We start from the raw sequence: 132,089 nt of genomic DNA, 5'->3' as shown, positions 1-132,089 counted from the left end.
TATGGATATCGCGATAGTTTCGATAACGCGATTCTTGTTAGCATATAATTGTGAAATTTTACCGGGTATATCATTTATATTTGAAGCTCGTACGGATGCTAGTTATTTGAAAAATAAGAGTGAAATTACTCTCTGCGCGCGTTATGACTTTATCTGCATCGTGCAAGTCATCGATCTGCGCAACATAGTCTGCGTGATTGGCGATTTCTTGCGGCTATTTTTTTTTTATTACGATGCCAGTATGAAAAACGTCAAACCGTTCAACGTTATTGATGACTTCTACATTGTGTCAGCGATACTGTTGGCCACGGAGAAAAAATTCTCGAAAATCGACTGCATAGCCGAGTTCTATAATTATTAGGCGACAAAAACTGGCAAATCCGCGTGTGAGAAGGAAGAGGATATTGCTTCTTTGTTGCGTGTGTTGCGCTAAATGTGTTTATTTAAAACCATTGTTCCATTAAATGAGAAAACATGACACTCAACTGACCGATCGACCGATCGAGCATTCGCTCGAAGCGAAAAATATTGTAGCATTGAAAATGTTAAGGAGGAGACTGCAGTTGCGAAATCATACGGCAAAGCTATTTATCTTTATATTTCTTGTTCTCACAACATTGAGAATTAACATATTCGAATAATTCTTTTTGCTCATTTATTTGCAACCTGAAATTACATTTTTTCGATGGTCTTTGCAGAATAAATTTCTCTTAAATTTTCATATAATTTAAATACAATCAATTTTTTTGACAATTTTAATCGCTCGTATTTTTTTTTAAATTATACAATAGTTTGTTTAAAGTGAATGGTAATTTGTTTATTTTTCTCTCTTTCTGATAAAATAAAAAAAGATACAACAATCAGATCAATTTGTTTAGAAAATTATCTATTTAAAAATTTATCTTAATTATTTTAAAATTCTCTTTTTTAATGCGATCTGATATTTACTAAAAAAAAATATTAATCCTGCTAAAGTTGCGACATAGCAGATTATATATTTAGAATAGACGCGTTTCTCAATTTTGTCGATCTTGTTTTCTCGAGTGCAGGCCTCGTTGCTTTTTATGAAATCGCAATCGAATCACTCGTAAGATTTTTCTCCTCTCAAAGGCATCGTCTCAGATTCCATTATTGGTCCAATATCAAGCTCTCGCAGCGCGTTTCCCCCAGGCGTCTTTCCTTCTCGAAATTCACAAATTCGTCGAAGCGAAGAATTCGTCACGTGTGGGATCGAAATAAATTAAAAATCAACGAAACACATATCGCGTCAGAACCGGCAATTTTATCGATTTCTCAATAGATATATGCAAAGACAGTAATTTTTCCATCGACCCATGGAGTTACTTCAATTTCTATTGAACTTTTGATTGATATTTCTAAATCCTAATAAAAGGGTACCTCCATAACTGTTTCTAGAATGAGATTTTATGGGAATAGTACCATTTCTGTCGAATCCGGGCAGAATTTCTCTCAATCTTTTTATCAAGAAAGGTCGTGGGAGAGATTCATTGTTTAGATTGAACCAAAATGAAAATCAAAAGTTTGAATAAATCAACAAAGACATTATTTGTTAAAATATCTTCCCTTTTATTAATTCATTTATTTTTAAGATATTATTTATTTATAAGCTATTCTCAAATTATAGTTTAGTTTTTTTATTTATCTCAAATAATTTTCTCCACACAATTCACGTATATATAAAGCTATTTCTAATTATCCTTTTTATTATAATAATATAAATTTTCTTATATTATTATATTATAATAATATAAATATTTTTTTATATTATTATATTATAATAATATAAATTCTTTAATATTATTGTATATAATAATATAAATTTTTTATATTATTATATGGCACTATTATTTTATTCTCGCATCATAAATTCATATTTTAACGCAGACTCGTTTTTTAGCACTCGGTGTCTTGCATCTACACGTCCAGTTTTCTGAAACGTATCCGCGGCGGACGAAACAAAGGCAGACGGGCGGGCATCGGATATCGGGACAAATCGCGTTGCGTAAGACGTCGGTCGCTGCCGCCTTTTTATTTCCCGGAAATCTCTCGGCTGGATTTATACGTCGAGCCTGCCGGGCAAAAGGATGACAGGAGCGCCCGATCGCGTCCGATCTTGCGCGCGAGAGCGAGTGGGAGAGCGATCGCGCTATCCTTGATATTTAGCGATTGATTGGCAGGATTGCCAATTTGGCCAATTATCGGCGAGCTTCGCGGAACAGCGAATCGAAATTACATAGTCGGCGCGACGATCGAGTTCGCGCCAGAGCGAGACAGGAGCTCCAAAGTGCGTTACGTATCGTTGTCTCTTTCTTTCTCGCCCTCTCCTTCTTTCTCTCTTTCGCGGCGATTGTGATTTTGGATCCGATCGATGCCCCTCGGCCTCGGATCGAATAAATAAACCCATGTTGGACGGATTCGGGAGCCGCGGACGGGGATTTCGAGATTCCGGGATTCGTTCTCTCATCGCGTTGAATGTCATTCGAATAACGCTGGACGAGATCGATTAAGATAAAACAGTGTATTCTTAATAATGATGTAGTAGGAATCCATAAAAAAATTTTTTTTTGTACGAGTATAATATAATTTCGGGATAGATGAACCGCTGTTTGAAAAATTGTGAGATTGATCAGAGTGAATTTTGCAAAAACGAGACAGATAGTTTTGTTGATTTCGCGTTTTTTTTTTCTTTTTAATATTATTTTATTTAATAATGAGTTGTGATTTCTTAATTATTTATTGGGGAGTAAATTTTGAATAAATTGAGTACTTTTTTATTCCTTATTAATTACATATTATATATATGTATTTATATATATGTATTATATATATGTATTTATTTATTTATTTATTTCATTATCTCTTTATTAATTTATATTTTGAAATTATTTAAATGGCTTATTTGAAATTTATTTGTTATAATATTTGTTATAATATAAATATATTTATATATTTTTTATAATATAAAATAAAATATATAAATATAAAATATATTTATATATTTATTATAATATAAATATATTTATATATCATTACATATAAGTACGTTTTAAATACATTCAATCAGTTAATACAATACATTCTTGGAGCTTGCATACAGCATGTTCTTCTCTTCTTGCAATTTCAAAATAACCATCACACAGTAATTGGATTTCATTGTACCTCTCTTATTTTACGGCTTTTATTACATAACGTTTTCGTTTCCATTTAATTATGCATCTTCGTGTATTCAACAGAGATATAAGTTGATTTTACATCTCTAAAATAATCGTGCGAAGCAAGCTGTATAAGATAATTTAGAGATATTTCTCTTGCTAAGGTAAAACCAATAATTCTATATTAATTGGTTATTATTTTAATATTTTATAAAATACATACTTTAACTTTTATTTCATACATACAGTTTATATATATTATTTTACATACATAAAATATGAAGAGAATCACAAAAATAGGTCAAATAAAGTAGATTTTCTCCCGAAAATAATTTAAATTTACATATAATTATATTTATCACTTGTCACGATAATCATTATATTTTTTGAAAAAATACTTATAATAAAAAAATATAAATAATGTTTTGAAATATTTTTTTGATAAAATAACTCTTGTGAAGTGTGAGATAAAAAATATTATCATGTGTGAATAAATAAATATAATTTTCATAGAGAGTAGATTCCAATTTTCCTCTAGAGAACTATTACATCTTCGACATTTCTGACTTTTAACATTGCGCTTAATTTAATCAACGTAACAATACTTATTAGACGAGAAATCTTGATGAGAATTAATACTGCTAAATTAGATATCAAGACCACCCCCATCCCCGTCATGTTGAAATGCCTCTAGACTATCTTACAGAAGGTTCGACACCGAATACACGTCGATGTACGTACGGGAATGTGCATGCCACTGCCGGATAAATTCAGGTGAACGTGAATCGCGTGCGTTGCACCGTCAGATCGGCATGTTTGGCCTCTGCTTCGCCGCTAATTGCCGTGACAGAAGCCAACTGCATCGGAGGAATTGCGAATTACACATCGTACTTTGCACGACACACCATGTATGACGTGTACGCGGCAACACGTCGCGAGATTCCTCGCTTTAACGCGAGCCATTTCGGCTTTTCAATCTCACCTCCGCTATCTCTCGGCTGTTTTTTCCAACCCTTACATCCTCGGCCGCTTCCGGGGGAGATGGGGGAGGAATATCGGTTGTGACTTTTTCGCGCGCGCGGCACAAAGTCGTAAAATTCTCGAGGGGAAGCCAGTGACTATCGATTTCACGTGTTTCCTTTCGGAAATTGCCTTGTTTTTTTTTTCTCTCTCTTCCTTCTCCCGCTTCATCGTCTCGCACCCTCGCGTTTCGGGTCAACGCGGAAGATCGATACGATACCGCGGACCTCACGATCACCTGGGTGGTCCACCTCGCGCCAAGTCCTCTCGGCTTCTGGGACTGATTTAATTTCGGCTGGATGTGGACCGCCCGGTTGCTGAATTCACTCAACGTCCGTTTGCTCTCTCAATTCTTCCTTGCGACACCGACTTTCGGGACGCGAAAGAACTGTTTCTCGCGCTAAAATTGAGTCAGGAGTTTTACTTTTGGGGAAAAATTTTTAGCAAAGGGTTAAAGCGTGAAATGCGCAATACAGGGTAGGCCATTTTAATATATGCACTGAAATATCTCAAAATCCATAAGTTTAAGACAAAAATGTTTTAGACGAAAGTTGTATGGCTTGAAGAGCGACATAAGATGGTGCCATTAGTTTGATCTTGAAGAGCCATCTGAAGGTCACATGAACGTCACCTCCAACTTTTTAAATGGGACACCCTACATATTTTTACATATTCTTGTAGCATGTATCAAGAGCTTTCCAAAACACTATAATAAAGTATTTTTTCATTGAGTACTTTCCCAGTTATGAGGCTTGAAATAATTTTTTAATTTTACATAAACCATAAAATATCTAGTAAAATATTCATTTCTTTATTATCTTACCTTAATACTTTTATGTACAAAATAATGAGAAGAATCAATTGGTGTAAAGAAAACACACAGTTGTTTTTAAAAAAAAATATGTAATTGTTAATTACGAATTACATATTTTTTCTTCAAAACAATTATGTGTTTTCTTTACACCAATTGATTCCTCTCATTATTTTGTACATAAAAGTATTAAGGTAAGATAATCGAAAAATGAATATTTTACTAGATATCTTATGGTTTATGTAAAATTAAGATATTATTTCAAGCCTCATAACCCGAAAAGTACTCAATGAAAAAATACTTTATTATAGTGTTTTGTAAAGCTCTTGAGACTAAAGAAAAACTATAAGAATATATAAAAGTATATAGGGTGTCCCATTTAAAAAGTTGGAGGTGACGTTCACGTAACTTTCAGGTGACTCTTCAAAGTCAAACTAATGGCATCATCTTATGTCCCTCTTCAAACCGTACAACTCTTGTCTGAAACATTTTTGTCTTTAACTTATGGATTTTGAGATATTTCATTGCGTAGATTAAAATGGCCTACCCTGTATATCCAAAAACACAGCCAATGTATCCTTAAAGCAAGAAAATTGGCGGAGTGCGGGACCGTTTCAACCCATAAAGCACGAAATCCCCATTGAACTATCCATCAATCGATTACCCCCTTTCCTCCTCCCCGACTTTGACTGCCGGTGTGTTCTCTCTTAACAAATATCAATTTGACTGCCGTCTAGCCCATTTCTTCGCGTGAGCCGAAGCCGAAGGGGAGAGTGGGGGGGGGAGAGAAGAGGAAGAAAAAGATGGCGAGGGCGCTTTAAATCGCGAGGCTCGCCCGAACCGTCCGGGATAATCCAGACAGATGGGACTCGTTAATGGGACGCGAGTAATTTGCAAGAAATCTAATAACACCGCGGTTTCCCCCCCTTTCCCTTCCCCTCCTCCTCCTCCCCCATAATTCGTGGCTTGACTTTCCACCTTGCGCGGTCTCTCCCTCTCGCTCCCCTTCGTTCCCTCGATCCTCTCGTCCCATCTCGTCCGAGGACCGTCTAATGACAATACACGGGCGCCGTGCTCGTGAAAATTAAAATTCGCCCGGGGGTCGTACACGACGTTTCTCGTACAGGTGTGAGTGCGTGTCCAGGGTCCAGGTGGTCGTGCAAGATCGCGGGAGAAGCGATACCCTCGCAAGATACCTCCCGAAATACAGTACCGCGCAAAAGTTTGGTCTTAATAACGCGCGGTCTAAGACAGCAATGGCGGAAATTATGCTTTCGCGATGTCATATTATTTATTTTATTTCCGTTTCCATTCTCTTGTATCATGATTTTTATCGTGTTTCTATAATTCTGTAGCGAATATGTTGGATTTGAGAGTCGGTTTTCGGTTTAAAGGATTCTCCCAAGGGTCTGCAATAATATTACGATAAAATATAAAGTGCATCAGGATGTCTGTTTCCTTCTCAGTTATTATAGTAAGTTGTGTAATTAAGCTTGTAAAATCTCTGTACCTGCCGAGTTAAATTTTTTAATTAAGAAAATAAATGATAGAGAGATACTATGTGTTTAAGAAACTGATATATTGGCTTTCGAATTTTAATTGAAAATTTTTGAAACAAAGATTTATGTATTTGCTACTTTTAGAATTTAAAAGAGTTCCCAATATATATCGATTTATCATTTGGATGAGCGTGCAATGCGTAAACTGTTAGCTTCTGAAAACTAATTGAACAAATCAAATTCAAATAAAAAAATAAAATGAATATATAAATGAAAAGAGACAGAAGAAAATCTGAAAAAATACGAATATATAATAAATAATAAATAAATATAAAGATAAGAGATTCTTCTAGTTTAGAAAATTACGAGACCTGTATCGATTTTGATATTCTTTCCCCATCTCGTCCCGAAAGGCTCTTTATAACTTCCATTTTTTTAAATTTTATTACACATTTTATGATATTTTATTGTTAACGTGTCAAAAAAAATAAATATATCTTTCCATTCAGAGATCTATTTCTCCCTCTTTCTCTCTCTCTCTCTCTTGTTCCATTACTTGCTAAAACAAATCCCTTCTAACTAGAAGTCCGACTTTTGTTCTAGATTTGCTCGAGAAAAAGAAAAGGTAAATATCGGCAAAACCAAATTCCCCTCCCACGTTTCGGTGCACATACGTGAACGTACGTCGTAGACGAGAGAAAAGACGATGCGGGGGAGCGTGGAACTCGTTAAGCAGTTTGCGGTTTCGTTCCGTCCTTTTTTTTCCACCCGGGCGCGCCTTTAGCGTAAACATATTCCGCGAAGAGATCAGCATCTTTCTCTCCCTCTGTGCGTGTATGTGTATGTGTATGTGTGTGTGTGAGAGAGATGCGCGCGCGCGCATCACTTTTTCCTCCTCTTTATTTCTCCTACCGGCCGTGTCTCTCCTCCCTCCCCCTCGCCTCCCCTCTCGCGTGCGTCTTTGTTTCTTATTACGTGCCTGGTTTCTGGTATTTAGATTCCGCCCACGATTGAATTTCTCACGACGTTAATTTAAGGAACGACAAGAGCGCGTAAGGTGATTACGTTTTTTTTTTTTTAAACCGCAAAATAAATAGAAATGTCCATTTTCCTTCTCTTTCTCGGGGAGAGGAATTATCGCGAAATGAAATGTTCCGAGGATCGGTCTCGGAGCCTCCCGATACCGCGAGGACTCGTTCTTTACTTGGTCTTCGAAAAATGCGCGGGAGGAGGAGGGGAGGGGGAGGGGGCGCGTTCGTCTCCGAATTTTATTTCGCCCGCGAGATTTTCGGCTTCGCGAATCTCTAGTTAATCACGTACTGAGAATGCCGATCTATATAATCTCTATGATCGCGAAAATATATGACCGACGAGGAAGAGGGGGTGAGGGTGGGGGCGATTCGCCCAGAGAGAAAGAGAAAGAGAAAGAGACAGATTAGACGCCGATTAAAATTCACGGCGTGTCCGGGCGGCATAATTTGATTTCGTAGGATCGAGTTACATCGAAACCTTTCTTTTTCTCCCCCCTCCTCTCCTCTCGAATTTTCATTTATGCAATAATAATTATTATATTATAATTGAATACATAAATTTCAAAAAAATATAATTATTTACTTATTGAATAATTCTCATGTAAGAGAAGAAAAGTTGGTAATTTGGGAAGAAAAAAAATTAGAAATATCCTTGAAAAAGATATTTATTCGCATAAATTACTTAACCAGTCATTGCAAATATTTCTTGCGTGTTTATAAAGAAATATTTTCTCCTTAAAAATCTGTTTAAAAATCGTTCTTTTTTTTCGATTCGGCGCAACCCCGGATAACTCTTTTGACGATTAGTAAGATCGAAACGCGCTCATTATTGATTCGCCACGATAATTAAACAAAATAAACTCGCGAATTTTGCGAAGATCGAGTTACACGCGATGCGAACCCGATTAATTTCGTTCGATTAGACACGAGATCGGTGATATTTTCCCTCGGAACGAGGGCCTCTCGGGTCTACCCTTCACCTCTCCTTCTTCCCGCCCGTTCGATTTGCACGACCTGTAAATGTCTCATAAATATTTCTCTGTTCTTGACAGTCTCTCATTTCACATTGAGAGAAATTGTCGTTGACATTTAAATATATAATACAATATCTATCGTTCTATAGTTTCCAAATCTTGAGTTTTTTTTTCTCTTGATATAAAATAATATAAGAAGAATATAAGAAGAGAAATATCACGAGAAAATTAATAACACGAATTTTTTAAACTAATATGTCTTTTTTTTCTTAGGAATTAAATACTGCATTTTTTTAATTTGTAAATTTGCTCCGCTTAATTAAATTACTCATTTTTTGTTTATGTGCTAAATATAATGCGTAAAATATAATATACCTTATTAATTATTAAAGAGAAAATATAGAAAATATATTTTATTAATTATTTATTAATTAATAATTGATAAAATAATTGATTATTTATTTAATTAAAAAGTTACACTTTTTAATTACACAATCTGTACATGTGTATACAAAACGGTTTGTATGATTACATACAATTAATAAAATAATTGCGGATTCAGTTTTTGTATAGAATCCCCGAGTAGGTAATTTTTTTCGCTACCGAAAGCGAGTTCAAGCCAATCGATTATTCACGTTTGTCAATCGTATCTCGTGAGATTTGTGCCGTGCGATTCCGGGTCGCTTTGAATTAGCGGGTGGTCCGGCGTGTCGGTCGACGACGGGGGTGGGGAAGGTGGGAAGGGGGGCGGGTGATGCTCTCTCCTCGCCGTTTCCCTTCCACTCTAAATCTCAGACTGGATCGGGCCGCATTAAGAGTCGGACAGCATTAAAGCGTTGTTTAGCAGGCTATTTTGAATTTTAATTCCCGCGGCCCCGGCAACGTAACCGAGGTGTGGAATAGATTAGTTTTCGCTCGCACACGACTGTCAGCTACTTTGCCGCGGGGCCCCGACTGATTGACCGACTTGATCGCAAGAGCGACAGATAACTCCCCCTCCTCTCCTACACACCCTTGCCCTTCTGTTTCTCCTTCATTCACCTCTTTTTATCGTTTTTCCCTTAATTCTGCATTAGTTCGTCCTCTTTCTCTCAACGATTTTCTTATTTCAATCTCTAAAGTTCTCTTAAGTTGCTCTAATAGACTGATTGGTGCAAATTTCGAGTAATCGAATCAGACATTCAAAGCGATTGAATGAGATATTCATAATCGACAATCGTGTACTAATTATACAGTAAAAATATGGATAAGAGTATAAAATTTCAAACGAATTAAGAGATATAAATTTATTGTAATTTTTATTAGGGTTGCACAAGACCCAAGACAAGACAATTCGTAAAAATATTGTATTGGTATTGAAAATTTTCAAAAATTTAAATCTTGTCTTGGTCTTGAGTGAATATTGGTAGCAAAAATCTCGTCTTAGTATTGTCTTATCTCGATTTTATTAACAATTTTTTATCTAACATTAAAAAATTATTTAAATAATATTTAACATAATTTTTGTAATATAATTTGAAATAATTATTACTATTGTATTATATTTTAATTATAATTATTACTATGTAATCGATATAAATGCCGTCTATTTACATAAAAAACATTTACTGTTTCATGGAAAACAGAAATTAATAACTATTTACAGGCTCCAAGGGAATGTGCAGATATAAATATTTTGGAGTGGTCAAAAAATTAAGTTCATATTTATCCCACATTGTCAAAAATGGCTCGAGACATTTTAAGTTCAACTGCCTCGTCCGTGCCAGTAGAAAGACTTTTCTCAATAGGAACTCTGACTATGTCAAAAAATAGAACCAGATTACAAAGTAAATCTTTAAAAGCACTAATGTGCATCAATTCCTGGGTGAAATACTCTTTAATGTCTAAAATTTGCGAGTTTGATTTCTAATTAATAAAAATGTTACATTGTATTAATATGAAATGTTTTTAAATTTATCAATATAAATGTTTCTATTGAATAACATTTTTTTAAATTCGTATATAGTGATATTGTTTTCATTTACAAATATAAATATTTTAGTTTTTTGAGAACCATTAATCTTGACAAGACTAATAATCTTGACAGTCTTAGTCTTAGTATTGTCTTGATAACTAATTAAAAATCTTGTCTTGATCTTGTCTTGAAATTCAAGACAAGACAAGACAATATCAAGACTAATCTTGGTATCTCGTGCAACCCTAATTTTTATATGAATTTCTCTAAAAAAATATCAGTAAAAATGAATTTTGACTGCAATATTTCTCTACCTGCTAGATTTTAATTGCAGATATCTCTTATATATATCTTCTCAATCGGCGGAAGATTATCGTTTAACGCGGCAATTTTCCGATTGCTCGCAGGAGGAGGAAACGGCGGTGACAATCGGCGGAAACGACGGAGGATCAGGCTCGCTCGATGAAGACGCCGCGCGTCTTGGCTGCTCTGGAAAAAGGAAAGAGGAGAAGCGCGGCCGCGGTTCAAGGTCGCTCGTCTGGAATCCAAGTTCGGCTCTCTCGTTGTTGCCTCGCGGTAAAAAGAAGAGGGATGATCGATGGTGAGAATCGACCGGGCTAGTCACTGTGGCTTCGTACAGGAGAAGACATCACGTTGCGGAGGAGGTGCCGGGACTCTACATTCGGCGCCTGACGCTTGAGGATCCGAGGAGGAGGGAACCGTCCGGTTCAAGGTCGCAGTCCCCGGCGCGCCATATCTGTCATCCTCGTAGCAGCGGCTACGCGCGCTCCTCGCGAGGATCCTCGAGGTACGAGAGAGAGAGAGAGAGAGAGAGAGAGAGAGAGAGAGAGAGAGAGAGAGAGAGAGAGAGAGAGAGAGAGAGAGAGAGAGAGAGAGAGAGAGAGAGAGAGAGAGAGAGAGAGAAAAAAAAAAAAGAGAAGAGAGAGAGAGAGAGAGAGAGAAGAGAGAGAAAAAAGAAAAAAAAAAAAAAAAAAAAAAAAAAAAAAAAGAGAGAGAGAGAGAGAGAGGCGCGAATTCGATGTATATCACATGCATATACAGGGTGTCCCAGATTTAACGAATCAGCTGTTGATGATAGATTCCTGAGATCATTTGAAAACGAAGATCTTAGTAGCAAAATGTTGAGAAAGATTTAGCTTCCGCGCTACAAAAGATTAAAGATTACCAATCAGCGTGTTACGTTCCTATGCTCAGGGACCTAGTGCATCAAGAGGATCGCATACAGCTCTATAATATCGATATCGTTAGAAGGATCGATATAAAATAAAAAATAGGATTTTGCAGTGAGCGCGATTGTGTCTTCGATGCGATAGTAGTCAGTAGTTTGGACATTTTTATGAAGTCTTCCTCAACATTTTGGTATTAGAATTTTCGTCTGAATTAACGGCTGATTCGTTAAGTCTGGGACATCTTGTATACCCTAAAGTCGAGGTGTCCAACAAAATTCAACTAGAGCGCGATGATTGACAAGTTAGATTTCTCCCTTCATTCTCTTCCTCTCTTCAGCGAGATCTTAGAATACGAACCGGCAATTAGGCGGTCGAGAAACTGGTTCCCAAGGAATTTCCGTGGGATCCATATTCTATATTTGGAACATTTTAACACGTCGTTCGCTCTGTTTACGCGATGGGATAATTTTTTTCCCCTTTTTTAATCACTCGTTCTAATTTTTCTAGAAAGTTAGTCAATCCACCTCTCTCGAATTTTATATCCTCTCCATCATTGCCTTCTGTCAACATGTATTCTCTTACTGCTCGAAGCAACTTGGTCGGGATGTAAACCACGAGGGGGGTTAACTCATGATCCGGGGTCGCTTATTGAATGATTAGCCTCGTATCGCGCACTTATTTAACGCGCTTGCGCCAAAGAGAGGGATCTCGTGGATCAGCTCTAGCGAGATCTCGGCGTCGCTCGGACTCGTCGTGTTCTCTATAGGACCCCGTAATTAAACGCACTAAAATTTAACGGTCGTACGCGGGCGATCGACTGCGACTTAATAAAAGACTCGACGCTATTAAGCGGCTCGCGCATTAAAATACGAGCAGCATCGGTACGTCATTATCATCGACATTTCATCTCACACTCTCCCCCCTTTCATTCCTCGCGTCTCTCTTCCTTTCCCCTACGAACTTAGGCGGACCTGACCTCTCGATATCCGGGCAAGGCCATCCAGTTTACGTGCATATATCGCGAAACTTTGAAACGTGCTCTCGTTTCTCGTCAAACGGCCGAATCCTCCCACGTTTCGCCCGAATTTCCTTTGATCTGATCTCTTCCTTTGCCCGAAAGTCGTCCGAGGCTAAGCCTCGTGGAGCTCGCTCTTTCCCTCCTTTCGGCAATTACTTCTATTGTAATTCGAGGCTCAGTCTGTAGACCACCAAGTCCCTCGAATTCTTGTCGCAGGAGTGGAATAAAAGATGTCCTTGATCGATAAGAAGTCTCAACGATAATAAATTAGACGCATAAATTAAACTATAAATGTACACGCACTGTCTATCAAATACTTATTGCTAGCGTTATTTCTATTTAAAAAAAATTGATCATAATTTTCTTTTTGATCGATTCCTTATAATCTGTCGTTATTGCTTCGAATACCTCGCGTCACTCTTTATTCACTGTTCTCTTTTATATTTATGTTTTTATATTTATTCCTTTTTATATTTATATCCTTTATATCCCCCTGGCATTCGCGTGCTTTGACTTGATTTTAATTTATCCTTAATATAATGTCGTAAACACGCAGCTAAATTATACTTTTGATTGTAGGCTTTATTTATAGTCGTAATATTTATCTTTCCCGAAGAAATGCAAACGCACGGTGGACTGATAAATTTACCGAATCATCTCCCGTCATGATTATTTCCAGAGTGTGTCCAGGGTATTATTTTTCCCCTCGAGCTCTCTCTCTCTCTCTCTCTCTCTCTCTCTCTCTCTTTCTTTCTCTTTTCTCGCGCCCGATCTTCGTTCTCCACATCGCGCGAGCACTCGCCTTTTTGCTCCGGCTATATTTTTTCATCCCCTCTTCTCGCCCAGCTTGCGGTTCAAGGTCGTAATCTTCTCGAGACCTCCTTTCTTTCAACCAGTTCTCCGCTTCGCCTCCCTTTTAATCTTTTTCTTCGGCCAGTTCCTGCGCCTTCGTTTTCGAAGTTCAAGGCCTTCCTCGATTTCTTGAATGTGCTCTCCCGACACTTCTTCCTCGTGTACCAGCGTGTATATTTTTTCGTCAATCCTTTACCCCCTTTCTCCTCGTCTTTTCCATCCGCTTCACATCGTGTTTCATTTCACTCGAAATCCCGTCTTACAGATTTCTCTCGTGGTTTTTCTTCTCCCTTTCGTCTTCGGGTTGCACCCACTGGTCAAACTTTCTCGCTTCCCTTTCATTCTGCGATTCAAGAACTTTATTCCAATCCTTATCGAATTTTTTTATTTTCCTGTTTTTCCTTCTTTTTTTAATTTTTCACATCAGTTATATTTTCCTTCAAATATTTTTCCTCGAATCTTATTATTGCTTTTTATACGTCACAAGTTTTTCCTTTTGTTTGTATCTTATTTTTTTTAATAACTAATTTCCTTTTTATGTCACTTTCGTTCTTTCCATCGAGATCTGCATCATTTCTCTTTACCGTCTCTCTCGATCTCTTCTTCTTCTCGACGTTTCCTCTTTGAAGCGTAGTACCCTCCAAGAACCTACAATCACATCTAGTTATCCAGTTGTCTGAAGTTGAGCAAGGCGAATAGCCTTTCCCGATGTCATTACGAGCCCTTTCCACCGTTCATGTGCAATCATCGTAGCGAACGATCATTGTAAAATAAACGAGATGAAAAGTGTTGCCGACTTTGTCGAACCCAGCGATTCGAACCCAGCGAATTCGAAAGACACGTCGTCATTTTTATTTATTTCTTCGCGAATGTCAAATATATTTTGCGATATTTTTTATCATAACTTTTGCCATTTAAATTTGCATTAATACATTTTAACAAAATGTGGTATAATTTAATTATTATTACTATTAATTAAAAATATACGTTTTTTTATTTTTAATTTTTATTTAAATATTTAATTTATTTTTATTTCATTTATCGTTAACTTCTTCTTAATATCTTTCAACGTGTGTGTGTGTGTCTAGCTATAGATCGTGGCTGGAAAGGATCCGGAAGGAGAGTCCGGCCTTCTTGACAATAGTATCCTTGGAGCTTCCGGAATCGCCGATTCCCTTGATAGAGTCTCAAGCAAACGCGCGGTGCAGACGTAATGTCTCTGATGAAGTCGCAAACGACAAGGATGACATCTTAGACGAGTTTCTGGAGAAGGTCACGCAGGCCGGGAAGGATAGGGAGAAGGAAAGTCGCGCAGGAAGGAACAATGTATTCCGGAGAAGTCGGCGGGATAACAGGAAGGAGGGCGACTCTCTGGAATGTACGAAAACTCTAGCCACCCTCGAGGAATGCACGAGAAACATTATTGAAGGTATGATTATATGTGTATATATTTTTTTTTCTCTTCGCGATAAAAGGAAATAAACGCGCGTGTGGAAATAGCTGGAGAATTATGGCTCTATTAAAGTTTAGCTGAGAAAAAGCCGGGCTCGCATTCTTTGAAAAAGTCGAAAAAAATGTATAGAATGCATATAATACTCCACATAATTTGCCGTGCGTTGGAGCAAACTAGTGGACAGGGATGGAAGGTTGCATTCCTTCAAATGTAAGTATTTAAACCTTACTTTTAGCTTTTTCTGTTTTAGATTTATTTTCTAATAATAAAAATAATATTTTAAATAAATTAAATTCTACTTAAATAAAATAATTTTTTTAATTATGTTGAAGTAAAAGTTCAATTTAGTATTTAAATAATTTAATTGACTTTAACTCGGAAAATAAAATTATTTATCATAATTATTAATAAAATTAAAAACTTTGGCTTTAATTTTAATATTAATTAGGATTGGTTTTTAAGATTAATTCAATTAATTAATTTTTAGATAAAGAATTTATTGCAATTTTTTAATTTAAAGGAAATATTAAAATTCAAATAATAATAAATTCAAATAATTAATTTAAATATGTATTTATATATATTTTTAAAATACTTTAAAATACTTTTAAATATTTTAAAAATACAACTTATATAAAGTCTTTTTTCTCCGAAAGTAATAATAAAATTTTTTAAAACAAATTAAATTTTTTAATTGATTTTTCTACATATTTAATTGTTAGCCCATATTCAAAATATGAGTAATAAATGATGATAAAATTATAATTTTATTTAAATTAAAAAATATAAATATAAATTAAGAGAATAAGTAAATTTGTAATTTTAGTATCAAAGATTCAAAAAATCACATTAATTAAAAATAATTGAAGAACATTTTAAACATTATGATTAAAAATTAAGTAAAATAAAACCTCCAAAAAATTAATTGGTTTCTGATGATTCAACTGTCCGTGAAATTGACCGTATCAAGATCGTAAATATTGCAAAGGATGCCACAGAAAGTGTGTATTTTTACATTTCTCGACTTTACATTTAATCATCGATTATTCTTGGAATTTATAATAATTTATCGATAACAAGATCTTATATTTTTTATCCATCTCCGCCCGATTCGCCCCGAATAAGGCACCTTTGGAAGCACCTCGCTCGCTTCTAAGGATGAAATCTATTCGGCCGAGAACGAGATCGGATTTCAAGGGCGAGGAATCGTCGCAAACGGACCTTGAAATCGCTCGTCGATACCTCTCGTGGCGATTTATCGAAATTTTTCCTCCGGCCCGAAAGGAAGAGCCTCGAAATCACGAAATTCTCGAACGGCAATATCGAATTTCAGGACCGAGCCGCGAGGGATCGAGTCGACGGGGCGTCGGCGACGATTGCATATGCTCCGAGATACCGAGGGACCTCGGAATCGACGAGACCACGAGTCCGGAAGTGACTCATACGATTCGAATCGCGATGAAGTGTCATCGTGGCCGGTCGGCGCAGGAGGAGGACGACGACGAAGAGGACGACGACGAGGCGAACGAGCGGCCAACGGAAGAGGAAACGGGGGCGGGAGGGGAGGAGAGGGCGAGGAGTGACAAGAGGGATCTTCAAGGTCCGTCGAACGCGAGGAAGGAGCCGGTGAAGCACGACGTTTCTCGCTGCACCGTCGCCGCAGGTGCGAACGCGGCGTTGGACTTGACGCTAAATTGCAATAGCGTGCGACTGACTTTTCGTGACACGAGCCTGAAGGCAGCGACGCGAGGCCGAGAGGTAAGAACGGCCGGAAACGGTCCAGAGGGGACCCCGCGTGGGTTTCCTCTCGAAAGTGGATTTTGCTGCGCGACGGGGATGTTTCTGTAGCTTCAAGAAACAGGGAAAATGTCGCGACTATTAACAACTTATCTCCCTACCTGTTCTTTCCCCTCCCTTTCTTCGCTTCCTTCCCTGACAAGATTCCCTTCACTTGTCCGCGTTCAATTATAAATTCATCTTCAAGCAGAAATAAATAGGAGACTTTAAAAATTGTTTTCGAATTAAATCTCGATGTAAATTTCTTCGGTTTTAGAATGGAATAAAGGTCGCGCGTGCATAGCGGAATAAATTATTAGATTGATGATAGTTGCCATAATTCCTCGAATCGACAGTTTTTTTCAATAAACTTAATGCGTGAGAGCGAATTTTGATGGATCGAATGTCGAATTAACGATACGATCGGCACGATAATTCGCAAAAACCGGTAGAGATTCATAATTCCAGGATTCGATTCAAATAAAAATTCCGAAAAACTGACATAACATCAGTGATGAAATGCTTGTATATTTATCTGCTATTTACGACATTTTTAGAGAGTTTTCTATTTATTTACTTGCTTCACAAGATGAATTATTAAATGTGCGAAAAAAGATGAATATATGCAAGTTTTTTTACATCATGCAAATTTATATACAAGCAAATATGTTTCACAAGTAGGATATTTTTGCGTATTTAAATTTGAAATTATTTACGCTTGAGATATTTGTAGACATTTAATTAAAAATCTTGTCTCTCGTATAAATCCCAAGAATAATTAAGAAATGAAATTTATTGTTATAAATTTGTATACGGGGTGTCCCAGACTTAACGAATCAGCTGTTGATGGTAGATTCCTGAGATCATTTGAAAACGAAAATCTTAGTAGCAAAATGTTGAGGAAGATTTAGCTTCCGCACTACAAAAGATTAAAGATTACCAATCAGCGTGTTACGTTCCTATGCTTAGGGACCTAGTGCATCAAGAAAGCCGCATACAGCGCGATAATATTGATATCGATAGAAGGATCGATATAAAATAAAAAATAGGACTTTGCAGTAAGCGCGATTGTGTCCTTGATGCAATAGTCAGTAGTTTGAACATTTTTACGAAATCTTTCCCAACATTTTGCTATTAGAATTTTCGTCTCCAAATGATCTCAGGAATCTGCTGTTAAGTCTGGGACACCCAGTATATAATTTCAAGCATAGACGTTCCAAATATAAGATATCACGTGGAAGAATAACATGACTGAGATTTTAGCGTCCAAGAGATCAGGTAAGCGCGATTCATGAAACCGTTCGTCTCGACAACGGTTCGTTCAACGTGCGGTGCAAAACGGGATCTCTCGTTGACCGAATCACCGAGATTCCCGGTGGGAAGGGACGGAGGAAGGAAAGGGGAAAATTTCTGAATTTCGCTGTCGGAACCGCTGTTTTCGCAAAAAGCCGCTCCTTTCCCGAAAGGAGAGCCGCGCCGAACGCGAGGAGAGACCGAAGCCGGAATCGTGAATCTCCCCGGCCGCAATAAATCGCAATCGCCGCGATTCGATTTCTGCGAACGCGCGCTAGAAGAGCGCGCGGGGGGAGGGGGGATACGTCGAGGCGGCCTATTAATTAGCTCGTCTAATAAATCGCGACCGGATCCGGGACGCGAGGGGTGAGCCAGAGGAGCGAGACGCTATCGCTCCCTCTCTCTCCTCCTCCCCCTCCCTCTCTCTCTCTCTCTCTCTCTCTGTCTCTCGATCACTCGCGAGGATAAGAAGAAGCAGCGAGAATAGCAGAGAACAGATGGAACGGGAAGAAGGAAGAAGTGGGAGGAATGAGCGGGGGGGGGGGAGGAAGCGAGAGATAGTATGCCGATCGAGTGAAGCTGCGACGGAGGGGGGGGGAGGAGGAGGCGGACGAAAAAGAGAGACCGCCGAGTGCGAGTTTGGCGGTGGACCGGCGCGAGATGAGAATCGCGCGTCTAGGGCCCGGGGTCCGTGCAAGTTTGGACCCCGAACCGGGTGAGAGAAGTTGGCCGCGCTCCTCCCGCCCCCTCTCACCCCCTTCATCCCGGTTTCGTCCTCCTCCGCGTCTTCCTCCCACTCTCCCTCTCTCTCCCTCTCTCTCTCTCTCTCTCGCGGGACGGACGCGTCGTGTTTTTATTTTGTCTGTGCCGCGCCGCGTTGCTCTCTCCCCCTCCCCCTCTCGCCCCTTCCTCCCCCTCCTCATCCCTCCCTCTCTCTCTCGGTCTTTCTCCGTCTCTTTCTCCGTCTTTCTCTGTCTTAGGGCGAAAATGGTTCATGGCCGTTCCCCGAGCGCCGATTTCGCCGCGAATCCTGCGCGGAGGATCGACCTCTAACTCCTTTATCCTGGCCTGGACGCGGTCTGGTCCTGCCGCTTTATTCGCCACGCTACTTTGCTCCGGCTTCGCAGTCGCGTCGCGGTTTTTCACCGCGGTTAACGTCCCCCCTTCTTCATGCACGCGATCGCATCGTTCGCCTTTTTTAACGGGCCCTAATGGAATTTCTGTTTTCTGCCGGCTAGATTATACCAGTCGCGTCTCTCCTCTCTCTTTCTCCCTCTTCTCTCTCTCTCTCTCCCGCAATCGCCCGTCGGAGAGAGTTTCGTTACTTTATAATGGACGGTATTGTGTTGGGCGATATATTGGCCGAACAATATGCGGCTGCCGTTTATCACGCGAAAAGTCGTAAATCAATTTTCGAAGCATAATAAACGAGTAATGAGCGAATATATTCATGCGACGTGCTCCTTCGAAACACGAGCATTTCTTCAAACGAACGATTCTTCGTTTATAAATTATCGGCCGGGAGATCGATACGACTCAAAATAGTGCTCAAAATTAATGACTCGTATAAGTTATCAACGGGAAGATCATTGTCTCTCCGGCGCGGCAAAAAAAGCCTCAACATCTATATGTAAATTACTCCGTCGAGTTGAATTTTATTTTATTTTGCTTCTTTTTTTCTTGCGACATGTGTATTCTTCTACGAGTTATACATCATTTTAATCTCGTTGTGTGTATTCTTGATATTATTTTAGATTCGAATCACATTTTTCTCCAGCCTTACAAGATCCAAAACCTCCTGATAATAATATAATATCATAAAAGAAATATTATAAAATTACAGTATCATTAATAATATCATATATATTAATTCATCACAGTTTTTCTAGCTCGCAAGATTCCAAAACCTTAATAATAATACAGTATAATGAAAAAAATATTATAAAATTATAGTATTATCAATAATATCATATAAATATTATTTCTCCAGGTGGAATATTTTTATCTGCGAGAAGAGACTTCTTATTAAAAAAAAAATAATAATAATAATCGTGTCTCTTGTAGTCTTCTTAGAATGCATTTTCCGCGGTTATATCATAGCTGACCTAAAGAAGAGCTCATTAACTCTGCGATGATCGCCTAATTAAACTGCGCGTCCGATGAGCCAGGACCCGGTCGATATTTCTTCCGTAAATAACCATCCTTTGCGTGTGTCGTTGCCAAGGGAGAGCCAAGAAAGAGGGAGGGACCCGCGTGAAACAATGCGAGCGCGCGTAAGTTTCTAATCGCAAAGAGAGTCCTTTTTTCCCTTGGATCAAATTACCATAAATAATGATCCCTTTGCAATATTTATAGCGACCAGGTACCCTATACGAACGCCTTTATGACCGGCCACCCTCTAACGTTCTTCTCCCCTCCCCCTCCGCGCCCCTCCTCGTATAATTTCTTCGACTTTCTCTCGTCTCATTTTAACTTTTCACCCCCCTCCCCCCGCGCCCCCGCGCGCCCCCGCATCGCGGTGTCCCGCTCCCCTCATCCTCTCGAGGCTCTCGCTCGATCGAGTCAAGTTTTCCGCCGTTTTTCTTCCTGCCTATTTCTCGCCCTCTTTCTCCCCCTCGTCCGTCTCTCCTCGTTCTCTCCCCATTCAAGGCATCGATTAACGTGTTTACCCCCCCCCCCTCTGATCCCGGGGCAGGGGGTGCAAAAACGCGCGAACAACCGCGCCGCCGACCGCAATCGACGTTCGCGGAAGATCGCGGAATCGGAAAACAAAGGGGACTTTGTGCCCGGTTGATGAGACCGAGACGTCCCCTCTCCCCCCTCCCCCCTCCCCCTCCCCCTCGTCGCGTTTTTCTTCCCTTCTGTCGGATACAACGAGGCGAGAGGAGAGGAGAGATGAGGAGAAGTGGCAGTTGGGGAATTGGTATGTTGATTATGCGCGATGGACGAGAGAGAAGAGATATCTCGCTTGTTCTCTCTCTTTCTCTCTCTCTCTCTCTCTCTCTCTATCTTCGAAGAGTAATTGCGTATTTCAATTAAGTTTCTCGTAATTTGATATAATAAGAGGATAGAGAAATTTCTAATTTTGAAGGAGATGGACGAATGATTTTGTCCGATTTTGGAAATTGATTTCAAGAGCCACTAAATTTGCGGTTGATGCATTTTATTTGATACAACGGCGAGAGCTCGAGATTAAGATGTCCGACAGATTCTTCCCTTAAATGGATTTCTCACTTGAGGATCCCGAGCCGAGAATGCGGCCTCGTTTAGCTCGATTAATTCTGTCGATTCTTTGAACCGATTATTGTGCTGTGAAGAAATCTTCAACTATGAGCAAGGGAATAATCTTCGATTAGCTATATCGTAAGAATATAAATTACGGGAAATGGAAATTTTTTAATATTTAATTTTTTTTTAATGTTTTTAATATCTATAATTTTTTAAATATTTATAATTAATTATATTTAATATTTATATCGAACTGTCTTTGAAATATTTCACATTTAAAACATATCTATGACAGGCTTGTTATTTTCACAATAATAAAACACAAATATTAGGGTGCGATACAAGATGCAATCGTCGTGATCAATTAATTAAAGCGAAGAAATCTCGAATCAATTATACAACTAATTTATGGGCTCCCTTAAATATAGATTGTATCCAATGGAACCAGAGTAAATTAGTAAAGTCTACCAAATAGTAATCCATAAATTAAACACACAAACGAATTGTGCCAGCAGACGACAAAACGACGTGAAAAAAAACGCCGCTTCAAAATATTTATCGCGTTGAAAAATCTAGCAAACGAAGAACAGGAGAGGGAGGAGGAGGAGGAGGAGGAGGGGGAAGAAAGAAGAATTGGGAAGAGATAAAAGAAATAGTAGATACATCCTTGATGAGCGATCGTTATCACGATGAAAATGCAGTCTCGAATCGATTCGTCGGCAGTCGATTCCTCTTGGCTTCTTTTATTAGACTGCCAATTTCGTGGCGTCTTCCACGGAATTCTCTCTCCTCTTTCTTTTCTTTTTTTCTCCTTTTTTTTTTTTTTGGTTCCTCTCGATACGAGATCCCGCTGACTCGAGAGACCCGCGCCGACAAGAGAGACTCGCTCTTCTAATCTCAAAGTGCCCTCGCGACGCGCTTATCTCGAGGCGACGTGACGTCACACGACGGCGGTGCACATGTTTAAGTCGTAAGAAGAATAATTCGATTATGCCGACGCCGGCCACGCTTCTTTCACAGTGGCTCCCTTGTTTCGTCCGGATTTTTTCTCCCCCCTCCCCCCCCCGCGCTCGCAGTTTTTTCGCTTTGTTTCCGGCGTCGACGCCTTTTTTTACCCTCGCGAGATCGCATCAATCTTCGCCTCGACTGCCAAGTAATTATTCCCGATTAAATCTCACCCGCCGATCGACGTCAATTTTGCGTTCGAGCGGAATTTTCGGGAATTTATTTTCGAAAATGATATCGATGTCACGTGTAATCGATCGAGGTGAGATCCCTCCCCCCCCCCCGTCTTCGATCGCGATCCAGTTAAGCAAACGTGTGTTTTTCTCTTTCGGATTTTCGTTTCATTTATTCCGATCGATCCTGCTCGGAAGGGTTTCCACGATTCCGCTGGTATATATTCCTGACCGGGGAGGAGGGAGAATTTCAATTTCTCCGTCACTAACCTCGCTTCCATCAATCTCCAGAATCGTGCCAGCCGAGTGGAAAACGAACCCGATGACTTTCCGCCTGCGGAGGTAGATTCGACGTTTCGTCGAAGCCTCAAAGGTCAGGGTTAGTCGACGCAACATTTTTAATGGATCGCTCTAAAATGGCCATCCATCATGTATCGAGCGACGAATATTTATTCGCGCGATTAATTATCATCTCCCTTCATTTATTCTCGTTCAAACGTTGTCGAAATTATCCAGCGAAATCTGCGAGATGACTTTACACCATAATTAAATCGTGACAATTGGACAGCAGATTTTTACACGACCAGATGAGAAGATACCCCGCACGCATTCTGTATTCCCGCACCTCCCGGAGCAATTTTCTTTCGTCCCGATGAATTTTCTGCTTCAACATAGAGCCGGGTTAATGAGAATATAATCTTAGTTGTGCGTGGTCTCACTCGTTCCGAGACGACATTCCCGCCATTTTGCGTTCCACGTCTTCTTCATCTCTTTCCTCTCGTTCCCTCTCTGTCGTATCCGGTCCTTCCTTCCGGCAATTACTCTCGTCTCGACGTCGCACGGAATTATTATCGTCCGTACCTATCGAATGAGAGAGAAAGAAAGAGAGAGATATCTCCTGTTCCTACTTTTATGGATGCCTCAATAAACGTCATTTGATGCACGTGTCCTGTTAACGCGTGATTTATTCTGAATGCTGATAATTTCGAAGGCTAATAAATTAAAGTTTCATATCAAAATCTTCCTGAGAATATTCAATTTGAAGCAATTAATTATCAATCTTTACAGACTTTATATATTAAATAATTTTCTCTAGATATGCAAAATAAATAAATGCATGAAAATGTTTAGAATTTTTATAAACAGTACAAATATAATATATAAATAAAATATAAAAATATATGACACATTTTACACATATGATATAAAATAATATAATAAAATAATATTTATAAAACATAAGATATAAAATGATAATATAATAAAATAATATATGCAACTTTTTTTATGTGATAAATATCTTAAACATATTTACAGAAAATTATAAGCGAGTTATTTAATTCGAGATCATCGATCTCTTGAATCTTAGATCCGAACTATACCTATTGTTCGTTTATGTGTTTCGGCATCAGTCAAATTTCGGCGTCCCCGTCAATTGGCATGCAATTCGAGGACGATTATTAAATCGTGCATCGCGCACAATGGCCCGGCACCGACCGCACAGGAAGGCTTCTATCACCGCTGATTTAGATTCATTAGGAATTTTATTATTAATTTCGCTAATTGCCGGGTTTGCCGAATTAATTGGGCGCGTCTGGAGAGGCCGCGCGTGTCTCGCGCCAATTGTTGCGTTCTTAAAGACCGACGTGGAAAATAAAAAATAAACTTGCACCAACCATATAAGGAATCGATGTATAATAGAAATATAATAAATGATAAGTCACGATAAAGAAAATAAAAGGAATAAAGAGACGAGTAATTATTAAGGTAATTCATTATTAATTTACAATTAATTGATATACACAATTTATATATGCGATTATTAAAACAAAAATGGAGGCTATAAATTAAATATTAGAGGACGAAGTTATTTTTATTTCTCTACATGTTTGTTTCTTAAGATATAAATTAGTATTAATTTTCAGTTAAAATTAATTGACATTAAAGCAGCTGTACATGAGAAATAATTTTAATTTCTATCAAGGAGTAAACAAAATTATAGAATCTTGCAGTAACAAAGATTATTTATATTTATATTTATTAAATAATATTTTATAAAAAATTATATTTATATTTTATATTTATTAAATAATAAATTATTAAAAAAATAATCAATCGCATCAATCATCTTTCTATGATAAGGAAACGAGGAAGACACTTACAAAATGATCTTGTACGATGGTAAATCGCCAGCGTCGTGAAAAGCAAGTCCTTAACTAATCTTACGGGGAGAACGCGGTACACCAGCGCGTAATTCGATTTGCGAATTGTGCGACCGACGAAGATATTCTCGAATGAACCCGACGCCTCGACACAAGTTGTATACATATAATCTGACCCAGATCCCAGGGTCTAAGTGAGGTTTAACACGAGGGAGAAAAGGGGAATCGGGAGGAACATTGAGCGGGAGGGGAAGAAGAGGGAGGTCCGGAGGGTTCCTCAGGAGTAGACAAACAAAATATAACAGCGCGAGTTACAAGGAAAGATCCCGGCGAGATGAAGGGTCTCTCTCTCTCTCTCTCTTTCTCTCGCTCTCTCTCCCCTTCCTCCTCTCGTTCTTTTTGCTCTCCTTCGCCTCTTCCTCTCTAGGAAGACGGAGAGGCGGGAGGGAGGACGAACCCTCTTGAAGCATGAATGGATTACGAAGAGCCGTGTTCATTCATTCGCTCCTTGGCGGCCTAGAAACCCACAAAAAGTGTATCTCTCGGTCAGGACCATCGCCATAGTCTATGGTCGCGGACTTTGGACGCCTATCCTTCCCTCCCTTCGCGGATCACGCTCGCGTGCGCTGAGCCTCTCGGATTTATTCCCGAAGAACTGGAAGAGAAGTAAGGATTAATCCTCCTTTTTAGCACATGTAACTTGTCCCAAGGATCATTATTGTATTTCTATTTGAACCATAACGCATAAATAATTAATAATAATCTTTCTCAAAGTTTCGGATCTCCTGAACGAGAAAGAAAGACGAAGAACTATTCACTTATGCCACCTATGTCGCTTTGTTTTTGCTTACTATCAGCCAGAGCCCACTCGTGTTGAAAGATACTCGCTGCGTGTAATGACAATGAACAATTAAATTTCGATTTTTTAATCAGATTTTTGAAATACATGTTTAATTTGGCGCTTTGGGAAATTTAAATTAAATTTAAAACTTTTCAAGATTTAAATTTAAATAACATAAATTATCTTAATATCGCTAGTCAGTTAATCAAAGAAATGGATTCCCTTGATCGAAAATCCAATTCCTTTGATTTACATTTAATTTTAAATTAAAAATTTTAATCAACTTTTGATATCAAGTTTTACTCAAATTCGTCTTTTGTTTGCCGCAAAATTCTATTCAACTCCAGAAGACAAATCCTGCGCGAAAGAAAACTTGAAGATTGCCGAGAAAAATAGAAATCCCCAAGAAAGTTATAAATAGGCCTATTCGTTAATAAATATATTTGAGCTAAAATAAGGTATCCCGGAGAGAACTACACAGGGTTAAATACGTCGGCTGACCGATGCCGGTTACGTTGACCCTGAAAATACCGAAGAGAAACATAGTAAAGGACCACTTTTGCGAATCACAGAGGTCTCTCTCGTGATTTCTTTCCACGGTGAAAACGATGTAGATATTCCTACGTACATATCCCGCGGGAGGTAATTACTATCGGTCGGAGATAGCGAGAGAGAGAGAGAGAGAGAGAGAGAGAGGACCCCACAACGCCCGGGATCTCCGCTGACTTATTATTTCTTAGTGATTTTCTGAATTGCAGCGGGCACGAACGCGCGAGCCGATGTCTTCGTGACGTAAACGAGATAATGGGCCCAGCTCGCGTACCCACGATGTAGACATAATGACGATCTTAGGATTATAGTTTGTCCAGCAACTCGCGTCTCCTTCTCTCCCAATGATCCCACCCCCTTCCTCCCTCCCCCCGACCGACCGACCGGGTTAATTGACAATAATGAGAGACAAAACGGGAGTGGAAAAAGCCGGGGATAATAACGGTGAACTTGTAGAGTGATATATGCGATACGATATAAATCACGATGCGGATTTGCGGCGTGGATTATAGAGAGGAAACGTGTAGCTGAAAGTTGGAAATGAAAATTTATACTCGCAGATATATGCTATTTACGAGAGAGATTGCGCTCCGCACACGAAATTGTATTACAATTCCGATAACGCTGTTTCAAACTCTGAATGATTTTTTGGAGCGAGTGTATATTTTTTTTTTACCTGAAAAATAGGAGAAAGGAGGTAACAAGAGCACCAGAGCAGATATGAGAAAGATAAAAAGAGAAAAAGATAAAATAATATTTCAGAAAAATCAATATAGAGGACATATCGTTATCGAGAAGAGGAGATATGTATCGGTTATGTATTTATATCTAATCATGAAAGCAGGAAAAACGATTTTTATGTTTTTAGATTTTTTTGAAATATGTTGAAAATATTTCCTAACAATTTCAAGTTAATCGGATGCAAATTGACGGAGTTGCAAGTGTATGTTTTACGAATTGCCAGAATGTATAAATTCGTTTGAACACGACTACAAAGCTTCAGCTCTGATGTTTTGAGGGCTGTCAAGTCAATATATGAAGATTTAAATAAATTAAAATTATACGAGCTTGGAATAGACGATTCTGTGTAAATTAAAAAAACTATATTTTATTTAAACGTAAACTAGACGCAAATCTTAAACGCGTTTTTCTCGAAATCACTTCTTCAAAGTCGGTGAGCAAGATATTTCGAAAACTATTACACCGATTTGCTTGAAATTTTACACGCTTCTTCTACGTATATAAACCTAGTAGATGAACGAAGGATTTTGTTTTTTAATGAATACTTTTAATGAATACTTTTTTTTTACTTAATAAGAAATGAACAATTTTTAAGTCGAAAAAGAATATTTTAATATCAAATGGCCATTTTGTCCCAAAACAATTTTTCGATTAATCCTTCGTTCTACATTTCATACATTAATTATAGACAATTTCATACATTAATTACAGTTTATTGAATTTTTTATATCATATGAATCAGCTTCGAATAGCACTGCTTACCGCGCAACGTTTTTTAAAAAACAATATCCAAAAGAATAGTTATAATGTTTACATTTTTTAGTATTTTATTTTAAAAAGAATATAATAACATCCTTAATATTTGAATAAAAATTTATTTGTACAAAAAAATTATTACACTTTTCAAAAAAAATTTCCAAACATCGTACCTTTTTCGGTTTGCTGACTAGACATTAACTCCTTAAGGGGATCCGTCAACCTATCTTTTTTATCGACAAAATACTGTAATTTTTGGACATGTGCCATTTTTTATTGTCTACATAGGATTAAAAATCCTTTTCTACGGTTGAAGTTAAATGCAAACGGAAAAGCTGATTATTTACCGAGAAAAAAAAAGTATAAAATTATATATTTATTTATCGATTTCTTAAATCAACATGGCGTCTAAAGCTATCACCTCATAAAGACATTAGCCTTGTATAAATGTTTTGTAACTTTTATGCATAAAACAATAGCGTACGCAATAGCGGATTGCACAATAAAAACTTGTGGAACTGTGAAAATTGAGTTTAGTAGTCTAATTAATAAATGGCATGTGCCCAAAAATTTCGGTCCGGATGTACCTGAAGTATCGGTACAGTAATGTGGAAAAAGCAGTGCATCTTCTTTATAAATAACGTGATAGAGAGAGATGTAATATAAAAGTTCACCATTCAATGAGGGATCCCTTTAATCCATCAAAGTTGGGAGGAGAAATTTTTTAAAATCTTAGGAATTCTCGCAAGCTGATTTAGCGTGATAATAGCGACACGGGCATACAGAATCCCCGGACCACAGGGAGAATCCCTTTGACACGGAATCGTAAGTTGACGACGTCGTTAACGCGCGGCCCCGAGTCTCGGGCAACAAACGTCGGCGTCGCGTTTGGATGGCGGCGACGGGGAGACACACGAAGCTGGGAAAAAGATAAGTACCTGTCGGGGAGGAGCGGGGCTTTTCTCTTTGGTCCACCATTAGAGCAATTTGAGCGTCTTCTCCGTTTCGGGGCGGCAAAAAATGCCGGTGAGTCGTTGCGCTAGACTGAAGAATGATCGGAGAGGCGCCGAACCTGATTCGACTGCTCTTGCCATCTCTCTCATTCCTTCTCTTTCCTCCTCCCCCTGCTCATCTCATCATCCTCGGGCACGATCCACCGTTATCCCTCTTCCACTCGCGACAACGTCGTCGTTTCTTCCCGCTCCGACATTCGAAAATAGAAACCCATCCTCCCTTTCTCCTCTCTTCCCCTTCGTCTCCCCCCTGGAGCTTCTTCTTTTTTTACGGTTCTTTTTTTTTCTCTCTTCGGCGTTCAACTCGCTCCTCCAGGACTCGTTAGATTCACTCGGGGATTATGTTTCGTGCTATTATAGCTCTTGAGGAAAACACCCGCGCGTCCCCTCGCCATCCTAATGCTTCTAGTGTTCCTTCTGCGCTGTCGATGTTGCTTCTCTTCTCCGGCTATCGATTTATTGATCTCCTCTCCTAGGATCTCTTCGGCGCGAGATAAGACATCTAGCGTGTCCGCAGCTCACTTTTACGAAGACGAAATATCCTCGTAAAAACGACACATGAATATTTATTGAGTGCATCGATTAAACGTGTCCTAATAAAATTATAAAACAGTTGTATCAACGCAAAAAGCATAAAGGAGATTCAAAAACATATCTTTTCCAGATAAAAGCTTAAAAAATGACATCGTACATGTATCGCAAACTATTTAATTAAATTAAAAAATGATAATTAAAGCGTTTCATTTCTTTCAACATCTCTCCTTAAATATTGTTTATTAGACATATCGAAATTTTATTTTATACAGCTAAAAATGTTCAGAAAATTTTCTACTTTTCTTAGAGAAAAAAATTCGTATCTTTATTATTTTCAAGTGTACCTTAGTATAATCATCTTTTATTTATCACTCATCTTTATCTTTTATTTTTTCACTTCTATTTTTTATTTTTATCTTTATCCTACATTTATCGCAAAGATATAAATGTCTTCATTCTCCGCAAAAAATGTGTTATCTTTCCACCGCTTGTAATCATTGAGTTTCATTCATATCTTAGTGATTCTTTAATATTTGTAATTTCTTGCACCTTTTTCAAATATTTAAATAAATATTTAAATAAATCGCGTTTGCAGATAACCCAAAGTTATATGCGTGTCACTCGCGCCAAAAGCGTTAACACGGTATTAAAATCCGCATACCTCGAACTACTTCGGCGCGTCGGGGGAGGGAGGGGGTACGAGCGCATTAATTTCGGAGACGTGCAACGGCAGGGCGCAAAAAGGAAATCGTGAGACGCGCCGCAGCGCGTTGGAATCCCTCTACGTAGGATCAGGTATATCCTTAGCGCAGGAGCTATCCGTCTCGGTCTCTCCGCTGAATGTTAGAAGATATATTATGCTCCCTCGAAGAGGGTGGTAACACTTGTTTGATTCAATTCCAGGAACACGCACGAAGCCGACCGCTCAATTTTTCTTCGGGGAAGTTGCGATGCTTACACTTATCACGTGGCCCGCGAATATATGTGTGTGTTTTTGCTCACACAAGCGGACGTCGGCGCCTTACGAATCCGCAGTTGTTACCGGGGCTTGATGAGCGCACACTTGAGAATTATCCGTGAGAATTCCCGCGATATAATGATCGTTTCATCCTGAAGAATAATCCACCGTAAAAACTTAATCGCGTAAAGATATGCAAGATTCGTTTTAAATTTCGCTCGCAATTATGAGAAACTGCGACGAGAGAGTTGAATTCGTGTGTAAGAAATAACCTTTTCAAGCATTCGTCAGCTTAGTCTTTTTATCACGACTTGACAAAAATTCTTTTACACCTTGTACAATTTCTTCGATATTATTTATTATATAATATTATTTATTTATTACAATATTATTTATGCATTTTTCTTATTATTAATTATTAATTATTATTATTAATTATTCTTAATTAAAATTATTTAAAATCATTTATCATCGTAAGAGTTCTCCCTCGATATTTTATTTTATATATTACATTTTTTATATTATATATATATTTTTTATATTATATTATATTATTTATATATTTTATATTTTTTTAATAAATATTTTTTTCTTCCGTTTCTCGTAGAGTTGTGTAAGTCGTCATCGTAAGGAGTCATCCTTATATCGTATTCACAAAGCGAGAAGTACAGCCTGAAGTAAACAAGTGTCGAAGCTCCGATCGAATAAACTATCTGCCACTCGGCAGCTTTGACGCGACGCGCGCAGGTGGATGCAATAGGCCATCGAACCAACGATGCAACCTGTTGCAATAAAATTCCCGTCTACCTGGCCGAGGGAGAGAAACGGGGTTAGATAAGGTAAGTGGCGGTCTCTCACCAGGGCGTTTGCTGTCGTTCATTTCATAATCAGGACACTAGACGAGGACTACCTGCGGGATCCTCGTGCAGCTGGAATGCGGAAGGAGTAGAAGAGTGCACTTCGAAGAGCGGGCTTCTATTAAAGATGATTTAATTAGAAATATAAGGTTCTTTATATCAAGTCGCTCGAAAGAGAGAGAAAGAGAGACTTCCTACAAACTGTTTTATGCGATTTCTCAGGCAGGAATTGCAATTTTTATTCGAATGGAGGGTAATTCGATTCCTCTAGACTGAACGAATGAGCCAGCATGAAATAATTATTTATTTTTCAAAAAAGATTCTTTCACATTTTACATTAAATTATTAAATAATGCTTCTCACTAGATAAATCCAACATCTAAAGGATCAAATTCTTATGACGTGCGCTGATTTTCGTAAAGCAAAGGGAAGATTAAGGGATGACGGACAAGGAGGTGCGAACGTCCATAAGAAAGCGAGGCAAAAGTTGTCGCGGTTTGAGGCCCGCACGCGCGTTGGTCCCGATTATGTGTTCCGAAAAAAGGACCTTTAGGAGGAGAGAACGAGGTAGGTAGGCAGGGGAGGGGGGGAGGGGGGGAGGGGTGGAAGGACCCCAGGAAGGAAAGAAAGCGGAACGTGGCGGCCCAAGGAAGGAAGCCCCGGCTTTAATTCCTGCTATTATTGAAATACGCGACCGCCACGTGCCGAGGGACGACGGGGTTCTTCTTCCTCTTCTGCCCCCGTTCGATAACCCTCCCCCTTCTTCCTTCCTCTTCCTTAACCACGAGCAACCGGGACGTCCCTTTCGGCGCGTCTCACGCGAAAAAGTTAAGATGCACCGACGGGTCCGAGACCCGCAACCGAGGAATTTGTGAGCCGATCGTGCGAGGGGTAGAACCTCCGCCAAGTTCCAATTTCGCGTCTTATCGCGTCTCTTAGCGAAAAGGTGAAAGAATCGATAAGAATCGATAAGAGAGTGAAATCAGAAACGATTCATTTATAATCGAATCGTTTTTCTTTTTTTCCATAGAACGGGATTTCGTTCTCTGTTTTCTCTCCTACGTTATTTGTTTTTCCCAAGCAGGAAGGATTAGCCTAAATCCTAGCAAGAGGAGAGATAACATTTTATGAGAGTATCTTTTTTTTTTCTTTACTTCTAGTTGTATTCGACAAAGTAATTCCAGTTTGTTCTTTGAATTCCGTGCAAATATAAAAATCCATGAAAGAGACGATGACGCATTATTTTATCGACGTAAAGAACGCCAAACAATAGATTAGGATTGATTTACACAATTTTTTTAAATTTATATCTAATGGTTTTGGTATAACAGTTTTTTTGCCGTCTTATCTACTTATATATATATCTCGCATCAAGTCATAAATAAATAGATAAATAATAGATGAATAAATAGCCAGAAAAAATCATAGATAAATAAATAAAACACCGTTACACACAAACCGTTAGATACACATCAACCGTTACACAAAAACCGTTAGATCTATAAGCTGTTTTTATTTAAATTCCATAGTATCTTGTGTAAATAAAAACATTGTCCTGCCGAAAAAAAATGAACGTCTTTGTGATCTCTCACCATAATAAAAAATGATTATTAATATATCCATCTATACTAAATGATTTAAATATTTAATAAAGATAATATATGACAAAATATTGCGTAGCAGGGTCGAGTTATTAAATCTTTTTATTTTTTACTAGACTAACAATCTCTTTTAATCATATATCAAGAGAAAAATTATATATTACATAAATTAGATAATTAAATTTATATATATTAAATATATTAAATATATTAAATATATTGAATATATTATATATATTGAATATATTAAATATATTAAACATATTAAATATATTAAACATATTAAATATATAAATCTCATTTACATGCGCGCTTTGCGAAGAAGGAAAAATTAATATAACGTGAAAACTACTCTTGGATCAATAAACGCGCATGTACCTTCGATGCCGCGCGTCCGATTCCCCAAGGCAGTAATTAGCATAAATATATTAATGACAGTCTTTAGAGTCGCTCACTGACGGCTCGCGAAACCGCTAATGACAGCGCTCGACACTCGGCCAAGTGTTAAAGATGCAGATCTCGTTCATATGTATGTGTGTGTGTGTGTGTGTGTTGATCACGTTTTATATCTAAATCCCCCGCTCAAATGGGGGGGAGGGGGATACAAACACGCATACCGCGGGATGCAAACAAATTGGCGAGATCGTGGCGATTGCGACGAAATTATATGTACCGATCGCCGGTTTAAGTGCCCGTGTACGCGCTTTCGTACGCCGCATGCAAATGCGACAGATCGCATGTAGGAAAATCGAGCGGCGATGGCGGTGGTGGCGGCCCGGTGGCTCGTAATATCGCGGTTATTATCGCGATGGTGGTGTCGTCGTCGTCGTCGTCGTCGTCTCTTTCCCTCGAAAGCCGCGAGCTCACCTTGCGCAAACACCTGCGACGTCGATCGTTTCGTGCGTTATATATACGCGTGATTTATAATCGCGACCGCCTTCCTCCCCGCCTCCCCCTGCCTCCTTCTCCGGGAAATACCGCACCGTAATCTTCTTTCGTGAACGTCACCGCGCATTCATCCCTGCGCGTAACTTCCGTTAAGTTAAGGGGAACGTTAAGATCGTTCGCGGAAATTAATACGCGCGGCAAGACGGACTTCAGAAAAGGGGAACCTGTTTGTCACGCCTGTCGCATTACAGGTGATTGCTTTTCCTCGGCGTAATTTCGATATTTTTTAATTTACGTAATTAACGACAGCGAGCTCAAGAATGCGACTGATGACGTTCAACTGTCTCGATTCGATTTTTTAATTAAAAACGAGGAGAACGGGGAGAATAGATAGAGCGATATTCGAAGCAGATAAGGCGCGCTTAATTTTATTAATTATACTAGAATAATTTAATTATATAATTAAAATATAATTATATAATAATTTAATAATAATTATCTTTTATTTATATAATATTTAATGTTTAATTATATAATAATGACAGTGCAAAAATAATGCAAATAAGATGATGGTTCATTAAATATATGTTTGTCAAATGTATCCTTCTCTCTCTCTCTCTCTTTCTTCCTGCGAGAGATGTAAAAATACAAGGAACGATCGTCCATCTCTTGAGGGAAGGGGCGGGGTGTTTAATTTACCTTACGAGATCTCGGCGGATATCTTCGCGCAGCGTCCTCCAGGATTTTTATCCGCATCACTATTATTCCCGTAATTAAACATTATAAGCCAATTAATAATCGAACGCGTCTCGGCCGCGAAACGCGCGCCAAAGCGCCTGGATGTAATTACAGAGGATGAATTATTCCACGTCGAACGAATTACTCGATGCATAATTCCCGGCGCGCTTCATAAATTCGATTAAAATCCGCCCGTAAAGCACCAGGTACGTCCTTCGCGTGTTGGTGCTGCCGCGTCTGGTGGATGTCGCGACGTCTTCACGAGGGAAATGTGAAGGATGTTCTCTAGGATCGCTCTAAAGTTACAGAATAGAGTGCTTCGAGTGATGACCTGAACAAAAATCTTGGACATTTCAAGACATTTATCTCGTCGCGTTTTAACTTAATCTCCCCAACTAAGTAAACAACAATTAATTTTTATCAATATAAATTGTAAGAAGAAAGATACTAAAAGAGACAGGTTCTCGTAAAATGACCTATGTTTCGAGTTAACTTGCATTTTATCAGAGCTCGCTGCACTTAATTAGTTTAAGCCAAAAGTCTAATTTATGTATTTGTTGAGATCTCTCTCTCTTTCTCATTTTCAAAGTTTCAATTTTTTTCAAAAGTCTTTAAAATAAATTTATTTTTCTTTATCTTCTTTCGCATAAATTAAATAGCATAATATTTTTTTAACAATATTATGTCATTCCATATATTTTTAAATTCTTATTTTTAAATTAATTTAAATCCCTATTTTTAAATTAATTTTTTAAAAATATTTTTCATATTCTTGCGCATCTTCTTCGCCTCTCACGATTTTTACCAGGTTTCTGTATTCTTCGGTAAATATATATCGCTCTTATAGATCAATTATTCAGACCTCAATTTTCGTTCGCTTTTAAAAAAGATCAATATGTGTGGAAATATTATTTATTGGAAAACCCCAATGTATAAATATATATCTGGGGACACAAATTTTTACTTTAAGCTTCCAAGAAAGAAAATAATAATACTAGCTAAAAAGGTCAAAAATAAAACAGTTTTCTTTTCTTTTTTTTTAATCAAATTGAGAGACATTCGATATCTCGCTTTCTTCCATCGTGTTAATAGTCATCTTGATTTACCTGAGATTGAAAATGATGACTCGACGAACGCGAAAGGGACGTTCTGCGTAAATCTAACCGGGAAGTGCAAACTTGAGGATCTGTCTCATTATGACGGGGAGAGGGAGGAGGGGGGGGGAGGCGTTACGTCATTCTCGTTATCGTAATGCTTATGAATAATAACGTCGCCGACGCCGTAAACGGCACTTTATGATGTATCAGTTAATAGTCCCCTCTCTCTTTCGCTTTCTCTCTCTTTCCCTCCAGAAGGGCTCTCGCAAGCGGCGCCCGCATATTTTATTCATGAACCTCGCGCGCGCGCGCACGCGCGCGAAACACCACCGCGATTAGGCGGGATACCCGTGAAATCGGTTACTCGACGTAATCCGGCGACGACATATTTATATCCCGAGAGATGAGAGAGTCCGCATTCATCGTTTATTCGATCAATCTCCCCGCTCGAGTTTGATCAAGCTTAACGAAGCACTCGAGCACCTGGATATATCGCTGATTTTCGCGATATAAATATAATAACGCGATCGTCGGCGAGTTTAATCGCGAACAATTGCAATAAGAGCTGCACTTAAGATGATAATTTGATCGGGAGAACGCGGTATATTTATCCGGAGCGAAGATGGTCAGCGCTTTTATTCATTAATATTACAGGCCTGTGAGTTACAAAAAGCAGAGTAGAGTGAATCTGATAGATTTTGTGACGTTGAAAACGAATCTGGAGGCAGAATTTCCCCAGCATGTCAGGTTTTTGATTAATTTGTAGTTGAATGGCCTAAAAATCCCAATTTCATGAATTTATTTTGAGGAAACCAAATTTTTTGGTCAGCGCTTTTATTCATTAATATTACAGGCCTGTGAGTTACAAAAAGCAGAGTAGAGTGAATCTGATAGATTTTGTGACGTTGAAAACGAATCTGGCGGCAGAATTTCCCCAGCATGTCAGGTTTTTGAATAATTTGTAGTTGAATAGCCTAAAAATCCCAATTTCATGAATTTATTGTGAGGAAATCAAATTTTTTGAAATATTCCTACCAATGGCATCGTATAGTACTCACTTTCACCTTTCAAATCCACTTTCGATTACCGCCGCACGATTTTTTTTCGCTGAGATATATAAGTATGAAGTTGTAAGAAAATTTACGTTAAAGAAAATTTACATAGACATCAATATGGTGGATCCATCATCTTGAAATTTGAATTTTTAATTTCAAAAGGTGACAGAAGATTTAAAAATGTATGTTTTTACCCAAATTTTGATTCAAGTAGTGAGATGGAGAGGAGGCACGATTGATTTAAAATAGCTTATTGGATCCCTGTGCATGACCGGTCTTATAACTTGTATATCTGAGCGAAAAAAAATCGTGCGGCGGGGGGGGGGAGGTAATCGAAAGTGGATTTGAAAGATGAAAGTGAATACTATACGATGCCATTGACAGAAATATTTCGTTTTCGCGCAATAAATTCATGAAAATGACCAAAATAGCGATTTTTTGAGCCACAAATTCCTCAGAAATCTGACGTGGTGGGGAAATTTTGCGACCAGATTCGTGTTTAGCGTCACAAAATCTATCAGATACACCTACTCTGCTTTTTGTAACTGACAATAACTCAAATTTTCGCAGACCTGCGTATTTCGTCCTTTTATCCTCCCTTTGATTGTAAGACATCGTTATATTATTTCATCGAGGTATTCTCGGATATGGGGATAGGAGGCATTGAATAAAACATTACTTTAAATCACGAACATCAGGAGGATCGGGTAAATTATCGGAGCGTTCACGCGATTGAGATTCGTCGGTAATCGTACGATAAATCAGCGACCACCCAGCGTACACAGACGTTATGCTCGAGGGTAATAATTCGAGACAATGTCCTTCTAATTGGCGGCTGAATATTGACGTGCCGATAATTAATATTCGCAACGAAATAAATGCCGAGGTGGGACGGAGGAGCCACCGGAATCGTCTAATTGTTGTTGCGTCATGTAAAATGAATACTTGGGAGGCTGGAGAACTGGATGTGAATAAGGTAAATATCCTCCCGGCGTCCTACTATCATTATTATCAGCATATTGCTGGCCAGTACTGTTATTATGTCCACGATAACATGTAATGAATGAGAGAAAACAACCGTGCCATTATCGATAATTTCCTCTCTCTCTATCTCTCAGCTGCATCGTATCCTTAATGTCCTTGCTTAGGCGGTTTTCTAATATACCTGCAAACTATATCCGTTCGTTCTCTCGGCCGCATTTTTCGAAAACAAGATTATCTCCACTGTAGCATTAATGCCTTCCCGTTTGGAGAAAATATATATATTTATTTATTTTTACCTTTTATTAAGGTAACCAATCTAAAAATAAATGTTTCAAATAATTTTATTTAATTAATATAAATTTAAACTTTGAAATTAAAATATTTTTTCAACATAAATACGTGAATTTATAACAATGTATTCGTGGTAATAATTCTCATATAAAAATAATTATTAAGCAACAAACATTAATAAATAACATTTATAAAAATTTATTACATTTATAAAAATAATATAGACATAAATCTGAAGAAGTATTTATTTTTGTTAAAAAAAATTAATGTAAATTAAAAAAAAAATGTTCAACAATAAATCCTGAAACTAATTCAGACTCTTTTTTAATAAAATCTAGCCTACGATTTAATTCAGCTAAAATTTTAATAAAAGATATTGAATATAATCGATACTTGAATATTTATTAAATTAATAAAAATATAAATGAAACACACGTACGTGTATTCGAGGAAAAACATATGTAAGAAAATAAATTTCGAATTTTTAAATCTGCAATTATGATAAATTTTGAGGTGCTTCCGAGATGAAATTTATACCAAAAGAGCTCCCTGAAAAGAAGTAAAGCAAAAAAGGTGAAAGGGTTACGAAGATAACGGGACTCGGTTTTTTTCTCACGCACTCCCTCGATTTGAAATCCCTTTATGTCTACTATATAACGGGTATCTCTCGGAAAAATGGAGGAAACTGCATGAAGAGAAGAAGTCGGCCAAGGGAACTTCGCAGCATTCCAATAGAGTGAAATGAAACTCGAACTCGACGAAGGTGGTTCGACCTTTGTCGGTCGAAATCGTTCATTTCCCAGGACGATCCGAGACGATTCGGTCCTCGTATCTAGTTACGCGACCTTCAACAAGTTGGAACAATTCTCTCCTCCCCCTCTCCTCTTCGTTCCACTTTCCGAAATGAATATATTCAACTCACGGAGAGAAAGATCATGTTTTTCATCGCAAACGCCATGGAACATTGCGTATTTTTAATTCGACGTTTAATCGTAATTAAATTCACCGACATTAAATATAGAATTTTATTAATTTTTTCGAATAAAAGTTTCTGCAATCACGTATCTTAATTTTATATTTTATGTCGCCCTCGAATTCAATTATAAGAGTAAAACTTTGTGTTCAGCTTTGCTTTAAAATGATATTAAAAAAAAAATTTTTTTTTGGACAATATTTTTACAATTTTTTTGCAGTCAAGTTTTAATAATACCTGAGATATATGTCTCTTAATGTGACATATTTATTAAATTTATTAAAATATATTTTGTCTGGTGGCTCGTGAAAAAAAAGAATCGCCACCAAATAAGCAAGATTTTATGAACACATTTCATTGTTCTTATCGTTTAAAATCGAATTTAATTCATGCTCATAATTCGTGAAAATATTTTTCCCTTTCCTCGGTAACATTCAATCTACTGATCTTCGATTTATGTAACAAGAAGATATACCTTTTCACCTATGCTTGGATCGGGACGAGAAAGTATAAGCGAGCTGTTAGTCATAGTGATGAAATGACCAAGCATATAAATCGATTCGATCCCGTATAAGAATTAACGTTCGACACAAGCTCGGATGTTTTAACAACCGGAAATCGCAGTCATGTTCTCATCGTGTTTCCTCGATTTATCTCCTCCGCTTTCTCCCTCTCACTTTCGCACATGGACTTTGGCTCATGTCCGCTCGTCTCTTTCTCTCTATCCTCTCGTTGCGATACGAAAAGTTGCGTAGCAGAGCGGTGAATCTCCAGCGCGTTTGTGCGGTTCGTCATTATAGACGGTGACTCAGAGAGCGAAACCAGTTTTCGTCGCGTTGTGCACCTTCTTTTTCTGCGCCACACGGTGTATGTGTGTGCGTACGTGTATGCAACGTTACGTTTTAATATTCTAAAATCAGAAATCGTGAGGTATGAAAAATCCGCACGTGAAATTCGAGTCGATAATGTCGAGAAAGTGAAAGAAAAAATGCATCGTCATACATGATACATGGCACCACTTTAAATTTTGCAATGTAAAGTTGCCCGAATGCCATGACTTCTCGAAAGAAATTAATTTAATTTAATTTATTTAAGATACTTTTCTTAAATATTTTTCTTTAATATTCTAATGTGAAAATTGATATTTCTCCTTTTTCTCTCCTCAAATATTATTTAGACGTTTTTATTAATCTCTAAATATTAAAAAAAGGAATTCAAAATCAGTGTCATTTAAAGATGACTGATCTCTTAAATCGCGATAGGTTGCTAAAATCCACTTATTGAAAAGAAAGAAGAACTTTATTTTAGGTTTCCAAAATAATTATACTTGAGAAAAAATTATATAAATTCATAATTTTTATATACATAAATAATCTATGTATAATATCTATGTATATTTTATATATTGTTTAATATTTATATATATAAATTATATTCATAATTTAATATTATAAATATCTATTATAAATATAATTTAATATTATAAATATCTACTTAAATTAAATAATAAATATTTCTTTCTATGCACAAATTGTAAGGAAAAGTTGGGATTGTATGGCACTGTATGACTGTATTAGGACACATGCTGGGACATTCTTAAAAACGTATTCTTAGAAACACATATTAAGCCAAAAAATCTTTTACGTATACATCCACAGGAAGTCCTTGAATCTTTAATTTATATCTCAATAATTATTCGCCTGAGAAAAATTGGTGAAGAATTGTGGCATTTAGTTTGGTCCATAAAGTAACGTCTCAAACTTTTGTTTACATCCTATATATGTAAGTCATATATACATAGATTTTTTTTCACAGGACACAGGATTTGTGCCTATTGTAGGCATATTTTAGGCATATTTTATTATATTTTTTCATTCCACATTTCTGATACAAATCACTATTCTTTTCTATTAATATCAATAAGTGTTAAAGAAATGTAATTGTTTGGGGTTTTGATTTAGGAAGTTATTTTTTCCCTTTGTTTATTCTTCTTCAATAAAAAGAAGAAAATTGAATACTTTCAGTTACATATTCAAATTATCGAAAGCTCACAATTTTTTATATTATCCTATACTTATATTAATCAACAAATTGACGGTATTTAATATTTGTTAAATACATACATTGTTACAAATAGTTGTAACAAGTCTTGCTTTCTATTTCTTTATAAAAACACGAAAGAAATAGTTTTAAAAATACCATTTTTTTACATACACGTATCATACATATAACAACAATAAATGATGCGAAAACAATTGAAATATCGTGGAAGAAAGAGTTTATCTTAAATTATAATTAATCCATTAAATGAGATTTAAATACAATAGATTAATTTTTATAAATGTAACAACATTTAAGTAATTTATGTAATTTAGTTTCTGATTTAGGTAATTTGTATTTCGTTAAGGTATTTCTCGAGAGATTGTATAAAAATATAAAAAAAGTTTTATCGTACTTTTATTGCATAAAATAAAATAATTTATAATTTATTGCTTCTTGTGTTTGTGTTACAGATATAAGATTATATTTCTATTGAAAAATATATATACTTTTTTATATTCTTATGTTTTATATTCTTATAGAAATACTTTTTACACGATTCTTCAGAAAAACACGTGCTTTAAACCATGACGGTACATCAAAGGGAACATTTGAACATTTTTATTGTGAACATTTGAAAGTTTAGTCTTTTGTTCATCAAACGGAATGCAATATCTCGCTTTATCTCGTCTCATAAAGCACGTCTAATAAAACGAAAAATGCAATTAAGTCAATCTCGAAGAATTAAGCGAAGAAAATCGGCTCGAACAATATCTAGACAGTTTTAATGAAAATAACGAAAGCCCCAACGCTATCCTATGGGAAATAACTCCAAAGATAATGTTTAGCGATACCTTCATTATTAAAATAGTTGCTGATAGGAGGACTATAATCTTATTTAATGATGGACGTAGGGGTATATTGCAAGTAATGAAGATCGACATTGAATGTGCACTGCATCCTATATGAGGAGTATCAGACGCAAGGCAACTTATTTCGAAATTTATTTGCAAAATTAATATTAATTTAATTACAAGAATTATTCTCAGATCAACCATTTGATCTGAAAGCAATATTCTTTTTATACAGAATTTCTGGAAGCTTTTTTCTGACAATTTACTTTTGTATATCACACTTTTTTTTTGCTCTGTTGCCGATCGTATATAGGTCGCAATGTCTCGTCGCAAAGTTTTAGCCATCTCAAAATGCTCGAAAAATCTTTACAAAAATTTATGTATATTTCTTGATGTCTGTAGAAAACAATCATGTGTAGAATAAAATTAAAAATTAATATCCCGTTATTAAAATTGTAAAAAAAGTTTTATATGTAGAATAAAATTAAAAGTTAATATCTCGTTATATTATTAAAATATTATTAAAGTAAAAAAAATTATAAAAATATTAAAATTAAATATAAAAATCTTTTTTAACTTATTATCTCCTCTAAATTTTTCAAAGCTCGTAGTCTCGAAATTGCGGCTGCGTTCCTCCTCTCCCCCGCCCGCGGATTATAAAATGAAAAGCTGTCAAATCGCGTCGACGATAAGACGCGATAAGAATTTGGACCGGAGAGAATAAAATCCGGAATTTATTCGCGCGGTCATGGAACTTTACGATCGTGAGGAAATATTATGCATAAGCGTAGCTACGGATTCTCTGTTTATGACGCGGATCGGAATTCTTACCGCGTGTATTCCTCCTCTCTCTCCCCGGAAAGTAGCGATTTGCGATTAATATAGTCGGGAGAGGGAGAGGGGGGATGGAAGGGATAAGCTTATACAGCCGGCACACTTGCCGCGGCGAGAGAATATTATCGCCTTAAATGCAAATATAATTTCGCATAAGGAGCATCGTTATTTCTCGATCTTTGCGGTCGAGGCGACGCGGTGGCCGCTCAGTGGTTTTCTTAAGAGCACTTTCTTCTTAATTTCTATCGTCCTCTTTGTTCCCCTCGATTAAAGCCACGACATTTTATCGTCCGAGAAGCAGTAGACGCTACAAGAGATTATAAGGCAATCTCATAATTCGATTCTCAAAACTTTTTATTATCACCGCGTATTTCTATTAAAATATCTAATCTTATAAGTTTAATAATTTTTATCGTAACTCTTGACATTTTTTTGGAAAATGTAATTATTCGACAATAATTCGTTCGATAATAATATTTTTATTTTTATTTCTTTCTATTTTTAAGAGTATATTTAATCATGTTTTATTTTTGAATAAGATCAAATTTAAAATCAGTGAAAAAATGAGGTTCTTTAGGTTATCATAACGTCGCATAAAAAGGGTAGCAAATCATTTAAAAAAATTGAGTGTTTTTTTTAAGTTCAAATAAAATAAATAAATATTTTCAAATAGGATAAATAAGTATTTTTAAATATATTTTGCTGTCTATAATGAGAGAATAATTATTTTAATTGATTTAAAAATAATCTTGAATGAGAAATACATATTTATTTCCAATTTGTATAATTAACTAGATACTTTGCAAGCAAGATTTTAATTACTACGCGAATGAATTATTTTCTTTTTAATTAAATCACCTATTTACAGCGTAGGAAGAAGAAATAATTTTGAATTGAGTAAACATTTTCACTTTCTACATTTTAAAATAATAATTTTTCTCCATACATTTCATTCTTAAAAATTAAATGTCTGAATTATTGCTAAACGAGGCGTAAACGAGAGACCCTTTTCACGTTGATGAAACGCACATATTTTTCATACACAGCCCCTCGCGATCTTCCACATTCGAATTAATCGGAACAAAATTCGTGAGCCATTTTCAATTTCTACCCGAGTTCCAGGGTGCGTTCGACGGTCATAGTTGACGGCGCGCATACGCGAGATCAAAGGTCAATCCAGGAATGCGCTCACGCGCGGGACGCGGTATTGCTTATTAGTTAAAAACGACAGCTCTCATAACTCTCGGGGCTCTTGTAATACGTCAAACGTCGGAAAGCACCGGTAGTTGGCGGCGCTCGCTCCATTAATAATCTAACGCTCGGTCGGCCGGAGCTAATGACTTTTCTCCAACTTGGAACGTTAACTACCGATCGCGTCGATTATTATTTAGCGCGTTAAAGCGCATAAATGCACCCCTCTCTTTTTACCCCTCTCCCCACCTCTCCCTCTCCGTCTAGATCGCGTCCTGCGATAAAATTATATTGCCCGATAAATTTCGCGGCCCGCTTCCCGGAAAAGCTCCCGTATTAATGGCGACTCGCAGGAACCCTAGCTCCTTCCGAGCGGAACCAGACTCGGCTTTAGCCCGGTTTTACACACGATGCTTTTTTAGCGGCTAGAGGCTAGGGAAAAAGCACGGCCGCACCTTGCGCGGGTTACTTTATTAGCGCGCTAAATTACGCGATGCTTTTTTAACCGGCGCGATTAGCGAGCTAATAGTCTTCTTTTGAATAATAAGTAAGGGCGCGCTCTTACGCCAGGCCGTATTTACCGTATTTGTTGCCGTAACCGAGTTATAAACGGCCGTAGTATATTTTTCGCATGTTACGTAAGCGATAAAGTATACTTTTAGGGATGTAATATATCATAAACTTTTTTAAAAGATCGTTAAATTTGTATCGACAATAAAATTCGTTTGAGCCCATTTTCAAGCGACCTTGAAACTCATTTATAGATCCAAAAGGAAAATATATTGTTGCTTTAAATAGTTTCAAGGTTGCTTTAAATAGTTTCGTTTGAAAGAGTCCATATAACTGCTCGCTTTTGTTAAGGTTTGCACGATTTCATTGCAAGACTTGTGAGTTTTAATATTAATTTATATTATTAGTTATTAATTAGTATTATTAGTTTTAATTAAAGAAATCCAGCAATTATTTACGACTACAAAAAGATGTAGTCAACCTCCTTCATATAATCTTCATGCAATTTCTACTCGATCTATCTAATTTAATTAATATCTATCTAATTTAATTTATTTAATTTTTTTAATATCTATCTAATATAATTAATCTAATTTAATTTATTTAATTTATTTAATATCTATCTAATATAATTTATTTAAATAATATATTTATTTAATATAATCTAATTAATTTAATTACTTGCTATAAAAAGTATGCGAAAGAATTGGATAAATCGAAATAATACAGGGGACAGAGATCACCCTCTTTCTCTCGTAACACACGATGCATATCTTCCCGGCGGTTTTTCGCGTTCCCTACTGCTTTCGAATCCTCCCTGGCACGTTTCGATGTCTTTATTAATGAACCGGGCCCGCTGGGACGGGACCCCCGGCTGGAAAAGCAGGACCCGCGGGGGCCCGAAATCTGAATCGACGCTGATTGGACGCGAATCGCGTTCCTCGCTCTTCTCGACCACTTGTCCGAAAAATCCAACACGATGAATAGGCGTTCCAGGAACGTGTTTCGGCTCGCCGCGTGCCCCGCGCGCGCAAGAGAATAGAACGGGGGCCCGAGAACGGGGGGACGAATGGATGGTGATTTCGCCGGCGTCTCGGAATTAATTTCGCCGCTCGTCCTGCCCCCCTTTCTTTTTTTTTTTTTTTTTATTTATTCCATATCATGGGTTTCTATATAACCGGAGGTTCTTTACCTCGACATCAATTTTTGTTCAAAAATCGTCTACCGAAAAAAAAAGATGCATATTACATTCCAAATATTTAATTATTAAAGCTCATGTCATTTAACTATTTTTCCGCAAAAAAATTGCACGGGAATTACATTATTATTATAAAATAAAAAGGATATGAAATAAAACGTAAATAATTTTAATAGAAAAATATTATTATGCAATTTTATTTCTTTTTCTATTGATATTTCCATTAATATTTTTTACTTCGTTGCATTTTATTATCTTATGAAAATAGAAATATTGATGAGTCGAGAAACTGGAGAAAATTTTACTTACATCAGAAATTACATGAGCAAAAAGTTTAGAGCTTTTTAATTTAAGATGATAAAAATTTTCATACAATATTCTTTCAATAATACTTAAATGCAGATTTAACAACAATTCACAGCACAATGAGATTCAATAAATAATCACTATTTTTAGAAAGATACATTGATTATATTGTATATTTATGGTAGCCTAAAGTCTTGTTAAAGGACAATGCAATTATTCTGTCAAACTGCATGTGCTTGGCCTTTGTGAAATTTTCTCCTCAGCATGTGATACTCTATTGAAGAAGTTTAATTTCTTAGGAGATAAATTTTCAGTCAATATGGCATTTACTTTAATAATTTAAAGCCGACGTCTTTAAACATTTACATCTTTGTATTATTTTAAATAAGCATACTGACTAACTAATAGTTTGTAGCTGTAAACATATTATGATTTCATCAAAAAGTTTATTAATTTCTATTTATTCTGCGCTTCGTTTTTAATTTTACACAGAAATTTTCATTCCACCTGGTCGCCAATCAAAATGTCGGCAAAAATATTTATAAAAATATAAATAATTTTATTTTTTCCTCATTTTTTTTTGTTTCGAATTGTTGAGAATACCTATTAACGCGACGCCAGATGGGAGTGCGAATCTGCATCTAGGGTCCTTAAATAACCATGGAAACAGCGATTCGGAAATACATTGAATGATTAAATGACTTTACAAGTCGATTCAAGTCCAAATTTGAATGGCGATGCTGTCGTGTGTATACTAACTGAACAACCGGGCACGTGAGTGTGTGAGTGCGCGCCGCATAAAATGTATAGCACGGAATTAAAAGAAAAAAAAAAAAAAGAAAGAAAGGAGAAGGAAGAATCAGAAACGTGTTTCGTGCGCCAGACAGAAGGAGTTGGGAAAAGAGGCGCGAGCGTGGGAGAAAGCGAGAAAAAAAGGCGACGCATCGTGGCAACGTCGGTGCATGAAACTGCAAATCTTTGGGATTCCGATGCAGGACCGGTATGCACCGCCGGTTGCCTACCCGAGGAGAGCCTTCGGAAGGACCCAAGGGTGAGATACGAGTTCGCGTTAATATTGGATTCGGAGTCGCTCGAAACCGCCTGACATCGAGATGAATCGAATTTCGCGGAAGGCGAATCAAAATGTCTCGGAGGAGGACCTGGTCTTGCGTATGAGATGCGACTTTAATTTCTTAAATTTATTCATTTTAATTTTCTTTAATTAGTCTCTTGAATTTATTTAATTTTAATTTTCTTCGATTAATTTCCTAAATTAATTTATATAGAAAATTATCCGAAAAAATGTTTAAAAAAATATTTTTTTAACGATACGTCTATTTTACTTTATGGCAAACATTTTAATCACATTGAGAAGAGGGATTCTGTGAATTCTGTCTCTTGGAAGGGGAAGATAGACGCGAGAGATAGTTTCTGCGATTTGGCAAAAATTCGTCGTGACATTTGGCCGACTCCCTCATCTTCCCCCGCCCCTCATTGTTCTTCGATTCGGTTCGGTTGAACGACTCTCGGACGCGGTCCACAATATGGAACCAGATTAGGAAGAAGAAGAAGAAGAAAAGGAAAACAGGCGTGGTCGGGGGGGCGGGAGGAGAGGGGGTGGAAAGACGAGGAGACGAAGACGGCGCTAAAAAGGAAAGTCGGCGCACGAATTGAGACGCAATTTGATCCCCGCTACGAAGCATCAACAGCTGAGTTGGTAGTCCTCGCTAGCTGCTCACTTGACGTGAATGAGATGACAGGCATTGTCCGACATGTTCCCGCGAACTTGCGCTCTTTCTCCCCCTTTGATCGCGTGTACAACGTGCTCTTCCCCCCCCCTCTCCTCGCGCCTTTCTACCCTCCCTCCTTCTCCTACCCCTCCCCCTCTTATTTTCTGAGAGGAGCTCATTCAAAATGTTCCTTACGCTCGATTACGACACAGCAGTCGATTCCGAAGAAGAGAGAGATACCCGATGTCAAAACGAGTACCTTTGAACGTATATATTTATCGTAAATATACGTATATATTTATCGTAAATGTAGCTGCTTTTTTAAAAAATTGGTGAAATTCAAAAAATGATATTAATTAAAAAATTAAAATTAAAAATTAAAATTAAAAAATTAAAATTAAAAAATTAAAAATTAATTAAAAATTAAAAAAATTTCTCGGCTTATCGTGGATGAAAAAAGGATTTCCGCTTTATCGGGAAGCGATCGATACTCCTCTCCGTCCCCGTGCAATCGCAGTAGCCCGCGGGGAATTTTTGGAAGCCCGGATCCGAGACTTCCTTCTCTCCCCCCCCTCTGCCCCTTTGCTCGACCCCCTTGTCGGACGTCTCGCGAGATCTCACGCGTTCACGGACCGAGTTCCTTCCCAGTGAGTCAGTGTGTCTTGCGGTCGGCGGCGATTAAAATCTCCGTATGACTACACGAGTCTCTCTTTCCTATTCGCTCCTTTTTGTTTGCCTTATCTCGCTGCAAAGGGGGGCCGCATTTTACACGGCTCGTCATCGTGCACCTTCGAAACATGAGGAGGCAACCTGTGCGTTTGTGCATTTTTTTTGTTCCCCCTAACAAGTGAATGAAATTTACGGTATATCTCGATTATGGAGACGAATCACTCCTTGAAATGCTTTTTCTTTGTTCCCTTTTCTTGTTGGGAAAAAAAATTTGTTGGGAAAAAATCATTTCCTGCATAAGTATGGAAAGGTGAGATAAAGCGAATTCTAGGGTCTCGCATATCGGGAATCATAATACAAAGAAAGAGAGATAATGTATTCTTTTCAGGCATTTTTTGTGGAATTGGTAATATTCGAAAATGTCGATAATCGGCGAGAAATATTAAAAATATTAATAAAGTAAAATAATGCAAAATAATGCATGCGAAAGGAAAATACGAGCATCTTTATCTTACACAAATCGAACCGATTAACTATTTAAATAAACGAGACGTTTTAAGATATGCCGAAAGAGGTTTTTCTCCAAGCAAAACCCGCACAATTTCCCAAGAAAGTTCACACAATCTGAAAAATTTTAACAATGTAAGACAAAAAAGAAGACGATATCGATATCTCGCATATCTTGAGGTCTCGACATGGAAACTTGCTGTTATCAAGATAAAAGAAATATTTTAAAAGGATAATACGCATTTATCATATCTGCATATCTTTATTTATTAACTAATTATTTAATAACTAATTATAACAAATTACGTCATACGAAATTTTCATTCGAAGTTATCAAGATCGTGAATGCTCTTCAGATTTAAGTGCTCGCTTCGTATAAGGTACGGATAAAAATATTCCTAGCGTTTAAACAAATAAATATTAACACAAATTAAAAAATTCATTCTCATTTTAATGTTAATTTTTCATTTATTTTTTAGACTAATTAGAAATGAAGAATTAAATTTAAACTAATTAGAGATGAAGAATCAAACTTAACGTTTATATAATTTATCGAATTATTTTTTTAATTTTATAATAAATAGATTATTACATTTTTTACATCATATTTCATATCGATTATATACTGCGAGAAATCCCATGATGACGGGATGAAAAGTATCACGTAATCGATTTGATCAGTAAAGGGATTATCGAAAGATACACGAGATGACATTATTCACAAAAATTTGCTTCACCTTCGAGACGAGAATTTGAAAAAAAATTATGAAGGAAACTCCATGTCCTTCAATCGAAGCAAGGATTAAGATGGGCACATCGATGATCAAGAAGGATGAACGAGATCCCCGATTATCGGGCAATTGCGTTTTACGCGGCTTTAATCGCGCGCGCGGTCCCTCCCCTCCCCCGCGCGCCTCCCACCCCGCGATCGTAAATAGAGATGTTCCCGCGCGCGTAGGCAAACAATAAAAGTGTCAATGTGCCGTAAACACCGTCCGGAGATGCATCGTGCTAAAATTACTAACGGCGCTCTTCCACCTCCCCCCTTCCTCCCCTTTCTCCCCCTCTTCCCAGCGCGTTATTACCGTGCGTTTATACGACGTCCTTACCGCTCCCACCCCCCTTCGTCCCCCCGCGGTCCACCGGCGTACAACACCCGCAACAGGTTGCCGCGCTGCATCCGCCACCCGACAAGTGCGCGACTCAGTGCGATTCTGCGCCCGGTCGCGGAAACGGGATCATTTCGGCGAGGGAGTCGCTTTCCGTTCGCGTTACACGTGGGCGGGATGCGTATCGCGGTGTTTTCGCCGCAAACGTCACGTCGAATTAAAATAATCTACGGCGATTCTCGATACGCGATTTATAAAATAATTATAAATAATTATAAATAAAATAAATAATGAAATAATAATAAATAAAAAAAATGAAATAACTGTGTAAGTAAAAATGATGAAAGTATTGTTTTATTAAAAATGTATTTATTAAGAAAATTATTTTATTGAAAAAAAGTATTGAGTAGGACAAAGGAATTAATAGAGGAATATAAGAAATTAAAAAAATCAATCTAATTAAAGAAATTGAATTCCAAAAGGGACTTGAAAAGTTGGAAAACTTATATTCCAATTTTTTCTCGATTTTTTAACAATTTTGGTATAATAAATCTATTCATCATAAAAGTTAAAATTAGTTTAAAAGAGCGAAAGAAATAATGATGGGGTTGATTATAACCGATTAATATTTTGACGAAAAGAGGTAAGGTATATGTATTATTCTTTATTTCTCTTGTTTATAAAAGAGATCCTGTTTGAAGAAAGTAAATTCACTTTGGATTCTCTCATGAATACGCTGACTGATCTCTTCGGATTACGCAAGTCCCTATGGACATTTTCATGAGAAATTTATAACATTATACGAGATAATCCAGCTTTCGCTTCTTATGTTAATCTTATCACCAAAAGAAAATTGAAAAAAATGAACGATTTTATTAGTTGAAATTCTATAAGAAGTATGAGAAGAAATTATTGGAAACTAATATTTAAATATAAAATTAAGTCGGCTTCTCTAAAAATCGACAATTTATTATATTATACATATCGAATAAATACAAAGACAAGCACTTAATAAAATATATAGATTTTTTAAATCAACATATTCATATTTTTATGATATTAAATATTACTCTGTATCATAGCCGATATAAACTTAATCCACTAATTAATTTCTCTTATTTTAGGAGAAGTATCTTTCTTTTACATGCTAAATTATCTTGTATCGTAAAATGCTTGAAATTTGAAAGCATTTTCCTGTGAATATTTTTTAATGAATTATGTACTAATTAATTCTATCTTTTTTTATATATTTGTAAGTTTTATATATTTGTAGGTTCTTTTAAATTGTTTTATTTTTGTTTTTATTTTTTTACTATGAGTTTTTACTACATTTCTATAGTTTTAGTGAGTATGTCGGTTTTGGAAACCGGTTGGAATTTCTTAGATCTTACTTTTTAATGGCTTTTAAACAAAAAATTTATTTATTCAAAGATTTAAATCAATATTATCAAAATTATGATACTAATAAGAAACGCAATTTGTAGTAAATATCTATAAATATGAATTTTTATTTTTAACATTTAGTCAAAGATCAAAATTTAAACACAAAGTAGTTGATTTTAAAATATTTGTTTTTTTAGTTGATACATTTTTAAAAGAAAAATGTGTCATAGAATTTCCAGGTTTGTATTCTAACATTATTTTATAATATCAAATAATAAATAATATTATATAATTTTTACAATATATCTCAAAGTCATTTGCAGGTCATTTACATTAAAGCAAAATATATCAACTATAACGAAATTGATCAAACAATTTATTTCCTCGATATGTCCATATTAAAATTCTCGTTTCGTAAACTTATTAGATTCGAGCTCGAAAAAGCGGAGAATTTTTAGAGGATTGTGTCGAATTCGACGGAGTAGAAATGTGTTCCTGTAGCAAACAACACGCAGGTGCAATTTCCTAAAGATCCTCGGCAACGTTGCACCAGGAAAACTCGCTGCAACGCGGGTGGCAGGAGATTTTGCAACGCTGCCATTCATGCAGCAGCCATTGTAATCGCTGATGGAGCTGCAAAGTCGTCTCGACCGTTAGCTTTCCGACGAATAGCGACGGTGCAATTCAGATAGAAGTCGCCAGGTTCGAGGCGAAAATAAATCCCGAAATTTTGAAGGTTCCAAAAAAACATTTCGCGAAGAAAATAATTTCAAACTCGAAGAAAAAAAATATGAGAACGATATGAATATTGAATTTTCTCCAACAAAATTCGAAAGATTGCATCGAGCATCTTTGCATTTATTTAAATATTTATTGATTTATAGAAAAATCCGCTTAGATTCATCTTGAAATTTTTTATTACGAAATGAAACTTTTTTTCGATATTTTTTATTTATTAAGAAAATTTATTAGAAAATTTATTGAGTAAAATTTTCCTAAATTTATATATTTCTCTCTTCGAGTTAGAGAGGGTGATTTTTCATAGAATTAGTATCAGTAATCGCGAAATTTTTTTTGCCATTACAATAGATCGCAATTGATCACTCGATGTAAGGTTCATAAAAGAATCTTTCAATATTTCTTTCAGCATGTGATTAATAATTTTCCATGATCCTGCGTATTGGAATTTAAATATACAGAGTGTAATTTAAAAAGCACGCATTTTTCAGTAATTATGATTGACGCGACTTTACCATAATTAAGCATTATAGAAAAAAAATGGTCCAGGACTTTTCTACTCGACTCAGGAATAATATTACGTACTTAATGGCTGCTTTTTAAGTTACACCCTGTATACATGTTCTTTTCGAAAAAGGACATTTTGGAATATTTAACCGTACGATTGCGATTACAATCGACAATTACACGAGCTACGCGAATCTCCAGGTCCGTCCGGTGGGCCTCGTTACAGTGCATTGTGAATTCTTGCATCACAACAAAATATTTGCTTTCGTCGCGGCCTGTTTGTATAGGTGCACGCAGGCTCCTCCAAGGTCCCCGCATCTTTCTTTCGGCACTCTCTGTTCCCTTCGTAGGAGATCTTTCATCTCCTTTTCTCCGTCTCTCTCTCCTTCCCTCACCCCGGCCTGCCAAACTTTACTATCCCGTCCGAAAACATTTACCACTCCCAAAACAACACGTGACGAATGCGTACGAAAAAGTGCGTGCTCCTACGCGTTCCCAGAACGTGGGAGTTTTATTCTATGAGACCGAAATTGCCGGCATACAATGAAACGATGGATACGAAAACGTACATTCGCGCAGTGTTTTTGAAGAAATTTTTTTTATTCTACAAAAAACATATTTTTAATTTTTGGCTGCATTGGTAAAAAAAGCTAAAGTTTATTTTTAAAGAAAAAAAATAATAATAACAGTTTATAACGTATTATAAAAGTGTCTATTTAAAATGCATGGAATGCGAAAAATTACGATGTGTATAAATTGGAGTTAAAATTAATAAATAAATAAATTAATAAACAAATAAATTAATAAATAAATTTCGTAAAGAAGGGCCAAAAGTATCTCGGAAAAATAAATATATGCAGATACAATACTAATTAAATTTTACTCGCGAATAAATTTACTTATATATATTGGACGTTTCTCTCTCTCTCTCTCTCTCTCAAACGTCATAATTCATCTGTTATAATTTCGCGAAGAGACAGCACCTTTTTCCGAAAGTTTCTTACGATACATCGCATGCGAGTCGCGATCTTTCGAATTCGCATTGCGACAAATAATTACGCGTAACCGCCAATAATCGCTAATTGCAACGAGGGCGGCCCGTCTCGCAACGTCGAAATCCCGCGCTGGAAATCAAGTCATTCGCGTTGCATTACGATCGCATTATGATTATCTCCCCCTCCCCCCCCTACTCTCTCCGCGGCAATTTGCGAGCGACGTAATGCCTCTCCATATCCCCGTCGCGTTTTGCAACTCGGATTGCGCTTTTAGCTCGGTCGTTCTCTCTCTCTTTTTCTCCTTTTCTCCCTCTATCATCCGGGGATGAGGAGTAACATTGATGCTTCTTGCTCGGGATTTCGTTGGACTTCTCTCTCTCTCTCTCTCTTTCTCTCTCTTCGCAATCACTCTCATTATTTTGCCGCGTTAATGTCAAGGTCGCGCGTTCAATTATCGCGACGGCAAAAATTACACGCGTGTTTTTTTTTTTCCTTTTCTGAAATCCCGCGATGCCCCGAGATTCTGACAGTATTCTTCTGCAAATATTACGTTTCAAACGCGCAATGTAAAAAGATATGAAATATTCATTATCGTGGAGTAATCTTCGAGTTAATTTAATTAATTAATTTAATTAATTCGATAATATGCGAGATACTTTTAAAGTTTTTATTTTAAAGTTTTTATTAATTTAATTAATTCGATATTATGCGAGGTACTTTTAAAGTTTTTATGTAATTTACATTGAAAATAGTTCATCGATAATTTTTTTTTAGGCTGCACGGAACGCGATTGTAACAAAAATCGAAATAAATGTATCGTAATGTGCAGATGAACAAGAGAGAGCTGGCGTTACATCGGCTTCATCAAGTGTAGGATTGCCATCCGGTTTTGACCGGGACTGTCAGGAGTTTTGTTCGGTTGACAAGTCAAGCCGGACGTCGTTTCTAAAATTATTTGGAGAACAATATTGTAAGAGAATAAAGGACAGAGAGAGTTTCTTATAAAATTTTGTATTTAATTTAATAATTTAATTTTATCTACACAGGAAAAAAATAAGTGTCAAATCAAAACTTATATACTTAAACTAACGCGTTCATTGTTTCGTATATACGCAACAATTTGTAATCTTCTTAGAAGAATTTAATAATTTTAAATTCCAACAATATTATAGTCTTATTTTAATATTGTAATTGTCATCTCAAGAATATATAATTATTTAATTCTACTTTAAGAAAATTATAATCTTTGATTTAAAAATGTTATTTTCTATCTAACATTGTTTCTTTTCCATTCAAGAAAATTAAATCTTGAATCAAGAATATATTTATCTTGATTAAACTATATAAAATGGCTTCATTCAAGTAAACAATTATTCAAGCATTTATATTTTTCTTTAATTAACGCAATATAATCTTATTTCAAGATTTCCACGTTAAAACTAAATATAATTTCAAAACAAGAATATCCTTTTTTTCTGTGTAGGTTTTTAAGATTACCGCTTCTGTCTGATTAGCTTTTATTTCCAAAGACAAATAATTTAATTTTTTGGATTTGTAATAGCAACCCTATACACGTGGGAAATTGCCACACGATCGAGAGTAACAAACCGAAAGAGAGAAATATTGTTGAAAGTAATTGTGTAGAGCTCGCGCGTTCTGACGTTTTGATAAATCGGATCGTGAAAGAGGCTCCTCAGATGGCTCCTCTTAGAGCGGGACGTACAAATTACGACGTGAGTGCAACAGTTGCACCCCGCGGATCGCAGCCGGGGTAAGGCCGCAACCCCCCGAAGGAGGGGTTGCGTTCGCGCCGCGAAAAAGCGCGCGTTGACGCGTAATTTGCGGGCCCAGGGGCGTGTCGCCGCCCCTTCAAAACGGATTAAATCGGGAACATGTAATTTCTCTTACCCCTTGCCACCCTCTCACCCTCGTGAATAGGAGACCGAGGAACCGTTCCAGGGAAAAGCGAGGGAAATTCGGCGAAGGGGGAGGATAGGAACGGAAGGGGGGAAGCATCTCACGTTGCGGGAGAGCTTGCGCGACGAAGAGGGGGACGCGGGGGGAGGGACGCGGAGCCCGGAAACGGGGCCTCCGGCCGGAAGTAAATATTATTCCCGTAGGTGCAGCGAGATGCACTCCCAGGGGACCGACAATGCCGCGATTGTGCTAGCGACCGACCATTCATCGGACGAGGCCGCCGAAAATATTCGCGACCGGTCGAGAGACCCGAGACATCAGACCCGGGGAGCCGGATTATTTTTCAAATTTTCCGGGGCGAGAGAGAGCGGTTTTTTTCTTTGTCGGGGCACGCATTCTCTCGTCTCCCAGGACGGGACGCTTCGCCGACCGAATTACCTCCCGCGTTATCTCGCGTGCATCTTCTCGGTCGCGTTGACGCGTCGCGTCGCGCTGAGGTGAGCACCGGGCCCTTTGCCCGACGGTTGAGCTCGTCTCTCTTTGAGTGCCTTAATAGATTATCCTTGTTTCGTTGAGGAAAACGAATTGCATAGTCTTCTTCTGTATGGGTTTACTTGGAAGGGATTTAAAAAGAAGCGAGCGCTCCTCCTCGAGGAAGAAATGCCTATTTTGCCTCGTTTTATTTTTACAGATAAAATACATCGGTTTTGCTTGAATGTTAATAGTATAAATGTTATATCTGGACTACGGTTGGGCGCATGAAAAAAATGGTTAAAATTAACAAAGAAAATATCTAAAGTTCACTAAAATTTATCAGAAAGAAGTTAAAATCATGCGAAAATCCCTCTTTTTCGATTACTTTAGAAAATACCCCAATAATTATAGACCACCGAAAATTGAGCGCATGAAAAAAATGGCTAAAATTGCCAAAGAAAAAATCTAAAATCCAGTAAAATTTATCAAAATGGAGTTAAAATCATGCGAAAATCCCTCTTTTTCGACTATCCCAGAAAATATTTTAAATAAAAATATCTAAAGATATCTATCTATCAGTAAACAATCTACTAAATTATTTATCTACTAAATCAATTAATTACATATTCCTGCTTTAAATTTTAAATGTCATATTATTTATTACAAGTGTCTTAATAAAATATGCAAAAATTTTATAACTAATAAAATCTTTTTTAAGTTTAAACTTAATATTTTTATTACAGAAAAAAATAGGACCCTCACAGAGTATGTAAATGTTGCTGCTGCTTTATATTTATACTACATAATCTTAATCAGAAGGGCAAAGCGTGGCACAGAAGGCAGCGCACTAGCCTACAAAGGCCCGAATTCGATTCCCGGTAGAACCGAAGCTGTTTGATTTCGTCTTCAGTAAGAGACTATTTGTCCCCTCATTTTCTGCAACTTTTTTAAGTTCTACCAAAAATTTAAACGCTGGGCATTTCCTATATTTGAATATGTATTTTTCAATCAGCTTTATTATATCATGTCCCTCTTCTCTTAGTTCCAATGTGCTAAACATTTGTCAATGCTCAATTTCTTGAATTTAGATCTTGATTTCTTGAATTTTTTTTAGTTCTTGATTTTCAGACAAATGAGACGAATAAAACGCTCTGGTTGTTGTTGAATGTTGGGTTAACAGAGTCGAACAAAGCAATCTGGTTGTAGTTGATTGTCGAGTCAGCAGAGTCGAGTAAAGTATTCTGGTTGTGGTTGAACGGTGAGTTAGCAGAGTAAATATTTCCTTTTTTCAGAGCCATCCCTACAACAAAAGCAGAGAACGGGGAAATCTTCTATAAAACTTTTCCGACTTGGTTTAAAATCAAATTTGACTTATTTAATTGTAATTGTATCAAGTAAAACTTCCATTGATTTATTCACATATTTTGATAATAGTTTATTTTCTTTTGTTTCTACAATTAAAGTAGAATATATGCAATTATATATAATTTGTTATAAATAATAATTAAATAGTAATCATTTGTAATAAATGTAAGAATTTTTAATTAGATTTATTGTAATAATAAAATATTATAAATTCGAGGATATAATATATATTTCAATATAAATCGAAATTTAACGAGATTTATTTAAATAAAAACAAGTAATATCATTAGCAAAAAATATTTTGTATTTAGAATAATTTTGTCAAATAATATGCAATGAGTTTTTTGAAAATTGGCGAGAAAAATATTCATGTTTAATAACGGATAATAATGCATAACAATTTTGGTTTCAATAAAATAGTTAAGCCAGCAGAAAAATATTAGAAGTAGAGGTTTTTTTGCTTAGATAGAAAGCTTTCTTGAAGATTTAAGTTTATAATAGAAGAATATCTCTCAAAGAAGGAAGAATAACAATGAAGAGTGAAAATCTTTCCCGTCATCTAATCACTAACTTTTGTGTAAGAATGACTTGAGTCACAACTCGACAACATTTTTTAATATCTTTAAATAACTTGGCATTGAAAAAGCATAATATTGAAGTGTAAAAAGATTTTAAAGAAAAATAAATTCAATTTTATAAATCAAGTCATTTTTATATCCAATAATTTGATTTCTTAGAAACTTCAGAGATTAGAACAGCATAAAAAATGAAAGTATTATTTTTTTATTGTGAAAAAGTAATTTATATTTTCAAGATTATTTTGCCAATTGTAACATATTTATAATAAAAAAGAAAATAATCAAACTAACGAAGAATTAAATAAAATTATCCTTGTACATAATTCTTAGATAATTAGATAATAATTAATATGACTTAGATTCTTAAGTCTTAATTGATCTATCTTTCTTTTACATCTTGCGTTTATAAAAAATCTTTTTCCCAAAATAATATAACACATGATAAAAATAGTTGTTCTGAATATAACGTAAAATAAAAAAAAAAATAATATAATATAAAATTATAATTCTTATAAAATATTCTCGTAAATAATTATTCAATAATTAAGCCAATTTTTCATGATTATTATATTGAAGAATCGAAAAATAAATAGGAAATATAATTTCACGCTGTGAATATTCCAACGTGTTTCTTCGCGAAAATTTTAGGCTCGAGAAGGAAGACGACGACGAAGGGAGAGGAAATGCATGCTTGGACTAGCTGCCACCCCCGCCCCCTATTGGACGAGTCCATTTGTCCGAGCGGGGATGTCGAGTCGTTCTATGCGTACAAAATTCCTGAGAGGGAAGATTTATTTTTCTAAAAGAGAACGCCTAATGGCGCGCCACGAATCGAGAAACTTTAAAGTGGCTGAGTTACGATCTTGTAACTTAGGAGGCTTCCACACAATGTCTACTTCGATTTCTCAACCTCCCTCCCCATAACCTTCCCCCCTTCCACCGTCCGTCTGTCAGCTTATTCTGTTCTCTTCTACATTTTTCCCCTTCCTTTCTTGGGCTAGGATATGCCAAAAAAAACTGAGCATCCTGGTAGCAGTATTTCTTTCGATGTCGAAAATCGAAAGCAACGCAATAATATTATCGGATTTGCAAAGCTTCGGAATCACAAATAAAAATATTTATTCGTGTAGTGAATTTTTCATTTTTCATAAACATCTATTTTTTACATTCTCTCTTTTGAAGAAAATATTTAAAGAAAAGGAAAGGAAACTTCACTAGGAATAATGAAAATCTCAATTAATTAATTTATGGAAAACTGATACTTGCTACGCTATTAAAGTAGCCATTTTCTAACTATAATATATACTCCTGGACAAAATTAACGCATAATTTTGTTCATCTTTTCTTCAAAAATTTCCATTAAAATTTACATATCAGCTTTTAAGGAAAAAGTGGGAAAAAATTATGCGTTAATTTTATCCAGGAGTATAATATATTTTTTCTGCATCCGAATAGACGTAGAATATACGATTTTCGTACGCAGACAAATGCGGGGTCCGTCGTAGGCGAAGACGAAGGCTCACAACGGGGCGGGAAACTCGCTGGAAACTCGTTGGCGGATTTAACGGTGGAAAAACCGGTTTTCCTGCAAAAGAACACGCATGCGCGTCGACGTGGCGGGTGGACGAGGAAGGAGAAAAAAATGTTACTCGAAAGAAACGAGGAGGAAAAGAGTGCAGGCTGCCACGGGGGTGAAACCTGTTGCCAGGACGCCCTCCCTCTGCTCCCTTTAGATATCTACACATGGGAGAGTCCATCCAAGTTCTCGCTCGCTCTCCCCCATCCCTCTCCCCCGTTCGCTTCTCGAACTTTCCGTCGTGAAAGAGTTGCGTGGATATTTTTCCTGCTTCACGAAATAAAATTATTCCCTCGCTCCTTCCTCTCCTTTTTACCCCCGGAATGTGAATCGACCTTCGCGGGAGAGAGAGAGAGAGAGAAAGAGAAAAATTTCCAACCCCTTTCAGCTCTTCATTTCCTCGCCCGTTTCTTTGCGGTTTTACAAATATGCTACCCGCGAGTCTTTATGACCCATGATTACACATCTCCCAGACAGCAGGAAAGTCTCATTAATGTCTGCCAATTGAGCGGATAGTCCCTTCTCTCTTTTTATTTCTCTCTCCTTCCGTTTACCTTCTCCTTCGAAAATGGAGATTTCTTATTCCGACTAAAATTGAAACCGAAATTGATAGTCATTATCAAATTCAGGATCATGACATCAGTTTAAAGATTCGAATCATTTCGCATACTAATCAAATATATACGTATTCGATATGAAAATTTACTTAATATATCGGGATGATGTGCATCTTTCGCATAATCGTCGCTTATTAATCAAGCAGAGAGTCTTAAATCCGACGAATTTATATAAAGAATGGGGAAAAAAATAATCGATTAATTTCAGTCACAAAATTCACTCGAGAAACTAACACGAGGCGCGAATTTGTGAGTCCATAAAAAGGGAAAAAAATGCCGATACGTGATTTTAATTTATATCGCCGAGACGGTCGAGATCTCTCACGAAATAAAATCTCGAGTCCGCGCGTTATTTACGTCGTTCCTCGGGACTTCGCTGTTGAAACTAACGGCATTAACGGAAATGGGATTTATTTTTCAGACGAGCGGGAACGCGATAATGAATTCGTAACCCATTACCGGACGAAATTAGGAGCCCGACGTGCCGATACATCATATCGGCGCCGGCCACTAATGACTCGATGCGTCACGGATATTCACGCCGCGAGGATCCCACCGTGGCGAATAAAAGCGAGAAAACTATTCGGGACTACTAGGTCGATAGGACGAAGGGATGGGAACGAATTATGACGCGCGCAACGTCACGAAAAATAAATCCTCGCGACGAAGAAACGATTATTCGCCCAATAATTCCTTGGATTTTCTCGCGGCGGGAAGAAAACAAAAATCTCGGGGAGGATCTTTTCTCGCGAGCGCGGCCGTCGTCGTCAGCCACGGTGGAAAGCAATTAAGCTTTCTCCTGATTTATTCCCGGCATAAATAATTTCGTAGAAGTACTAATTATCGCCGGTCGGATCTATCTCCTCTCCCGTGATTCCCCTCCCCGACAACCCTCCTCCGGTTACCGTCTCATCGTTTACTCCGTCTTTCCTTCCAATTCTGTGCGCCACCCCCTCCCCCTCCTCCTACTCTCCTCTCGCGGTTCTCCTCTATCTGCGCCTCAAGATGAAAGCACCCGCTTCTGCGTGGCCAAACTTACCGTGAAGCGATAAATTTCTAGAAACAATAGGAAACTCCGGGGCTAGACAATAGAAGAAATATATGTACCGCCTAGTATTCGTGGTCCCCGTAGACGGAAGCGGGGCTTCGGGTTTATTTTGAGGGAAAAAGAACGGTCGCGAGAAGGAGTGGGAGGAAGAGAGAAAGAGGGAGGGGGAGGGGGTGAAAGACGGCGAGAGGGCAAGACTGGAAAGAAGCGGCGCATTTCTCATGCCTCTCGGCGGAACGGGGAGGGAAAACCCTACGGATTTTCCACGGAGAATGCAAATTCGGATTGAAATATCACGGGAAAATGTTAAGGCCCGATGAGATTTGTACGCGTCGCCGCGCTCTGGAAATAATTAACAGTACCTCTCTCTCTATCTCTCTGTCTCTCTTTCCTCAGAATGCGGGAGAAAGATGAGACATGGAGAAAAATAATACAAAAGGCGAGGATTTATGTTCTATCAATAAAAGGATCGAATCGTCGTCATTCGTATCCATTCTATTAAAAGCTATCGTTAGTATCCCATCAAGTAATTAAAGCCAGAGATATGTAGGTCCAGATATTCCTTTACTTGTTCTAACGTTTTTGACGGAATAATCTTCAACAGATTCGATGATGCATTTTCCATTCATACTCTTGATTGCTCCTTAAATCTTAGAAATTTTTATAACAATAAATAAATAATTTAATAATAAATAAGAATATAATAATTAATAATAAATAAAAAATTTATACTAAATAATAAATAATAATATAATAATTAATGATAAATAATAATTAATGATTTAATAATAATAATAAATAACAAATATTTGAATTTGTAATAAATAAATAATAAATGAAAATAATTTGACAAGAGAATAAAATATCGGATAAAATGAATAGCTTTCATAAAATGAACAGCGATATCGTTTTTAGATGACATGTCTTGAGAGAAATCGACTTAAACGCGAAAGAAGGCACATGTTTGAGAATACAAAGAAAATCACTGTTTCCAAAACCGAAAGTCGCTTTACTTCTGACACAAGGATCCGCCGACGTGTATTGATTATAAAAAATATACTTTATTCGGTTCTCGACGCGGTAACTTCTTTCAAATGGACGCTCGACAGCTTCTAATAGAATGACAAGCCGAAACGCAAGAAATTTGCGAGGCGATGTAAATTACAGCTCGCTCCACGCGTAACGAATCGCCGAAGAAAAATGGAAGCGGCGTTTTTCAGCCATCATTTTTACGCACGCGTCTATACGCGTTGCATTCTTGCCAGGAAACGCACTAATAGCCATTGTGCGTCTCCTCGCAAGTTCGAAAATTCGGCCTCGACTGGAGAAGAACGCGAGCTCTGTCTCTCGAATCTCTCGGAGACTCGTCGATTTTCTACTATTCAAAATAATGGGAAACGTCTGTCGGACGTCAGTCAACGTCACTCGGCGTCGTCCCCCCTCCCCCTTCTCCCTTTTCGATAGCCCGGGGTGAGCCGTCCGAAAAAGGCACAACAAAACATGGAAATCGTCTATCCTAGCCTCGCGCATCCGACAACGAACGAGGCACGTTAATTGCACAGTGTTTTCAAATTAAATGCTGGCGAGATGAAAAGAATTCGGGCCGCTCGCGCGATCGCCCGTCCTCCATTTTGGACCGTTTCGTAACGACTAGATTGATTCTCTTGGAAAAATAATTTTAATTAAATGATTGCGAGATATTCATAATTTATTTTTTTTAATATCTTTTTATAAATCCAGATTTAATTAGAAATTTAAAAGATTGCGCATTGTCCCAGAAGAGTAGAACGCAAAATGGCCGCAAATTTGTCAAATTTGAGAACTTTTAACCGCCGGGCATTCGATAGATAATCCATTTCATCGTATTTTCTAGTCTATACCCAATGATTTACATCTTGTGGGCAACGATACGTTTCTTCCATTTGAAAGACCCCATTCCGAAGGGACTAGGAAAGAAAAATAGACGAAACCGTTAATTAGGCGCTACGTTACCGAAAATGCATTTAATCGTTATCGAGATACGAATCGAGATCTGCGAACGGAAAAGGCTAGGCGTGTCCGAGGATACGTTAAATCTTTACCTCCCGCTGTGAACATCGGTCAGCGAGCGTGAATGCGCATCTGTGGGGATTTTTCTTTTCTGTAAGGATCCTAAGCAAGATTGTCTTATGAACTGTCGAATTGTGTGCGTCCTAAAATAGCACTTTTAAGTTTAACCTCTTTGTTCGGCTTTATCTTGGAATTTTATATAATTTATCATGGAATTGTTAATTTTACATGTTTTACAAAATGAAGAACATTTTTTAACAAACAATACGCATGGATGAAAAATTCCTTGATTTTTATTAATGATAGAAAATGTCGTGCAGTATGTTTTTGAAAAAGTTTTTTCTTTTTCTTTTCACTTGCTAGTCAATTATATTTTATGTCGTACTTTGTTTATTTAAAATATGTAAAGTTTAATTTATTAATATTATAATATTAATATTTTATTTTAATAAAACAAATGTTTTTCGCGTAAAAAATTATCTCAAAGAAATTTTCAGTTAAAAATGAGAGAACCAATTTCTCTCTCTCTCTCTCTTCTCGCACAAATAATTACAAAATATCTATAAGATTTTTGGTGAAATACACTTGCCGCAATTAAGAACAGTCAGGTTTCAAGCGGAAATTCACATTTGGGCAAACTTAAGGGCAAAACTTAAACGTCTCACCTGCCGGTGATATATTTTCTCCAAATTGCAGATGGCATAGATGATCGATCACCGAAAATAAGAAGGAAAAAGATGCCGACATTAATGACTAATCTCCGAATTCTCTTCGAGCTCACAATGTAATGTAACAATGTTTGAAAATATACAACAAATATATATATATATATATATATATATATATATATATATATTTAATCGGAATATCTTCAATACATGCGTAAGATATCATGAATAATCAAAGATTTAGGAATATTTGTCAATGTATTAATTTTACATAATATGATAATATAATAATAGAATTTTATATAATATAATAATAGACATAAATGAAGAAACAAATCAGGAATTGTGCGTTACTTATATAACATAAATTATCTAATATTAATAATATTATTATTTTGATAAGCGAATTTTGATAAACATTTTAAAATATCAAACTATATATGTATCCCCATTTTAAACGATCTATAGATAATTTGTAACAGAATGCAAGAAATGAAAACTATGAAATATTTAGAATTATATATCCTATTTGTAATAATATATATTTATAAACATTATATTTATTTTATTTTAAAATTTTTATTTCATATCTTCTATTATATTATATTTTATTTATTATTTTATATATTTTATTTTATTATATATATTATATTTTATTATATATATTATATTTGTTACTTATATAAAAAATATTAATATTCTTACTAAGCATAAAAATCTGATTTATATAATTATTAGATTATATCATTGCATTAACAGTGTAATAAGTATATTAAAATAAATAATTATATATAATAAATAAAATAAATATATACTATATATTTTTTACTTATATACAAAATTATAAATAAATTTCTATATCTCGAACTATATATTTTTTACTTATATACAGAATTATAAATAGATTTCTATATCTCGATTTTTGTCAAGAATTAAATTATCTCTTGAGCAAAGACTAGGGATCTCTCTCAAGAGATTTTATCTTTAAAATCGTGTCGATATTGTATTTGCGAGAGATTATAATGTAAGTCGAACAGGCATGCATACATCTCGTACATTCCTCGGCTGCACATTCGTGTCTTCTCCTCCTTCTCTTTTGTTCACACCGTAGTCGAACGCAAAACTCCGCATGCTCCCGATTTATCTCGCATCTCGCGAAGCCTAGGGTAGAAGAGTATCGACACGGATTTTACCTTATCCGCGGTATCTTACGCTGGAAGAAGTCCCCGGGAGAGATGCCTGCTTCACCTCCTCGGTATCGCGTAGACGCCAACGTCGATCGACGGTAATTTACGACGTCGATGTCGCCGCTATCGATCGATTCCGATCGGCGACGGGGACCTGGAGAAAAAAAGCCGGCGAGTAATGAGCGAATATCGAAGGCGCGAGCATTTTTATCGGATCTATTGCACGCGAAACGCGTGCATCTTTCGCTCTTCGATCGATCAAGTACACGAGTGAGTTCCATTTCTTTTCTAAAAAAAGATTTATTTATTAAATGACGCGTAGAAATGATTGACGCGTTTAACAAGCGCGGAAAAATTTCGCTTTCGTTGTGTCGTCGGATTCCCTCGAAAGGCAAAAAAAGGAAGGGAGTGGGCGGGGTAGGGGAAAAAAGAAGTTCGCCGCTAATGGCGTTTCCCTAATGAACGCTTTCTTTGTCCCGGGCAAACAACGGGGTCCGGGACCCATCTTGCCTCGAAGCTCCGCGCCGTGAGATAAATAAATTCAGGACTTTTGCGAAGAAAAAGAATCGGAGCAACAGCTGTACTTCTTTATGTGTAACAAGTCCGTCTTGAAATCGAACGCGCTTCATCCCCCTTCGCGTGATTCCCCTCGCGATATCAATTCATTTTTGGCTATTAATGTCTATTAATGCCTTCCATCGAACGCGATTTTTTATCAATAAAAAGCTACATATATATCATGGAAAAATGTCGAGGAATAATTCCATGTCCGGCTAATTTTTGCTCCGAGTCAATTCCAAGCGCGACCTTGGGCTCTCCTCGTCGTTTAATAATGTAGACTGCCACTGTGTCAGTGTGCCAATCCCTACCGAGGAGCGACAACTCTGTTGGCACAGCTTCCCACCGATGAAACTTTCACGGAGTAGCGCGATAGCCGGCTGTCGCTTCTCTTATCTTGATGTAAGATATCAAGTATTTGATCAAGGAGTGGTTTTCCGGTGCATCGAATTTGCTCATTTCACAACTGACTAACACTGTTGAGATCCCCTCGATTACTCAAGAGTACACACGAAAAGATTTTTTCCCACTATTCGTTAGTTTGTCAAAAGTTTGTCAAAATTGGGTAGGCGTATATTTTGTGCGAAACGACGGACAACACGTCAACCAGCGACCGCTACATCCTGACTATATTGACTCTATCCTTAAAACAACCTGGTAGAGCCCTAAGTGTAAGCTCCAGCCTCTTCCGTCCACCTCGCGCGCGATGAAACCTTCGACCCTCTTTCCACGCATCAGGACACCCGAATCAGGATCCTGTGTAGTATTGACGTAGTTTGAATACAGGGTGCGAGAAGAGGAAGGAGACCTAACAAGGATGGGAGACGGTGACAGGGAGGAGAGAGGAGAGACGGAAGTCCAGCGAACGGTCTTCCAAGTCCACACTTCTCTCGTTTTCCTCTCCCCCTCCTCCTCCTCCTCCCTCATCCTTCCTCGCTCACCCCTTGCCTTTATCCCGCGTGTGTGTCCCCTCGCCGATTCCTACACCTTGTCCTTCTCCTCGTCCTCGCGCGTCTTCCCCCTGTCTTCCCTTCTGCTTCCACACACATATCCGTCCACCTGTTTCCCTCCTTTCCTTCCCGGCGCCATCGCCATCCTGCCCGGCACCCTCGCGAACCATCCGAGCTATCCGAACCCCTCTGGATATCTCCATACGCCACTTACTGGGCTCAGGATGTTCTCCGCGCCGTACGTGAGCGGAATCTGCGAGCGCCCGGAATGAACCCTGTTAAGCGACCCGTAGCTTTTATCAATATCGCCGTCGGTGCTTTTATCGCGCCTTGTGTGCTGGCGCCCATCGATCCCGATATCCGGTTCTATTCGTCTCTTGAGAGACTTAACTTGTGTAGAAATAGTTTGAAAAACTGAAGCTATCTGAATCGGTCAACACAGATTAAGAACTTGTTTAGAATCTCCCTAGATTGCCTCTTTAAATCGATCCATATCAGGTTATATTTGTAACAAGTTTCCCACGTCTTGACAGTCGTCCTTAAAAATACTACGTCACCTTCATGTCTTTCTACCGGAGAATTTTGCATTAGTTCGCGCTTGCAGGTCGAAAGGGAGCTTCGACGGGGAAATCCAATTGTTCGGGACTCGACGAGCTCGATTGCTTGAGCGTCACTGCGATGGTCGACGCTCTTAGGGGTGGTCACCCTCGCCGGACTGCAGAATGTTGTCGCTGGAGGCGGCGGCAACGATGGCCAGGGAGATGGGGTGGCTCGTGGAGCGGCTATAAGGGGGTGGACTCTAAAGTCCACCCGAAGGGTGGCTACGACCAGAGACAGAGAGAGAGAGAGGCAGAGAAGAGGAAGAAGGGTCGGGAGCAAGAGAGATGGAAGGGGAGAGAGAAAGACAACACAGGAGAATTTACGTCCCCCGGTGAATTCCTACAGGACCTCATATCGCGTGCGCGCGCGCGCGCGCGACTCGCGCACGTGCGTAGATACGCACTCACACGCGCGAAAGGAAGGGGAGCGCACACACGCGGGCAGGGAATGGTATATAGCTTCGGAAAATTCTCGCACGCCGTCCGAGGCTCTACAGCTAGTTCCAAAGGAGCTCTATAAATCCTGGAAACACATGGCGACCACTTTCTTCGGCCGTGCACGATTTGTACGGCGCTACACGTGTCGCGCATGGCGGTCGTCTTAAGGCGCGTCCACACGGACGCCTTGCGAGGACGTATTTTGCGCTGGTGTCCTGGACGTCAAACGTCATCCTTTTTCTCATTCATGTAGCCATCGAAATAATTGAGGTCGAGGTGCGCGTATCTGTAGCGATTTTTGACACGCGAAATATTTGAAATATACACGGTAAAAAAGCATTTTGTATTTCTGTTAAAATTTTCTCGTGTAAACATTTTTGTGTTAAATTTTTAACATACTCTTATGTTAATGTAACATATTATCGTTGCGTTATTTTGACATTTCTGCGTTGAATTAATGTTCACCGTTTCTAAGAGTTAAAACAACATAATTAATGTGTAAATGCACGAACTTTGATTGAAATATGTTATATGTTAAAATGAACAGACAAGTTGTGTTATTTTTGTCTCTATAACAGTTTTCATATGTTAGATCGACATATCTCTTCTGTTATTTATTATAAAAATGTAAGATTAACATCTTCTTTTAATTAAATTTAACATTATAAATATGTTAATTTAACATAAACTTTATTTCCAGATAAAGTTTAAGTGTTACACTTTTGTGTTAATTTTTAAACATATTACTTGTGTTATTTATTTACATACTTGCCTTCTGTTAACATTTAAATTAACATTAAATTTAGAGTGAATAAATTGGGACATGTGAAATATGTTAAATTTAACACAAAATTTTTTACTATGTACGCATTTTTTCTTTCTCTCTTTCTATGCACGCAGCCTAAACTCTACGCTGTTTTATATACGATAATTTAAATACAGAGGATTTTTCGGGAGGTCCAAGAGGGATATACGTAGTATTATTTATTTGGTATTCGAGATGTATGTCGTCGAACAAAATTTTTGAAATATCACAATACGTTTCATTAATTATGTAAATAAACTCATTTCTCATCTCGAGTTTTCTTCAACAGTATCGTTTCTTTCAGTGCATCAAATCACTTAGCAATAGATAAATTTAAAGATATTTCTTTTACTTTTATCTCTTTGAGATAAATGTTATTTCCATGATAGGTTCTATTCATTCGGTTTCTCAGATATTATCTTATGAGATTAGATTTATTTTAATTATTTTACTTTCGATAATTATAAGAGAGAGGTATTCATTTGTAGATTTTATAAATTTTTTCAGCATTATATTTGATATATTATTTATTTAGCCTTTATTTATAATTTTTATGTAGCCTTTATTTATAATTTTTTATAAGAATTTTTACTGAATTGACTCAAAGATCTATGGATTTTATTGAAGGAAAATCAGAGTTAGTATCTGGATTTAATATTGAATATTTTAAAAGTGGATTTACATTAGTTTTTTTAAGAGAATATGGAATAATTATTTAAAATAGTAATATTGATTATATTTACAAATTTATTAAGATCATATATTTATTTAATAATATCAATTTTACTTTTTCCATAATGATGCAAAAAATCTACATTTCAATATTGTTTAAAATATCTTTTTTACGCATATTGCTTAATTATTCCTGAATTATTAATTTTAAAATACTTTTATCTTATTAACCACATTAAAGTAGTCTCGACATTATTACTTAAAATATGAATAGAAATGATTGCGGCCATTTTTCATGACAACACGATTCTTTTAACATGCTAGATTGGCCTGTAGTGACGCAAGTTGTACGTGTTGTCGACGGAAAATGTCAATAAACGCGCGTAGGAACCTTAACTGCGGACCAAACAGGAGCGGCAAAAGCGAGGCGCCAATCACGCGCGAAGGCAAACAGTCCTGCGGACCGCCACTGATTGCGAGGAAAGTCCTTCCAGGAGCTGTGTCCTGGCAGATGCGATTCTCCACTGCCGCGTTTCCTGAATACGAAATCAAAAGACAGCCGGGTTTACGCTAACGCGCGGCTTCCCTCCCCGAAAATTGGCGCATTCGAGTAAATACGAGAGAGATTCCGGGGAGATCCAACGAAAATTTCAATAGAGAGCTATTTCTCATTCAACGATATTTAATTAACATAAAATTATGATAATATGCCATGCGCATGTACCTCAAAGAGTAATAATTAAAGAATAATAATAATAATAAAAGTAATAATTATATTCCCTTCGCACGATTTATCAAACTTTTTTTATAAAAAGAATTCCCCTTAATTAAAGATATAGTTCAATTTACAAAAAATTTAAGAAGGAAAACTTTTATGTATCAAATATGCTAAACATTTTGAGACTTTTTTTCAAATAATTATGATTATTAATGATATGTATTTAATTATCCTTCGATAAGATTTGTTCCGTAAAGTTTAAGGATGTATTGGACAGACCGTCTGTCTCAAAAGTTAATCCAACACAGTAAAAAATTTTGTGTTAAATTTAACATATTTCACATGTCCCAATTTATCCACTCTAATTTTAATGTTAATTTAACAGAAGGCAAGTATGTAAATAAATAACACAAGTAATATGTTTAAAAATTAACACAAAAGTGTAACACTTAAACTTTATCTGGAAATAAAGTTTATGTTAAATTAACATATTTATAATGTTAAATTTAATTAACAGAAAATGTTATTCTTACATTTTTATGATAAATAACAGAAGAGATATGTCGATTTAACATATGGAAATTGTTATAGAGAGAAAAATAACACAACTTATCTGTTCATTTTAACATATAACATATTTCATCAAAAATTCGTATTTATATATTAATTGTGTTGTTTTAACTCTTAGAAACGGTGAATATTAACTCAACGCAGAAATGTCAAAATAATGCAATGATAATATGTTACATTAACATAAGAGTATGTTAAAAAATTAACACAAAAATGTTTACACGAGAAAATTTTAACAGAAATACAAAATGTTTTTTACCGTGAAAGTATAATTAAAGTTGGGCAGAATACGAATTCTAATTGATCAAAAATTTTTTAAAAATCACGAAATCATACTTCAAAGTATTCTTTAATATAAATAGGTCTTAATTTCCAAGAAAATGTTGCCACATTTTATCATCAATGTTACGTCAAACCGATAATCACAGTTATTTTTTAATAATAATTTTAAAACGAGCAAGTAAATCGTTTTAAAACTTTGTGGGAACATTTTTACATGTATGAAGAATATAATATTACAAAATGAAATTTTTATCATTGTTTTTTTATAGTTTGTGAATAATTTATTACCTGTCTCTTGAACGTTTACATAAGATCCTATGTTAAAATCGCAAAATTCAAAAATTAATAACTTTTAAAGGGGCAAGTAAAAAAATTTGAAATAATTCATGACGATTTAGAATGTTATTAAGAATGTTAAATTAAAAATTCACGGCGATCTCATTGATAGCAATATATCTCCAATACATCCTTAAGTACTTAAGATATGCTTTTATAGAATTTCCTCATGTTGTAATTATTGTGATTTCTCACGCGAAAAGAGAAGGAAATAATGAGAATAAGTTCTCGAGGAATCGGCTTAGCCGATCTTGACCCTCTCGATTTGATTCTGTGGCGCCGACGTCGAAAGAAGCGTCGAATATCGGGGGCGCGTGGGAGAGACGTGTTTCGCTTGTCCAAGCCTTCGGTCTCGTGAATATTCCAAGCTCTAAAAGCTTTCCCCTCTCTCTGCGAGCTGTTGGCCTAGAGCAACGACGAGCGAGAAGGGTCCGTCACGTCCATAACAAGCCATCTCTCTTTCTTCCTCTCTCTCCCTCTTCTATTTGTATCCCTCTTTCCATTTTCGTTCCCTCCCGATTCTAACCTCTCTAGGCCTCCTCGAGGCTCGGCTCTCAAAGGGTCCAGAGGAGATGCTGGCATCAGGGGAGAGAACCGGTGCGGAAGACAGAGAAAGTAAACACCGTCCAAGAGGGAGAGATAGGGTGGAAAGGAGGAGAGAGGAAGAGAGACGAGAAAGGGGCTAGCCATCGCGCGCGCCTACGTTAGGTAAATTCGGTGTAACTCGAGGGGATGGGGATAAGAGCAGGTTGAGATGAGGTCGGGGGAGGTTGGACGGAGAGGAGGAGGAAGAGCGAGAGAAAACGAGGGAGTAAGCGAGTAGGAGACCACAGGGGTGGACCACTGATCGATAGCCACACACTTTGGCCACCACCACCTTCAGATCCCTGGACTCTTCCTATGTCGGATGGCTCTCGGCTTGCGAAGCTCTATGGAGTTTGCGGGCTGCCGAAGATCGTCGAGTTTACGAAATTGCGAGCGAACTCGGCGAAAGACGAGTGATGAAAAAAAGAGACGATGTTGAGCTACGAACCGGCAGGTGATGAGGTTGTATCTGCGACAATGTTGTGTTGCTGGATCCGAAAATCCTTGAAAATCGAGGAATTTCTTCAATAATAATATTAATACGAACAATTTATATCCGCAAGTTTTACATAAAAATTTTCAACGATGCGTAACAGGAGAGAAGAGAAATTATATATAAAAATATTTCAAAAAATTTTAAGATGAAAGATAATTTAAAGATAATTTTAAGATAATTTCAAGATAATTTCAAGATAATTTTAATGAAATAATTTTAAGATTTCCAAATTTTTATGTTTTTCACACAAAATTGTTTCCTAAAAAACAACACATTTTTATTTTACACACGCAAACAATTTCTTTCTTGTTTTTGCAGGATCATCGTCATATATATGTATATAAATTAAATGTCACGGAGATAGAGAGATACTTAACATATTTACTTTTGTTACTTGTCGCTCTGCGGATCATTAATTCTTAGACACTCACGTCAAAGCGAATTCTTACAATTTTCTCATACAAGTTTCTGGTACATTTGAAGGATTCTCTCGAATCATTAGTCTTCTTTGACAAGGATACCGCGCCGCCCAGCGCTGTTTATTCAGGTGCCACCAAGGATTAAAGTTTAGTTCGAGTTTTCGATCCAGATTTTCCAGTGCTTCGCTATCTATTCAAAATCTTTCCGAAATCGCACAACTAAAAATTTCTCAATAGTTAATTTCATGATAGCTGCTTTTTCTTTTTTTCACAAAAATTCAAAAGTACAACATATAAAATTTAAAAACTTATTTTAATAACCTGTAAATTTTTTCACAATTATTTAATAATAATTTTCATTCAACTTTAATGATAATTATATATCTATTTCTTATGAATATTACTTTTGTTAAAATCATAAATATTGCAAATAATATTAATAATTCGAGCATTTTATTTACAGTAACTTTATTTTAAATACTTAATTTTATTTACAATAACATTTATTTACAATCTTCATTTTCATATATTTTTTATTTGAATGGTAAAGTTAATTAAAATCTGCAAATATACTGACGTTATACGAAATAATAAAAGATTATGGAAATTAAAATAAAATATAATATATTGCATGTGTAATATATATGCAGCTTAAGATACATATCTTAAGATAATGAATATATGACCGTGATATAAAAAGCGATGTAAAAATGATATAAAAACCGCTATAAAAATGATCATAAGAATGAATGGCGTCAAAAGAGAGAGGATTCTTTCTTTTTACAGTCGCGACTAAATGCGCCGAGATGCACTTTTCATAAGGAAAGAGAGAGAGAGAGAGAGAGACGTTACTTCTTCTGTACCATTACGACATACGAAGATTAACAACTACTTCCTGGCGCGACGAGAGCGCATTCGGCGTTCTCCTTTTTCCTCGACCGGGCTCGACTAATTGCGACCATGCGAGCGTATTTCTGCGAGCTCGTCGGGGATGAGAAAAATGACGCCCTGGTGCGCCACCCTCTCCCCCTCCTTCTCTCCTTCCGGCGCAGCCTTCGCAGAGAGCATTGTGTGCATAGGAAAACACCACGTCAGCTTTAGCGAGGACATTTTGCGAACACGTGCGACGTCCTGACCGCACGCATCCTCTCCTCCTCCGTCCTTTTCCCCGATCTCTAGATCCTTATTCACCCTCCGTGTCCTTCTCTCTCTCTCTCTCTCTGTTCGGCCTTTACGGACGCTCTCGAGCTGCTCTCCACATTTGCGGCGGAAATTTCCCAAAGTCGCGATTAGCCGCACTCGGTAATGGCAGGATTTTCCAAATCTCGGTGGGAAACTTCGCGTCTGATTTATTTTCATAGCTCCGCGTTCCGCCTCTTGTACACCGATGAGGATTAAATCTCGTAATCGTAATACGTCGCGCGGCCAGTGACGTTTATTAAATTACGGAGGCCTGCTTTCTGCTCGTGCAGAGATAAGCGAAGATGCTTAGGGTTGCTACATGTGGTCAATTATAATCGGATTAATTGGAGCCATTCGGGAGAGAGAGGTCTCGCGATCGACATCTCGCGATGAAAATGGAGACGTAAAATTTACACAAATACTTACTTAATTTTGTCATTTTCTGCGAATTCCATCATATTTTAGGAAAGGAACTCACAAATTTTACGATTGAAAGGTCGAGTCCGACCCTTATTTGTCCAGACTCTTGATTCTTTTTCTTTCTCTCCTCGAGTCGATCGTTACACCTAAAACAGTGATGACAGAAATCAGCTGTTTCATTATGAAAACAATGAGACATGCGCCGTCAAACGTCGCGGGGGTTCGTGACGCGCGTTTCGATTCCCACATGGAAAGTGCGGAATAAATTCTCGAGTCGGAGGCTGTACGTCGCCGATGGAGCCACGTCGCCCCGGAATTATTTACGTTATCCTCGACGAGAGCCGTCGTTCGCGACGGCGATCTACGGCACATCGGAAGGGAGAAAGGGGGAGAAAGGTGAGAGAGGAAGAGGCGCTACGAAGGTACAGGGAATACCGTGTCCCAGGAGAGCCGAGAACCCAGGATTTGTTTTCAATCCCTCCTCCATCCCGACCTCTAGTAAGTCCGAACGTAATTTTTCGTAACGGAGTCAACCTCGATGGGAAACGCGAAGAGATCCGGCGAAAATTATGTCGGACGCGGATTAATATTTATCAGAACGAGACGAATGAATTTTCTTGTCGCGATCGACTTCAAAAATTTCGAAAGAAAGGACACATTTTATTTTGTAACCTCCAACGTTTGGAGATGTGTTGTTCCTTCTGCATCCTTTGCGAAATAATGGATATGAGTCTATAATTATTTTATATTGCATGATGCTTTTTTATTTCAACATTCAAATATTTTTTTTTTAACTTTGCAATATATTTATACGTTTCACATAAAATTCTTCGCAAAATTCAGGGTCGCTAGGAGGCTATTTTGGCTTCGATTCGAAAACGTCTAATGAATATTAAGTCGCGATAATAAATATGTCGCGTTTGATGATTATGCAAAATTTGGAAATTTGAAAAACGGACACCAGCTGACGGTCCGAGTAATAAAGCCGGTCGAAACTGCCGGTCGAATCGATAAAGAGGACCGGTTTAAGAAATATCTTATCTTACCCCCGAGCGGGGAACAATCCGAGTTCTCTAAGGAAGGTGTCCGCGCGAAGGTGAAATATCGCGAGAAAATTCGTACGTTTTCACGCGGCGGGTTGCAGCGTGAGATGCAAAAGGGCAGATAAAGAGGCACGTTGGCTGAATGCAGCCGGTACGCATTTGGCATGGATCTCCGACGATAGTAAAACCGTCACGATTTTCGTGCGATTGTCGCTGCAGAATAGTCCGACAAGCATTGTGTCCGCCGGAGAAGAGGAGAAAAAAAAACGCAGCGGGTGGCAAACGTTAGGAAATTCGCCCCCGAAGGCGGAGAAAAACGGGAGGGGAAGAAGAGAGAGAAAGAGAAGAAGAGGGAGAGAGAAACCGAGGAAGGCCGAGGAAGCGGTAAACGACTAAGCTTTTTGAAGGATGCGACTCTCCCCTCCCGGCATCATCGCCTTTATTGTGTGCATCGACAATATTCTCTTGTATCTTTTTCTCTCTCGCACTTTCAAATTTCCGATATTTTTGTCCTTCGTTTTTCTTGCATCCAATAACGTATCGTTTTACGTTTCCTGTAGAATAAACTAAAGTAGTATAGTGGACAGTAATAGTGTAATAGATACAATAATGAATTGCGTTTTTTATATCGCAAAAAAAGCGCAATTTAATGTTTAATACGAAATATATCCACTCTAATTTTAATGTTAATTTAACAGAAGGCAAGTATGTAAATAAATAACACAAGTAATATGTTTAAAAATGAACACAAAAGTGTAACACTTAAACTTTATCTGGAAATAAAATTTATGTTAAATTAACATATTTATAATGTTAAATTTAATTAAAAGAAAATGTTAATTTTACATTTTTATGATAAATAACAGAAGAGATATGTTGATTTAACATATGGAAACTGTGATAGAGAGAAAAATAACACAACTTATCTGTTCATTTTAACATATAACATATTTCATCAAAATATTTCGTGCATTTACATATTAATTGTGTTGTTTTAACTCTTAGAAACGGTGAATATTAACTCAACGCAGAAATGTCAAAATAATGCAACGATAATATGTTACATTAAGAGTATAAAAATTTAACACAAAAATGTTTACACGAGAAAATTTTAATAGAAATACAAAATGTTTTTTACCGTGTATAAACCATAAAGTGTCATTATAGAAATTTTACAAGTCAAAAGTTTATCACAATCAGAAGTTTATATTAAAAATGTTTTGATTTAAAATTAATTGAAATATCCAAAATTCTATTCAAAATATAATAATAAAAATTAGAATAATAATTTTATTCGAAATTAACTGAAATATTAATTGAAATATTCGAAAAGGAAATGAAACGATCATCTCTCTTTTCTCTTTTCGCTCGATTTAAAAACTAATTCTCAACAAGATTTCTCTTTATGCGTGCATAAAATAAAAATAAACAATCACGGCTATAATTTTATTGCGATAATTTTTTTTTCTGTTTTTCAAATTTCTAAATACCTCAGATATAACTAATAAAAATAACAAAAATAACAAAAGTAATAATAATAAAAAATAATAAAAATAAAAAAATAAATTAATAAAAATATTCGTATCTAAGAAACCTATTTGAAAAATTTAATAACAAAATCAGGAATCTGAGAAACCTGTCGCTACTAATTGTCTCGGCTTTTTTGCCACTTGAACAATAAATTGAGACGTACTTTACATACCGCGCGTCGTCAACAACAACGGAGGGAGACACGCGTCATAAAGTCCGACAACATCATCGCGTCGACGACGCGACAGTGTCGTCCTTTCCTTCCTCCTTCCTCCTCTTCGTCTTCTTCATTTCTTCGTTTCCTTCGGACGATGCGTCGCCATGCATGGCACTTGGCTTCATATTAGTTCCAGCGCGACCGCGTGTCAATGGCCGCCGCGCCAAAATTGCAGAAACACACCGGCGCTGATGGCTTTTCGGTCTTCTTGCTTGATTTTTGGTAATTACGCGAGCGCGTGGAAGGCTGGCAATCTCGTAGCCGGCTCTGCGAAACTTCGCCCGATGATCGCTCGGCAAATAACAGAGAGCGACGTAAGTCGAGAGTTCTCGCAGAAGATGCTCCTCTTTCTCTCTCTTCATCGCCGTTTTTCTTCTCCTTCTTCTTCCTCTCTCCTCCTCCTCTCTCACGTTAGTCTTGGCGATTGTTTCGTAGGCAGAGAGCATCGCGCAATTAGACTTATGCGAGAGGAATTGCGTCGATTTCGGAAATAAAACGCATACAAAATATATATCATGTGTAAATAATGAAATAATGAAATAAAAATTCATATCACATTATAATATTTATAATAATAATAATAATAATAATAATAATAATAATCTCTTTTAATAATAATAATAAATAAATAATATCCTTAATATAATTGTTTGTGTATTTGAAATGCAAATACAAGCAAAGAAAATATTTTATTAAGAGATATAAAATTTTCTGAAATAATATTAAATAAAACGTTTAAATAATACGTTTTTCTTTTCTCCCTTTTTTTCTCTGGCTCCTCACATCCATACTGATAGCGCGCCACGATTAAAATCGTGCACACATCATTTGCTCTGCCGTAAATTCTCCGACAGCATTTCATAATCCTATAAATCTCGCTTAACCCCCGGCCATACTTGACGATTTATTCGGATGGCCGGCGCGACTAAATTAAAGAAAAATCCCTGATACCCGATTCCCGCGACAAAAGGCGCCGACGTTATTCATCTCCGACGGGTTACACGCACACATGTGAAGTCATGTTCTCACCAAAGGATCTAGATCGTCGATGAAATCCCGTCGGTCGGAGAATAAGATACAGAGAAAGAGAAATGTGTGTCTATAAAATTAATCAATTTTTTTCTAAATTTACTTTAATTTTACATTCAACGATTTCTATCTTTCTAAGTAATAACGTGTCAATATTTAATATAAAGTAATATGTTTAATATAATGTTTCTTGATTGATCAAGCCATAAAATAGCGCGCATGATATTATATTGTTATATGTGTATTACAATCTTATAAATCATGCGCACGAATTGAAATTTTGGATGGAATTTAATTGAAATAAAAAGTAGAATTTTTTCAATTAAGTTTAATTAAGCCTAGTTAATAACTGATAGTAAAATTTGTAGTTGAATAGTCTAAAAATCGCTATTTTGGCCAATATCATGAATTTATTGTGGGGAAACCAAAGTTTTGAAATATTTCTGCCAATGGCATCGTATAGTACTCACTTTCGCCTTTTAAATCCACTATTGATTACACTGCCGCACAATTTTTTTTGCTAAGATATATAAGTATGAAGTTATAAGAAAATTTACGTTAAAGAGAATTTACATAGATATATATGTTAGATTCAGCATCTTGAAATTTGAAAAGACTGTCAGGTTCGGTTGCCCAAAAAAGTATTGTAAAGAAATATCTAATGCAGTTGTTACACATTTTGATAAATTTTTCTAAATCATCTAATAATGTATGTTTTTACCCTAATTTGATTCATAGTGAGATAGAGAAAAAGACGGTTGATTTAGAATAGCTTATTGGATCCCTGTGCTTGACCGGTCTTATAACTTGTACATCTGAGCGAAAAAAAATCGTGCGGCGATAATCGAAAGTGGATTTGAAAGATGAAAGTGAGTACTATACGATGCCATTGACAGAAATATTTCAAAAAATTTGATTTCTCCACAATAAATTCATGAAATTGGCCAAAATAGCGATTTTTGGACCATTCAACTACAAATTACTCAAAAATCTGACATGCTAGGGAAATTCTGTGGCCAAATTCGTTTTTAGCATTACAAAATTATTAATTAACGTAGTTATAAAGTCGCTCTCTTCTCCCCTCGATTTGCTTGCAAACACAGTTTAAATTGGCGAGGAAAAGGGGGCCCGAGAATACATTATGTCACAGAAAGTAAACCGTAAATCTGTCGTTGGCGCGAAGGCGCTTCTTCGGGACCAGGTCCAGGTTTGAGTTTTCTACTCGAGTAGCTGGAGCATTCCCGGTTGTGCGGTTTCGTAAAACCCTGCGGGAAAAGATCCCACCAGCGCGTGGGACACAATTCCCGTCGTGGACCCCTGGAAGAGAGTCCTGGTTCGCGCGCGCGCACGTGAGAGTATACATCAGCGTTGTATCTCGAGATCTCTCCGCGACCTCGGAATGGATTCATTAAGGGCGAGGTTTATTAGCATCCCCCGGAGAGGGATTGTTGCTCTCCTCGTCGGAGTTTCTCGCCGCGCGCTCGCTTCTTCCACAACCTTTTCACCCGTCATTTCCGTCGCGGAAGATCGCGACTTGAACGCCGATAATCCCTTCGCGTTTGCGAGCAGCTGTCTTTCTCAAGGACATAAATATTTTAGAACCCCAGGATCCACGCGGAAGGAAGACGGTTTGCGGATTTTCGCTTCGACTTTCTGGATGTTCCATCCTGGATTGTCTCTTTGTTTAAGTACCATTTATACAGATACGCATTTGATCCCCGGCAGCTGAACTGCAACATCAGTCAACAGTGTTTTGTCAGATTTCAATTTTCAAATTGTACGTCAGATCTTAGATTCTTTTGAGAAATTTATTTACATTTTTGAATGGATAGTCTTCGAAAAGATAAAAATTCTTTAAAATTTTTCTGACATTATATCAAGCTAATATGTTTCCGTTTTTATTATTACGCTAATATAAACCATTTATATATTTTAACTGTTTTACAAATTTAATTATTATAATGGCATATTTATTATTATTATTTTATTTATACATATAATTGTTAAGAGACTTTTATAATAATTGTTTTTACTTTGATACTAACAATAAGTAACATTATTATAATATTTTTTAAATAATTTTATAAGCTTCTAAGAAATATTTTTTAACAGTATTTCTTTTACTTTTAATCAAGTTTCCATCTTTTTAATTGTTTATTATCAATTATAATATCAGTCTTATTTAAGTGATGCCATTTAATTCTAATTTTTTTTAAATGCTATATTATTTTAATTGTACAAATTTAAAATGTCCTAGATAATTTATGCTAAATAATTTACAGTAAAAATATCAAAAATTATTAAAAGCTTAAGCATATAAAAATTACTTAAAAGTTTAAACATATAAAAATTTATATATAAACATATATATAAATTTCATGTATAAATTATTAAACGCCTTAAAATATAAAAACAATAAATAATGAGGAATAATGAAAACTAATCTAGAATTAATTAATAAAATCTTTTTCATATTTTAATTAAATGGAAAAAACTATTAACATCTAAACAAATATAACTTATAATTTATTTATATAACTTGTAACTTTTCATTTAAGACAACAATAAACTTTGATACTGAATTTTTACATGTCCTTTTGAAAGAATAGAGTCTCCAAAAGAGAGTTATAAGGGCTAGACAGTTTAAACTAAATTTCTTTGTCGCGAACAACAGACGAAAATCGATCCGATTAGTCTCATTAAGATTTTTCATAAAGTCTCCTCCATGCTTCGCGATTCCATTCGTGGAGGCTCTCGTGGTCTCCAGATGGGCCAAGGTTAATCCTTCGGATGACACAATGTCCGCGTAATCGGCGAAAGGGACGGACCTGTGAGGAGGACAGGAACGGCAGAAAGGGAAGAGAAAAGAACTCGGAGGACTGCCACTTCGTCATTCCGGCATCTCATAATCCTCCGGGAGCATTCGCGATCAGACAGGACACACACGTCCCGTGCGCTCGCACGAGCTTGAGGGGAAGGAAGGGGAGAACGAGTCGCGTTCAACCTGAATAACTCCGCCCGGATGTTTCTAATGCGTGGCTTAGCGAGTTCGTGAAGAGGACCGATGAACTTCGGATAATCGTGTCACCTTTTTTCACACCTCCCCCGTCGAATATCCACAGCTTGTGGATCGACTCCGATTTATCACAGCTGGTCAGGTGCAATCGAGGAAAACGTGTCTGCTAAATTTTTCATCGCAGATATTAAATATATCCGTGAACGATAAACACTAAGGAATATCGTTAAAAAATTCACCCGTTGGAAATCTTATTTTCCATGGATCAAATAAATTTATTATTGAAATTATAAAATTTAAAAAAATAACATCTTTTGTTTTAATTTATAATTTCAATAATAAATTCATTTGATTTAAATTACTTCGTATCTTGATGGAATATTTGCACACTGAGAAAAATCGTTTGATTGTACCAACAAGACGTACATGATTGAAGGTATTTTGATTAAATCAAACAAGAATTTCTAGTTATCATAAGATTCGATTTTTTATAACTAGAACATTTAATAGATTTTACTCTAAGGATTTTCTGGTTGGATCTATAAAATTTCTTGTTACATTAATTTCTTTGCTTGCCACTAAGCGACGAACTACTCTTAACTTAACTCGTATTTAATATTTGCCATGAAATGTATATAAAGAACTAGTATTAACATTAAATCCAAAGTATATTTTTTTTCTCTTACGAGCAGTAGTGTCAGAAAGAGAACGCTAGCTCTCTGATCGTGTGTGTTTGAGCTGCATCCTCTTCTTGCATCACTGTTTATCAGTTTAATTTCTAACGAATTGAATTTAAAATAATTTATTCAATAATCTAGATTAAATTTATCCAATAATCTTGTTGGAATTCAGAATATTAAACAGACTTTTGAGATTAGATGGAAAAAATTTTAGACGATTTGGTGCTGGCGAGTTTAGTATTATTAATCAGAAAATTTGATAAATTTAACAGGAAGAAATTAATCAGATTCATCTGATAATTCCTACAAGAATTCTGGTTCGTCCATTTTCCAGACATACTGGTTGAATCTACCAGAATTCTAATTAATGCAACCAGATTTTTGTCTCAGTGCATAATTACGGAATATTATTAATTATATCATTTATCCACTGCCTTCCGATTTCTCTTTCCAAGTTACTCTAGTTCCCATGTAATAAAAAGATTCGTCTTCTTCTCGCCTGTTGCTAAATCGATCAAGTTCTATCCGTTGGAACATTCAACGACCGCAGATTCTGAAAGCGAACGACAAGGGGAGAGAGAGAGAGAGAGAGGGTGAGAAGGGAGAGAAGATGAAAAGAGAAGCAATTTCGTTTAACCGTGTCGTTTTACTTCGAGATAAATATGACGCGGAGCCCTTTCTCGGCGGAGGGAAGGAGGAGGGTGGGGAGAAAATGCAAAACACCCCGTCGTCGGTCGGCTAGACTAAGGGGTACAACGGAACCTGCGTAATCCGCCATACGTTCCCCATGAATATGCATCTGCGAGGCTAATGCGATTTGATTCACGATTGGCCTAAGCGACGCGGCGAGGGCAGACCTCTCGAAAGCCCGCAATAATTCGATACATCGACCGTGAGGCGCAAATTAATGTTTGTTAGCGTAACGTTCCTCAACGTTGGGGAGACGCATCTCCTTCTCTGCCCCCTCTCCTCTCTGGGATGAAAATAAATTACCGTACGACGTTGTGCACAATAATTCGATCCGGATTGATTAATACCTTCTGCGATCGCATAGAAATAAGATATTATTAAATGTCACTCTCCTTATTTTGACTCAATCTAATTCTGAGATCGCGAGATCTGAACACTGAATATAAGCAATTTGATTTTATTATGGTTTTTCATTAATCAAATGATATTTGAAAAGACGAAAAAAATATTTTAAAATAATTATTTATATTTGATAATATTGTAAATTAAATAATATTTTAATTTAATTAGTATATTATTGTATAAGAAGTCGTTTAAAAATTATTTTAAATTATTTGAAAAGTTGTAATACAATTTTTGTATAATTTATTAAGAGTGGTAAACAATTTTATGACATTATTTTATTAAAAATAATGTCACAGATCTTAATCGAACTTTATGAAAATAATATTAGACGATTGATAAATATCAATATTGCATGAAATCGATTGATTCTATGATTAATATGATTAATCTGTTATTTGACAATTAAATAATATTTAAAAACTCTTATTATAATATCCTATCAAAAGGATAATGTAACAAAATATCAATAAGTAAGTGATTCATTTAATATAATATGCAAAATTATGTATCCTTTTATTTATTCTGTATTATTTCTCTTTGATTATCTGATAAAATACTTGTGCAATTAGCACTTTTGAAGCTTGAACCTCAGATGAAAAAATTCAATAAAGCAGATATAAACAGCGTCGTTGAATTTCTATCTTATATCTAAGATGTCTTATGGATAACGTATCTAAATTACATACAGATATGCCAGAGAAGGGGTTGAAAAACGGTGCCATCGAGGCGTAAAAATTTTAAAATACACATTACTCGCATAACTATTTTTATGATATTAAAGAAACGCAACATCCGTGCGTTGATTTACGATTTTCCGTTTGAAACTTGGAATTGCAGCTGCGCCGAGTGGGGGAGGCGGACAAAGCCGCAGGAGAGCGCTGGCCAAAGTGGAACTCGGCTTTAATTGCTTTACTACCCGGCACTTTCTGGCAGTGCAAAGCCAATAAAAGCCGATTTTACTCTAACCCGTTGTAAACTTTATGCCGAGAGCAACAAGGTGGCAATGTTGTTCTCGTCGTGCGACTCGAGAACGCGAATAATAGAATGGAAGCCAAACGACAAAGCACCGATTTTATGTTGTGCACGGAGATGAAAAGAATTTTTTCTTTTTTTTTTATTTACAACAATGATCTCCCTCGATACTTTAGTCTCCGCCGATATAGCGAGTGTGATATGAATTTTCAGCTCCCTTCCTGCTTTATGGAAGATGAAAGGGACGACAAGATCTCCTGACTAATAACTATCGGGCAAGTGTTTAATCAGACGCACTTCCTGCATCAGAAGCGATCGTTATCTCCCATATATTACGTCGGCAATTTAGATACCGGCGATGGCCATATAAAGAGAAAATGTCATTCGTCCGACACCGAGAGGGTTTTTTTTGGGAACTTATATCGTGGATTCAAGTCGATAAGAACTACGGTGTTTGTTTGTCTCATGGAAAACGGAAGGAAGGAAGATAAGGTTAACGCGAGTCGTGTCGACGGATTACTAGCTTTATGTATTTAAGAAAAAAAATAAGAGAGAGCTTGAAAGTTGTTTTATTTTTTTAACTAATGTTATTAATAAGGCTAGATATTTTAATATTAAAATTATGTTAAAATTGTGTTTAAATTTCCTGGAAAAATAATGAAAGATCTCTAAAAATATCTCTAAAAATACTATTTTTTTACTTTATATTACGATATATATTAAGCAAAAAAATTATCTCTTTTATATAAAAATGTGTTTCTCATACATTACATATATATTCAGCAATAAAAAATTAGATTTTAGAAAATTTTTAGAGAGAGATATTTTTAAAAAATCTCAAGCATGCTGTCAATTTTCTAATTTTCGACGTAATATTTTCGAAGATCGAAGCTTACAGGCAAAAATTGTATTCTACGTTTCCGACTTATATTCGCCCGAGGATCATCTTCTTTTTGACTGTGCTAGTTTTCTCGCTTCAGCTATGTGTATATATCGGAAAATACGTATTTCGTCCTCCGCAATACTTTATATCGCGAGATATCTGTTGTGAATAAATAGAAAATTGCGATCGCGCAATCTTACTCGTATCGTTCCCGCAGAATCCAAAATATAGCTTATATAGAATTGATGAAACTTTCAACAGTAGTAGCTGCTTGAAAAGTCTATGAAAATAAAAATCGAATATTTATTGCGAGTTTTGCGTAACATTCGTTCAAAGCCCCTTAACATGTCGCGTGTCATTATAAATGTATGATATTATATTTCTTTTCAATAATAATATAGCTTTTTAATGTAAATATTCGCAATAATCAGAGTCGAAAATTTTCGATCTCAACTTCTCATATAAATTATCAATTCCACAAAATTTTGATTCCACAAATTTTTAATTTAAATTATAAAAGCATTGAGTCTCTATATTTTTTATATTTTTTTTAAACAAGTAGTAAATGAATTTTTCTCACGGGTTTAATCGAAGAACAAAAATAACAGATTAAATAGATTTAAAAGGGAGCGATTCAAGTCGATTTAAAATATTAATATGTTAGATTAAAAGTCGATATCAAAAATAAAGAAACTACTGGAGGAACAAGTAGCGCGCGCATTGTTGCGTTTTATTCTGTAAAGGACTTCATTGAACGATGATAAAAAATGCGTCACGACTCATTCAAGGGACGTGGTGTCCCTATTTCACGGAAAACCGGAGGGCACCTGCGGTCGCCCTCAGTCGGTCACTTCCTACATCAGAGCCTGGGTGTAACCAGGTTAATCCTCGATTGACCCTCGTACACCAATGCAGGTTAGGCCTGTCCAAAGATAAAGGGAGAAAGGGGAGAGAGCGAGAGAGACGGATTCCGGTCCGGCACGCGACCAGAACCGCAGAGAGAGAGCGGAGTGACAAAAAGGTCGCACGTCACACATATGGACGCGCGTGCGAGCGAGTTGGACGGCTTCTTAACATAACTTCCTCCGAGGGGGAGGAAGAGGAAGCCGCCTTCCGTAAGGGCCTGCTCGTGAGAGATGGGCAACTCTCTTCCTCGGCCCCTCCAACGCGCGTCATGGGGCCCTTGAAACGACAGGTTGTCGATAGCCTGTTACGAGCTGTCGACCTCCGCGTCGATTCACGCGGATGTCGGATCTCTCGATGCGATAATGACGTTATCGAAATTATATCTCGCCCGGCGTGGACGGAATAAGCGTGTAAACGTGTAATAAAGATGATCGGGTAAAATAAAGAACGAGACACACGTGAGATTTTTCATCCTCGCTTCGTTTCCATCGAAAAAGCATTGTTTTATTTTCAGAAATTATGCATCACGATACGTCAATCTTCACTCACTTTTATCCAACTTGTCACTCGAAAGTCCACAACTTTCGTAGAAAAAGTTGAATATTTATCGAGAGATTTGCGTGACGTTCATTCAAAGCCCTTTGAGATGTCACGTGCTTTTATAAATGTGTGCTATATTTTTTGCAATAATAATATAATTTTTTTCATGCGTTAATATTCGCTGTAATATTAATATTAATTAATTCAAATAAAAATAAATAAAATTTATTCGTTTAATATTAAAAATAAATAAAATAAACAAATAAATTTTATTTATTTTTAATATTAACTTAATTAAATTCTACTTTCAATTCTCAATATTAACTTGTAGACTGATGAACATAATTTTTCCTTGAAACGATCTTTTTATGAAGGATAAAAAATAAAGAAAAGAAGGGCATACGATCTATTTTGGGTGGTCGTAATTTCTCGACGACGGACTCCTGACGTAGATTAATATACAGCTTTAATCGTGGTGTGCTTTTGATACGATACTAATTTTATACGGATACACTTGCGGACATGTGTAACGCGATAGTTTGCCCCGCGTAAACTTCAGGGGGAGAAAAGGGCGATTACTGCCCTCCGGCCTTCAGGTCGGAACGACAGGTTGTCGATAAACACAGGTACGTCGTAGCGCACCGCATCAAGACGAGCGCTTCCGGCTTCGTCGTTCGGGCTAAAGTGTTTCGTCTATCTTTTGGGAATACTTGAGCGGACCGTAGCTTTATCGAACGGCTATCTGATGGTTGTTTCAACTTCACAAACCGCCGCTTTAACGAAAACGACGAGTATAAAGACGCATTATACGAGTTATTTATGAGATTGGCGGGGATTGTGCTTATATATACCATAAAACTTGTACATAATTGCAACAAATTTATTTATATTTCATTTTGACATTATAAAATAATACGCCATCTCCCATTATTAAATTATATTAAGGAATTAATTATATTAGGAATTAATTTTTCCTGTACATTTTTTAATAATTTTTTACATTTATTAATAAATATATAATTTCTCTCATTTAGAGAATTCTTCGGTAAAACTGTAGAATAAATAAAAAATAGTTTCAAACAAGAATCATCTGATTATTTAAAGTAAATTAAAATAATTGCGTGTAATATTTACATTTATACAGTTTTTACATTAAGACAGAGTAGATAAGAATAAATTTAAATTGAAAGAATAGACAAAATATTTACTTCTTATCGCAATGTAATAAATAAGTCAATAATTGTTGGAATTATTAATATTATAATTAATATATTATATATTATCGTTTAAATAATTGTTTAAAATTTTTTCAAGTATCCTTTACTTTAAAGACACCCCATAAAAAATATTTATTTAAATTCTTACGCACTATTTATTTCGATGTAACTTATCATGCTTAAAAATAGACAGTTCATGCAATCGCTCTTTATACATTCAGTAAAATATTCCTCGATAAATGACTTCACACTTGAGGGGCTGATTTAACGTAAAATCTCTAGCGTTGTATGCGAGGTAGCGCTCGCATTCCCATGAAACCAGCGATGATAGAAGGAAAGAGGGGTGGAGATGCATTCTCGTGGAATGTAGGTCGACGATTCAACCGAGTCCCGAGGATATCCTGCCTATAGATCGGCGAGAAGAAGAGGAAGGAGCGCAAAGTGCGCTCATGAATGCGGAGCCCCGAGGACCTTATTCCGTGCACTTGCGTCCCGCCACCAGTTTCCCTCCCTCCCTCCTTCCTCTTCCCCTCGAGGAGACACCCCCTTCCGGTTGGACGGTTTTATGGGGGTTGCCGAGCGCCGGATACTCCGAGACGAGTCGTCGTCTTAAATTTTCGAGGGAAGAGCGAGATCTTCTTTCCGCCATTGTTTCGTGGCGCCGATAATTACGGACAATAACGAATCTGATAATTAAGATAGACATGCAGAGTCATTATCCTGAGAAATCATTTCGAAGTTCGTTAAGTATGTTATTGATATTTTCAAGCTACAAGAATTTCTGAAGAGATATTTCGAGATATTCAAAAGTATGCAGTCTCAAAAAATAAGGTTCCTTAAAAAATCAAGTAAATATCTAGAAAATTTTAGAGAAACATGGTGAGTTTTGAGTCCTATAAATTACACAGTAATTGTTCATTGAAAAGAAAAAAAGAAAAAGTGTGCAAATTATGAATTTATAATAAATTTCCAGATTATTTGGTTTCCAGAATTTCAAAATTTTTTATAAAACAATGCTTGCTTATATCACAAATTTTAATTAAAAAATATAATAATATTTCATGAAAATGATACCAATGATTAATAATTAAAATCGCAAAAAAAAAGATAAAAAACTCTTTAATTAAAGTACATATAAATTTAATTTTTTTAGAAACAAATATATGTTTCAAAAGTTTAACAAAGATTAGCGAAATATTTGTAAATATTTCATTTTCTTTATCACAATAATAATAAACAACGTCAATAATTAATTAAGAGTTATATTATATTTATAAGAAAGATAATTTAAGAGAATTCTCTTTGTGTTTCTTGCGACATTTATTATTTTGTTCATGTCGTCCTCTTTGTGCACAATCTCTATTGCTCTATAAAACTCTTTCATTTTTCTGCGAACGATAGTTTTATTTTCCGATTTTCCAGCGCGTCTCTCATCAAACTCCTCTCCGCGTTTCTTAAAAAATCAAATAAATATCTCAAAAATTTTAGAGAAACATGGTGAGTTTTAAGTACTATAAATTACACACCAATCGTTCATTGAAAAAAAAAAGAAAAAGTGTGCAAATTATGAATTTCTAATAAATTTCCGAATTATTTGGTTTCCAAAATTTCGAAATTTTTTATAAAACAATGCTTGCTTATATCGAAAATTTTAATTAAAAAATATAATAATATTTTAGCATGAAAATGATACCAATGATTAATAATTAAAATCGCAAAAAATATAAAAACTCTTTAATTAATGTATATAATAATTTAATTTTAGAAATACAAATATCTGTTTCAAAAATTTAATAAAGATTAGCGAAATACTCGTAAATATTTCATACTCTTTATCACGGTAATAATAAACAATGCCAATAATTAATTAAGAGTTATATTTATGAGAAAGATAATTCAAGAGAATTCTCTTTGTGTTTCTTACGACATTATTTTGTTCATCTCGTCCTCTTTGTGCAGAATCTCTATTGCTCTATAAAACTCTTTCATTTTTCTGCGAACGATAGTTTTATTTTCCGATTTTCCAGCGCGTCTCTCGTCAAACTTCTCTCCGCTTAGTAAACCAGTTTCGTTTTCACGTCCATCAAGATTTGCTCGTGTAGAACGGATTTCGTTCGTGACAATGCGCGCGAGAGCCTTTTTTTTCTGCGGCGACGTAGATTCCTAAGGCATAAGCAACCCCCGGAGCATATGTGTGCACAAGAGAGCAAGAAGCATGCGAGAGAGGGAGAAAAGAGAACGCGAGAGAGGATCGAACATATTTTTGGGAAAAAGGATTCCGTGGGAACTTAGGGAGAGCAAGCAAGAGTTGGATTTCGTGAAGAGGAGGAGGCCGTCTGCGTGTGTTTGAGAATGATTATCGACGCGGTGGGAGGGAGGAAGAGGGGACGGGAGAATAATGTCGACGGAAAGGGGGATGAAACGGTCGTCGCAGATTTTTCTACGGTTTTTTGGGGCGAAACGGGGTTCCCCGGGCATTGCGAAAAAGATGAATTATACCGTAAAGAGACGAAACGACGGATTTTTGATAGCTTTTATGAGTCATACGTCGAAAAAGGGTTAAGTTCGAATGCACTAAGAAAGAGTTGAAAATTCATAGCTCGAATAATCGGTTGACGACTCGAAAAAAGGGTTCTATAAAAAGAGGGTTTTGTTACGTTATTTCTCGCTTCGAAAAAAGCCCTTTTTTAAGTTCTCGAGAATTTCTCGAGAAAAGACATTCTTATGAGAAGCAATGAAACTTCTTCTAACCCATCAAAGATCCTTTTCTATTTAAAAACGGCTCAATAAAAAAAATGCTACGTCGAAGAAAAGAATTGCAATTTTTTGAATTTTAGGACATTTGACAGAAAGTTTATTTTGTTTATTAATAACTTAAGAAAACACTAAATTTTAGTTTTAAAAAGCTGAGCTGAAGGTGTGAACGATTTCTTTCTATGCCAAGCAGAATTTTCTCGGACTATTCAAATTTTCAATACAATATAGAAATAAATTTCTTTATTGACATCTGACAGCGAACGTTGACTCGTTGAATCGACACAATTCGTTTTAGTTTTAAGTTATTTATTTTTTAGTGTCAGTAATATATAAATGCCAAATTTTTTAATCATTAGGAATTTGTAGAAGATATGTAATTAAATGGGTACTTTTTATTTTTTACTGCATTAGAATTTAATAGTTAATTAGATTTGCTTTAGAATTTGATTTAGCTTTTATACATATAGATTTCTGAATATATTAGGAGAAAGAGAGAAAAATATCAATAAATTCCAAATGCAGTAAATAAGGCATATTTTGTTATAAATATAAAATTATTGTAACTATAAAGTCTATATAAGTAACGCACGTTTCAGTCCTTTTTTTAGACCATCCTCAGCACAATCAATTTTTTTTTCTTCTTAAAGTCATGCATAAGAAAGGATATAACATTGTTGCACTAAATATTACAAAATAAATTTTGATTATCAGAAAGACAACATAAAAAATTAATATTGATATGAAAAATAACAATGATAAATTTAATTTGATATAATAATAATTAAAATTTTGTCATTAAAATAGATTTTAATGAAAATTATTATTATGTATAAATTGCACGTAAAATTTTATATAAATTGCATATAGAAAATTTGTATTTTTTGTATTTTATAAAGACACACAGAAATAGACATCGTGAAAACACGTGTCATATAAAAATACAAAATACAGCCGACTATTCTCAAATTTCCATGAGTTCCTATGCACTTCGGAGAGCATATGGAAGATATATACACATATGCAGTCGAGCATGTGTAGATGTGAAGAGCACAATTCCATTGTCGGAGCAAATCCCTTGTTTGTTCGAATATCTGGCAAACAGCTGATTGGGATTTTCGAACTCGAACTCTGCTCTCTCATTACACATGGTGTGTTCCTTTCGCAATGATGACGCTCTCGTGTTTGCGAACTTGAAAACGAACAAATGTGGATTCGAAGACGATTTTTTTTGAGATATTAAAATTAATTATTTATTCAGCAATTTTAAAATTTCATATTTATATAATTAATACAATTAATACAAATCAAAACAATATTTATGTTAAATAATTCAATATAAAATAACAATATATTAATATCATTAAAGAAATTTAAGAAAATCAAAGTTAATAAATATTGTTTTTAAATAAATACAAAATAAAACAAAAAATTTCTTCTTTATAAAATTTCTTTGATATGCTTATTCATCATTCAAAGCTCAGATAAATATTATTTGATTATTATTCTAATCAAAAATTTCTCCGAGATAATCTAAATTATCTAATGTAAAGAGAAAGAGAAAGAGAGAAAGAGCGAGAAAGAAGAGAAAAAGAGGGAGAGAGAGAAAAAGGGAGGAAGGTAGGGAGAGAGAATCAGAAACTCTCGTAAAGTTTTGTCACATGTTAGATGTTGGCAAAAACACACTGAATTAGACATGTACTTAATAACATCATCACTAATACATTAATGGACTGTATACGTGGCTGACTTTCCCCGCCTCCGACAAGTCCGACAAAAGGGAGAGAAATCACCCCATCGTCAGGTTTATTTAATACAAAGCTGGGCGGGGTGTGTGGGGTGGCATTCGGCTGCCGCCAGATGTGGGCGCGGGGGGTGGCGACAACCTGTTGAGTCAGACAATATCGCGTTTTTACTAATGCCAACATCGTCGTCCCGACACGGAGAATCGAGGGGGTGGCCGCATTTTTGCCTCGATCCCGCAGCCCCAGCTCGAGATCATTATTATCGAGTCTGGGATTATTAACTTCGAGATACTTGTAAATCCGCGAGATGAGAAGCTTATCTTTGCACAAAAGCAACGATAAGTGAAGAAACAAGAATAAATAATAATATTTTGTTTCAATATCTCATGAAATATTGTCAGCATGAACGCGTAAAAAAATAATCAAGATAATAAGCAACTGGTGCTTTTTTCTTTTCGTTGTATAGCATATATTAATATTCTTTTAAATTTATTTTAATTTATTGATTAAGTTATATGTGTATTGATTTATACAAAATATGCTGTTTATTTTATAATATATTTATGCTACGTAGTGTGTTTGTGCCTGGTAAAATTCGAAAACAAGAAAATATTTACAGATAAATATTTTTATTCGAGTCGTGTAATGCTTAAATTGCATTTTAAAAAATCGACGCATTAACTAGTGTTTCATCATCGATTTAATCTCGAAAATCTTCGGTTATTTATCTTCGGTAATTCTGTGTAAATTTCTGGATATGGGCCAAAACGTAAAATTTCTGTCATTTTATTAAATATATTTTATATATTAGTATTATTAATATATTAAAAATATTATAATTAAATTTATTTATATAAAGTTTTATTGAAAAGGTATTTATTGATATTTATCAATAAATATTCTTTAATATTTGTCAACAAATAGCTTTTAAAAATATTGAGCGATAATTTTAGGATATAACGTGCATAAAAAAATTGACGAATTTAATTGGGAAAACTTTATTACTTACAGATAAATCTTACGTTTCTTTTTCTTCATTATTATTATATAATTTTTCACGACATTTTTGTTTATATCAGAAAAATGATTCAAAGGCAGAATTCATGGAACTCATTGCACTATAATAAACACACGTGTCAAACAGCTGCCAGTATTTAATGCAAATGCTTCTTGATTTTATGCGAATAAATATTTTTGCGAAGATGAAGACCATAAAAGCGTCTTTCTCTATTTTTTATTATTTCTTAATTTTATTTTATAATTGTAATTTTATTATTCTTATATATCATATAAAAATATAATATATCCTAAATTTATTTCTTATTTATTATTCGTTATTTATATATATAGAGAAACTTTTTATAAATTTTCGGAATCTATTAGTAATATTTTGAAAAGTAATAGTTCATGATCTCAATTTTTGTAATTTTCTCATTTCTTCCATATTCTGTTTATATTAATTTTATTTTTAAAATTAATACCAACATTAATTTTATTTTTAAAATTAATACCAACATATATATGAATACATATATGAATTATATTAATCGGCTTTATAATATTTTATTAACACTAAATAAATTATTAAATAATTTTTTAATAGACTGACAAGAGAGAGATCCGATCAGAATATTACGATAGATTCGCATCAGCTTATATTCCGTGGACAGAGCCTGCAGGCAAGATTTTGACGGTAAAAAGCGTCCGAGTAGATCCGTCGAACATAGTCTGACAGCAGATTAATAACGAAAATGAAGCAACTCTGCTGTTTTGTAAGCACACTTAAATAACATTCGAATTAATTCCGAATAATTCAACATAACATAATATAACCATATTTGTTAGAAGTACTTTCCATTTCATTTTACGTAGAAGCGCCTCTCATTATCTAAGACAAATCTCTACAAATTCCTTAACATTAGTGCGCCAGGCATTATCGGTATGATACACCTATCGATATATCCGCCGTTCACCAATCTCGTATCTTTCAGAACGTGCTTTCGGCTCTCGTAGAAACCCAGGAACCTAGGAACGCAGATAAATCTCCGGAACGACAAGCCGGAGCACCTACGGCGGGGTGTCTCGCTATTGAGCCGATCCTCCAGGGCCGTATCTCCATCGATCTATTCAAGTTCACGGGAGCATGTCCGTGGCGCGGATCACGTGAAGCGAGGATCCGAAAGAGGGAACGACGGTGAAAGAGAAAGAGAGAAGGGAGAAGGCGAGGGAGAGGAGACGAATGCACCGGCACCAGTAAGGACCAGGTGCATCCCCGGGAGCCTGGGAAGCGCAAACTACGGCGAATGAAAACGCCGGCAGATGCTACCAAGCCGCGAGCGGGTCCTCCGCATCGTCGTCCATATATGAACAAGGCGCATCCCGTCCACGTCGCCGACTTTGTTTGCTCACGAGTGCGTCGCGTCGCGTCGGCGCGCTCCAACTCCGGGGATTCAGATCCTTCTCCTCTCGAGTCACCGAATCGGAGCCGGTCGCAATCGGGAATTCTCAAATGGTTTTCCCAACATTGGAATTTTATAGACGGTAAAAAAAATGAAATATTAATTTTTACATTTTTCACGTGTCCCAGAAAGTCCGGATTTTGAGTTGATATAACTCATTCGTCGTATGTTTACTTATTGACAAACTAAAAATGTTAAATAATTGACGCAATACTTTACATTTATTTTTGTTAGCGTGACTTTAAGTGTAATGTAAACATACAAATTAATTAAAAATTACATGAAAAAATCGTTGCAATAATTCGTAAGAATTGTTGCAGGACATTAACATGTAATAGTAATTATTTTAACTGAAATTATTTGTAATAGGAACATTTTAGTAAATTTGATTATTTTGTACGTCAAAATTCAAGATTTGTATTTCAAGATTTACGTAAACTTTTCTTAGAATGTTAAACTGACTTTGAGACATGTTGATTGTTTAAAATGATTATGTTAAAAATACTCAAAATAATGTTCCATTTTTAAGAGACATATATAAAGTGTTAAGTTAGGAAGTTGACATAAATGTAACACATGAAAACGTTATAAAAATAAGAAACATATAAATATAATAAGAACATATAAATTAATATAAATTAATAATAACATATAAATATGTTAATTTTGTATTAAAGTACTAATCAAAACGTGGTAACACAAGAAAATTTTAATTAGACGCACAATTTTTTATTGTATATATACATATATATATTATTTTATTTTATTTAAATGAATTTAGAATTTATATTTTTATGTACTATATATGTGGAAAAATAATAAAATTATATAATTTAATATGATATAATTATAAAATAAAAAAAAAAAATATATATATATTGTATATATATATATATACATATATATATATATATAGAGAGAGAGAGAGAGAGAGAGAGAGGGAAGGCAACTTTATGATTCTTAAATTATTTGAAAACATGCTTCTTGTGATATATATAAATATAATAAATATAATAATTAATTATCCCTTACATGTTGAACGATCCTTAATTCATTCAAATATTTACAATATTGAAAATATAAGTTTCATATTTATTTGTATTTGTATTTAAATTTAAAAATCGCTTTTATAGCTTATTTATTATGTTACTTATTGTAAGTTTCTTTTTCTCTTAGAACAAATAGAAATTAATTAAATTATTGAAAAATTATCTAAAAGTCATTAGGAAATCAAGGAACAGCTGATTTTAAATAGAATTTCACTAGAATTATAACGCTGGATTTCTATCGAAAAATATGTCGAATTTATCAAATTTGCGCAACAAGAATCTTTTTTAAATTCGACAAATTCATTCGTGTGTATCGAGATATTTTTCTGTTATTAATTATATTGAAATCTGCCAAGTAAATTGCCGAGTAATAAAAACATCGTTAAAAGCGTGTGAGAAACGCTTATTACGTTGGAATGATTGCGTTAACAAGATTTTCTCTCTCTCTCTCTCTCTCTCTCCTTTTTTTACGACATTCTTTCTCTTGTTCGAGTTGGAGATCGAAAGTATTGCGCGAAAATAAATGTGTCGTTTCGCATTACGTCCAGTCGTTTCGTCAGGTATTACATAGAGAGAATGCCGGATTATATTCCCGTACTTTCTCCGTGACTTTCACCATGGTCGTTGCGAACAATCGCGGCCGTCTTTATTATTTGCGCTATATACTAGCGTGCTGTTACGCAATCGTTCCAACATGCTTTCACGGCATCACGTGGACCACCGAGGGAGGAAAACAGGAAATGTCGAGGTATCGCAATTTTTTAAAATTATTTATTAATTATTAATTTACAAAAAATTGTCTAACAAATTTATAACATATTATATAACATATTATAACATATTTATAACATATTATATAAATATTTTCTGGATTTAATTAATATCAAAGGTGCAGGGATATTAAATTTGAAAGCAAAATTGGAAATTTAAAATTTCTTTTTAAAATTATATATATATATATATATTATTATATGAGATCTTTATAGATCAAATTTTTTAATAGAGTTATATGCAGCGTTGTATCTTAATTTTAAATAGAAATAATGATTCTCGATTACGAAAGTTCTTAGTAGATACGTCAAATTGATCACGTCCCATTTTTTTTATTATTACTTTATATAATGTATCGTGAAATTAGAAGCAGCATATGCGTCGTAGTGGACTGCCGTCCAAAAATTTTGAAGCCAGCATCACGATGACGAATCAGACGGCGTGACTTAAGAGCGATCGACCACGACTTGCCATATGTTCGACATAAGATCTCTTTTTTTTTTCTTTTTTCTTGAATGTAACACTAATTTGTCATACTTTCCTCCTTTCTCTCTCCGAGTTAACTTTTTATTGTATGTTTTTTTACTTTGTATTTATCGATGGAGTTTCTTCTTATCAATATTCTCGATTCCTTTGAATAAGTAATTTATCTTACAACGGCTTAATTTAAAATACAATATTATGCTTTAATTGAAAAGAAATTTAATTAAGTAACAAATGTATAAAAAATTGAAATAATAAAAAAACTTCAATATCCGGATACATAGTATTCTCGTGGAGAGCAAAACTTTCAGATTATGCGTCTTTCGCAGTGCAAAGGCGATAATTAAGGCCTTGACATGAAAAATAGCCGAAGTGTCAAAAATGAAACTTTGCAGACGGAATGGAAAGCAAATGTTGGAATAGAAAAAATATTGAGTGCCTAGTTTCACATTCTTTGAATTTATATTTTATCTACCTTTATCAAAGTTGTTTCAAAATTATATAATAATTGTTCATTTAAAAATATCTAAATTCCAACATAATTATTTATGAGAGAGAAAGAGACATAAACGAAAAAAATAAGAAAATTAAAAAGTGTCACGATCGTGGATGAAATCGTACGTGAAGCGTACCTCCCTTTATTTTTGGGCGTCTCTCGAGATGAGAAACGCTGTAAGGAGATCAAAACGAAAGCGAGCGTGCGGCTGTAACACGGGCCGCATTAATTCGGTCTCTCTCTCGTGTGCCAGAAGTATCCCCAAGAACTTCCAAGGGAACCTTGATGCAGTAACTTTCATCCTGCGCGACCTACCTCACGCATTTCCCCGTAACTTCTTCCTCCTCGTAGCCTCCATTCGGCCCGTGACCCACCTAATCTGAATACATTTCGATATCTTGAAACTGGGGGCTTATCCTGTAGAAAAATTACAACCACCTAAATTTTTTTGCTGCGTGTTTCAATTCCCGTTTTTCTCTTCGGATTTATAAATGATGCTCTTGAGATTGTATTTTAATTCTTTAAAATTCTCAAAGAATTCTACAAAATTCAGAATCGACGGTTCCTATTTCTCGTCCCTTCCGACGTACGTTGAATATTAAATTGTATTCGATTAATTTGTATTCGTTGGCGGAAGCCAGTCTCGAGGAGAGATACGCGGCGAGCGACTAATCTAGAGGAGAACGAAGAGAAATGGCGTCGCGAATCCTATAAAAGGCATAAGGTCTCGCCCTTATCCGCGGCTTATCGGCCACGATTTATGCCCGTCGAAGGGCTCGTTTCTCAAATTTCCTCGAGCCCTTCTCTTTCTTTGAGGACGACGTTCCCGGTTCTCCCGCGGGAACTGCACGATAAAGGGAAACCTGCATTGTCACGCGGGGCATATATCGTCTTAACGAAAGACTCGCTCTTAGATAGAGAGGCGACGGAGCGAGATAAAGCTCCAGGGAAGAGCGGGTAGGAACGCTGACGTGAGGATGCAACTCATTACGACAGCTGTCTTCGCTGTGGGAAAAATCCTTCGGATACCGGGATATCCGCTCCTCGAACCGCGGGGGGAGGATTCATGAACGCGCGTGAATTGAAATTATTAATATAAATAATTAATAAATAAATTATTAATATAAATTTTATTAATTTAAATTTAATAATTATTAATATAATATATTGCACAGGTGTTTGTTGTCAATGTCCATTAAATATTTCGAAAATACGCTCCTTTCTCTCCCTTTTAATTTGAAACAAATTAAATTATTTAATTAAAAATTAATTATTAATTAAAAACAAATCGATGTAGTAAAATATCAATCACGAAATACAAAAAGAATAAAAGGAGTATTTTGCCCTCTTCTACATGAATTATTCTTTAGGAAAATATTTTTTTCCCTGAACTTTTCGTTTCCTATGGTCATTTAAAAATCTTCAAAATTATATAAAAGTTCGATTAATGTTTTTAATATTAAACATATTGGCAGTTTTGGACAATTAATTATAATTAAATGCGCAGTTTCGCGATCTTTGCGTCTTTCATCAGTGACGTTATGTCGCATCGATACGACGCTTCGCGATGAAGCTCGCTCGAAACTCGCTGTGCGTTAACGCGATCCAAGTCCTGGCGAGGGTCCCACAGCCTTGGAGGAACATATGGTCCACGGGCCGAGGGCATCGTTCATTGGCCGACACGCAGACTCGTAATCTTGCTATTTATCACGGGATGCGAGAGCGTGGCGGTAATCTTCGTGCGTTAAGCCGGTCGCGGTAATCGGTTGAAAAATGCTGACGGTGGAGAGGGTTGACCGAGGCGTGAAGGGAGGATGATTTTTTTTCGCCGGGGAAAAATCGCTCTAAATATACAAATATCTACACGAGAGTTGCTCGTTTAAAATTGCGCATGATACCTTTCGTGCAGAATGATATCAATTATCCCGAGGAAATGACGCAAGTAATGATAATAATTCGTTAATTTACCAATTATTACTTCGATGCAAATATTTGAATTTGAATTTTATACAAATTTTTGTTCAAAGTTTTAATTCGAATTTTTATTTTCCTAATTTGTTGTATTTTATTTTAATTTATTTGATTTTATTCAATTTTAATTTATTCAATTTTAATTTATTTTATTTTATTCAATTTTAATTTATTCAATTTTAATTTATTTTATTCAATTTTAATTTATTTAATTTTAATTTATTTTATTTTATTCAATTTTAATTTATTTTATTTTATAGAATTTTGATTTATTTTATTTTATTTTGATTTATTTTATTTTGATTTATTTTATTTTATTTGTTAATATAGTTTTTCCCGATATTCTGTTAAGTGAATAAATAAATATTCGATTCTAAAATCCTTTTTAAATTAAAGTATTCACAAATTTAATTTGAAACTTTATCTAATTGTAAGTTTCTCGATTTTTTTTCACATTGATTATAGCTATTGTAAATTAAATTTAATTTCTTGTAAGAAAAACGGTGTATTTTCCGTGTAGATTTATCTTACTCCTCTCTCGTCGCGTCGAGGGGGAGAGTCGCTTATTACGGATCGACTTGCGTGCCCCTCAAACGCCGATAATTATTTAACAGCCTCGCCGCGCCGCTTAAATGTTATAAACAGCGACACAAGTCATTAAATAAATTACTCTGTTATGCGCGTTATAATGCAAGCACATATTGTGATACCGTAGCTCCTATTACGGTTATTATACCATAATTTTCCTCCTCACGAATACTTACCGCCGTATATTTTCGCCTCACGTGTACAACGATTGTCCTCCCAAATCACTATCCTCCCGACGTTCGACGTTCGTGTAACGAGGAAAACGTATAATAATAAGGCGCGCGAGATACATAATGTGAGAAAAGGAAAGGGGAGAGGGGGAGGGAAGGGGGAGAGTCCATTGAAGCCAACACAGAGTCGGGCTCGCCGATTTTCTCTCCTGGATATATTTATTTATTAATTAGCTAATATTATTCTGAAAACGTATGAACATTTGTACATGTGTTTTGTATCATGAGGTACTTGTGTATGGCGTTTCTCTCGCGTCAAATACATAATCGGTACACGATACATCGCGTGTACCGCGAAGTGGCGGATTTATCCGCGGATCCTTCCGCTCGAGTACAATTTACTCGCTCCTCCCTCTTCCCTCTTAATCCCAAAGTCGAATTTCCTCCCGTGGCGGCAGTGTGCTCCTCTCGAAAGGACATGTACGGTTTACGGAGAGCTAATTGTAAAATTTTCTTTCGCGAGTCGAGAACGCGCGACTCGCGCTTGGATGGCTTTTTCTCCTCGGCTCTGCCCCCCCCCTTTCCCCCTTTTTCCGCCTCGGGGCAACAAGCCAAGTGTATATCGGCGATATACAGATTTTGTTTCATCCCCCGAGAAATGATTGTTCGCCTCTTTCGCGAAACAGCTGTGAGAATTCTCTGTCTGAGACGCTCTCTCTCTCTCGAGCGCGGTTATCAATAGATGCGGCTTATTCATCGCGATTTTTTGCGAAAAATTCATCCGCATTTAGCGACGCAAGGATATGGACGTGCAAGTGTCTCGCGCTTCTTGGATCTCGATTGTCACGCTTAAAGATAATCGCTCTCGTGAGCTTTCGCAGCGAGGTATAACGGCAGCCGCCACGCAGCTCGTCGATTGATTTCTCTCTCTCTCTCTCTCCCTCTCAATCTCACTTAGAATTCATATATAATCTAGAATTTAAATATATAATATATATAGATTCATTTTTATTTATATATATATATATAATATATTTATATATTTATATACTAAAAAACATTCGTTCACAACGAATTAGAAAACATAAAAATTTAGCTAGGAGACGCATAATACAATGGACTCTACACCTAACACTTGCCTTTCTCTTATCGAGATACATTCCGCTCCCTACATCTTTCTCTCGCACTCTTTCATTCTCCCTCTCCCTTTCTCCTCGTCTTATAAATCGCATAAATATATTGCTTCATCATCAGGTAGATGTTGCCTAAGTCTAACAACGATGCGGACTCGCTGATAGCGAGGGGTGGCGCCGATCGCGACGAGACGATCACGGCCATTAATTATTATTGCTGCGAAACAAGGAAAGGGCGATCGGTAATCATTGCCGCGTAATCCGCAATTAAGTCGACGCGACTATCGATCTTGGTTCGCTTTATTTTTGCGCCCCGTCGCGGCGAATCTCTCCCGATTCCCGCCTCGTGTGCCTCGCCAAGTCCTTTCAATCTCGTCGACGTTGATTAGCTTTCTATCGGTATGCTATCGGCTGATTGTAGATCTTTAAATAGCGGGAGATTGCTGTATAATTCGCCCGGCGATAAACTAACGTGGGGATCGTGCAATTTTGCAAATTACAAGTGGAATAATATTCGCAATTTCTCGTTCCCTTTGAAAGCCGAGAATTTTTTCCAATCAAACTGATATACAAAGAACGTATCCGTTGGAAATTTAATTAAAAAATATATAATACAATAAAATAATATAAAAAATAATAAACATGTAATTTCGTTATAAAAAATAGGAGAAACGTATATTTTCTTTCTCTTCAAATTTCTTCAAGGATTCGCTCGCGTTTCTTTTAATCTTAATTAAAAACTCTCGATCGCGCGATTCCGGAGGGAAGAATTCCAGAAGAATTCGCACGCAGCTTCCCTATCTCTCCCCCGAGATACGTATTGTTCGATTATTTATTTATTTATCCCTTTTTCGAGTCGTCCAAGCGCGGCGAGCGATACCATCATCGCTATTGGCGAGGCACTCGCGAATCGAGCGATTCCTTTCGTCGAGTCCGCAACAATTTGCTAAATTACAGAATGCCCAAGGTTACGAGTACGCGACGAGAGGACGACGCGGGAGAGAGGAAGGGAGAGAGAGAAAGAGAGAGAGAGAGAGAAACAGAGACAGACAGAGAGGGAGAGAGAGAGAGAGAGAGAGAGAGAGAGAGAGAGAGAGAGAGAGAGAGAGAGAGAGAGAGAGAGTCAGAAGGTGGAATAGTGGGTGTAATGGTACAGATCGGGAGGATGGGCGATTCGCCACGATCGGGATACTTCATGGAATCTCTCTCTCGCGTGTGTGTTCGTATACTCTGACATTAACTAAATTGGCGCCGATAAAAGGGCAGAAGGGGGAAGGGGAAAAAAGAAGCGCAAACAGAGCGTACGAAACGGAGGATATCCGTTGATTTCGAAAGCGCAAAACGTTCCGCTCGTCGGGATTAATGAAGTCCGATCACGAATAAGCGCGAGTAAACATAACGTGTATTAACTCGTTAGATACTCGTCGTGTATCGTATCTCGGAGATTTCATCGAGTGTGCACGCCGTACACGCTGAAACAAGCTTCAATCGCACCATCTTTGTATCACGAGACGGAAAACATATTCTTATGAGAAAGTAGTTTACACGCGCACATATAAATATCTTTCCCCTTGACATTTTTCTCCGCCTCCTGTTTCCTCAAAACATTAGACAGCGAGATTCCGTATGCATTTTGTTAACGATACAAAATAATCTACGTCATTGTCCGTAATCTGTGAAACATAAGGAAAGAAGGAAACGCGGAAAGAAAATAAAAAGAAAAATATTTTCTAAGAATCAAGAGGTTTTATTTTTACGAAGAAATAAAATATATTTATAAAAACAATACTATACATGTGGGTCATAAGTAAACTTATTAAAAAAACAAGAACTAATGCATATTATTACAACTAGCTTTCGTGTGCCGTACTTGCTCCTGCTTCCCATTCTGTCCGCTAGCTCAGGGCATCGCCATATGGTACAGATCGTACATGGTATAAGTTAACTGCTCCGTGTTTAAAAAAAAAAGGGAAAGGTATTACAAGCGAGGTTTATAAATCTTACATACCGAGGACAAATACGAGGGCGGTTCCTTTTCCAAGAATTAAAATATTAAAACATTAAAAGTCATTGACTAGTTGCGATACGCCAGTTGAAACCGTAAGATGCATAAGTAGAACTAATTACCTTTGACGGCTATAACATATTTTATTCTATTTTCATATTATGCTTTCGATTAAATTAATCTTGATTAAATCTCGTTGTGCTCCGCGCGCATTTTTCGAAGAATAGAAAAAGAAGATCATGAGCTTTATTTCTTTATTTATTAAAGTAATTATTTCTCTTATAATTTAATTCTCTTCGTTATGATATTATGCATCCTAGGTTATATGTACTCTTAAAACAAGGATAAAACAGCAGTGTGTGGGCATGCAAAATCCTGAAAAATTATTATCTCGAAATTTAAGAATCGTGATCTCGTGAAATTAGCGTAAAAGGTGTCTATAAAATAAAAATAATCTTGCGGAAAACTTCTTGTCCAAACTCCATAAAATATATCCACATATATCCTTATAAATCTTATTAATATCCTTATAATTGTTGATTTTGAGCGAGCTATTACATTTTTTGAATTTCTCTGGGATTTTGTATGCCCGTTCAAGAGGAACGCGCGTGGTATGTCATTATTCTGGATCAGTACATGATCATTAAATATATAATCGAAATATCACTATGTCATAATCACACACATATTCTCTCTTTCTCTCTCTTTCTTTCTCTCTCCCTTTCTCTGGAACTTTATAAATTTGTCGACACGCATGGCTATATTTATATATATATATATATATATATATATATATATATTTATATTTATATTTATTTATATGGCACAAGAGAGATATATAAACATGTGTATGTGTCTACGTGTATGTGTCTGCGGAATTATGTGTTGTAAAACGAGAGAATCTCTCTCAAGTTATTTTTCTCGCACTCTCTGGCGAAAAATTAACCGCTTCTCAAATATACTCTCGAAGGAAATGCCCGTGAAATCAGAATCACATTTTTAAAGGGAATGCATATCTCAATATTATCGATATATATCGTTCCTTCGCGCGATTGTGTTTGGGACTGTTCATACATATATGTACACCTTATCAATATCCTTATATTATAACGATACAGTATCTCGGAATGTGTGCGATCCTCTCTTGAAATTCTACAGAGATCTTCAAGCGCGAATTTATATTTGTATCCATTTCTTCCTCCTCTCTAAATGAATCGCGATTCATGATTTGTGAGCGCCATTTTTTTCCGAGATTTTTAAAATACATATCGACGTATTCCGATTTTATAAATGTGCGTTTTTTACAAATATTTCTTTTACGATGCTTTATTATTCTGAAATATTTCGCAACATTGCTTTTCTATATATATATATGTTAATTTTTACTATATATTTATGTGGCGTACTTCAGAACAATAAGGGGATCACTCTTTTAAAGAATCTATAAATGGAACTCAAATGCCATCGATCGTATTTGATCCATAATGTATTAAATATCCACATATTATTGATCCATAATATATCGATGGTATTTGATCCATAATATATTCAATAACAATATATGCATTTTCCTATACGCATATATGCATTTTCCTTTTTAAAATTACAAAGAAAATGTTGAAGAATTCAAAAAATATGATAACAGTATAAATGCGAAAACAATTTAGATTTATAAAGAAATGTATATATTATGAGAATATTTTCATCTTTCTGTATTAATCTCGCGAGATTAGAGTCTTTTCCATTAACATTCGTTTCTAAAATTCCGAAACAATAACTTATACAATATATTATGATAGAAATTAACATATATATAGAAAAACAATTCCGAAATATTAGATTATATGAACCATACAAAAAATTGATAAAAAACTTAGTTATGAAATCAGGTGAATACGATATGTGTTTTGGAAATTCCGAGGAAAAAATTCACAAATTATTAATCGCGGATCATCATTTTTACACACGTGACATACGCTGCTCAGCATAATTAAGTGATCATTCTTTGAAAGAAATCTATACATGGACCCAAACACCATCGTTTAAAGAAGCTAAAATACTGCGTTTTATTAAGGAGAGAACTATCCAAAACCTAAGATATGTATTATACTATTCGATCTAAGAGATGTCACAACGACGCGCATTTGAGGGAAAAAAAAAACAATCCCCTATAGCATATATACACACGTACGTATACGTACGTTAGTGTTACACACACGTAGCACGTAGAATGTGCCCGGGATCATGATCGCTTCTCGCAACAAACATTCGCCAAGTGAATAAAATATACAAAAAATTACGTATTACAATTAATACAATAGCTCTTATCAATATATAATAATATTAATATAATATAATAATAATCAATAATATTAATATAATAATAGTCAATAATGAGGAGAGCTGGGGAAGTAATAATATTAATAATACATAAAAAACAAGAAGTGTGCCTTGATGTTTCAAACAACAACTGACTATACAACTTCGAAAAGTCGCCGCTAAAATTTCATATCGAAGGATTGTACTGAGAATATCTCATCGCTCTGAAATTCTAGTTACATACACTTGCTCCTTTCTTTTTCTCTTTCCTTTTTTTTTTTACTTCGCCGTCGCGCCTTTGGATGCAGAGACGAACGAAATCGCGAACATCTGTATCCTGTTCTCCTCGTCTCGCGCGACGTTGGATCGTTTCCATTCGTAAAACGATGATATGGGTTGATATAGTATGCTCGATTGCGCAATATCGAAGCCTTCTCCCAACGCCGACGCGTTGTATTATTTATAATAATAAAGCCGAGCGTGCAATAACACTGTTTGATATGTCTCTAAAAAACGCACGTCTTTCAATTTCTCTCTTCGCCTCTCGCAACGAATTCGATTGTACGTTAATCTACTAGATATAGGAACGTAACGTGTAGTTTGATCGACGAAACAAAAAGATGCCCAACGTTTGTATTCCGTCAAAAATTGACACCGACGATAATTAATACTGAGCATGGAAATTTTCGTATTACTAGCGTCCAACCAAACTTAATTATACATCTTCCCTGCGTCTCTCTCTCTCTCTCTCTCTTTTGTCTTCTACTTTTCGCATGTTTCATCATTCGTCTTTATCTTAGATTTTGAATGTACAATGTCCTATTACAAGTTGATTAAACCGGCGGGCTATTCGGGGGGGGGAAAAAATAATTTATACAATTTTTTCTCAAACATTTAATTCGAGAAAAACATTTAACGCATTAGCAATAATATCGAATTAATATTTTTTATAGATTCTCGAGTCACCCACCGATTTAATCAATTTCATGAGACATTGTATATCTAGAATTTAGTGTAAAAATGAACGAATGTTGGGAAAAGTAGAAAAAGAAAGAGAAGAAATATGTTTCTCGACAGCAAGTTCGATGTTGTGCTAATAATGCGCGTAACAATTTTTCATTTACGCTCAGCACAAATTATCTTATACCGAACGACAAAATTCTCTTTTTTTTCTCTCACTTTTCTCTCCCTCCATTCATTTCATAGTGTTATACCTCGTGCGCAAGAGAGATGATTATAGCGCAGCGCATAGAAAATACAAGTCAAACTGCAATGTATGAAAGTACATCGTTTTGCCCTCACGTGGACGCTCTTCCCTACTTTAGTAATATTATTATTATTATTATTATTATTATTATTATTTTTATTATTATTATTATTATTATTATTGCATTGGCTCTTTCATTTTTTTTCTTTTCTCCATTCATTCATCGTTAAATTCCTGAACTCTGAGGTAGTCTGTTCCGGGTGTGACATTACGTAGTAAAAATGGCAAGAGTGCTACATATCGTTTACCGTGTGTTACCGTGTTATACGCTATACATCGATATTATTATACGCGTGTATGTGTTGCGTGTGTATCGATATTATTCTTCCTTAATATAATAAACAAAACCGGGCTTAACGTGAAAGGATGTCGCGTGTGTTTACGTTCGCGTCGCAGCTCGTGATGTATTGTTGTGTACGCTCGCAATTTTTCCACGTGTATCCGAGGATGCATATCCACACATCCGTATACTGCTTTATATAGGATATATCTAAAAACGTCATTATAGAAATCATTTTCTTCGCAGTTAGCGACGAAAATGATCCCCGAAATAATGCAGCATCTTAAAGCGACTGTATCTTACAAACTTAGAAGACGTCTATTCCATGTTTATCGTAAATTATTTTAGAAATATCCTATATATACATCCACATTTCTATACTAGATATTCATCGTGACGATACGCGCGATTTTTTTACACACTTGCGACAGATTATTAATATATCGTGTTAATAATATATCAATTAATATGTAGAAGGAATATTCCGGATAAGCGGAATGATTTTATCTGTTGTAAATAAAAAAAAAAAAAATAAAAACAAGTTTCGAAAGAATTCACGCTTTAATATTTTTTGGTTCTTTTTTTCATTTACATATTACACAAGTGCTTCCATAAATAGAAGCGGACCGTCACGACGAACAAATACATGATTGATTCGTAAATTATACAATTATATGTGTAATTATATTAACAGATCTCTCTCGTTCATAATGAAACGCAATCATAGAACAAGTATTTTCATCATTCATTTACTTGCGTGTTTATTTAAGATGAAAAATAATTAAATAAACTTGATCAAAGTATATATTATATATACAGTATCTCTCGACGTATGCACATTGGAAATAATTCTTCCTAAACGACAATGTACAGCACGGTAATGTGTGAATGTGTACATGTGTATGCGTGTGTGTATGCGACAGAGATGTAAATAATTAACATAATATTGAGCGAGAAACTATTCGCACATCTAAGATCGGTCGGTCGAGTGAAACCGAACAAGGACTGACGAAAACAATAATCTGTTATTTCGTTATAACAAGGTGAACGTTTACTCATAATATGTATTTGCGTGCGTTGAACGACGCGTGACTCGAGGGGAAATTTCCCTGCAAGGAATCGGATCACAGTCGGCTCGTTTTGCCATACTAATTAATCAGGTATCAATTAATTAGTGCCGTCAATATGCGGAATTGAGCTGCGAAAATAATTAACATTAATTGATGAACTTCAAGCGAGAACGAAACAAGAATAAATGTTAAACAACCGCTAATGAATAATTAACATATCGATATTTTTAATGAGACAGAATGTTAGCTATTAATATTCAATCAATGTTTTTAACTCTTATCGAAAAGAGCGACAAATGCTTATATGGCAATTCACCATCTCCGCAGAACAAATAAAATATATAATTTAATTAACTTTAATTAGCTTATTAAATTATCATGCTTATTTACAATATATACAAATTTAATATCGAAAGAAAAAATTAGTAGCTTAGAATACTTGTTGGTTTTACAAGATTTAAAAGATTATTTATTTATTTATTTAAAAAGATATTTTAATAGATGTGAAAAATTTATTTTATGATTTCGCGCGTAACTCATTTGACGCGCATGTCAAATCGTATAAACAATCATATTAATATATAATTGAGTTTTAATATAAAATTATAATATATAATTGAGTTTTAATATAAAATTATACTGATTTATCAATTGATAAGAAGATCTAATCAGAGTTTTAGCAATATAAAAGTGAGTTCAATTTATTTTGAGCAATGCGCAGACTGTAACTTAGACTATCTTAGGCTCTTAAATAAGCAAATAATGCACTATTGTGAAACGTGCCCAACATTGAACAATAATTGGAATTTATATCGCAAAATGAATGTAAAACAAACTTTGCTTTAGATAAAATTTTAATTCTGACGAAAAATTATTTCCAATGCGCACACGTCAACACATGTATGTTATGATATATACTTTAATCAAGTTTATTTAATTGTACTTGATTCTACAAAAATAAATGAATGATATAAACGGTTGTTTTGTAATTGCATTTCATTATAAACGAGATCTATTTATAATATAATTATACATTTTTTATAATATTTACAAAGCTCATATGTTTGTTCAGTGTGTGTGACAATCCGTATAAGTCAAAATTAAAACTATATCTTATATATATTTAATATTTTTTAAATGCTCTTTTAAATCTTGTCTTCCTAAGTTAAAATGAGTTATAGATCTATTAATTTTTCAAATATTAAATTTTCAAATTTTTCAAATATTAAATAAATATAACAATTTAATAAGTTAATTAAATTATATATTTTATTTGTTCTGCGGATAATTATATGCTTAATTTCCATATACACATTTGTCACACCCTTTTCAATGAGAATTAAATTATTGATTTAATAATAATAGATAACATTCTCTCTCTAATTAAAGATATTGATATGTTAATTATTCATTAACAATTATTAACATTTACTCTTATATTTTATATGTTTTCTCTATTAAAATTATTTATTAATTCATGTTTATAATTATCGTGCAGTTCAAACTTGCATATTAACGGTACTAATTAATCGATACCTGATTAATTACTGTGATCAAACGCTGCGATTGGGATTCAAATTTTTTAGCATTAAAAATCTAAAATAAAAAGTATTTTTTTACATTTCTTTTGATATACATTCTAATTATTGATTAATTTAGAGCACGTTTTCACGATTCAAGTTTTTATTTGTTTTTTTTTTACTATATATATAATAGAATCTTTATTTTTATCTTTCATAAACACATGTAAAAAAAAAGTTATGATATTTTTATAAATAAAATATATTTTAAAACATATTTTACAACAAGTACCGCCTAGTACAAAACAGAAAAAAGTTTGCTAAAAATAAGATAAAGTAAATTTTTGTTTCTTCATTATATACGTTTTCACATTTGTTATTAAATTAATTAAATTGTATCATTATTCATCACATTTCACAATCTATCATGTTTAATGATTTGCTTTATTCAAGTTAAACAGCAATAAAACTTCTTTTATTATAATAAAATATTATATTATAGTTTTATAACTTTATTATAATAATTATTAATTAATGTAATTATATTAATTTTGTTACAAATATTACTTGGAAATTTATTGCTATTCTGTCCACATGCACAATGGTGGTATCTTATTGATAAATGTCGTAATTTACCAAGAGAAGAAAAGAGAAAAGGAAAAATACTATATATTGATAAAGTATGAAATGTATAATGAGATAAATGAGAGCGAATTTTTCGATAATTTTGAAAACGTATATTGAAGGAACATAAGAAATGAGATGCAATTATAAATACATATGTATTTATGTATATATATGTATATATTTATAGTATATGATTGTAATACTAAAAATATATAAAAAGTATAAAAAAACGACGAACAACTCTGCGCTTTAATGCTAAAATTGTGTTCGGCCTTTTGTATAGTTGCATTTCATATTATCATAGAGAAATTTGCTCTTTTACTTATATCATTATGTAATTGTAATAATTATAATATAATAATAATATACACACACTTTTCTATATATATATATATATGTATGTAATACTTTGTACAATGTTATAAGCTTCGAGGACTTATTATAACGTCTATATTTTAGTTGCTGGTCACTTATTGCCAATTTGAAAAAGCGACGCTTATAACTTTCTCGAGTCGTCAAAAACATTAAAGTCACAATCTGCCAAAAGATCGATGCGATAAGAATAATATTTAGAGAAGGATCTTTCTCTTAGAATATCGCGATTTCGATCGATATCGTCGTGAAAGTTTCGCAGATTTTTTGTGTTCATAAAAGAAGCACAATGATTTCGATACATTGTGAGGCCCGTTTTGCCTTGATTACTTTCCATCAAATGCCTTTTGAATAAAAGCTTGAATAATTAATATGAAATATGACGTTAATAAAAAAAAATTGAGAAAATGACGATGCTATCATACGGCTTGCATGTCGCTATATTAAAACTATTTATCAAAAAAAGTATTTATTCGCAGGCACAAGAAAGAAATTCGTCATCTATTTTATTTTTTTTATCGAAAATATTGCATCGTTTTACGGAAAATTACAAAGTAAGTATCAAATCATTCGTAAATCGAATTTTTACATATCTGGAGAAGAGAAAAAATGGAAAATATGCGGACAAAGACGATACCTGTCGGTCGGCGATAAATATTATCTTTCGTATCTCGATCATCGTGACGATCTCGAAGCCTAATCGAACTCGACGTCCCAGAGGCACACGTCGTTACAACTTTGTTTCGTAATTATTTGGGGTATTGAGCTGTTCATTATTGGATTGTTGATTGTTGAAATGCGCACCGTTTCGTTTCTTTCTATGCGTATGCTGATGCTTCTTCATGTGATCTTGTCGGATGAATCCTTTATCGCAAATATCACATTTAAACGGTCGCTTACCGGTATGGATGCAGGTATGCCGCTTGAGGTCAGTTTTGTGGGCGAATACCTTCGGACAGGCTTCGCAGCGATGTCTTCTCGCACAAGTGTGCATCTTTACGTGTTTTCCGTACAGTTCCTCGTTCGGAAAACGCTTGCCGCATTGCGTGCATTTGAACGGCTTGTCGCCGGAATGGAAGCTTTTGTTATGCTGCGTGAGATAGCAGCCTCTGACAAAAAATTTATTGCAATCAATACACTTATGGATGCCATCCTGGGAAATAAAATTGGCTCCGGTGGTGATGACCTGACGTGGCTTCTTCGAGTTGGTCTTGCTCTTACGCTCCTTCTTAGGCTTCAAACCGATGTTTGGATCTAAATCCTCTTTTGCCTGTCTCAATTGTGAGAGGTGGTTATTATTTGTTTCGAGTTCAATGCGCGCTTCGAGATGATAAGAGAGCGTAGATACCTGTTGTTCCTCGTTTGTCTGCATCATTGTTACGTCCATATCAGTCAACGACTTGTAGCGCGATGGTGAATACGGATCATAGGTCGTTGCAGAAGATTCGAAAGATTCTTGAGGAGCAATTTCCTCTGCGCTTAGCCCCCCCACGTTAACGGACTGTATCTGATTTTGTTCTACTACGAACCCGGTTAGCACACCAATTTGCGTGAAATTATTCTTCTGATCAAAAATCGTAAAACTGGGCAGCAACTGATGTTGTTGTTGATCATTTTGTTCATTGCCAATAGTAGTTAGCTGCATGGTGGTAATTGGTTGGGTAGACTCCAGTAGGACCGCCGGGGTGCTGGTAGTAATTGTAACGTGGGGGGGCAAGGCGTTTGGGTACGGCTGATGAGGCATCGTAGTACCCCCCATCGCCGTGGGCGAAGTCATCGCCGGATGGACCGAGCCTGGTGGCGAGTTCATGTGATGCGGGTGGGGGGATGAACCCATTGGCGAAGGGCAATTCCCCATGTGCGATGCCGCTTGTGGGGGTAAGGGTGAACTCGTATGATGCACCGGTTGGCCCAGCGAATCCGTTGGTAGGTGAAGCTGTTGTTGCTGCTGCTGGAGGCCCAGCTGGTGAGGCGCAGAACCCATTTGTTGCTGGTGATGTCCCGCCAGCGACGATGGAACCGGACAATTGACCGGCATTATTCCCGAGTGCGGCAGGTGGACCAGCTGTTGCTGCACTAGGGCCGCTGCCGAAGAGTCGCTGCTGTTGCTGCTGTTGGAATTGCAGTGCGTGGTGGGCGTGTGAAGCAGGCCCCTCGTCGCCTCGCCCGAGGGACCTGCCATCAAGTTTGGGGGACTCCTGGAAGAGGGTAAATCCGACGGGGATCGTGTAGGCGCACCACCGCCTCTACTGCCCGAATGATTATTCTCTCTAGTGGGATGATGATGATTGCTAATCGGTGAATTCGCTGGATCAGGTTCCTTGCCGTTCTTAACAGCGTTCTTGTGCAACGTCGTATTATAGTGTCTCTTGAGATGGCCCGAGCTTGTAAACCACTTGTTGCACGCAGTGCAGTTGTAGGTCTTTGGCCGGCGCGGCTCGTTACTTTTCCAGGATTGGTTTGCTAACGGCGGCGCTTTTGCTGGTTGCTGGACAAACCCCGCTGGTATCTGATGGCTTGCCATCGGTTGCGTGCTCGAGATTATCGGTGAGCTTTGATGTCCGTGCTCCACAGGCATATGTTGACCGCGCATGAATTGACCCTGATCAGCTATCGGTGGAGGAACATTGTCTATGGGGCCCATAGACCCAAGCCCGGTATGATAATCATGTGGTTGGGTAGCCGGCGGCCAACTCAGCATAGAACTCACCGAATGTGATCCTATTCTGTGCTGCGGCTGCTGTTGCTGCTGTATCAGTCGATGTTGCATCTGCATCTGAAGTCCCTGCTGTTGTTGCTGCTGAAGTCTTATGAGCTCCTCTTCGTATCGATGCGTTTGCACTTTGTGAGAATCCAAGTCGAGGATTTCAGCTTGCTCTTCAGGTGGTTCCTGTTTCATGTCCGACTTATTCGTTTGTCCACCGTTGTAATCATAACCGGATTGTTGTTGCGGTTGATTGGAAAGAGGCGGCGATGGATGCAACTGCTGAGGACTGTTGCCCAGTTGTTGATACTGCGGCGCAGGTGGATACGCGGAAGGTGAATCCAAATGAGTCGTTCTCATGTGCTCGCCTAATTGATTAGCGTCTTCATAAACCGCGCCGCATTTATCGCATTGAAGCGGCGGACTCTGCGGGCTAGTAGAATTGGACGTCGTGCGATCCGCAGAATAGTGCTGCTGATGCTGATACGGATGATAGCGCGGGTAACCGCCGCTACCATCGCGATTGCTTTGAGCGTCTTCTTGTGACGGCGAATAATGATGAGTTAACATATAAGATTGTTCGTTTGGTATGTAATAACCGCTGTCGCTATACATTGATGTTTGAAAATCATATGGTGGACACACAAGTGTATGTATGGCAGATTGTTGCTGCTGCTGCTGCTGCTGTTGTTGAGGCTGTTGTGGCTGCTGTTGCTGCTGCTGTTGTTGCTGCTGCTGCGAGGATGTTGGATCTTGAGAAGGCGACATTGATGATGGCTCACTCGAGTCCGTTGGCACACTCACACTCTCCCGATTGGCATTCACGTGACTATTATGATTACCAGTCTTACTATGATTATTATTGCTCTCTTCCTGCTGTGCCTTACTGGCCCACTGATTTAACAAGTTCTCTTGATGAGAATAACGCACGTGCACCTCCAGGCTCTTCTCGCTCTCAAACTTGAGACCACAGTCTTTACAATGATGCCCCGCATTCGAGCTACCGCCTACGTATTGTTGCTGTTGCTGCTGTGTCTCGACAACACCCGTCATCTCACTCATATTGTCTTTTTTCCACTCGGCCGTCAAGTCACGCGTTTCAACCGTCGAATAGTAATTCGTACACAACGCGAACAGAATAAAACTAGACGATGCACACACATGAGCGCTCGTTACACGCGCCCGAGCGCGCGCGCGCAACTATACCGTGGCGATTCTTCTCCCTTTCTTTCTGGTCTGTCGTTTCACTTAGTCGCCTCTTGGATCGCGTCCTATGACGCGGCAGAACTACGCGTGATGTAGCATGCGAGATAACACGTGAACGACCACGATCGTACATGGAAGCGCGAAACGATACAGCGGCGAGTCACGTGCGAGGACTTCACTAGTTCGCCGGGAGAAACAATGCGCCTCGCGACCTAGTCGTACATCAATAGAAGGGAAGGAAAAGGGGAGGAGGGGTCCAAAACGAAAAAGAGAGAAGAAAGGAAAAAAACAAAAAGAAACCGGGAATACAACGTGTTCTACATTTATCATATGATCGCACCGATTCCGGACGCGAATATCCAATTCAATGTCGCTCGATAAATCGCGATCACCGCGTGCGGCATCGTCGGCCTCGGTTCGACGGCGTGTCGACGACGATGACGACGACGACAGCGGGACGGTACCACCACTTACCGGCTCCTCGGCTGAGAATTAAAGACGCGGATCTCGATAATGAGCGTCGAACTCGATATCGGTTAACTCGGCGCTGGGATGAACAAAACGAAACGAAAACAGACGCGCGTATCGTTCATGATTCACATGTTGTCTGGCGAGAACGCTCTCTACGTATTTACGTTATTATCGTCTCTCTTTCCAAAGTCTCTCGCGTCGGGAAACGATCGAGCTTTGATTTCGAGAGATTTCCAGCGGTAACGCTCGATGATCGTTGGACCTGGACAATTTTCCGACGATTGTCACGAGCGCGAGACACTTCGCATTTTGCTCACTGTCTATATTTCTCACTTATAAAGTCTTTTTCTTTCTTCTCCTCACGCGGGACGATCGTGGGTGTCTAAGAGTCGATCACCTGACGTCGCGTATCCGGTGTACTGCGAGAGCGGAACTGAGCCGGCGAACACAATGAGACGCAACCACCTCAGCCTCGCATCACCCCTCCGTCCAATTCCCCTCCCCTCTCCCTTTTCTTTCTCTCTCTCTCTCTTTTCTCTCACTCTCACCTCGGATTACACTCGCTCACTACAACTGTATGACCGTGTCGTACGAACGCCGGTACTACTCTGTCGGTTGGAATTCCGTAGTTTCGACTCCTCGGGCTCGCGCCAAGGCACCGTTCTCCTCCCCTCATCCCTCCCTTGCCCCCGTGTCCCGCCCCTCACCGCTTCCTTCGCCAATCCTGCCACCCCCTCTTCGTCGTCACTTCGTCGTGCCTCTTTGGAGTCTCTCTCTCGGTCCCTGTCCTCTATCTTTCTCCCTCGGACTTCAGCGAGCTTCCCCTCATTTCTCTATTATCATCTCTCTTCATCTTGTATCGTCGTTCTCTCGAGCGTCTTTCTTCCTTCTCATCCAGCAACATCGGCGAATAGCCGGTCTCTTCGTCCAACGCTCAGACTTTCTCTTTCTCTCACGAAAACTTTATCGTTCCGTCGCGCTCCCTTCGCTGGAAGAACTCTCGTTCTCTCTCTTCCTCTTCCTCTCGCTTAAACTTCTCCCTTCCTTCTCCATTCAAATGCTTGACCGAGAGAGAAACACGAAATGCCTCGCTTCTCTCTCTCTTTCTTCTCCGCTTGCTTATTCTCGTCTCTCCTGCGTACCAACCCCACTACTTTCGAGTATAGTCGATCTCCTCTGATTCCCTGCCTGAACTGAAGAGGGATAGGCACGCACGACAGAACGGTGGAAAGCGACGGCCAACCAAATTTGAGACCTCCTTGCCCTTCCTGGCATTCGTCCTCCCTCCTCGCTCCTTCTAACGAGTGTTTTGGCCGTTCTCTCGCTTCAGTTTTACTCGTCTCTCTCATTCGCTCTCAGTACGGCTCCAAATTCTCCAAGACGGACTCTGTTGTGTTTTGTCCTTCTCTTTTCTTCAGTCTCGATGCATCCTTTTTCAATTACGACACCCGCCGTCACGTCTCTTCCGATTCTCTATAGTGACGCGTCTTGGAAAAGAACACGACGGATAGAAACGTGCGTATGGTACGAGAATCCTTGTTTGCTGCACGCCCGACATCGTCCTTACGCAGACGAAATCTTTTGAAATTTTCAAGGTGGATCTTTTGTGCACACGCAGTAAAAAATTTTGCGTTAAATTTAACATATTTCACATGTCCCAATTTATCCACTCCAATTTTAATGTTAATTTAACAGAAGGCAAGTATGTAAATAAATGACACAAGTAATATGCTTAAAAATTAACACAAAGTGTAACACTTAAACTTTATCTGGAAATAAAGTTTATGTTAAATTAACATATTTATAATGTTAAATTTAATTCAAAGAAAATGTTATTCTTACATTTTTATGATAAATAACAGAAGAGATATGTCGATTTAACATACGGAAACTGTTATAGAGAGAAAAATAACACAACTTATCTGTTCATTTTAACATATAACATATTTCATCAAAAATTCGTGCATTTACATATTAATTGTGTTGTTTTAACTCTTAGAAACGGTAAATATTAACTCAACGCAGAAATGTCAAAATAACGCAATGGTAATATGTTACATTAACATAAGAGTATGTTAAAAATTTAACACAAAAATTTTTACACGAGAAAATTTTAACAGAAATACAAAATGTTTTTTACTGTGCAGTAAAAAATTTTGTGTTAAATTTAACATATTTCACATGTCCCAATTTATCCACTCTAATTTTAATGTTAATTTAACAGAAGGCAAGTATGTAAATAAATAACACAAGTAATATGTTTAAAAATTAACACAAAAGTGTAACACTTAAACTTTATCTCGAAATAAAGTTTATGTTAAATTAACATATTTATAATGTTAAATTTAATTAAAAGAAAATGTTATTCTTACATTTTTATGATAAATAACAGAAAAGATATGTCGATTTAACATATGGAAACTGTTATAGAGAGAAAAATAACACAACTTATCTGTTCATTTTAACATATTTCATCAAAAATCCGTGCATTTACATATTAATTGTGTTGTTTTAACTCTTAGAAACGATGAATATTAACTCAACGCAGAAATGTCAAAATAACGCAATGATAATATGTTACATTAACATAAGAGTATGTTAAAAATTTTTTGTTAACAAATTTTTGTGTTAAAAATTCAACACAAAAATTTTTATACGAGAAAATTTTAACAGAAATTCAACATGTTTTTTTACCGTGTATTTAAATTTTCAAAACAACATTTCGTATTTTATATCTATCAATCTCCTTGCATATATTTTTTCAATATATTATATGAAGCAAATTCTTCCCTTGTAGAAGGTTAAAAAATAACTCTGCATTTCTCTAAAGTTTTTCTTCTATTAAAATTTCTCGCCTAAAAATCATACAATCTCTGACTAAGATTTTACGTTTAAATATAAAACTTCAATTTGTCAATTTTTATTATTCAAATAATTAAAGTCAAAGATTAAAGTTTACGAAAAGGATTAATTAGTGTAAATTTTTAATCGGCTTTCAGGATGCGCTCGAGGATACTTTGACGTATAAAGAAAATCACATCATCGGAGAAATAAATGTGATTCTGTGGCATTTAACGTGTTAGAGATTATCATCGCGCGGGCAGGTCCACTTACCTCTGCCAAAAAATCCCCTCGGTTGAATCCTCAAACTGCTCGAAGATCACCTAATTCCCGGCAAGTAATAAACGTAACTCTCGGCAGTTCGCCTAACTTTTTTATTAGGCCAAGCCACGAGCCCCTTCGTAAGTGTCTGCGTAAAAAATGTGCGAGGGTATTATCTGACGATAACTAAACTCTTTTTCTCGCCCTCTTCCCCTCCTTGTTCGTCATCCCTCTCTCTTTCCTTTGCGCGCCCCTCTCACTCGGTTTCGTTCGCGAAACGATACGATGGAATAAAAAAAAGAAAGGAGAAAAAAATGTGGGTAACCTTGCATTTTTTTATGATAACTTTTTTCTCTACGCGCGAACCCAGCCCGTGCACTTTGCATACGGAATGCGACAAGTCCCTCTATCCTGCTCTCTTGTGCCCGACACCAGCCGCATCCACCACTGCTTAACCCTTTACTCCAACTATGAATATGTTTATTGCACGGTGGCCACCTGATGCAGGAGAGAAAACCCTGCGGGTGGATGCGCGGCACGTGGTGTTATAATTAATAAATAAATAATTGATATGAAAAATATAGCGTGATGATTAATCCTAAAATATCGCAATAAACAATTGATTAAGATTTCAGATCTTGTGTCATGCTGATTTGCATGCAAAATTGATGAAAAGGAAATATCATAATTATATATAAAATTTGCTTTAGATAATTTGTTATAATTCAAAATTAGACAAAAAATCGAGATAACAATCTATTTAATCTGATGCATATGCTCTAATGTATTCAAACGAATGTATTTTAATGTCTATTTGTAATATGTATTATATATTTCACTTTTTTAAATATATCTTTTTAAAAATTGTTACACGATGTTGTATAAAGTTATAAATAAAAAACTGTCCTTTGCAATTTATAAATTATTTAAAATTAATAATCTTAACAAAATGTGTATTTCGATTTACTTGATAATTTCAGAAAAGTTATTTAACATTATAGTTAAAAATTTTACACAAAAATTAACTTTGACGCAAAACAAAACTTTATCGACTAATAACAATTCCCAATTTAATTAAAGATTCTTCAGTCCTTGCAACATTTTGTTAAAAATCGAGAAACAATTAATTCGAAGAGAGCGCAAACAAAACGCAATCATTCTGCAGCATTCTACGGCTAAATTTATCTTCCTTCAATAGCTCCGTTAATTACGAGATTTCTATATTTCTCAATTCCCTAATCGAATCACCTCCCTTTTGTTTCTCTTTCCTTTTTTTTTTGTTTCACAATTTTCATCCACCAGCGCGTCGAAATACGGCGAAAAAGCCGCCGGTTAGTGGGAGGGTGGCGGTAGATTGAATCAGCCTAAGCAGCAGCCACCCTTCTACGGATTCCTCCTCCCTCCCCCTTCATCCCTCTCCCCAGCGGCTTTCTCCTTCGTCTCCACTCGGCATTTTCGAAGTGGACGCCGAGCTGACCGAACCACTATCAGCTAGATATTCGCTGGCGTGGCGTTTGCGCCCCATTTTATTAAGGAAATCCCACCCTAATCCCCCAACCCCCGCGGTCCCTCGTGTCACGAAATCCTGCGAGAAGAATGCGGGGGACAGGGGGGTAGTCTTCTCGTAACACGTTCTACGACGTGCGCTTTTTCGTCCTTTTTCCTAGTTCTTCTTTCCGCTCGCTGTCTTCTTCTCTCCTCTCCCTTTTGCTCTCTCTCCCTTCCTCCTAACAGACGGAATTGTTTTTTCCGAGCATTTTTCTTGCGGTTACGAGGAAGAGAGGGAAAAAGACAACGGCATCGTTCGCAAGTCCATGAATGCGTGACGCATATCGATGAGGACGAGGTGTATAACGAGAGTTTCATTCGCATTGAATGGAAAAGTGAAGCATTAAAGGTGATTCATTGATCGTAAATTGAGATGATTCCTCTCTGATTTATCAATTTACAGAATTGAAAAGTATGAAAATAGATAAACTGCTGTCAGGTATAATAGTCTGTCTATTAATCTAAAAAAGAAACTTGAAAAAATAATTGTAGATAATTTATGAAAAATTTTTTATATTATATTTTTTATATTATTATATATTATATATTATATATTTTTTATATTATATTATATTTTTTTATATTTTTAATCTTGACATGTATGTAACACTTCTCGTTACATATTTACATGATTATTATCCCTTGTATTTTTCGTAGAAAAAAATTTCTAATTATATAATTAATTCATATCAAAATAATTCATATCTAGAGCGATTATTTTTATAACATTGTCGATCTAACACAGCAAAAATTTGATTACAAACTTCGTTATTTACATTTTTATTTTATTTCATTGTAAAACTTTGTTAACGAGGATAATAATGCAGAGAAGGAAAAGATATAGGAATAAAATACGTAACGAGAAAAATCTTCTTCGCACATTTTTTTTCAGCACATGACAGGAGACTTCGCGAACCGCATTTCGCGAAAAGACACGGTGACCCGTCGTCGAAAAAACGCCAGAGTCGCTAAGAGTCACAAAAATATTTCGCGAGTTCGGCAAAGCAGGCAGAAAGAGAGAGAGAGAAACTATTATATACCAAGAGCGCCTCATTAAAGGAAATTATAACAAAGTGGTTCCTCTTCGCGACGTCGGGATGTCATTTGGCGGCGCGGACGAAAATTCGCAGAACGAAATGGTGGTCGGTAGTTGAAGAAGGACGAATATACAGACGAAGGGCTGAGTCAGTTCGCGCGGAAAACGAATTGAAATTTTAATCGCCCACCCTACCCCACCGCGTTAAATGCGTCCAATGCCACCTTGCCAACTCTAAAACCCGGCCTCCCTCGACGATGCGACCCTCGCTAACCTCTATCCTCCTTTTTCCGTCTTTCTTCCCTTTTTTCATTTTTCTTCTCTTCTCAGAGAGCGAACTAAATGCTTTTACGCGCGTCACTATTATGTTCCACCGATGTTCCTTCCCTCGTTTTCAAGCCCGTGTTTATTCTTCATCCGACGCTGGACATTTTTCTCATCAACGTTCCCCGAAAAGACTGTATAAATGCGTTAATCAGGTGCAACTCCTTCGTACGTTCAATGCAATTTGTAATTTAATATCTATTCAAAGCTTCTTTGTGCATTAAACGTTACTTGAGATTTATAAAAATGCTCGAAACTAGGGGATGTTAAAATTTTTTTTTAAATTTATGTTAATCTCACGCATCTCTTGTAACTCTATATTCATGAAATAAAAAATAAAATAATAAATTTAAAGTATTTTTAATATTATAATATGTATATTAATATGTTTAATCTAAAATAATAATTTATTCATACATGCCAATTAAGATTCGATTTGAAATTTAATTAATTTTATATCAAAAGAGGAATATTTTAAATATTTATTTCTCGAGATGTTCAGCAATCAAGAAGATTAAAAGATTTATTTCTTCCATGAAAAAATGTATAGAGATAATATAAGTATTTTAATATTATTTGCAAATTAATGTACTTATCTTATTTACTTCTCTCCTGTTATTTATGTCTTTTAGACTTGTTTTTGAGCTCTTTATATTAAATCATGTAAATTATTTCTGTAAATTAGCATTAAATAAATAAGATTTTATTTTGAAATAAATGCATATTTGTCTTGTCACTTTTATTATTTTACTTATTACATGCCATATTTGAAATAATATAAGAAATAAAATAGTTATTTGAATTTTAGTCATTGCAAGAAAATTGGAAAACTTCAAATATTATATTAAATTAGAGTTTGTAATTTTTTAAAATTACTTTTTAATTAGTTATGTTTTATATTTTTCATGTGTTTACATTCATCATTTATATGAAAAACGTTTTTTTTTAATTATTTCATTTCATTTAAATTAACTAATAAATTATTATTTGAATTATTGAATTTTAAATTATTATTTGAAATAATTTGCATTTGAATCATTGCTCGTCCTTGAATAATTAATACTGAATATTGAAAAAAAGAGAGAGAATTATAATAAAAACTACATGTTACACATAATCATTGTAAATGATTAATAAAAAAGTTTGCAATTTATCATTTGGCGATTTTAATACATCGATTTATTTTTTAATCGAGAGCATATATATAATGGATAATCAGAACATATTCTATGTTAATGCTCTACATTAATCATTTTTATGAAAAACACTTTTTAAATATTATTTCATTTAAATTCATTAATATTTAAATTATTATTTGAAATAATTTGCATTTAAATTATTGCTTATCATTGAATAATTAATATTAAATATTGAAAAAAAAGAGAGAATTATAATAAAAACTACACATAATCATTGTGAATGATTAATAAAAAAGTTTGCAATTTATCATTTGGCGATTTTAATATATCGATTTATTTTTCAATCGAGAGCATATATGTAATGGATAATCAGAACATATTCTATGTTAATGCTCTACATTAATCATTTTTATGAAAAACACTTTTTAAATATTATTTCATTTAAATTCATTAATATTTAAATTATTATTTGAAATAATTTGCATTTGAATTATTGCTTATCATTGAATAATTAAAATATAATAATAAATATTAAATATTAAATATTGAAAAAAAGAGAGAATTATAATAAAAACTTAAAATATAATAATAAATAATAAATATTAAATATTGAAAAAAAGAGAGAATTATAATAAAAACTACACATAATCATTGTGAATGATTAATAAAAAAGTTTGCAATTTATCATTTGGCGATTTTAATATATCGATTTATTTTTCAATCGAGAGCATATATATAATGGATAATCAGAACATATTCTATGTTAATGCACTACCTAGATTCGAAGAAATTATCATAAAGCATAATGCCATTGTCAGAAATGTCCGCGAATCATGATTACGACGAATGGACTTCTCGTTGAGAGAAAGGTGCCGTTTTATTCCTTAAAGAACACGTAGAAGGTGCGAATAGGGTCACGTATGACATCGATCCCGCGTATCTAATAATGTAAAGCTGATCACAGACCGGCGAGGATTTCGAAGGCCTCATCTCTCCGCGCGTCCGTATCAAATTTTTGTCATACAAGACGCGACCCGGATACGAAGAAGGAAGGGCTCGTTCTCCCTTGACGCGAGAACTTATTGAGAAATCGTGGAAGTCGATCGGCTCGAGGCGACCTTCCTCGGACGCTATTGTCGGCCACGTGCAACCCGTCCGATCGCGACCGGCCGTGGTCCGCCCTGAGGAGAAAAAAGGGAGCATTGTGTGAAATTAGAGCCCTTCTTATGGTAATTGGACCACCGTATGATTGCTGGTTTACACCGCGGGCTACCCTCGCGCTGCTGTTCTTAGCGCGCCGGCCAACGACTTCGGGCCCGGTGTTGCCCAGGCACGTGTCGCACCGCGTCCTTTTTTTCCCGAATCTCGTGGTCGAAAGGATTCCTCGGCTTTCCCGTAAGCTCGTCGTGAATGGATGACGTCGTCATGGAACACGATGCCAAGTTAGAACTCTATCAACTCGATCGCTACTAATTGAACATTGCTTTTCGTTCCGTGTACAATGTTGGATCGACCGCTATTAGACGTCTAACGATATCTCAATTTGCCGAAAATCAATTCTTACGAGGGATTCCTCATATTAAAATCCATAATTCAGGAAATCGCTAGGCAGATTTAATTAAATCTAATTTAATTAAATCTAGTCTGAGATAAGCGCGCTAATATGGAGTTTGTTAATAAAATATATAATATTCTTCTTCGTATATAGAACCGTTAAAATTGCTTAACGCAGTATATTCAATAAGAAAAGTCATGAATTTTACATCGGTATCATAATCGAATCATGAAGTAACTGGATTTTGTGTAACCGTGTTATTGTTTTGAAGTCCTTCAGTTTTGTGTTTTCATTATTCAGAATATATACATATTTTCAAATAGGTCGGAGATTAAAATAAATTGGCGTTTCTACCACATAAACGAGAATTAATACGTGCAACATCGTATAAATGTATAAATTTATTTATTTATTTAAATTATAGTAATATTGTTATCTTTACCTTCTCGTTAGTTTCGGACAAAAATTAAAAATTCGATAATAAGCAGCAGAAAGGATTATATATAATGTGTAACAATAAAATTATGATCAAAAATTTTGAGATAAATGAATAATAAAGAAATTAAAAAATATTAAGACTTCAAAATTTCTTTCAAAAATTAATTCTACTCAGAATTGATTTTTGAAAGAAATTTTGAAGTCTTAATATTTTTTAATTTCTTTATTATTTATTTATCTCAAAATTTTTGATCATAATTTTATTCATCAGAATTACTTTTGCATTCCATGCCATATCTTATGATATGAAAAAATAACTTTATAGCAGTGGAGAATAGAAAGATTCCATGTATTTCAAAATTTTTATAAGTATATCCACATATGAATGATTAAAAATTTCTGACTATTATTTTGTGCCAATGAATGTACACAAATAGTAGTATCCTTTAAAATCTACGATTTATGAAAAAAAAATAATTTGTCAAGAGTCAGAGGAAGGACTTCGTATATAATACATTTTATATTTTTGTTATATATATACATAATATTTTATTTAAATAATATAAAAATAAGTTTTATTTTTATATTATTTAAAATTTAAAATGTGGATTTAAAATGTGCAATAACCTATTTATCGAGGTTAATGTGCAGTGAATTTGACATGAATGTATTTTATGTAATATATTTTAATTATTAAATATTTTATGGTAATCATAAATCACGCAATTTATGCTTGATAAATTGCAGCAATAAAAAAATAATAAATTATAAGAATAATCTTCTTTTCTCAAATATTTTAATTCTAATACGTATCGCGCATTTAATTCATCAATTAATTCATCAATTTCAATGTAATTCATTAACAATTTTATGTTAAGAATACTCAGCAATAGATGAATCAAATAAAATTGAATGATTCCAAAGAAATTGACATAAATCATTTATTAATAATTAATATGAGGAATACAGAATATTTTGCCTAAAATTATTTCATAATGCATTAAATATTTTGACTTTCAGATTTTTAACTTCAGAATTTTGTTATTATTTACACATGTTAATTATTGTGTACACTCCTTCGATTATCTTGTCCGACGAGATACGAGTGAGAAAATAACATCATATACTGAAAAAAGAATTTAGCGATAATTACAGAGTTTAATAATAATTATTAAATAGTTTAAATATAAATATAGTGCAACTAACTATCAATAATATTATTAAAAGCTGAAGGAATTTTTATTTTTTAATGCTCTAAACTTCAACGGAACTTAATCTTCTTGTATATATATAAATTGTATAGTTCTCCCTTTCTCAGATTTATTATATAATGTGCCGTCGTGCATTTAAAATACATGTCCAGATATTTTCGAAGAAAACGAATTAAATTTGTATCACACATCAACGCCGTTACATGTAAAAACGCTTTAGCGTATCGTGATATATCAAGCGTAAAATGAATGCTAATCTTTCTCTCTTTGATAGTTCACCTGTATAATAATCTCAACAGGACACAATGATGATTTTATATTTGCGATTTCGACCCGATGAGTCTCGAATCGACAAAAGGACAAAACACATCAAAACGCATTCTTCTCTCTCTCTCTCTCTCTTTCTCTCTCTCTCTCTCTCTCATTTTACACATTAATATTTATATGTCGCGAGCAGAGTCGCTCGGGCGATAGTAATTTCAGCAAACGGGCATTTTACGACGGCGGCGTCTAGTTAGCAACAAAGAACCAGTTAATCAAGCGTTCTCCGGACGCTGACGTCTCAAGGTTACCGCGGCCTTTTTCTTCTCGTCTCTCTCTCTCTCTCTCTCGCTCTCACTCGTCGGTCTCATTATCGTCGCTCGTCTCGATATCATCGAGCGAGCGGCCAAAAATCGATTACGGGGGAAAAATGAAAAAAACAAAAAGACAAAAAAAAACGGAAGCGAAATCTCGCCGGTCCCGGGCCGGAAAAGATCTCCTCCCTCCCCCTCCGCGCGTTTCCACCGCGTCTCTCCCTCCCCCCTCCCTCATCCCGCGCCTTCCCGATCCTGTGCGATTCCCACACAGCGTCTTCTTTGTCCGGGCCCGGTTCCGGAGCACGCGGCTGGACCACGGACTAAAACTAAAACTAGTTTAACTGCATCCTGACGTCATCCGCGGCGCGATTTGCCTTAACCTTGAGAACATTCCCTCCCCCCGCCCCTCCGCTCGCTCCCTTCCTCGTCGTCTCCCCTTTTCTCCCTTCCTGGTCGATTCGAGAGAACGTGCGAGATGAAGGGTTCAGGAAGGTACGCGCGGGATAAGGGGGGGAGGGAGGAGGAGGACGAGGGGGAGAGGGCGATATCTCCGTGGAACGAGATACGCTCGGCTTCTTTTGTTTGTCGCGCGGCGCGATACAATTAAAGTTCGTTCACACGCTTTCCACGAATCTCAATTCGTCGCGTAGGTGACCGCTCGCCATCTTCCTCTCCAGACGATTCGAATAAGAATCGTGGAGGAAACAAGTTGTACCGTAGAACGCTTGTCTATCAATTTAGCGGTTTAATTTATGTAACTTTATGAAAACATAAAAGTAAAGCATGCAAATGATAAAAAGTTTGAACGAATCTCCGTCAGAAATATTATGAGTGAATAAGTAAATGAAAAAATGGAATAATTATCGTTAATTATTATATAATTATTATATAATTGTAATAACTGTTATATAATTATTATATAATTATTATATAATTGTTATTTAATTGTTATATAATTATATAATTATCATAAATTATTAGATAATAAAAAAATAATAAAATAAGGAGAAGGAACAGGTACACAAGCTGCTACTTGGGATTTAAAAATATCAAATGCATATCTTAAATGAAATAAATAAACGTCCACTTCATCCGCTCTCTTATTCACGTTCGTTTTAATATGAAGAGTTAATAGGTGATACACGAACGGACACGGAAAGGATTAATTCAGGGTATCAGCACCTGAGCCTCGCATGATCTTACGCTCGCGCAACGTATCGGGGGAGGACAAGAGAGAGAGAGAGAACAAGGGGGAGATGGGAGGAAGGGAAGAGGCCATAACGAGCCCCAATCAGTCCCATTCCCATCGTGCGGCTGCGTTCTTTACCGATGGTTTTACTCGCGCGAGTCGAGAGCAGGAAATAATTCAAACCGCGAAAACCTATAATTTCCGGAGGTCGCGTCTCCCACGAGAGAGATCTTATCGTCGGACGCACGAAAGAGAGACGAGACGGGAAAAGGGAGAGAGAGAGAGAAGGAGAGAGGGAAAAAAGAGCGGAGAACGAAGAAATATTATCGATACTATTGGTAAATACAGAAATACCGTTCCCGCGGGCGAATACCGCGGGGACCAGTTTCGTGGTATTCACATTAATTTTCGATGCGTCGTCGATCCGCCATGCGAGACCGCGGGTTCGATTTCTTCTTCTTGCGTCCCGCTCCCGGCTCCCTCGTCCCCCGCTCCCGGTCCACGGTCCCCTTTCCTCGTCCTGGCGCGCAGGAACGCGAAGCGCCGACGAGAACGGGGCGCAAAAATCCTTTGTTCGCGTCCGAAACTCGGCTCCTCGCGAAAATTTGCCAACGAGACACGAGAATTTCAATTGCGAACGCAATTGCGTAGCTCCTCGGCGGGAGACAAGGTGGAATTATGGGGTGAAATAGAGACGTCACCCGACAGAAAGGTTGCAGATACACTGAAAAAAGAATTTAGTAGTAAACACTAGAATTTAATAACAATTACTAAATGATTTGGGCAAATAGTTCTAATTAAATGTGTGGTAACAATTACAAAATTTGTTTGCAACTAGACCAATTGAAGATTTAGTAATTATTATATAATATTTATCAAATATTCAATTAAAATTCACAACTAAATATATTTGATAATTATTGCCAATCAGTTTTTTCAGTGTATATATTGCAGGATAATTTTATTGAGACATTGCAATATTGCAGATCGATTGCGAAACTTTGCTGTAAAATTGCAGCAACTTTAAGCCGTCCGTCTTTTATATTATTACAATGAAATATCATTAAAAGCTGATATTATTACAATGAAATATCATTAAAAGCTGATATTTAAATTTTAACGCAAATTCTTAAAGAAAAAGTGGAAAAATATGCGTTAATTTTGTTCAGGAGTATATTTGAAGGAATGCAATGTTATCGCAACTATCTAGTAATATTGCACATTTATATAGAATATATAATATTTATATAGAATATTTTTGCATTTGATAGATGAATATCTTGGAAGCTTGTAAAACCATAGAAAATTTCGATTAGATGTTTTTACGTCCTTTATACTCAAAAATCCCATTTCTTGAAACATCTTTCTTGAAGAAAATAACGATGCTACATATATTATGCGTTTACATCGTTATTTTATGAAATCATTTAAACACTATCTTTGTTATTTGAGATGTGTTTCATATTATAGCTTTGGATGTGGCTTATATCGGTGTCCTAAACTTTTAATATGTAGCTAATAACGATTGCCAGAGAGAATTTCTAGTTTACAACGATTTTATGTTAGACGCGCTATAAAACGAAAGAACATAAAAGTATATGATTTGGGATCTAAATTAGTAATCTAAATATCTAATTGGACTGTATCTCTGGATGTTCTTGGGTAATATAATAGCAATATATAAAACATGCGTAATTTTAAATGCATGAATATTTTTAATTAACGTTCGCTGACATTTCTAAAAAAATTTTAACAAATGTAAATTTTTAAATCGAGATGATAAGTAAATAGAAAAATTAAAATATGTATGGAAAAAAATGAACAAGCAATAAGAGAAGAAAAGATATTTTCTTTCCATATCAAAGAGATAATCAAAGATTAAATTTGCCGTCGAATGTTATCTTATCAAGAACAGTAAAAGTTTCTATTCTATTCTATTCGGAAAAAGGTTCTAAATGAAGCGGACAGATTTATTATTTTGTCCGTCGTAAAAGATGCCAGATAATATATTTGTCTGCAAAACAGGAAACAAATTTTTTCATCCAATTTTTTATCCTTTTCCAAAAAATATTACAACGATCGATGTGAAAAAAATTTTATCACTAAGGAAATGGTTTTTTTCCGCATTCTCGATATGCTTATATCAAATATCTAGAAACAGATTAGAATAATCGCTCGTTATAATGATTAGATATCTTAAGCTGCATTTATGCATCATTAGAGCAAAAATCTAATTATATCTTGCATCACAGAAATTAAGAAAAAAGCGGATTGTCGGTCGTAATTTGTGATTTAAAACCTAAATGTGTACGAGAAGAATCTCGTTAAGCAGCTTGGATTAATTTTTATCAAATTATAATGTAACAATTTAACACATTTATTATTATTTTATATCATTAGCAAAAAAAATTGTCTTCACAGGTCGAAAAATAATTTAATTTTTCAGTTAAAATTTATAAAAGCATAATATGATTCAAATTATTCCTGTTTCATATATTCATTATAATTTACTTAGCAAATTATTGTCCAATTTAACTGCGCGAAAAAATATTGTCCGTTATTCTTTTGCGCAGAGATTCGCTTGTTGCAAGTTTCCTCGGAGATAATGTAACTTCGTTCTGGACACGTTTAACTCTATTCTCTGAACGTCTTGGCAAAATATTACGTCACGGAGGGTTTAAATGAATTTACGACGCCTAAGTATTACACTTTGAAAGTTTCCGTACACCCCCTATATTCGCGCTTTACGCGGATATTAGTATGGAACTTTCTTTATCCAATATTCCCTCTTTATCTAATATTCATAGCCAATCGTTTGTCTTTTTACCACCGCATTCGTTATTATTCACGTTTCACTTGCTATTTATCACAAGTCATTTAACGTCTAAACAATGATAAAACATCGATTATATTTTCGAGTGCAAAGTTAGGTCTCTAATCTTGAAAAGTGAAACATTCTGGCTCGAGATAATTATAATTATAAAAAAAGAATATCCCGATTATGTCGAAATGTTAAAGAAAAATGTGCAAAATTTTAAAAGAGACCACAAGAGATTAAATTATGGTCGAAATTATGTACTATTAATATTTGACATTTTATTTTTATTTTATTTTATTTTATTTTATTTTATTTTTCCCAAAATTTTTTCTCCGTGATTTTGCGCATCCATCGTATATATGTATTTATAATGATATAGAATTAATATAATATAAAAATAATTGTTATTGCAAAATAAAAGCCAGTGTTAAAAAATTAGAAATATATGAATAATGTAATATAATTTCATGTATCATATATTTTATAATAATAGCCGCGACACGTAGTTTTTCTGACTTAAGATAAACGTGCAACTTGACCGTAGAAATTTCAGCGTAACCAATTATAATGCTCCTCTACATGTCCGTTACAGCGTACAAATGTAACGTAACGTTAACGTCCATTCCGACATCAATTTTCATCCGTTCCGACGGCCGAGAGGCTCTTCTGAGAATTATCTTGTCCTTCGTGCTGGCGAGTCACGATGTCACGGGAGAGAACGGATAGTCGTGAGTCCACGGAAATTAGGGCAATCATAATTTGCCGCGGCCGAAGCGATAAGAAAGCCCGAGAAGCGCGCTTGGGGGATGGTCGGGGCACGAGGTCTCGCGACTTTGGGTGAGGTGGAAAGGAAAAAATGGACCGGCAGGGGAGAGAGGACTTACCGCTGCAAACTCCATTGTTTGTGCGAACAATGTTGCACGCCGGATACTTGCAGGATATCTGTCTGTTTGCACAGGAGAGCCCGGATCATATGCATCCACGCTCCATTCTTGAGTCTCGGATAGGGGACGACATACGTGGGGTGTCCTTGTGAGCAAACGATCCTCGCACTCCGTCGTCTCTCCATCGTCGCAATCTCGGATTTTATTTCGAAATTTTGATGATGAAGAGATGGAATCGAGGACCGCATGCAATGTTCGCGGGCTCACGCTCTCCGGGAATCCGATAATTTTCATCTCGTTCGCGTGATTACATGGCGCATTCGAGATTTAATTAACTTACAAACTGCCAGAATCGCCGGCAACAACGATTAACGGGTGCTACCCTGGTGCGAGCGTTTATTCGAGATTAATTCAACGATGTAAGTGATAGTATCGATCAATTGTAAGAGAATTTTGTGTAATGAAATGTAGTGAAATTTAATAATGGAATATAATGTCTAAAATTTTATAAAATAACGTATATCACTTTATGTTATTATCACGATCACCTGCAATTTATTGATAAAAAAATAATAGACACTGAATGTAATAGATAAAAAATAAATATATAAAAAATAAAAAATAAGTATATAGGAATAATAATAAATAAATATATAAAAATAATAAAAAATAAATAAATATATATATATATATATATATATATAAGAAAATTGTATAATGAAATGTAGTAAAATTTAATGGAATATAACGTGTAAAATTTTATACAATAACGTATATCACTTTATGTTATTATCACGATCACCTGCAATTTATTGATAAAAAAATAATAGACACTGAATGTAATAGATAAAAAATAAATACAAGAAGTAATTAAAAACGACCACACTGGCAAATTTTATTAAAGTGAATCACGACGTTTCGACCATGGTTTTGGTCCTTTTCGAGTGAAAATATTTAGTCTTTCTCTGTGTGTTGATGGAGACGGTTGACATGACAATCTTGACGAAGTGATTTCCTTATTTCTCACGATAGAATAGTTAACTAAATTATTTTCACTCGAAAAGGACCAAAACCATGGTCGAAACGTCGTGATTCACTTTAATAAAATTTGCCAGTGTGGTTTTTAATTACTTCTTGTATTTTATTTACTGGCGACCTTCAAGAGTTTAATGTTATAAAAAATAAATATATAAAAAATAAAAAAATAAGTATATAAGAATAATAATAAATAAATATATAAAAATAATAAAAAATAAATATATATATAAGAAAATAAATATGTAAGAATAATAAAAAATAAATATATAAGAAATTATAAATTTTTCTCTACAGAAAGAGTTACACACGACAAACTTACACGGTAAAAGTTATGAACGGAAAGACATGAATCGATACAAGACAATTTATCTCGGACACGTGTCTTGTGAGAGAGAAATATATTTCCTTTTAAAAGTACTACATATATAGAAAGCTATTTTTTTATGATAAAATTGTGACGTGATAAAGAAACTTGAACTCTCGTATTTGATGTGAAAAATCTACGACATATAAATATTCCCATTTGAAAAAGTTGCTACTTCTCGTCGAACTTTTTCATCAATAATTAAAATGACAGCTATTGTTTGAAAATAAAAGACAGGATTTCGAGGAAAAGTGCAGTCATAGGAGATTCCCTTCACGTGGCGTCCATGTGCCGCATCCTGCGAAGGACTACTGCCGGTCCGAAAATCTCGCATAGATGCGCCTCGTCGTCGGCAATTTGGCGGGAAAACGAGAAGCCGGCGAGAAGCGAAAGAGAGAAAGAAAAGAGCGTCATTGCGATAAATCATCCCGGCTCGACAGGCATTGAATCGTCGCGGCGAGAGATTTTCTCACACCAGTCCCGGACCAATCGGCGCCTCTCGTTCCGGGCACAACCCCGTCCGCGCGGCCAATCACGGCGCCTCGCGCCGATGATCGATGACCGGAGAAATTACCGATTGTCGCTGCCGTGAGGATCCTTCGCTCCTTTCCCTTCTCTCTTTCTCGCGCGATTTTATTCCAGGCCTAAGTACCTTCTTTCGCTGCCGCGTGCGAAGCTATTTCCTCGCCGATAATTATTCGCGCCGTCG

At 36.0% G+C, this 132,089-nt stretch overlaps 2 protein-coding genes across 2 annotated transcripts; one reads left to right on the top strand and one right to left on the bottom strand.

Annotated features, from left to right (window-relative positions):
• The first annotated feature begins 10,924 nt into the window (after nucleotides 1–10,924).
• Nucleotides 10,925–93,784, top strand: LOC105252487. The gene is made up of 5 exons (XM_025410061.1): nucleotides 10,925–10,991; nucleotides 11,069–11,270; nucleotides 14,611–14,951; nucleotides 16,309–16,733; nucleotides 93,187–93,784. The coding sequence occupies exons 1-5, from the start codon at nucleotides 10,925–10,927 to the stop codon at nucleotides 93,391–93,393; spliced, it is 1,242 nt and encodes a 413-aa protein (XP_025265846.1). The 3' UTR covers nucleotides 93,394–93,784.
• Nucleotides 93,785–109,645: 15,861 nt separating this feature from the next.
• Nucleotides 109,646–114,839, bottom strand: LOC105252480 (ras-interacting protein RIP3). The gene is made up of 2 exons (XM_011259863.3): nucleotides 111,124–114,839; nucleotides 109,646–111,045 (listed from the first exon to the last, which is right to left on the bottom strand). The coding sequence occupies exons 1-2, from the start codon at nucleotides 113,539–113,541 to the stop codon at nucleotides 110,506–110,508; spliced, it is 2,958 nt and encodes a 985-aa protein (XP_011258165.2). The 5' UTR covers nucleotides 113,542–114,839; the 3' UTR covers nucleotides 109,646–110,505.
• Nucleotides 114,840–132,089: the final 17,250 nt, after the last annotated feature.

The sequence above is a fragment of the Camponotus floridanus genome, unplaced genomic scaffold (genome assembly GCF_003227725.1).
Source record: "Camponotus floridanus strain SB8 unplaced genomic scaffold, Cflo_v7.5 scaffold3, whole genome shotgun sequence".
Taxonomy (NCBI): Eukaryota; Metazoa; Arthropoda; class Insecta; order Hymenoptera; family Formicidae; genus Camponotus; species Camponotus floridanus.
Note: the sequence above shows the minus strand (reverse complement) of the source record. Positions and strands in the feature narration are given on the sequence as shown.

Excerpts from the sequence above, each read along its gene's own strand:
- LOC105252487 (XM_025410061.1), top strand. The coding sequence starts at position 10,925 with ATGAAGACGCCGCGCGTCTTGGCTGCTCTGGAAAAAGGAAAGAGGAGA. Across the intron at positions 10,992-11,068 it reads AAGCGCGGCCGCGGTTCAAG|AATCGACCGGGCTAGTCACT; the intron begins GTCGCTCGTCTG and ends ATCGATGGTGAG. Across the intron at positions 16,734-93,186 it reads CAGCGACGCGAGGCCGAGAG|AACGTGCTTTCGGCTCTCGT; the intron begins GTAAGAACGGCC and ends CGTATCTTTCAG.
- LOC105252480 (XM_011259863.3), bottom strand. The coding sequence starts at position 113,541 with ATGAGTGAGATGACGGGTGTTGTCGAGACACAGCAGCAACAGCAACAA. Across the intron at positions 111,046-111,123 it reads AGACAAACGAGGAACAACAG|GCAAAAGAGGATTTAGATCC; the intron begins GTATCTACGCTC and ends CAATTGAGACAG.